We start from the raw sequence: 106,672 nt of genomic DNA, 5'->3' as shown, positions 1-106,672 counted from the left end.
AGCCCCCCTGCAGAGCGGTGAAAAAGTCGTCCACCAAGGAGAGAATTGACCTTGTGAAAAAGTTCTACGGGAGCACATCAGCCAGGCGGGGAGCTGCAGATGGGCTGCGACAACATCGTCAGCGCGGTTGGTATTCCAGCAATGCCAACGCTCGCCTCTCGCCTGGGCGTTGGATTCAGCGTTTCGGGAGGCTGACTCACAGGCTAGTTGCGCCAGCCACGATGAGAGACTTCAGTTTCCTACCTAGGAAGCTGTCTCACAGGCTCGCTCTAGACGTCTAGATAGGGCCGGATGGGATGAACGGTGCGTGGGTGCGTGGGGCCGAACGGCGCTGACAAAAGCGACACGATCCGATCCAGGCTCCGCCGGGCGGGCAGGCATACCGGCGCCCAGTCGTGCCAAGGCGCTGTCGTGATAAGGTTAATTGTGCCGAGTGGGATGACAGCATGTGAGAGCTTGGAAAAGTGCGGATGGCTTGAAACCTTGAAGCCCTGGAGCTCTGGACCAGTCCTAGGCCACGAGAGGGGAGAATCAGGCAGGTCGCATTACTGGTGGAGAGGTTCTGAGGCATGGATTATCAATGAAACCATACCTGGGTACGTTTGGCGCCCAGTAACCGAATCGTATCAGCGCTGTAGAACATAGAAAAGGGGAAGGAGGAATGGCCCGGCATGATCTAAGTCATGCAGGCCATGCCTCTGCAGGGCAACCATGTGAATGCCGGGCCCACGCATCGCCATCTTGGGCCATGATATTGATGTGGTATCGACGATGGTGCAATGCAGAAGAGAGGTGTAGCAAGATAGAGAGAGCACACATCTAGCAGAGGCTGTCAGAGTATAGGAGGACAGATGTGCAAAACACCACACCAAGACAGGAAAGAGAACAAAACCACCCCCACCCGTTCCGGCCAGACCTTGGCAGGGCCAGGGGCGCGGGCAGTGGGGGACCCACGTTCAGGGGTCTGGCCTGGACACGGGCAGGGGGTGCGCCTGTCACCCCACGAGCTTATTCAGACGTCCAGGATTCTAGTGGTGTTTTGTTTGTGTTGTGTGTTGTTGTTCTGTACCAGGTGCTCTCTACTCCGCCCTTGTTTGGCCTCTTCACCTTTCATCCTTCATTTTAAAATGGATCAATCCCTCCCGATTCCGGCCTGTATTTGAATTTAGAGTCCGAATAGAGCCCGAACTTATCCAGACCTGTAGATTGGGCCGTACTTGTACCCGTTTTGTGGTGGCTAGAAAGGTGGGGCGGGAGATATATTTGAACAATGTTACCTGAGTACTCCCGCTTTCAGCCTTCCTTACTCTAGAACATCTCGATGAGCACACTCATGTTCTGAAGTAGACCACTTACAGTTCATAGTGTGGTTAACCAATGGCATGCAATAGTCATTTTTAGCGCTCGCACAGAGGCGTCGTAGGTCTCGTGTGCCACAGTCAGACGGCACCTTTACTCCAAGCCGCAATGTTACGACTTAGGCACTTTTTCCTAATGTTGCCCGAGCAGCATGATATCATAGCCACAGTTGAAATTTTGATTTGAACACCCAGCGCTCTCCTAGGGTCAAGCCCGGCCGGGCCTACTCAACAAGCCTGCGGACCCCGAAATTGAGCTGTCCGAGCTGACCCGAGTCGGTAAAGTTAAGCCAGCCACCCCACTGCTCTCCGCTGCTTTTCTACCACGTACATTGCAGGCTTTCACGCTGCCACATTCCTGATGAGACAGAGCGCGCGCGTGTCGACAGCCTGGGCCACATACATTGATTGCATGCAGTCTCCCACCGATAAGCTCGCGACTTGCCCAAGTCTCGATGTCTACCAACGCAAGGATCGCGGCAGTGTACGTAACGGCCTCTCATTTGCTGAGTTCCAGATTGGTCCTAGGGTTCAAACACCTTCCAACTTGACTACGCAAGAAAAATTGTAATCTACATTAAACCCATTAAAGCTTGTTTGAACTAGCCAAGAGAAGCTCGCGAGCGAATTCAGGTGGGTCCCGATGCTACCTTCTGGCAGAGACACCCCCATCTCAAAGTATGGTCCTCCTTATCGGGTCGAGATGAGTCGTACATGGCTTACGCTTCGCCTCCGATCAGTAGAAGCACAATTATTGCTCGTAGATACCAGCTGCAGCCTGTGTGTGCATTTCCAGATTTCCAAGATCAGCCCGAAGCCTTTTTTACCCCCCACCCTTGGGGCCCAATGAGGCTCAAGCTCCATTTGATGTTAGGAGCTGGTCGCACAAGATGGGTTTTGTCGATCAACAATCACACAAACAAGTACGGTCGACACAATAAAAAGCCGATTTCTGTCCTGGGGGCACGGCACCTCGTACTTTGTATTTTCCGGAAGCTCCTCCCACCGAGACATTTCCAACTAGAGCAAACGTCATAGATCCCGAGGATTTTGCCACGAGATCCTGAGGGATCGGTTGCCATGTCTCTCTATCTCTTGTACTACTTATGAAATATTGCTGAATATCTACAAAAAAGAATTGAAGCCACACGATTGTCGAGCTCCTAGGTGTACCAACCGTTGTATGTGAATGGTAAGCCCAATTTGATCTGTGAAGACCGTCATTTTAGCAGCTGGAATTACACCTCGTTGCGGCCGCTGCAAAGGGGGCAAGCTTACGTATGAGGCATTTATATCATGAATGTCCGAGAGACCAATGTTTGCCGCGTCGTGAGCAATCTGTCCTAGCATAAGCAGACTGATTCATTCCACATGTTGTCTCGGGAATCCAGTCCATCTCACCTCATGCTTCAGAAGATCTGCAGCCCTTGCCACACCGTCTTCAGAGTACTGGTTTGCGAAGTAGAACGGCCGTCCGAGGCCAACGGCTCGGACCCCGAGGGCCAACAGCTTGAGGACGTCGGTCCCGTAGCGAATCCCACCCTCGGCCAGGACTTCTATCTGGTCAAAGAGCTCGGGCTCTTCATCATAGATTTCTAGGGCGACCTCGAGGGGCGAGGGCGCAGTGTCTACTCCACGACCACCGTGCTGCATTTGCCAGTCAGCAAAGATATTGTAAGCTTAGGGAATGGCTCCTTTGTATTGGAGGACTGGATATAGCTCTTTGTCAACAGGAATGAAAAGGTTCAAGTTCGAGTGCTATGACACAAGATACCTACGTTTGATAGGATGACTGCGGGCACACCGTGCGCTGCGGCCTCTCTAACATCCTCAACCGTCTGGACACCCTTCAATATGATGGGGAGGTCAGTCATATTGGTGAAGGTCGCATAAGTGTCCCAGTCCAAGAAGGCAGTCGCCGAGTCCCGGTCATTAAGCCCCCATCTCCAAGATCGGATGCGGTTCGAAATCGCGGGTGAGTCAACCGTCAGCGCGATTGCCGACGATCCAGCCGCCTTGGCACGATCAAAGTCCGCCTGCACCTTGGTGAGGTTGCTGCTCATGTACCACTGTTGGAACGTGACCTGGCCCTCGGTTCTGTTCGCGTCGACGCTCTCCCAGTTGGTGCTCGCCGCACCGATGTAGAGGATGCCTGCACGGGCGGCGCCGCGTAGCAGGCCGAGCTCTGCATCCGGGTGTGTCAGCTGCGCGCGTCCGCATGCGGTGATGTAGAAGGGCGCTGAGAAATTATGGCCTAGGATGCTGGTGCCTAGCGTCTCGTTGGGGGTCCTGACGCCTCTGACGCTGCCAGTCATCATATCAGTAGAAGTATCACACGTGGTGTCAATCAGAGTCTTAAGAAATCGGTGTGGATTAGGCTTTTGCAAGAATGGGGCTCTCACACACGGGGTCGCATCTTCACACGCCCAAATGCCTCGAGGTTGTTCCGATACGACCACTCGCCCGCAGCACCGGCCGTAAAGAATTGATAGGTCGTCAGGTTCATGACATGTCTGGCGGCCCACTGGAAGTCATTGAGGCCCCAAATGTCGTCCAGTGCTGGCAACTCGCCATCTGCCAGGTCGGACCAGAAAAAGTCCGCACCTGAATCAGGAAAGTCGACAAAAGGCCGGACGGCGGCTACGACAGCCGCAAATGAGGTGTTGAGAAAATATGAATAGCGCATGCTGAGTGAGTTTCCAAGGATGTAGAGAGCCCCTAATGCATTACAAATTCAGAAACGGATTGAACGAAGTCTTCTGTAGAAACGACTAGATGGCCGAGCAAATCATCTTCAAGGGCCTTTGCCAAGCAGCAAGTTCACGGACTATATATTAGTCTGGTGTCCCTATTTGAGGCGAAGAATTGCAAGCTATATGGGCTCATGCTGATAAATCTTGAATACATTGGTGGAGTAATTTCTTGAAGCATTGTCGTGCAACTTGATATTATTAAACTCTGCACTATTTGCGTAACCCATCAAAGCTTGGCTACCCCATAACTTCTTGGCTAACCTTATTGATCGTAGGATCCCTCCTCCATCCAATTCGACAATTCCTGGTGGGGTGCCAAATTGCAGTATGACCTGCTCGACTCGATGCGTACATTCGTGATCTAAGACTATTCGTCTTTTAGTAAAGGCACTGAATAGGATCCGGGCCCGCGTCACTTGGCTTTACCGGCTGGGCCACCGTATACCGAGTTGAGAAAAATGGACTCTGTAGATGAACTTTTCAAAGATATTCGCCGTAGACACAGATTCACTCGATGGTCAATCATCTTGCGAGGCCGATATGCCAGGGACCTTCTCCTTTTTCGTTTCTCTGCGCCCACAGCTGTCTTTAGAAATGAACAATCAAGCCTTGCTTCTGCAACTACAGCATTTATTTCCACGAATATGTCAATAATTATTCATCCTTTACAAGCAGCCTAAAATAAGTCGTTCGCAAGCCGTTGACGATACCCCCTCCCCTTACGAAGGGTAGTTAGTGGAGGGCCGGATACAACGTATGCGAAAGAACACCCGTGATGGGCTTCTGTCTGGAATACACAGCATTGCTTTCCGAACATCGCATGGGGACAATTAGAAGCGCTAATATTTCACTGCAACCCAACTGACTGAGACAGCTTTGGTCTCTTGATCGTTCGGATCGTCAAAACAAATGTCGGGCGTGATTTCAGCCGCAGTTTGGCCGGATTGTGCGAATCAAAATAAAAAAGGTCCAATCCTCTCATTCCATTGTTTCGTATCTGCCTTTGCATACTAATGATGAGGCGCTCTTTGAGAAGCGACTGACCTCACCAGCCGTTTTCCTTCGCCGACAGAGCCCAATCGTTCTTGGATTCCACAACGCAATCCACTGCCCTATCGACATTCTTTTCTAAGAATTCATTCATTTCTGCCACGGCAACCCTGAACGCGTCGACAAGCCGCTTGTCCTCATCGCTGGTCCAAGAACCTCTCCCATCTGCGTAATTGGCTGTGGCGAGCACCGCCTCGTACAACTGGCTGTTCTTGTCCAGGAGGTACTCGTGCTCAGCCAGGAGGAATCGGGCACTTCCAGGCCTAAGACCATTCCTGGGGCTCGGCAGGCCTCCCATGGATGCATCGAGCTCCCTCTGGAGTGCTCCACGCAGCGTATACTGCTCGTTCTCATCCCCACGGTCACCCCTGTGCTCGCCGGCGCCGGCATCATCACCGGCTAGCGACTTCTGACACTCCTCCAGGGCAGTAGTTAACTTCTGCACATTGTCGGTATGCTTCTGTATCTGCTCCTGGAATTCCTGAATCTTACCGTCTTTGTCGTCGAACTTCGACTCATACTTTAACTTTTCGCCTTCCTTCTCCTGCTGCAGCCTCCGTATTCTTCGCTCAAAATCTGCCCTTTCAGCCTTTGCATCGTCCTCATACCTCTTTCGATCAGCCTCGGCCTCAGCTTGAAGCTTTGAAACTGTCTCTTCGGCGGCGAATCTTTTGCTCAGTTCCTCTTGATACTCTACCTCAGAGCGCCCCGGTCTCACGCTATTTGAGTCCGGAGCCTCGCCATCCTCCTTATTTTGAGTGGGCTGTTGTCCTGGCCCAGTACCACGAGGCTCTTCGTTTTGTCCTTCTACTCCAGATCGTTGGGATCCCGAGATTTCTTCGGATACATTGTCGACGTGAGGCGCTGAGCTAGGTTGGCTTTCCTGCGTCCCATATACTTTGCTGTCTTCATCGGAGCTGTCCAAGCCTGCGGCCTCGAGCTCATCCGCCAGGTTGATGTGCGAGGGTTCCTCGTTACCATCTGTCGGATCGACCTGCGCCTGCTCGCTCGAAGCCTCAGTGGCAGGTGTAGAAGAGGGAGAAGGTGAGGAATCTTGGATGGCTGAATCCGTTGACACTGCTCTGGAGGCAGACTCGAGCTTGCCAGATGGCTTTCGCGATCGACTTCTCTTATCTTTTGCCATGTTCAAAATTAATAGATACGCTGCGAGTATCAAATGACTCAATGATTTGGTAGGCAAGGTGCTGCAGCTGTGTCACAAGGGGCATTGAGGGTATATGACGTGGCTTATAATAAGGAATCTCACAATTCCGAATGCAAGCAGCGTTTCAGTTGAATATAGGCATGTTTTCGTGAACAAAGACTATGCGACGGCGTATCTTTGCCGGAAAACTCAGATGTTGACCCAATGCGGCGATGTGGGCTAACAAAGCCGAGTATGTTTCACACTGCCACAAAATGCTACAGAACCAAGGAGCAAGAAGTTGCAATGCTGCTCGAAAATGATAGATTACAGATTGAGCTGTGCACATGGTGCCTAGTTTTGATGTCAGAAAAATGCGAACGTTCACGTAGCCATTATTGAAACATGCCGGTAGAACAGAACACTAGATAATCTTTGATTTGAGCGCCTCACATCATTCTCCGAGACACACAAAGACCTCAGTTAGTTTTCAAACCTAGGTTTGCGCCGCAACTTCGGCGCATCGGTCACGACGGTGGCCAATCTCCCCTGGAGGTCCCTGATCTGATGACCTTCAAAGGCGATCTTTGGAAGCAGTTCTTGCTTCTGAATTTCATAAGCAGCCGCCGCGTAGGCTTGATCGGGCCTGACGACTCCTGCTGCAGCGGAAGCCTGCCTCCGACTGAAAGATGATGGATGACTGTCATGCTGGTCATCCCCCAATAGTTGAATGACTTCATCGATGGGAATACCACCTACAGAGACCAGCCGTGCGCCACCTTCCTTCGTATCAGACTGCGGAGCGAGCTCAAGCTCCATTTTCTCTGCCATGGCGGCGGCAACGATCCGAGCCTCCATGGCTTCCCGCCTCCGACCTACCATCTCCAGGAAATCGACAGTGGCTAGCTGCGTTTTCTCTTGGAGGTCGTGACGTTGGGCCTTTCTTGCGAGACTGCGGGCGGCTTTCGCATGCGACAGGCACTGTGCGAAGATGGAGGGCGAGTCTTGGTCTCTGGCTGCTTCTGCTGCGGAGTGGGCGAGATTTAGGTGAAACATAACTTGAGACTCGATGCAACCCATTTCGAAGCCTTGGACTGAACTGCCTGGTGGCTCCTGATGTTGATGGATTTCGGGCATAGTGGATTGAATGGTAAGCTTCTTGGACTTGTTGTTCTTGTTGGGACACTGGGGTCAATGTGGGAATACCGAGAAGATAGGGCGATGCGATGAAAGTCAAACGTGTCTATCATGAAGGAAGTGAGAGACCAGAGTATACATGAAGTGCTTCTAGAATCATATGTAGACAAGCCGAATAAGTCCTGGGAAACGCCAGTGTTGCGGCTGGAAGGTGTTAAATTTTCATTTCCAATGCCGTTGTCTCAATAGGCACATAGCCAGCCGTGCCATAAAAGCGTCTTTGTACAAAGAAAATTGTTCAAATATCTTTGATCAACCTCGGTTGGTCAAAGAGGAAAAGGCATGGGTGAAGGCACGGCTCTGCGAGTGCACATTCATGGATAAATATCTTCAAAATCAACATAGACATGACCTTGATCTGCCATGCCCGGGTAGAAATACAGCTCAAACGTAAATGAGTATTACATCATGCACCCTAAGCTTTGGCTAAGGAAAACAGAAACAAGATAATTTGGTTGAACCACAAAAGGAAGTCAAGCTTTGCTGGTAAGTATGGAGTTGACTGCAGAAAAGTAGATTGCTTCGTTAATATGTACAAATTCGTCTTTGATAAACATTTGAGAGCTAGACACAAAAAATGAAATCCGTTCGCTGCAGCCACTGCAAGGTAAGTAAGTGAGTGGCTGATTATAACAGAGTTGAGCCTTGTCACTTTCCTAAACCAGCGAACCATGAGATCTCGCGATCCCGTACCAGAAAATCTAAATCCAAATAGTATCCTTAAAAACAAGTTTTCTAAATAAATGAAATGTAAAAATTGGTCGATAAGACGCCTTCGTATACTTAAAAATAAAGAGCTTGTAGTGTAGCTTAATTGCCATTCAAAATGTCGCCAACGATCTTCTCCGCGAGGGCATCTGTTTCTCGACCGCGGTTAGCAATAGCTACAGCAGCAAATTTGGTCTAGCAGGGCTGGTGGAAATAGGCCGAGAGACTTACAGATAACAGACATTGGATGGCCAGGAGGCAGGATGGGCAAGCTCGAGGCGTCCACAACGCGGAGGCCCACGACACCGCGCACCCTGGCCTCAGCATCAAGCACGGCCATACTGTCGCCCTCGGGTCCCATACGACAAGTGCAGGCGGGGTGAAAGATGGTGGAAAAGCTGGCCTGGATGTGGCGCCAGATGTCTTCGTCGGTTGATAAGGAGGAACCCGGGAAGTACTCCTCACCGACCAGTAGAGGTTGCATAGCCGGCGATGCCCAGACATCGCGCGTGCGCTTGAAAGCCGCGATGGCGACCTCCTTGTCGGCAGGGTGGCTGAGCCAGTTGGGATTGATGATGGGCGCGTCTGCCATATCGTTGGACTTAATTGTGACGTTCCCGGTCGACAGTGTGGCAACTAGGCCGGCGATGATAGATGCGTACTGATATTCGTCATTGGGCTGGTTGGTCTGGAAGTTGGTCGCGTTGCCGAAGTAGCCGCCGTTGGGAAGATACTCGACCTCAGGCCAGTCGGCCGAGAAGGTCGAGTCCAGCAGCGAAATAGTGGAGTTGGTGAGGCTGTTTCGGGGGAGACGCTCCCAGCCTGGAAACAGATTAGTGAATGCCCTGCACAAACCATTCAACCTGATGGCACCGGTCTCTTACCAAGAATATCGAAACCCGTGTTGGTCATGGGACCCTGGCCATGTGCGTACTGCTCCTCATATAGGGCCCGCTTCTCAGGGTTGCGAAAGGCAGAACCAGTGGGGACGTTGACTCTGTAAGTGCTACCGAAAAGGACGTGGTCTTTCATGTTCTGGCCCACACCAGGGCTGTCCTGGATCACCTCGATTCCCTGCGCCTCCAATGCAGCCTTGGGCCCGATACCAGACACCATCAGAAGCTGTGGGCTGTGGAAGGCACCGGCAGAAACAATCACCTCCCTGCGCGCGCGAATTTTGTACTGAAGACCTTGCGTGTCGACCAGCACGCCAGTGGCCCGTCGGCTCTCATCGAACAACACGCGCTTGGCCATCGTGGACACAAAAGTAATCAGATTGGGGCCGTGCACGTTCAGGTGTGGCCGCAGGAAGGCTGTCTCGGATGAGTCACGGGTGTTGTCGTCGGGACGAATTGTCATGAGAGTGTAGGAGAATGCTCCTGACAATTCGCCACTTTCCATTCCACTCTGGGACTTCAGCCCGATTGCCTCGAGTCCCTTGGCCGCCCAGCTAGCGAAAGGATGTGCGTACTTGGGGTATAGCACTGACAGGGGGCCGTCAGTACCAAGTTTCGCCGAATCATATTCAGGTGTTGAGTTCGCAAACCGGTCCCAAGTACCGCCAACCGGGGGTGTAAAATTCTGGCTTTTGGTGAAGTATGGGAAAAAATTGTCGAATTTATAGGCTTCCGAGTCGGTCGCTTCGGCCATCTGGTCAATGGATCCACGAGTGGGAAGGTGGTAGGTCATGTAGTTGCGCGCACTGCATCCTCCCAGCATACGGCCTCGTGGATAATGAGCACGCACGTTGAGTAGCGCCTCCTGAGGCTCGGTCACGAGGCCCCAATCAGCACCCGGCTGCCAGTTATGCTCGAGATCTTTGCCGCTGAACCAGGCACCGTTGGACGGGATCACACTAAGATTGCCGTTGGTGATCTCGTAGAAGCTGCCGGCTTCGATCACGCCCACGCTCAGGGACCTATTCTCAGCTAGTCGACTTGCCACCGCGAGACCAGCTTGGCCGCCGCCCACGATGATATAGTCGAATTCGTAGTCCTGGCCGGGAATACCAAAACTTGAGCTCGGGAGGCTAGAGTCGGGCCTCGAGGAATTCTGCGCAGGGGGTTTAGGAACAGCCTGCACAAGGAGGCCAGCCAGCATAGCTGCTGCTATTGCTGAGAGCTGAAAGGAATGCATTTTTGATAACAAGAGTTTGAAAATGGAGTAGAGAGTGTGATGGTGGATTCGGTTCGCTAGATGTAAGTGAACATGGGGATGAAAAATTTCAATGGTTCTAGATGTCGACGGCAGACGCCCTCTATATACATGTTCTCGAGGAGCTGCCTTCGTGAGGTGCAGGGACTTCCCTCCGCCCCCTTTCTACTTCCCTTCCTTCGCAAGGTGTGATTCTCCGTAGACACCCTCGTGACGAGCGAAGGTTAGCCACGGCGATGCTGTGGCCTTTTTCACAGCGACTTGCGCCATGCCTAACCAAACCCAAAGAGTTCATGAATGGGATTGTTTCTCTCCATGGGCAGTGAGCTTGGCGGGCTTCTCATCAGCTGACAGCGATCCATCCCATTCTTTTCTCCCACCATCTTGTTGACCACCCGTGCGGACCCGTGCGGGCGGCCAGGACCCCGACGAACCCTTCATCTAAGCCATGTAGACGCCACTTCATCCTTTCCAGTATCTACTAGACCGCCCGTAGGGGTGCCATGATCCTCAAGAGCTACTTTCCCCAAAAGAGTGAACCATCAGCATGCGATTTCGAGTTCATGCTCTGTTAAAGCGTGGAAATAAGCAAAGAGCTGTGACGCCCTAGGAATATGACCAGCGACAAACTATGCTGGCTGTGTCCCAGATGGTCGCCCCAATTTGAACCGCAATAATTCAGATTGCTAGTCTGCCTGACGCAGTGCACTAGTAGCCGCATCTTGTACTAAGGGAAACGAATGGAAAGTAAATAGTAATCAAACGCGTAGTAGCTTCTGTAGGGCTGAGGCTGATAGTTGCCCGACTATCTAAGCGCGCCCCGGGAGGGCCGACTGGCCGCAGCATCCAGTCAGATCCTTTGCCCAGGAACAAGGAGTTCATAGCCCACGTGGGATTCCAACACTCCGGGTTCTTTTAGGCTCTCACACTTTGTGCTGCCTCAGCTGGCCTTGACGACGATCATTAGCAGGCTGAGAGCAGTCTGCGCTGGTCAAGATCCTTATTGGCTTCCTTTCTGGAAGCCTGCTGAAAAGCACGTGTGCCATGTGTACCAAGCGTCTTCAAACATGCTCTTAGCTTGAGAATATGTAATTTCGGACTCATGTCTCTATAAAGACGTTTAAAACGTGAGAAAGAAGGACACCTCCGCAGGACAGCTTAGCTTTACAGCCGGCCGGTACAAACCAGATTCAGATCGTGATCACAATAATGTGGAATGTGGCGGCGAGGAATCTGCCTTCGATGACCAATCCGGAAAGCTCGAGGCATTTGCACATGCTGTAGGGTTGACGAAAAGCCTATCAAGCCACCTTGTCTCAAGTGGCCATGCTTCAAAGTGTTGGGTGTGCCTCTCATAGCCCCCAAGGATGTCTACCAGCATCAAGTTAGGTAAGTCTAAATCAAGACTCAGAAATGAATTTTCAAGTCAAGATATGTTCCACGGCAGCCTAAATGCCGAATAAGCTGGACAACATGGAACGATAGCGAAAAAAGCTTAACATTGCGTGCGAACAACGTTGCTGCAATGGTCCAGGTCTCAACAAAAGTGGAATCACTTTACATGCTACCAAAAACCGAGATGCAAGCTCCTCCGCCCCTATACATTTGTTAAATGTATAAGCTGTGTCGCCATGTTCGCTAGGTTCAAGTGACCATGTGGGTCCTCTTTCATGAATAAGGCGTAATGACTTTGGCAGGTAGACACACCGCGTGATTTAGCTCCTCCCCGAAATAACAGACGTCCAATGGTGACACTGCCTGATTAGAAGGAACACAACTTGGAATGAGGAGGCAGCCATTTCAAATTGAAGCCTTCGGAAGATATTCGCAAGCGAGTAGTTGGTGATCAAGGATTCGGAGTTCAAATCAGCCAATTAATCGAGTACGGTCTCGAAACCTGGTTTCCTTTGTCAGCACGGATCCGGAATCATTCGAGATTTACGAGGGGTGTGTGCTCGGCTCAGCCCACACCGAAAAAGACGTCGATGACAGGAGCATTTCAGGAACAAAGCTCATTGGCATTTGAAGTTTTTCAAGCTAAAGTCACGTCGCACAAGGCGGGAAGTGACGGGCACACGCGGACATAATGCGTATGCACACGCATGGCGTATGCGGCAAAATACACATACAAATTGGCTGCCTGTTTCACAATGTCCGTCGCGGTCGGAGTACAGGACAATTGCCTATTGCGGTCCCGGAGTTATCTTGCCTCTGTGGCTGAGGCTTACCAGTTTCCAAAAGGACATCCGGACATCAAAGACCCAATTGCAGTGCAAGTTGAGCCCCTGTTCGTGTTTGGGCACTCCAATCCTTGTTTCCTTTCCAAGTCGGGTCATCTGAAGCTGCAAGTGAGTCAACGCTCGCAATCATAGCCAATGAGGCAACCTTTGTTCGGAGTCTCACGCCTCATCAAATGAAGCAACTCTGCTCTACCATATCAAGTGTCAATTTCTGTTTTAGTTACACGATCTTACGCCATCAAATCCATCATGACTGCCGTTTCCTCCTCCGCTTGTTCTTTCACCTCCCTTGCCCAAGCCGTATCGCAAGCGGCGATGAGGGTGTAGGCAAGATGTCAGCCATCGTGCTCACGTGCCCACGTGCCACTGTGGTCATTGACTATCCCTTTGACGACTAGGCCTCGCGGGTGACGGATGTCTCATGACTGCCAATGCTAAAGCAGTGAATGCGGCGCAGTTGCTTGTCAAGCAGACAGTCCACGCCTACTTCTAAGTGCTAATGCTTGAAGCGGGCGTCTTTCCCACGAAAGACCTGAAACAGACCATCGAGACCGACCTTGAATGAATTACGATCGGAAGCAGGATCATTCTACTTTCTCACTCCTGTAAACAATTTTTAAACCGTTTGCGACTTGGTGTGGCATAGCATGGCCTGACTGTGGGCTGCTTGCTACACTCGCAGGCTACGCAGCACACTGACAGTCGCCTCTCTCCTTCGCCGACTTGTGCACTCCAGGAAAAATGAAGAATTCGTTCGAGCAGAATGATATGCGCTATCAACAAGGATTATTGACGATACGGGGTGTCAACAGGCACCAAACTCTTCTTCCGCAGCAAGAGCGACGAGTCACTCAATACCATCACCAGCTTCAACCCCCAGTGCAGCATTGGCACCTCTCAGGAGATCACAGAGGCTGTGTATAATGGTCCCGTCCCGCCATACCTGTGTCTTGGGTCACGCTCTCCTGGCTGAGTCAGTACACCCCGTTTGGGGCAAACCTTCCTGCGTGCCTCCTCCCTTCGGGTACTCTCGCTGTGTTACACCCCATATGAACACCGTCGGTAGAATAAAGTCGCCATTAGCACTAATTCCGGCCTCTTGAAGCCACGCTGCGCCAGAATCCGAGACAGTATCTCGTGTTCGTAGTCCGCCTGTACCAGATCGCCGGCAGCTCACTCAACGGCTACTAGAATTCAACCGAGCACGTCACCTTCTCTGGTCTGGTTGAAGGAGGCACTTCGTACGCTGCCTGACTTCGAGAACATCATCGGCTAGATGACTTTCAATGACTTTGCTTACACGTACAATTTGTCGATGCGAGCCTGCACTCTATCTCCTATGTCAGGAACGCAGTTTGTAAAAGATAGACCGATATTGTTGTTACATAGATTTATAATCAAGTCTTGATGGGGAATGAGAGATGCGCAGTGTGTCTAGTAGCCATCTACTTCTGGACAGGAGATAAGAACAGAAACAGTCATGGCTTCTAGTGTCGGTGTTTAATGTACCCCTGCCTTAATATACGGCTACCTTGTTTCAATTTCTGAAAACACGCACACTGAGGGGCTCAAAATTGCATTAGAGGCTGAAGACAGGTACACTCTAAGCTTAAATCAACAGCCAGAAGACGTCAGCGACCGGGTAACCATGCGGGCTATGTCAGTGTGCCGGCTTATAATCACTAAATGCATCAGGAATTGTCGCATACAACCAGTCACCATTCAAAACTTTAGTCTAGGATCTGAGTGATGAAACTGGATCTGGATTGGTCTTTTGGTCCTCATACGTGACTGACAGGGCTTTGTGCGGCACCGTCAGCGTTACACCTTCTGCAGACACTGTCAGCACCCCGCTTTCGCACATGCCTCTCTCCGTCCTCTTCGTTCTATCACCTCTGGTCAACGCACATCAAATAAATTCGGGTTCCTGACAAGTCAGTTGAAAATATGGGGCACGTAAACAAAGTCGACGTTGCCGTAGTGGCCGACGGAGAGATGCCCGCCTGCGTCGAGGTCCTCTCAAAAGCGTTCGGCCACGATGCGCCGTTCGTGGATATTTACTTGCCCAACCACGATACACCGTCCGGGCAAGCGCAGGCTTCGAAACGCCTAGCAGCGTGGCAGCAGAGCTCCGAGAACTCTACTTTTCTCAAAGCAGTCATGCGAGCTGACCAGGGTGATCAAGAGCACATCATCGGCCTCGCCGTGTGGACGCTTATGAAGGAAGCCCCGCCTGCAGAGCTGTCCAAGATAGAGAACGTTGAGGAGGTGTGGCCCGATAAAGACGACCGCGAATTTATGACTCGCTTGTGGAGGGAGTACGTAATACCACGAACCCAGGCTGTCAAGGATTCTGAGGGTAAAGGAGTCTACGGTATGTAGGAACCAGTGACACGAAACAGGACATGGTTTATTAATATCTCGAAACAGTGCTCGAGTTGCTAGGTGTTCATCCAGAGTATCAGCGACTAGGCGCAGGCAAAGCTCTTGTCAAGTGGGGCACCAAAGCCGCGGATGAACAGAATATCAAAGTTCGTAACAACTCTGTCGTCTTTCCATTTTCTCTCTCAAAGTTTTCTTAAAGTCGTGATACCACTCTTTTGTATTGAATAAGTAGCTGACACCCCGAGTGTTTAGGCTGTTGTAGAGGGGACACCAATCGGTCGACGATGTTATGAACAATGTGGCCTTTCTGTTGAGATTGAAGAAATGAGGTTTGATGTCGGAGAGGAATATGCTGCAAGAAGGATTCCAAAACTCGCATATATGACGAGAGAGCCCCAAACTTAAGCATCATTATTTGAAAGGTTTGACTTCGTCGGCAGGAAGATTGACAGCCCTCTACTAGCAGGACTTGGCATATAGGCAAGAAAAACAACACAGCCTTATGCAGATTCTTTTAAGCTCCACTTGAGACTACCAACCATTCAAACAGTCGTTTTTACTAAGATTCAAAAACCTGGGCTTGTTCTTCTGAATATGTTTAAAACATGGAATTATAATCCTCAAGTGTTGTGGCCATAATCTGTTTCTAACTATCTTCGCTTGCTTAAGCATTGCTATAGAATGTCGTAAACAGGAACGCCGCGAGATTTTTCACCTATTGGCAAACAGCTTAAATAAATGATTGTATTATTGAAGAGAAAGGAACTTGAACTGTTCTCTCCGGCTTCTTAGCCTCTCTTGGCGTTCCTCCACTCCTCGATCCAGGTTCCTACAAACTGAACAATATCGGCTTGAGCCTCCGCAATGGCTGTTGGGGGCTGCTGCTTCTGGGTCTGGTTTGCGAATACTCCATTAGCTTCCCAATGGTGGCCAGCACCTCGAAGACCATCCCAGACATCTTCTGGTGGATCATCAATCACGATCCACGGTTCTGAAATTGTGGACTCGCGAGGACGAGCTGCATCAGCGGCGGGGGTTGCCTCGCGCCACACGTCGGCGAGACCGTTGATTATGGCAAGGCGAGGGTATGAGATGTCGAAGCCGCCGTATTTGTTTATTGCTGTGATGTTGGGTGGCGTGACAATGCCGAATTCAGATTCACAGTACGAATTTTCATACTCGAGATCCAGAATTCTTGACAACAACGGCTTGCCGAGCGATAAGTCGAAACCAGAACCTGTGACCCAATATCCCCACTCCGTGCAAGTTTGATATCCCCATGAGTCAAATTGCTCAGCAGGAACAGCTGTGGCCAAGGATGCCGAGCTGGAGGCGGAGGCAGATCCGTCCAGGGGGCCCGCGTCCGCAAGAGAGAATCGGTTGAGGTATCCAGCATAATTGAGTAAGCGCAAAGTTAGCGTGTCGTTGCCGCCGTAACCTGTGGCTTCCAGGATCGAAGCAGCCGAGGCGTTAGCTGCGGCCGTTGAAGGATATTCTAGTTTGGAGCTTGTGATGAGGCGACACCAATTGCTGAAGGTACCAGAACCAATCGTGGGGTCCCAGTTCCGACTTTGCCAAGAATATAAACCCTCGTAGAGATTGTTGACGAAATTTTGGTCCAACGCAGTTGTGGCGTAGTTGAAGAAAAGCTTGAATTGACCCTTTAGAGTCTCATTTTTGCTATCGATGAACACTTTGTCGACGACATCGGTGATGAACTGCTGTGTCCAAATGCAGTCAGCTGGTCCATATTGTCGGACAGGCTCAAAGTATCGCCAGTAATCGATGATGGCTTCAGTCACCCCTGAAGACGAGATTCCGCCCCAGAAAACGTCCGGGTACAGCTTTCTGAGAAATGCCGACTGTCCGCCAGAGTAGGAGACTCCATACACGATCCAGGGAGTGCCTGAGGATGTGAGATTTTCATTTTCGAGTCCAGGGAAGACAACGTTCTTGGCGAAGTATGCCGCATCGGCAAGCGACTGTTCTGTCGTCAGGAATCTTGCGTCCTCAACCGTAATGTCCTCAAAGGGGAAGCTAGTTCCATAGAAACGATGCTCCAAGATTACACCAATACCGCCGTGAGCCGAGGCAAGTTGGTAGACGATACCCTTCTCAAGAAGTGGAAAACGATAATCTCCTGATGCTTCGCCTGCAACGAAAAGGATGACAGGGCCGCCAGGCTTGTAGTGGCTGGCATCGAACCAGTAACGATTATTGAAAGTACCATCGCTGTGGGGCTCGTATTGGCTGGAATTTTGGAAGTGATCAATGGGAATAGACAGGTTGTATGCTGGATAGGACGGAGCCAGTTCTGCGCTCGCAGCTCGTAGTGAAGCTTCCCCGTCAGCGTCGATAAATCGCCGTGCTCCGCCAACTGCAGCACTCGCAGCGGTTGCCAAAAGTGACAAGGATGCCAACGATAGCATGGTCGCTATCGTCTCTGACGCTGCAGATCTACGGCACAATGCAATGGAATTGATGTGTTTGGAGCGACAGACAGATCAGTTGGCGACGAGGTAAGGTACACAGCAATAATGAGGAAAACCAAGTAGAGTTTTCCTTTTACACGGTTTATTTCTAAGCAGTTGAGTCGTGATTGCGACATGGAATCCCATCAGGAAGGTGGAAATACCTAGACATGCATTGACGATCATTAACGGTGGATAAACCGTATTACAGCATTGTCAGGCCAATACGAGATAATTTGCATGGAAAGGGTTACATTGAGAGGAAGGAGAAAAGCTTTTGGCTAACTAGGATTAGAAGGTGACTTTTCAGGTTGGACCCACTCCAACTGAGAAGCAACTACAAACTTCGAGTGGAACAACTCAAGCAGCTGACACGGTTGTGCAAGATGCGTTAGCATCTACTCTGGATAGCTTCTCAGAAACTGGCATTGAAATAGGACACATACAAGCAGGAACTTACTCCATATTACTTGGTGTGCTCCTGGCTATTCTTCAAATAGTACCGTGGTTTCTGACATGGAAGGACGCGGTGGACTACGCCTAGACAAATCACTGACCTAAACCCGCTCCAGATAACCAGAGTAATTCCTCTAAACCTCCGATACTCGCGGATGCTGTTGCGCACACATGTCTACTCTACTAGATATACTGTAAGTGCGTCCCCAGGAGAGTCTATCCAGGGCGACCAATAATGGGAAGATGAAAGCGGAGGTGGACCCGGGCTTCTGACCCCGCATCGGCCCGGCACCGAGAGGGAGTACCGGGATTTCGCGGCACCGAGAGGGAGTACCGGGATTTCGAGGCACCTACGTCGGCAGGGCCCATGGCAAGTCACTGGGCATATGTTCGATCGGGCCGAGATCTGTACCAAACTTCATCCTTTTGAGATTGTTCCAGGCACTTATCTTGCAACGAACGACAGAATGATTGCCGTCGTTCTCGCCTACGCGGGACGCAAGTCTGTACCTTTCACTGCTTCAATTGATATGAGACAGGGGTTTTCTTTGACAACGCGCTCATCAAACCAGCGATTTCCAGATACTAGCTCGTTGCAATTGGTCTAAAAGGAGCTCAGAGCTCGGTAGCCTCTTGTCCAAGTATATTTCCCATTTGTTTCTGCTACATTGAACCTCCTCCTTTGTCCGAGAGTCAACGGTATCAAAGGAAATAAACGCATAGAAACGGGAAGCACCTATGCTCGCTCCTCGTGTCCGTCTAGAGTGCACACACTGTGAACATTCCTACGAGCCCACAAAGACTTCAGGAAACTTGGAATCGACCAACTGGTCAAGTCTCCCTGCGTCTTGGCCTTTCATACAAAATCCAAAGAACGCGTCCATGAAGTCAGTTTCGATCTGTAGGAGTCTCTCTCCAGCAATTGACCCATACAGGTCTGCTTCTTCCATGGGAAATTTGTCCCCAAGTAAATCACGGTAGATGGTGAGGTCCGAGAAAGACACGTGTACCGTTCCGTTCACATTAAATTGGCGCTTGAAGCTGTCAAGATGCTCCCAAAATTCGGCCCAGGTTTCGTCATTTTCTCGAGTGTGGTTCTGAGCCGCGATCTGCACAAAGGGCTTTTCAAGACCTAGGTCGACCACAGGTCCAAACATGCTTCCGTCAAAATTTGCCCCACATGTGAAGGTGCTGTAATTCGCCATGGCTTGTGCAGCTGTGGCTCCGCCGAGCGAGTGGCCGAAGATGCCTGCAGTGTCGGTCTTGAGTTTGGTGTTGCAATTTTCAAGTCCAGGGATCTTTCCGAGCGTGGTGGAATTCTTCAGCGAATCCAAAACAAATTTGACATCTGCAACGCGAGTTTCCAGCACCAGCTCTACGTAATTAAGATCTGGATCAGCAGGAACATTTGACGGCACGAGCCGTCCGTCCGGAAACTCGACGATGATGGCATCGTAAGTATGGTCAACCGCCGCAACAATCCACCCCTGACTCGCCAGGTTCTCTACCTGTGCCGTATAGATGAGATGTGTACCGCCCAATCCGTGACCGAAAATGAGTATCGGTAGCTCGCTGTCCACCAATGGGGCATTGAGGTATGACCGCGAGATGATGGAAGCCGCTGTGCCTGTAGGGACACCGGCATAATTGTCGAAAATTTCCGCGGTCTGGGGGGAGAATACGGGTGCAAAAGAAATGTTTTTGTCATGAACTGCGGTAACGCTCGTTGGATAAAATAAAGATATCATGAGTTCTCGATTCTGGGGACTTGGTGCTAGCGGATCGATGCGCGAGTCGTCGACTAGCTCAAGAGAAACGGTGCCTACTGGAAATGGGCCAGGTGTTGGTGGAAGTTGATAGGTGGAAGCCAACGCTCCTACAACCAGCGAGGCAGAGGTGATCGAGTAAATGTGCATGATGGCGGGTCGATTTCCGAGGTCAATTCTCATACTCCCTTGATTGTGCGAAAGATTGTATTGGATCATATGATTTTTCGAGCAACTAAATGGGCCATTTATATTGATGATTGGGTGATCGCGACCTCGTTGGGTCAGTTCGCTGACACTGCAACTAGATGCACTAGAACTGCGCAAGCACCTCGTGTCCGTCCCGGTATGTCGTGGCTGAGTCCGAAGGAATGTTATTCAACCGGAATGAAGCAGGGGCTGGATTGGCCCAAACTGGCTTTCCACCGATGGCCCAGGCGAAGGATTCCACTAAAAGTGAGACCGTGGCTCTGGCTAAGGTACTGCAGTACTCTCAGTTTCATGAATAGGCAACCAAAGTCAAGCCCCACACGTCGTCAATATCTGAGCCGACTCTTCCACTGTCTTGTTAGTTTGATTCAATCTTCGTAATATGATTCTTTCTTCGTGGGCTGAATCTTCCTTCGTGGGATCGATTCATTCTTGGTGGGTTGATTCTTGCTTGGCAGGTTGATTCTTCCAAGGCAGGTTGACTTTCTTGTAGTAGTTGAATTCTACTATGTTGCCCTTAGCGGATCTTACAATCGTCTCGTCCGCGAAGTTTTCGACCCCCGCTAAGGCTGTAGTTAATCACGCAAAACTATCTTTTGACCCTGTCTCCCCCTTGAGCCTCATTCATACCAGAAACGAGGAGAGCACGTTAGCTGTAAATTGTAGGTGATTTTGATCTGATGTGTGACTTGCCAATCTAAAGAAGCAACTGTGTCCTAGGCCTCTAAGGATGCATGGAATCATCGGACACCTTGCATACCTATGTATGAATTTGCAGCGGCTCCTTATTATCAGTGGGAAGTCACTGAAGCTGCGCATATCGGTTCCAGATTGTCTGAAAACATCCAAAGAACTGTCTCGAGCACTGTGCTCTACGAGTGATGAATTTGCATTGATACAGGTATCAAGATGGCTTGGGCTATAGATCGGACTTATATGTACAGGCCTGAAGCAGCTTCAAACGAGCGCACTAGCCGAAGAGCCTGCGACCCATTCTGCCACCAGATCCAGCCTACCCCTGACAAACCCAGAGCCAACACAGCCACCTTCAGAGCATTCGCTGCAGCTTCTCTGACCCACAATTTCCTCCTTTGCTCAACCATGTCTCTTGCTTGGTTTGTGTGTGGGAACGGCTCCTTGGGGACCTCTTTATTCAGGAATGTACACAGTTCTTCCCATCCGTGCTTGCCCAGGTCGAACTCAAGGATCCTGTCAGCTGCCACCAAGCTTCGCACGCGTGGGTAGTGGGTTTCATAGGTTTTCCGATACTGCTCTTCTGTCCAGTATTCGGGATGAGGAGTGGTGACGTATGGCCCTGAGCCTCCAATCATGGTAAGAAAGCAACAGGCGTATTGATACCATGCGTTTGTTTCTGTGCTGAGAAAGGGCCGCAGAAATGGCCACCATTTCCACGAAATCAAGGGCATTCCTGTATTGCTAACAGAACCGTACCAGCCCTGGAATGATCGTTTGTTGAGTATGACTTTCGCGTCCGGATTCTGCGCGAACCATTCCTCCATGAAGAATATGGCAGGCGCATCGATTATCCCTTCATATCTCCAAAGGATCTTTGACCAATCGTCAGCATCATAGGGTGCCTTGGTACCTGCATACTTTGCTGCCAATGCCTCATTCCAAAGTGGGAGCTCGCCGTTCTGCATAGCATCTGTCGTATGGTACGTTGGTATGCCGAGTATATTCAATGCGGCCCGAATAGCTATTCATTATGTCGGTAGTCAGCATCCCATACGTCAAGTCATGTGAAGGTACCGCACATTTCGTTCCTGAGCGAGGCAGTCCCAGTCCCAGGACAGCCAGGCGGCTAGGCCTTGGGGCTGTTGGTAGTCTGTCGATGAGCCTCTTGCCGTCGGGAGCCATGGTGGGAGTCTTTGGTTGAGGTGTTCAATCTGTGGAAAGACCGGTCAAAATTAAGTGGAAAGAGGCCTTTTTGTTGAATAGGCAAACCAAGTAGTGCTGAGGTGAGATCTCGGCAGGTTAGCGCAAAGCCCCGACCACGGACAAGGGGCAATTTGGATACCGTCCAAAACAGTCTTTTATTTGACTAATGCTTCCATGTTATAATCTTATCGCCTGGGATCATTTGAACCGAGAAGAATCCTACGGACAAACTCGAGCCTTTCAACATGAGAGCAGTGCAGAGGTGATGCTCAGATGGATGTTGGATGACCTCCTAAATTAAGCTGCGGTAGTCATTTGGTCATTTACTGCCATTTGATTATTTAATACAATGCGTATACTGTGGAATCTGCCTGAAGGACTTTGTACATGAGGTTGATGAGCTCATATGGCTTTATTGTTGATTCTAGGCTCGACGACTAAGTTCTGATATCGACTTCTGCTACATCTCCAAACTACACAACGATAACATGAAGTTCGACTGGGAAGTACTTAAGCAGAGACATCTGCCAAGAACTTCTCCAGCACAGGGAGAAAGTCGTCAGGCTTTTCCCACAGCGGGCAATGCTCACCGCCGGCGATCTCCACAACCTTGCCATTCCACAGGTTGCCGTACTTGAGCCCCTTGATCATGTTATTGTCGAGATGTGGCTCATCAGTTCCGATGACAACCGCAGTCGGCACCTTAGTCTCGGCAATTAGCTGCTGCTGGTTGGAACAGTCCCCGAAGCCAAGGTTTTGGAACAGCACCCGACGCGCCTTGCCGTCCGTCCTGATAGCCGCATCCGCCATCCACTGCTCGAATGGTCCGCCTGTGCCAAGCTTGGCGAACATGGTCAGGTCATCAGCGGTAAGGTCCTCACGCATGTTCCACCTAGTGCGGTCGTCGTCGAGGGGTGCGTCGTAGAGCCCGACCAAGAGCGATCCCACCATCATCAGTCCCTTGGTGCCCGGGAACAGAGGCAACATCTCGGTCCCGATATGTCCGCCCAGCGACCAGCCGACTACAACAACTTCCTTGATCTCGAGCTTCTCTAAAACCTCGACTGCTGCCTTGGCGTAGCCCGGCATCGTATAGGTGCGCTTAGGGTCGGCGGCGTCGCTGGACTGGCCATGCCCCGGAAGGTCGAGCGAGAGCACCCGGCGTGTCGATGGAATCTTACTCTGCAGTACATGGCGGAAGATATCGGAACTTGAGGAGTTTCCGTGGATGCAAAGAACCGGAGGCAGACTACCGGAGCCAGCCGAGCGAAGAGCCAGTCGGCCGTAGCTTGTCTCAACAAAAATGGGTTCGGGTAGACCAGCCATAGTGGTGTTATAAGAAATTGAGCGTTGAAAGTGTTTCTATTTTCCTTTTGCGTTGTGAGTGTTTGGTCTTCAGGGAACTGTGGTAGTCTGTCGTGACTGTGACTATATTGATGAGAAGTCTTTTTCTGACAAAGGAAAAATACGAACTATATATTGCTCGAGACTGTCGGAGTTCGGCACCATTGTTGATGCAACGTCTCATAGCGAGGTTTGATTGTTCGCATAGCGCTGGAGTTTTCCTTTCGTCTCAACAACGGATCGGACACCGAATTATCTGATATTGCCCACTCATGGAATCATGGAATTTAAATACCGATCACATATGGCAAGTAATAAACAATAATATCCTGGAAATGCCATCTACAACGAGAATGGCTCTCAGCATGAAAATAAGGCGAACTCTTATGAGTTGATTTGGCACTTGGAAAATTAGAATACGCGACATGAGGTGCTAGCATGGGATTATTATCAAATGCCCAGAATAAACACAAGCGTCGTCATCCGCTTTCGGGTCTTCAGAAACTGACTTTTGGCTGCACCTTTGTGTCTATATCGCCTGGAGCTGCTGAAACCAAACAATGCCCCGCGCCGGAGTGATTTGGGAAATAAGCTTTTGGAAAAGTCGGCAATTATTATCTCCACCGCTTACCGAGCATTGCTCCGCGTTTGATTCTCCGGAGTCGTCTCTTGTCCGGGTGCCGCGAAAAACTTCGTTTCTAGCCTACAAGTGCGGAGGGCAAATATGCAAACGTGGTACGGGAATTGTGTTAAAGTCCTTCGGTGCCTACCCCCCTTCGACAAAGATCTGACATGGTGTTGAGTGGCATATTCGCTCAGCTTCTCACTCAGATTTATTTTATAATCCCACATATAAGCAACAAGGGAAATCAAATGGCCACCTACGCTGTTTTTGGCGCCACTGGCAACTGCGGCAGCTCGCTCGTCGAAGTGCTGCTTCCTCTGCAAGATATCACAATACACGCGTACTGCCGAAATGAGTCCAAACTCCGGGCCATGTTCCCTGAGGCGGTCGAGTCGGGCCGGATCAAGATCTTTTCAGGGAACATCGACAACGTCGCGGTATTCAAGGAATGCTTGCGCGGCTGCCGTGCTGTCATGCTGGCCGTGACCATGAACGACAACGTCCCGCGCGTGCGAGTAGCACAGGACACTACGCGCACGCTACTGACGGCTCTCAAGGAAATACGGGCGGAAGATCCCCAGGCTAAGATGCCCAAGATCACCGTATTGTCCTCGGCCAGTCTCGAACCGAGCATGTGTACAAACCTGGCCGCGCCAATGCACTGGATCGTGACACACGCCAACTCCAACACCTATGCCGACCTCCGTGTACAGGAAAGTTTGCTGCGCGCCGAGGAATCATGGCTGACCAGCATCTTTGTCAAGCCGGGTGGCCTGGTGAAGGACAAACAACGCGGCCACCGCCTGAACCTCACGACGCAGGAAACCTTCGTGTCCTACCTCGACTTGGCGGCAGCAATGGTTGAAGCCACCGATGACCCCGAAAATCGCTACGACATGAGAGATGTAAGCGTTAACAATGTTGACGGTAGTGCCAAGTTCCCAAAGAAGCTCCCCCTACTGGCTTTCTATGGAATTTTGAGGCATTACTTCCCTTGGCTACACCCTTATCTTCCCATGCTAGGGTGAAATGATGTATAGGACTCAAAGGTATCGATTTAAAGGGGAGGATCAAATAGAGTTTCATCAGAGGTTAAGATTGAGCTGTCGTTTGGGGGCCTACATTTGGGCTGCTCGCTTCGTATATAAGAGGTGCCACCCACACAGCCTTCAGCAGTGTGCGGTGTTCTCTCTTCTATCTCTTCAGGAATATAAATATTATGTAAGGCAATGATTTCATTCTTTTAATCAGTACTGTATAAAGTCTGAGTTCAAATATCTCGTACTGTTGGTTTGTTTAAATTCGGCCAATGTCGGTGAAGGTGAGCGTACAACCTCGTGAACTGAATGACACCTGAGATAGTCTACCGAAACAGCACCTGCATTTCCTGGAACGCGCCACGAAGAAAAGCTCGGATCGGGTGATGGGGATAATGACCAATTTGTCCAAGATCTGTGTATCTAAAGACGAATTTTACCAAAATGTAAACACATACTTGAGCCATGAGTATAGATCGATGAGGAGAGGTATAGGCAAGGTTACCATCACTATAGTCAGGACTTCCCCAAGCACATTGATCGCCACGCAATTACAGCTACCTGAAACGCTGGACGGGAGGAATATGCACAGAGTTTGCGGGCTGTATAGTTGTGAAACACTAGTATCTCTGCGCACTCAACACGAGAGTAGCAATCCAGAAATCCTGGGACACAGACAGGTGATAGGTGAGGCGTCTTCTACCATGGAAGTATACCACCATCAAGATCAAGAATGCCGGATTGCGCACCGAACTTGTCAATATCGGCGTCCCTCTTCCCAGTAATGGTGTCCACAAGAGCATACGCCGCGTCCTTGGCGTCCCTCGCGCCGTGATCGATGCGCACTTGGCGACCGGCCTCTCCCGTCAAGTTCGTCACGCACAATCCCGGATTGAAGACGCAAACCTTGCAGCCCCACTCCTCGTAGTTCGCCTTATGGCACGCCGCCAGCATGTTCAAGGCGGCCTTGCTTACACGGTAGCCGTCAGCTTGGATCTTGTACCACTTACCATTCTTGTCCAGCCTCATAGAGATCGAGCCCTGATCCGATGAGACATGGATCAATCGCGGGCTGGAGGACTTCTTTAGTAGCGGTTCAAAGGTCTCGGTGGTGATAGCGGTGCCAACCGTATTCGTCCCGAGATGCTCGCGCAGGCTGGTGAGCGTGTCGACGTCGGGACGATGCACGATTATGCCCGCGTTGTTGACCAGCACGTCCAACTTGCCAAATTTGGCCTGGACTTGCTCCCTGGCAGCCTCAATGGACCTCTTGTCGATAACGTCAATCTGGATAATTTCGATGCGGCCCTGCAGCGAGCTGTCCGCAGCGATGGCTTCATTCAGCGCCTTCTGACCCTTCTCAAGGGATCGAGCCCCGAGCAAAATATGATAGTTTGGCGACGCCTTTGCCAAGGCAACCACCGTCTCGTAGCCAATTCCACTGTTGGCACCTAAGGCATGGGTTACTATCTTATTCCATGGTTTGAATATTTCAAGACAATCACAATATAAAATGACCCACCAGTGATCAGGACGATGGTTTTGCTAGAGGCCATAATGAGAGGTGATTATTCTGTTTCTCTGATATATTGTGATATATTGTTGACAAGACACGAGATTTGGGGGTTTGTAGGGGATTTCGATGCTCAGGTAGATTTTAAGGTGGATAGGTGTGTCTTTTTGGCGTCTGGGAATTCAATTCAGCTGATATATATATTGAACCGCTACGGGCATAACAGTCCGGTGCTTGATCTCAGTCTGCCTTGCAAATATAAACTCCGTCCCATTATAGACTCATGTCTGACTCATTTCTGACGCATGTATACGTACAAATGTCACAGCTAATAGCGGTCAGTCATCGGCATTTGGGTCCAGTTACTCCGAAATCAAATACGGGAAGTGATAGCAATCCTCCCCGAGCTGCTGTTCAGATCATAATACAATAGTATGAGAGACTATCGCTTGAAGATTTCGCTAAAACCTGATCAAATTCAGAGCCAGAGAGCGAAGTAGGACTGAAGTATTGCTTTTGAAATATAGATCCGCGCTATCTCCGAGACGCTGACATGCGAGTCTCAACTAATTAATGGCTAGCGATCTTTACGGTCACTCTTTCAAGTCGGGGACATTTTCCCATTGTACATCAAACCCAACGAAAGCCGGCCACTTCTTCTCTTGAGGCACATCGAGGGTGATATCATACGCCATTCGGGACAAATTGAGCCACATGTCCCCCTTGACTGGGAACGCGGATGCATCCGGCCCATTTTCGAACGGCTGTGACACCTCTTCGCCATTTTTGAGAGCCCGAGCAAATTTGGCTACATGGCCGTCGTCATGGAGGCCTTTTACGACATCGAACAGTTTCTCCCAGGTCCACCCTGCGCTGACCCCGGCCTTATAGCCCTCGAGCTCGGCGAGGCGGAGCTCGGGTGTACCGCAGGTGGCGTACCAGACCAAGTCAAGCCGAGCCTTCCACTCGACCATTCGTATGCGATCCTCGATTCGAATCCAAGGCTGACGCGCAAGTATGGTGAGGAAGATGGAGCTGGTTACGTCGTGCATGTAGAAGAAGTCAATTCGGCGTTCCTTGCCCGGGCGCTGCGCAGCGCCCGCAAGGTAGGCACAGCAGCTGATCATCTCCGCCGTGCGGCGCTCTAGCGTGGCTGGCTCAACACGGAATTGCGCCGCCAGTGCTGCGATCTCATGGCCTGCACGACCCAGGACGCCGTTCTTCATTTTCCACTGGAAATCATCCCAGCGTGCTGCATGATGGATTTTCTCATTGCTGTGGGCCTCGTGGTAGAGTTCAACAAGTGGCCTTGGCTTTGAGGGTGGCGTGCCGGCCTTGCGTGCATACTCCTCCGCGTTGAGGAAAAAGACATCGACCTCGAAGCTGATGTCAGTAGCAGCCTGCGCAAGCGCTTCGGCCACGATGCTTGGCTGCTCGAACTCGACTCCGAGGCCTAGGTGGATAATAGGGTGGAACGCGCCATCAAACATGCGCGCGAGCAGGACGTCAGCGTTGCGGGTGCGCCCAAAGCAATACTCGTTAACAACTTCCTTCCAGCCCTTGCGCTCTATTTCGCGCTCGAAAAAGACCATGTAATTAGTGTAATCAGAGAGCTGGCCGAGGTGGCGGTAGAAGCCGTCATCGCTCTCCAGCTCACGGATAACGCTCTCATCGAGTGGTGGCATAGGGCGCCGATCACGTTCGTTGTCAACATATCCCGACTCTAAATCCGCAGCATCCGCGCCAATGGCCAGGCGCGTAAGCACATTATGTACCGTATGATTGTGCCCGGCAAAATCCCTCCAGAAAATGTGAGATTCATCATGATTCTTCTGCAGCAGTCGGTTCGCAGCCTCGATTGTGCCAGGGGTGGTTGATTTAATACCGGGACACATGCCCAGGTGCTGGGGCCCCAGGTGAACCTGAGAGGAAGCTGTAATTGTCTGCGTACTCATGTTGGATGAGGAGATGATTGTGAATCCTCCTGAAAAGCAAAGATAGTCGAGAAGAATGGCAAGACGTATTCGAAGATACGAGTATGATGGACTTGGATCTCTCTATGCTGATGAGCCGAGGGTATTCTTTATTATCCCAATGCGTCTATGTATTTATATATCCACCTTCGACATTCATGTCAAGCGGCTGTGGCCATAAAAGCAGCTAGAATCCTGAATCCAGGGTCATGGGAACATACGATGTTATAAAAGAATAAGGCGATCTAAGAGACCAAGGCTCGGCGAAAGGAGTTTCTACTTTCATCCTATGTTATTCGGGAACCGGCAACAGTTGTGAACATCTAATTTGCATCAAAGTACTGTTACCAGGCTCTCGGGCGTGCAAATAATAGCGGACGTGTAAGGTGTTGCACTCAGGGCCTATGGATGTTTTGCAACAATTGATTCATAGTGACCTTAGACCTCCATCAGTGGTGGAATTCGAGGAATACGCGCGACTACAGGGAAACCTAGTTGGGGACCCTACTACAGCGACGACGAAAATGAAAGGTGAGCAGAACCCTTCAGTCCTACATACTTTCCAAGCAGCAAAGTCCCACGTTTCGAGGAGGAGTAGTTTATTGTAACCTAATCAGAGTATCTGGCACAATAATCTACTAGCCTACTTTAGCAAAATGATCCCAGTGCGTTCGATCAAATTGACTCTCTGCTCTGAAAAAGAGATTGATCAAAGTTGGTTTGTCACCACACTAATCTGCGCATCATACCATCACTCGAATGCTTTCGAACTCTTCTTGAAACAAAAGTCACGATCAAAGATGCTGAAACAGCCATTGCGCAAAATTATGCAGACTGAGGGACATGCGATTCAAACTTTGTGATCAAGTCACATTTACTCCGAGGCTTGAACAAAACTCCGCACTTGAAAACTTTATTCCGAATCGCTGTAAGATGAGTGCGATGGAGTGGCAGGCTGCTATTGATTAGGTGTCAGGCACAATTGCACAAAAGTTCTCTCATAATCTGGAGACTCAGAAGCACTGTCATCAGAGGAGGCCATTCAAAAATGGCTGGGTCCGTTGACTATGTGACTTTATATGTAGGCATTTTTCTGCTATGGTGTGTTCATCAATCATTTTGAGAGAAACATAATTGCATTGAAGACGTCTTTGACATAGGAGGTTGCATTTAAATAGTCTGTAGTACCACAGATGTGGACCAGCCGATTTGAATGTAAGTTGCCTAGTAGTAGCGGAGAAGTTTACCACAACCAGACGCTCACACAAACAGTCTCCAGGTCCTCTGTTATACACGTACATGACAACCAAAACTAGAGTGATATTGCAAGGCTATTTAAGTACCGTAGTATTAGATTCTAATCTGTGATCTTGGTTCGAAGACACCACAGAGCAGAATGATTGCAACTTTGGAGACCAGTGTCGAAGTATTGCCACATTCAAAGTAGAATAAGTTGGTCAAGCTCGGTACCATTCGTGCCATTGTAACAGTTGAATTTCTCCTTGACGACACATGCACTTATCTAACCGAGACGAAGACAACTTTCGTTTAATCCTCGCCGCTTGGGAAGCTCCCAGCCCCACCGTCGGGTCGCAAAATCTTGCCGTTGATCCACTCGCCCTCGCTGCTCGCTAGAAAGACAGCACAACGCGCAACATCCACTGGTAGGCCAACGCGGTTGAGAGGAGATACTGATGCAACGATCTTCACATGAACGACTGATTAGCAACAAAGAAATTTTCATACTATCTGGCATGAACTGACCTTCAAGATCTGCTCCTCGCTCAGGTTCTCACCATGCGGAAGGTAGTCTCTCGCAGTGGCATGGAACATATCTGTCACGATACCGCCGGGCGCAATGGCATTTACCGTGATCCTCTTCTTTCCGCAGTCAACTGCCAAACACGGCACAAAAGACTCAATGGCTCCCTTCGAGGCGGAGTATAGCGAGTGCTTGGGTACGACGAACCCTTCAGCGGTGTTCGAGCTGGTAAGAATAATGCGACCACCTCGACTCAGATGCTTGTACGCTTCTCGAGCTACGAAGAACTGTCCCCGCGTGTTGAGGCTGAAGACACGGTCAAATTCTTCCTATAATGCACATTCATGTCAGCGTCATCTCTGCTCCGCAGGTCACTTTCTGAACTGCTTACCTCTGTGACGTCTCCGAAGTGTCCGAAAGAGACGACTCCGGCATTAGAGACAACAATATCGAGTTGTCCATAATGCGACTTGGCAGCTTCAAATAGTCGCACTGTCTCTTTAACATCCCTGACATTTGCTTGGATCGCGACGGCATCTGACCCCAGGCTTTTGATCTCGGCCACGACCTTTTCGGCCGGTCCGCTTGAACTGGCATAGTTGACAATTACCTTTGCTCCAGCACGGGCCAGTTCGACCGCGATAGACGCCCCAATACCTCGGCCGGCACCTGTGACAAGGGCGACCTTGCCATCCAGACGGAACGGAGATGCCATAATGCCTGCTGGGGATGAAGTGTTCGAAGCAAGGTGCTGAATTATTTCCGAAAAAGAAGGCTGAAGGTAGTCAAGGACTTATAGAAATGCTAGATGAGTGGATATTCTAGCCCAGAAACAGATTCGAGATCGTCTGCAACATGGAGCGACCCGAACTGCTATACAACTGCTGGGCTTCCGTATTTATTATACTGCTACAGTCTGCGCATGCTCTCATGTCTGTCCGCGGAACGGTGGCATTTTGAATGCCGGCCTTTGAGCACTAGGGATGCAAATTACAGATGTCCGGGGTTTATTACTCGGTTTCCGGAGCTCAATAGACGAGATGGTTCCTACGATGCATTCCGCTAAGGTGGACAGCAGGGATTGGGCCTTCCGCCTTCGCCTTGTGTGTATCAGACGACGGAGTAACCTCTACAGCGCAATCATCAGCTGAAAACTTTTGGTGTTTCGTTCGGCTCGATAGCAGCCCGGCAGCTGGGTGGCTGCACATGAATCGCGAGTTCAGCTCCATCCACCTAGTCTCTATCAACAGTCCTGGTATGTTTCTAGTCGAGGTCACTCGACAATCTCAACTGTTTAGTTTCATTCTACAAGTTTGACCCAACAACAATCAGGTACACCAAGCTGCTCTTGATATTCTAGTCAACTGATTGGATTAAGAAAAATGCTAGAATGTCTTTATTTCGTGGCGGTCTCTTAAACATGATCCGTTCTGCTATGAAGTCATTAAGACTCCATCTCTATAGGTAACTTCGGCGAATAATCAGATTCTACTCTTTGAATTCGTTCGTTGCGTCTCCAAAGATCTTGTCATAATCATACTCAAACCACCTTTCGATTGGCTTGAGTCCAGCAAATTTCCAAACCCCGTCGACTTTCTTATACCACATGGTCGCGCTCCCGTGTGAGTGTCCCTTGATAGCCACAGTCTTCATAGTAGAATCCGTATACCTCTGATGGGCCACTCGCATCTGATGGTGCCCCACGATCTCATCATTCGAGACCTTTTCCCAGGATGACAAGCCTACAAAATGCTGGGTCTTCAGCAGCGGATTGCCCAAGAAGTGTGGGTTGGAAGCCATGCCCACGAACTCATCAGCCGGCATGTCTTCCCACAACTTGTTGAGGAACGAGCGGTAGTCCACCCTCAACGCTGGAGCGGCGCACTTTCGAAGACGTGTCCAGTCCTGCACGTGGATCAGCAATGTATACCCCTGGAATGATGAGCAACTAAATATCTACCTTCGAATCGAAGCTCTCTGCCCATTCGAACAAAGCAGTCTCACACCCCAAGACATCTATCTAGGCTGTTAGTAATTGCATGTGGGCTGTATCGCGTTGTCAACTGACCCTCAAGAGTGTGTTGTGTAGACATTTGTCACTATTTGTCAGCTGACAGCGATTTGAGTGTTGCTTGGGTGTTTCTTTTCTTCTTCTTTTCTTAATATGACGAGATTGTGAGGTGCACATGAACGTGATGACAATGGGTAATTGTAAAGTGACGAAATTCATTGATGCTCTATTTACGGCGCATGATGATGTTTATGACCTGCAAATCTCAGGGAACCACCGGGATCCGGATCGGTTACAGTCTATGCGGTTCAAAGCGTTCATGCATACTTTCGGGATCCAGCGCTACGGGACCACAGCCGAGCCGAAATAGATTATCAAATGTCCCAGCTTCGGTCATCGACCTTTCCTAGCCTTCCCCGGACTTTATTGAGCTAACCACTGGCCTGATGCGGAGTTGGTTGCGGCTGGGCAGCATATTTTCAAGGTTGCAAAACTTGAGCCACCTTCTGCCATGACTTGAATTTGAAGAGCACAGTCTTGTCGCGGGCCGCCTATAGTAGAGGAAGATGTAGACGATGCTTCGCGACTGTACTAGCTTCACCAAGGCTATGTGACTTATGCTTCTCTCGGCCATTACCGAGAGTATTTTCATGTCTGTTCGTGCCATAATTTGTCTCTAAGAGAAGGGTATACCTCCGATCATCAAGTACAGCTGAAATAGAATCCCTGTCGTTGCACGACGCGCAGAGGGAAAAGAACAAGGAGCATCACCAGTCATCGGGAGACCCAGTGAACATGATCAGAGGTTTTAAAGGAAAAATGTTGTCGAAATACAAAGCCTGGCAGAATTGCTCCTTCAGGCTCGAGCTGGCAATAGATTTGGGAGGGTGCCGAACTGGGACCATTAGATCCTCAGTGACTAACAGTGTCGTCCATCACTCGGTAAAGTAGTCTGCGGAGATGGCAGAATCATTCTAATTTACTCATCCGTTGCATGAAACTGCACAAGTAAATCTGAATGGGGTTCATTTGGCCTTCGTTGCCCAATGTCTTTGCGTGATGCGGATTGCTGGAGCTGTGGAAGAAGGATGCGAGACCAACCAGATGGGAAGAGAAAAAGGAACCCAGGTTCGAGGACGTATGTTGCATCACTTCAAGGGCAGTGAGTTGGTCGCCTGACGTGGAGCTACTGGGAGAAGGTAGTGGATGGCATTTTTTCCGATACAGCAAGCTCGATTGCATGGCATATGTTAGGGCATTACAGTCAGTGTACATTGTCCTCGCTCCGTTGCGCCCGGTTTGGGCGCTTCTGATCGATTTTGAACAGGTTTCGAGTTCTGGATAATTCGAACTACGATTCACTAAAATTACGGCTGTTCTGGTGTCTATGAATACATGCTAGATAATATTCAACCATCTTGAACTAGCTTGAGAGAATTAGCGTACTGATTCAATCAACAAAGCTCCTCGAGTAGTAAACGGCAATGCATCACGGAAATGCAGGCGGGGCAAATGTTTCAGGTTCTATTATCTGCAGCGTCGAAATTTCATTTGTTCGCGCTCAGTCCTGGATCCACGTATTAGGAATTAAATTGCCTGAAGAGCTTACACAAGAACTGCATCCACCAGAATCAAGGTTCGGAGTACCAGAAACGGATGCGCAAGCGCATAATTGCGAACAACTAATCAAGTTCGTGTTGTAAGCGGCTGTGCCCTACATGAACTATGCCGCACGTGTTTCGCCCGGCAACCGTGTACTAATTTATTAACGAACGACTCTCGGCCTTCACCAAAACTCAATTTCCGCCTCGATGTCCGTAGAAATAGGAAGCAATTGCTATGGTCTGATTCGGGGCTCATGTACGACCGTCCCGAGCTACCAAATTTGAAGAGACTGAAAATCTGTGAGGATATTAATACCTATACGCTTGGCTGACCATTCACCTACTGTCTCACATCAGAGCTTGGTGTTCCTACTAGAGATGATCGGTTCACTGTCGTCTTTTGTCTAGCAGATATTGGTGACATACACTTCGGTGCAGTCATTGACTCCAAATCAAATTTCCACGGTATTTGCTCGTCACAATGGCGTCCAGGCTTGACTCACATTGCAGTTTGTTGGGTGTCGTGGCTCTGCTATTCGCAGGAACTACGCAAGTGCTTGCTCAAACACATTATCTGGTCGTGGGTGGCGGTCCTGCTGGCTACGTGGTCGCGGAGCAACTATCACGGAATCCCCAAGTCAATGTCACTCTTCTTGAGGCGGGACCGGACCCTCAAAACAATGATAATATCAACAGTAAGCTACATACTTGATTATCAATCCTTGGATGATTGGCAGCCTTGCTAATACCGATGCAGCACCTGGCTATCTTATGAATGTCGCGGACTTCATGTTTCAGTACAATTCGCAGCCGGATGACAACCTCGGCGGCTTGACGCCAAACCTCTGGCAGGGGCGGGCGTTGGGTGGTGGCTCAGCCGTGAATGCGATGGGATACTGCCGTGGTTCAGCTTCAGTCTTCGACGAATGGGCAGCCATCTCTGGTAATCCAGGTCTTGCGTGGAGCTCTATTCTAGACGACTACAGAGCCACCACTCATTACACTCAACAGCCGGCTAACTATGAGGAACCCATTGACAATATGAGCGTTTTCGGTGATGGTCCAGTGGAGTTGAGCCGCCAAAGCGGTCTGGCTGGTACAGAGCTTCCTTTTGCACACGCCTGGCAGAACCAGGCCAATCTTTCCATGATGGACGCCCAAAACGGCCAGGGAATCGGGGTTTATCTGGGCCTGCAATCTATTCGGGTCAGCAACCGCACCCGATCTTATCCGCCGAGCACGTATGGCATGCAAATGGCCGACCGCCCGAATGCGCGAGTCCTTGCGAACCATTGGGTACAGAGCATCGGATTCTCAAACACGAGGGCGACCAGTGTAAAATTCACAAACATGCTGACGGGTATGGAAGATACTATGACTGCGGACGAGATTGTTCTCGCAGCAGGCGCCGTCAACAGCCCCAAGCTGCTCTTGCAGTCTGGTGTAGGACCGGCCGAAACCCTCGAAAACCTTGACATCCCTGTAGTGGCCGACATCCCCGGCATTGGCGCTCAGATTTGGGATCACCATTATTCTTATATCCAGTGGCAAGTGACTGATGACGTTATGACGAATTGGAGATGGCAAAGCGACGCGACACTCACTGCTGAGGTGGAGAGACAGTACCAAGCGAACTACTCCGGGCCATTAGGCTGGAATCTTGCAGCCCCATCCTACGCCGCACTACGTCTTCCCGATGAAGCGCTTGCAGGTGTCAATAGTAGCTTCTATCAACAGCTCGACGCGGACAGACCACATGCTCTCTTTCAGTGTGGCGCGTACGCGTTCAATGCATCATTGGCGCCGAACTCAAATGTTAGCATGGCATCGACGTGGGCGTCTTTGATGCAGCCTGAGGCCGCCGGGTACTTGACTATCAACTCATCCGACTATCGCGATCCTCCGCTGATCTACAGTAATTACTACGGATCTCCGGCTGATAAAGCAGCCATCTTGTATGCATACAAGATGATGCGCTCTGTGCTTACGTCTGATCAGGAGTTTTCAGATAAGGTGGTCATGGAGGTCTTCCCGGGCTCGAATTCAACGTCCGACGACCAGCTTTGGCGGGCCATTCAGAGGAGTGCTTCTTCGTTTCATCATGCTGTAGGGACTGTGCCACTGGGCAGGGTCGTCGACACCAACTGGCGCATAAAGGGACTGGACGGCATCCGGGTAGTAGATTCCAGCGCCATACCGACGTTGCCCACGTGCCATCCCATGTCCCATGTGTACGCTGTGGCTCACCGAGCTGCGATGGACATCATGCATGCGGACGGGATGTGAAGCAATATGGAAAAGGGCATACATTTAACAGCACTAGCCAGTAAGACGGGTCGTGGTATTTCTCCCCTTCAAATGATCAGCGAATAGAAATTTAGGATTTTAACTTGACTTTGTGTATATGCGATAACAGATCAATACAAACTCGTTTACATCAATGCAACTGTGGGGATTTCAATTTAAGGATGTTCTGACATCCCAATTCATCATGCAGTAATTTGAACGTCCGGAGACAAATCGAATGAAGCCCTAGTACGTGTCTTGGGCCTCTTAGTGCCATGTTACGCATCTGCAAATATTTAATGTTCAGTGGACCAAGGACCCACGGTCGTTGTTACTTGAAACGTGTGGCGATGTGTCAATACCGACAGCTCCTGATCCGGTCTTGCGCAGTTCGTGATGACGTCCATGTGCAGAGCATTTCAGATGATCGACGGAAAATGGAACGGTGTATCAAGGCCGGACTCGGATATTGATCTGTCCAGACGCTGCAGAATATTTGCGCGCGCGCTCGCTAGAGGGGAGCTGTACCTGTGCGTTACTCTGACCAGGGGAAATACCTTCTTTGTGACGAACCAGGGGTTTCTCTGGAGTGACGGCGTCCTTGAAGTCGAGTCAGGGAAACGCCGCCGCAATCAAGACGGCCTATAAGCCGTCTGTGCCAACGAAGTTGAACTGGGAATGCACATTTGTCGGAGCGGAGTTGAGCAGAATCTCGGAGTTAGTATTGTTTTGGGTCCGATTCGCTTCCGATCCACCGCGAACAAAGTGATCGCGATCATGGATACCTACACTTTGACAAACACACTTACACGCACCTTGCTCTTTGCACGTCTGCTTCTATTAACCCTGCGCACTACTAGGCTTCGATTCCTAGGCAGTAGAGGACAAGTTGACCATGCATTCCGACTTCTGTGGCACTGCGATTCACGTGGCCCAAAATTCCCGAAGCCTGCAATCTGTAGCCTCTTAGTCTACTGAACTTAATTCTCTCCATTCCTCCGAGATGTACAGCTGATACCCGATGTCACGACAACAAGCTGTTCTGATTTCTCAAATCCTTCAGGGCTCATTATATCAATTTTGTCCGTTGACAGGTTTCAATTGTTTCCAAACTTTATCGTAGTGCCTCTTGAGAAAGAATATCTCTATTAGGGTCATGCTGGGCGTAATTTGTACTACAGGAGGAGTCATTCAATATTGAACAACCACGGATTCGCTCAACAGGTTGACTTGGTAACACAAAAAAGGTTTATTCTGACCTCGAGTCAAATAAAATCAGACTTTGACAGATCCTTTCACACCAATACGAGAAATGATCAATGAGGTGGCACCCAATGAAGAGTTGCTCAAGTGTGCTCTTCTCGGAACCCGCAAGGTTTCAATCCTGAAAAGGCGTTCCTCTTTTGCTCACGAAGATTTCATCCCAAAGTGTATATTTTGCGCGACATGAAGAACTACGAAAAAGACATCTTTGTAAGCTATAAAGTCTAGCCTCATCAAGCTGAGTGGTTGATTTAGGTTGAAATTTCAGCATTAAAGGCTCTATTTCTCGTGTTCGGGCTTGTTTGCTATAAGGCACTTACTCAAGTACAAGTTTATATAATTAGAAGAATGTCCAAGCTGCTCAAGAAGATCCCTGAGCACTCGCCATTTCAATTAGATAATGTACTATGCCATAAGTCTCATTAATAGCCTCGCTACGAGAATTCAGGTGTTTCTTCCGATGTAGTGCACCGGGCTGATTCTGAAACTCTGTTAAGTACCGTGCAGTGCCGTCGGGTCGGGCATCGTAATTTCATCGATGTCCGAGTCGGAGCATCTGCCTTTATTGATTAACGGAACGGCATTTGGACATCTATTCTTATAAAATGACACTTCAGTCACTACTTCAATCTTCATTGCATGCTAATTAAATCATCCTCCAGCTAATAATGAAAATGGAAACCCCGCCAGTTACTGAATCGGTCGTCTTGGACAACCCAGCTGGAAAATTGCTATGTTTGACCATACTGGGATACAGAAAACCCGGCATGACGGAAGGAGAGTACCGCCACCACATGACTAAGATTTCAGCGCCCATGACACAGGATCTGATGGTGAAATATGGGATTGTCAGATGGACTCAGGTAGGTCAATGACAAGGAAATCACGGTCTTCTCGCAGCATCGTCAGGACCAATGCGACGGAGGTTCTTGGGCTAACTCCACCGTCTGTCAAGGTTCACAATCAGAGCTCGACACGCGCTCTGATGAGCGAAATTGTCGACCCCCAGATGGTCAACACTGCAGACTTTGACTGCTTCAGCCAGGTCGTGTTCAAAGACATCGAGGATTATAAGAGCTTCAAAAAAGATCCGTATTACAAGAAACATCTCTATGGTGACCACGTCCATTTTGCAGATACGCAGAGGAGCCAGTAAGCTCATGCTTTCACCTAGGCACATTTCCCAAGAGGCTAACTTAGAAGGATGACAATCGGGTGGATTGAGCAATTCATAGACGAAGGGAAGATTGTCGACGGGTTCCCGCAGACGGTGCAGAAGAAACGTCGATGCTCAGAAAACTCTGTTCATGAAAACCCCGAACCGGCAGAGGACTGTCCTTTGGAGTCCGAATCGAAGCGTCGGAGAGCGAGCAAGGATTAGTCAGACTCGGTGTCCGTAACTGAATCTATCATGTGTTGGTTGTATTTAATGCATGTTTGATCTCACTGAATCGTCTCTTTGCATCTGTTGGACCACCTTGAAAGCTCTGGGCAATTGACCGTCTTCGACTAGACACTTAAGCCACTTAGATCAAATCATCGAGCCCGGAAGTCCGCTCTCTGTTGTTTATAAGTGACCACAGCGCCTCGTTCGTGTTTTAATCCCCCTCGATCCTTCGTCATGGAGTCCAAACAAGATGCTCTTGCCGGAGTAAGGACCACTGCTCTGATTGCAGGGTCTTTTCTATCAGGTACGCAATGGTGCTCCCAAATCTTACCTATCATAACAAGGTCCTTATCTGCAGTCCAGGATGCATGATGAGTATCAGCGCCGTCGCTGTCCCAGTCTTTCTCGACACCACTCCGGAGCCAGCACTCTTGTTCCAACAGTGGGCTCGCACATACCACTATGGTCATCAGATCCTCCCGGCAATCTCCGTAGCCACGTGTTCTCTTTATGCCTATTTGGCTATGAAAAGGCGAGCCGCTCAGAAGTCCTGGCTTACCTATGCTTATGCTGCCATCGTGACCGTGATCATGGTGCCATTCACCTGGATCGTTATGGTTCCTACAAATAATCTACTGTTTAGACTAATGGCGGAGAGCAAGACACAGCCTCTCATTTCGAGTCTGCCGGCCGGCAGGGAACTCGTTCTCAAGTGGAGCTTGATGCACGCCACGAGGTCCCTGACTCCCCTGGCCGGAGCAATCATTGGAGCTACAGCCACCACTTAAGGCGATGTGTCAGGGCACTTGGACATGGCAGAGCAATTCCAGCCACTATTTCACTCTGTGGTTCAAACCGCTATTTGGTTCGCAAGGCGGCCCGGGAACGAACTTTTATTATCTTTGCCAAGTCGGACTTACTCCAGACTTGATTTTGCAGCTCTACGACAGAGCTCGGACGACATCTGGGTCTTATGATCTCATGTTACCTTAGTGTCATGGGTTGCGCAGGTACTCTGACGACGAGATTGGACGTAATCATACCACCTCTATAACAAAAGGCTTAGAGCAGGGACACAAGTAGCAATTCATTCTAAAATTTCATCCCACATTACCAGAGAAGGAAAATCTAAGAAAGCTATGGATGACGTGATTAGCGAACTTTGTTATAGCCCGGGTGCGAGGCTTTGGCGGCCAGACCATGAAACTGTTGTTAATGGAGATGTAGTCTCATACCTCATACCTTACTCTCATTATTCCCACAGAAAAAAGGAGATGAACAGCTTGTCATTGATACATTCATCTCATATATACAATCAATCCTTTATCGTATCAGTGCGTAAGTCGCTTGGTATTTCGGTGCTAAGAGAGATGAGTATCCTATCAGGGGATTGCATGTTATGGCCTTGCAATCCAAGACCCAGAGGCCTTCCATTCTCTGAGCTACGAAAGTAGACAGCTCATGTGCGATCTTATTATCCAGCCTTCACTGCGCATTTCAAGCCACACTTCACCACTGAGCGAGGCAACATGCAGCAGACTAGTTTAGTTACAATTGATATTAATTAGACTTAGGCTTATTGCGTCTAACTTTCATGCCCTATTTCGCAGCATACTCACTATCTCCGTAAATAGAGTACGCAAACCCTTGCGAAGATCTGCTTCAAGCTGATTGAGCATGGCTGGCGAGAATGGAACCCACACATGCGAGTCACTCTTATGTGTGGAGCTGTCCACATCAGATAGAAGCTGTCCCATACTAGATCGGACTGAATCGGCCTTCAGGCGGTGGGAAAGTTGATTGACCAATCTTTGAACACAGTGTAGCTCGCTAAGAATCAACTGACCGGCTATTCGTCCATGGTCCTCTCCCATGTCATCCATAGTCCCGCCTACCGAGTGTCTCCGCTCCGGTGGCTGCTCGCTGCTATGACTGTCCCGCGCGATGGCCGAGTACCAATTTATGACCTTGAAGACTATCAGGGTCATGATAGTAAGTAAATATGCATCCTGGGAGCATTGACAACTGAGTATGTTGTTGACGGCCTCAATAGTCTGCTTGTTCTTGGAGATTATAGCTTCTAGATTGGAGTGATTGGGAACAAAGCTATTGTTGTTCTCCGTGGGACTCAGGGTCGGAGAACGAGAACAGTTGGCAGAAAGATTTGCGAAAAGCTGCTTCAGCAGTGCAATGGCCTGAAGCAGACAACCTTCAGAGCAAGGCGAGGCCCTGTTTACAGGGGATGACCCTGCAGACGTCGACGATGCTGCCACTGTCTCGCTACCCTGAGTGGTCTTCTCCTCTGCTCGGTCAAGTGCGAAATTTCCGAGCCCTGAGAACGGATCGTCCAGACCGAGACGGAGATCCACGGATTCTGGTTCGCTGCTCGGCACAAAATCGATCTTGCCGGAATGGTCAATGCCATAATCGTTCTTGTCCATTGCAAGTTCAAAGTGCGCCGGTCCGAATTGGTCATATTCCATTTTGTCAAGCCCAGGGAAAGAGCTCATGTGTGACCCGAAGAATTCCGGCGCACTAAGGGCGGTCATTGGAGACATATCCGAAGGCTCTGCACATGAAGAGCTGAGCTGGGTGTTCAGATCCAGGGGCGATGGTGTAGTCCACTTGGTGCTATATTCAGTAGACCCATCAGGATATGACGTTGTAGGTGTTGACCAGACAGGACTGAATATGAAGTTTGATGATGGTACCTTGGGCTCGCTGTGCCGCTGCTTCACCCGGCCAGCTCTTTTGGTGACTAGGTATTCGCACTTGAGGTGGCGTGTCGCGCACCGCTCGCAAGTTGGCTTTTTGCGACTGCACTTGACTTTGGAAGCTGAACATGCCTGGCAACTGTCCCGAAGTTTTGGTGCCGTTCGAGTCATGGTTCTTGCCGGAGAGCGAGTTGGGCTTCGATCTGGCCTCATCTCTGCAGGATCTAATGTGACTGCTATGGTGCGGCCTCAGCCTTCTTATGACTTAAAGCCGGTGCCATTGGAGGACGAGACACAATAGGTGGATGAATCTCATCCTTTAATCACAAATGATACATAGATCTTGATTCTCCAAGCGCCATGGTTCCTGTTCGTCTGTTAAAAGACTCCAGGGCTGTTGCCACACGCCCGATGCTCTGAAGTGCTCCGAACTCCGCTTACGTCTGATGTTGTGCGATGGAAAATGAAAAATGGCCGAAACGGAGAATAGTATTTACCATCCCTCGGTCTGCTTTTCTTCAATGAGGCCAAATGCATGGCTTAAGGTCGTAGCGCGCGCTGACGTGTAACTGACAATAGGCCTTGCATCGATGGTTGTATGGAGGTGCATGATCCCGAGCTCTTCAGTACTGCATAATGCCATACCCTGCGGTGTATGGTGTATCTCCGGGGCCCGTTCCTGTTCTCAAAAAGCTTGATTCAAGGATAGGATCGGCAAATTTGGTTTCAAATATCCTCAAAGCAATGGACTCGTGCATGCACAGACACCCTTTTCGGTAGCATTTTCCCCTAACATGAAATCATTACGATGGGCCTCGGTCTAAGACGGTTCACCATTACTTGCCCTACAACCACCAGAATACCGCAGTGACCGAAGCTGGCATAGATCTGTGCTTCATTTATGTCCGCGTCCCATAAAATGTTAGGCTGCATGCCGGGATCAAATTATGGTGACCAACGGATCGACGCCACTGCGATATCTTCACAATTAGGCATCTGATGCCAAGACAGCGTTGACGAAATGTCGGGACCGATACATCTCGAGGGATACAACACACAATTAGCCGCAATTGTTCAGAGCTTACTTGCTTTACGTGAACATAGTTACAATGATGGCGCAGGCGCAGGGCCCACGGGACCTTGGCTGCAGAACAGCTCGCCTTGGAGCACTCAACACGATCCCGCCGAGGCCCACCGTCTACGAGAGTCTCTGCTAGCTCATCTTTCGCAGCTTCAGACCTTACTTTTCCTCGACGAACCCAGCGTATTTCTACAGTCCTTGGCCAAGAAGGTATGTGACTCTCGAGCTCCTTTGGGCCCTAAACAGTCTCATTACCCTACATGACAGACCGTCACTGACTCAAGAATAATCACCACAAAATAGACACAACTTTTGGCCTGCCTCGGGTGGCTCGCGGAGTTCCAGATACTTGCTTGCATACCCAGAGAAGGCAGTGTAGCTACCAGAGACATATGCGAGCTGGTTTCTGTGCCAGAGAGCCAATTACTGCTCGTGGTACAGACAATGGCCACCGTCCGATTCCTGCAGATGCCTGAACCGGGACGCGTTGCCCATACCGCGTTATCTGCAGCATTTGTCACCAAACCTAGTCTGCTAGATGCCGCTCTCTTCATGACTGAAGTTGGGGCGCCGGCTGCTTTCCACATGGCTGATGCAACGAAAAGAGCTAGCGATGGCGAGGCAGTATCTGCATATAGCCTCGCTAGTCCAGCATTTACATCTTTTGCTAATGATTGCAAAGAGCGCCCTCGTCTGCAGCGCCAGTGGCTCGCTCATCTTCGCTACACGGTATGCGAAGATGAGGCAAGCGTCTTGGACGTAGTCATGCAGCTCGACTGGTCTCAATTGAGGGATACCTCTGTGATTATGTTTGAAGTAAGTGGAGTTCTGTGAGACTATACACGCTTTGACTGACAGCGATGCGTGATAGGCAGGATCAGCATCGAGCATGACCGTAATGGCGTTGGCCGATTTATATCCAGCTCTAGATTTCACTGTCCAGGTCTCCGAGCCTCCAGAAAATCGAAGGGGTTCCATTGCAAATCATGGCTATCAGCAGAGCTCTCATCCCCGCGTGAGTATCCAGCATCGCCCCTGCGGGACGTGTCAGACGGCGCTCAACGGCGCTATGTACATTCTCTCATTTCCCGCCACGTCGCCCCTGCTACCACGTGTAGAGCTTGGTCCTTGCATACTCGCCGAGCTACAATTACACTTGACAGTTTTGGCTAGTTCACAGGCGAGGTTGATCCTTGTCGTTCGGAACGTCAGGCTCGTATCGGCCGAGGAGACGTGTCTGACCAAAGACATGAATTTGGAGTTGGAGAGCCGCGCTCGTCTGCGAGATTTGTCACGCTGGCAATTAGACAGCGATCGCGATATGGACATAAATGAGCTCCTTGAGATTGTTGATCAGGTATGGGACAGCAATGGGAGCCTTGCGGTTGTGAGCCGGAAGTCATCGCAGGATGGGTCAGCCGTCGCATTAGAGTTACAGTATCAACCCTTCGCGGAAAGGAACCAGCTCAGTCTACAATTCTGACACTCTGAGGGAGAGTTGCTGAGATATATGCCAATCATCTGTCCAAATTGGTCGAATGAGCAACTCGATGTCTTCCTTATTATGGTCAATTGACGCATACGCGCGAACGCTGCAGACCGACTTCAAGACCAACGCCGAGGGGATGTTATGGCGCATAAGTTGCAACTGCCAGGTGGCGGAAGTTCTTGTAGATTCAAGCCATTTCGAATAAATTTGTCAGGTCACAGAACTCAACGCTACTCATGTAGACAGAACCGCTTCGACTGATGCAAGCTGGCATTTTTGAGGTGGAAAGGTCAAAACATAAATCGTTTCAGTAGATAGCGAGTTTCGGTGGTCTTTTTGGTGTCCCTCACAACTCTGTGAGTATCGAAGGCCATGTCATGATTTTCAACTCCGTAATTTATAGAATCATCACCATTCATATAGAGTCCACCCGCACCATTTTCGTGGACGTCAGCACGGTTCCACGCGTAAAGAAGACTTACATTTACTGTCCAAATGGCTAGGAGAACTGAAATTGTCAGATGCTTGGACTATATTTCTCATCCTAGGCAGCCGTTCTAAAATAAGAAAAAGGTTTCAAAATAAGCTAGGAGTTTGTTTTCCCGCTCGATCTGCTAGGTATTTTATATTCTTCGAGCGGATCCTGACGGTAGTCCAAAGCACATTTATTAAGTTTTGTAACAAAGCGTGCTTAGAACCCCCGTGCCTGGTGGGTTATCGGAGATGCATGAAAATTGCAAGTCCGATTCGCCACCCTATCCACTCTTATCACTCTATCTCGGGCCGAAGCCAGTGTACATACTCCGCGGTGATAGTACCCCTTCAGTATGAGCCGCAATAGCAGACATATGGTGATGGACTTAGATTATCGGTTCTGCGGTTGTTCGCTGCGCATTAGGCATGATTTTCATCAGCCTCGACCTAAAGGATGTGCTTGGCTGATGCACATGAGGTCAGCAATATATTTTGTCGATATCCGGTGCGAACAGACCTTTTGAACCCCGAGGTAGGCCAATACACAGCCTCAGTATCGACGTCCGAATTTACCGATGGCATGATCTCAGAATTAGGATCGCTTTTGCCTGATATTCTGCTGATGGCCACTCTTGTTCACTGAGCCAATGTTTCTCTCCTCTCCCTGTACGCCTGCATCATGTTGATGGTACCACGATACTTTAGTTACCCCAGCATCTGGCATGGTGATGTCGGGTATGTCAGAGTTCCACTGCCTACATACGACCGTCGAGGCAGTCGAAGAAAAGTGGAACCGACGGCTACGAGGGCTACATGGCTTTCTGCGCTCTTCGCAGATTTTGGCGAGGTGGATCTGGCATTAAGGGACTTCTCTGACGACGAAGACAAAAAGGACGTGGAGGAGTTGGAAACGACCAGCCTCGTGAGGAGTGAGCACGGAGACGAGCCAGAATGGGTCACCGGTTTCAGACTCTTCACCTTGATGACGGCAACCAGCATAGTCATGTTTCTAGCCCTCCTTGACAGCTCGATTATTGGAACGGTATGTCGATCTCGACTTCTGCTTAGCGTCGTGGGACTAGACTGACATGGACGCAAACGACAGGCAACTCCAGTCATCACAGCGCAATTCCATTCCTTGGCGGACATGGGATGGTATGAGTCTGCTTATCAACTTGCCAGGTAGGTTCTCGACCACGTCTCCTCGGACAAGCCGACTTTTGTTGAAATTTGTGTTGATAAATCTCTAGTGCTGTGTGCCAACCGTTGACAGGGCAAATGTATGCCTCGATGAATAAAAAGGTATGCACGAATCATGTCTATCTCGTGTATCAACCAAAGAAGAAGGCTGACTTGTGAAACTACTCACAGTGGGTATATATGATGTTCTTCGCAATTTTCGAGGTCGGCTCTCTGGTTTGTGCTGTTTCAAGAAACTCGATTACTCTCATCATTGGGCGCGTGATAGCTGGCGCAGGTGTTTCTGGATTGCAGAACGGCAGCTTAACGATTGTTGCCTGCTCGACACCTCCTCATCTGCGGGGCTGTAAGTATACCTGACCCGTGAGAACATGCTCGTGGAAAGTAGTGATTGCTGATAATAGGTTTGTCGCAGCTTTGAATGGTGCTCTGGTGGGACGTAAGTTACCTTATGCATTCGGTCGCTCCTTCAATCGACTCCGAAATCTACGCTTTCACTGCGAATTCCGCTGACGTTCTCTAGTCAGTCAATTTGGAACCGTCTTGGGTCCTCTCCTTGGAGGCGTCTTTACAACTCTCGTTTCTTGGCGATGGTGTACGTATCAACAATGACTTCCTTCTCATTCTGCTCGCGCTTTTCTTTTACTCACATAGAACACGTCAATGCAGGCTTCTACATCAATCTTCCGTTGGGCGCACCGGTTGTGGCCATCTTGTTGTTCATGCGTCTGCCAGATCCCGAATCCACAGCCGACGGGGGTTTAAGGGGATTGCTTACCTCCTTCAGATTTCTAGCTCAAACAGTCGATTATCTAGGCCTACTCCTGATCGCCGCGTTTGCCATTCTGCTCCTGCTTCCACTCCAATGGGGTGGTAACTCTTATGCATGGAATAGTTCCGTCATCATTGGAATGCTTTGCGGCGCCGTCGTTTCTCTGGCCATTTTCATCGTATGGGAACGCTACATGGGCGAACGCGCCATGATTCCGTTCAGTGTGATCGGCCAGACAGTTGTCTGGTGCAGTTGCGTCTTTTTTGCATCTTTGCTCGCTGCAATCGTATTTCGAACATTCTATTTGCCGATCTTCTTCCAGTCAGTTCAGGGTGATTCGGCTCTCATGAGTGGTGTCAAGATGCTGCCGAGCATCGTTGCACAAATAAGTGCGACGATGGCCTCGGGCGTGCTAGGTAAGTCAAATACATGACTCATCTTGTATTTGGGCCAGAAGATGATATAGCGCAAAGAAAGTATTGACAGCTATTAGTGGATAGAGTGGGTTACTATCTGCCCTTTGCTATTGCAAGTCTCGTGTTCTCGGCGGTCGGTACCGGCCTTGTTTCCACATTTGCAGTAGACACTACGACCGACAGGTGGGTTGGATATCAGATTTTACTCGGTTTTGGCACTGGTTTGGGAATACAAATGGTGAGTACTACTTAAGGAGTAGAATCTTAGCTTGGCAAGCTTGCAGAAACTGACAACGGTAATGTCATTGCTGCAGCCGATTCTCGCGATTCAAAATACTCTAGGAGCCACTGACATAGCCGTTGGCATGTCAACGCTCATTTTCGCCCAGAACATGATTACTTCTGTTTTGAACTCGGTTGCAAGTACAGTTTTCAACAGTGGCTTGCGAACCCAGATCCCTCGCTATGCTCCCTCTATCGACCCAGAGACAGTCATAGAGGCCGGAGCCTCAAGGATAAGAGACGTGGTTCCGGCAAGTGAGCTGAGGCACGTCTTGATGGGATATGTCAGAGCGGTTGATCAGGTATATTACATTACCTTGGCATCCTTCGGATTGTCCTGCGCAGTTGTCTGGGGCTTGGGATGGAGAGACATCCGGGGCAATCCACGAGGGAGCGCGATGGTCGCAATATAAATTATGGAATGAGGATTTCCAATGCCTTCGATATAATCTTTCCTATTGTTCAAATGTGTAAGCATCTCTTGGAGTTTATAGTGATCTTAGTGGAATAGAGTTCAAAGTTTGGATCCGACTAGTTGCTCATTATGCTACTTACTCTGTGTCAGATAGCCAAGGCTAAAAGTTGTTACTGGCTATGACTACGTCGTTAGAAGAGAACAGAATATTCTCACTCTCTGGTGGAGATTTAAACCCGGTTAATAATGAAGAACCCTAGCCATGATTCTCCAAATGACAATACTACTTTATAAAAGGCTAGCAGATGTAGTCTAGCGCAGCATACCTGGAAAGCTGTGCTCACAATTATTGGACCCATTCCATTAACCATAATAAAACAGAGGATCTTTTATTGTGAATTCTTTATCAAATTCGCAAAATTGATGATTACAACTATCGATATAAGCTCCTATGATTTCTCCTCTATAATATTTAAAATAACTTCCGTTGGATCATTATTGAATCCCAAATAAAGTCCATGATGCAGAGTTCTATATTTAAAGTTGGAAGCTAAATGCTACCGGTTAAGGAGCTAATGGTGACGAAAATTGAACTTGTTCTAATTACTTGTGATCTATCATTTCTCTAACGGCCTTTTCAACATCGTTTTTGACAACTTTATGCGTGGCGTTGACAGGAAACTCTTTCAATCCAACCTGTGCAAGCGATGCAACGCCCAAAAGTGCGTATTCTCTTCCCAAGCATTGTTTCACATGGTGTACAATATCCTCTGCGGCAAACCCCTCTAGGCTGCGAAGCACCGCAAATGGCTCATATCCATAGATTTGGCTGGATACAGCGACGACGCTGGCCTTTTGTAGATTCTATCAGACTCGAATTCGAATGAGAGGGCGGGATTGTTTTCGGACTCACCTGTGCACCTGTAAGCTTCTCAATACAGCTCTCAACCACCGCAGGTATTATGGCAAACCCTGCACGATGGATTGCGTGCTTGCTTCGGCCCAAGACGTAAAATAGTCCGTCTGCATTCATGAGAGCCATATCACCCGTCTTCATCCAATGGCGGCCCTGTTTATCCTGGTAAAACACCTGGTTATCATGTTCGTCGCCCCCAACATATCCTCGAATGAGGCTGGGTGAACAGACCAGCATTTCACCAGGCTGCCCGTAAGGCGCAGCGGCGCCTCTTTTAGAATCCCAGATCAGGACGCGCGCCCCCCGAGACACGACACCTACAGGGCTTATAGTGTCGGCAAAGAAAGGAACCTTGTCGATGGGACGGTCGTTGAAGGGCCAGGTGAATACCCCTGCTCCCTCACTCATCCCATGGTTGACAAGTACCTCCGCCCGTGGAAACAGAGTCGAGCATTTCACCAGAACCTCCCGGGTGACGGCATCGCCACCTACCTGGATCGTCCGCACGTGATCCCAGTCTCCTGGTTTTGCTCCTCGGGACAAGAATGATTCTTCAATGGTATGGACCAGTGCTGGTGAAAGAGCCACAAAAGTCACTTTATGGTACAGAATAGCGTCAACTGTGTGATCGAGTGAGAAGCTGGATCCGGTCGGCATTACAAGAGCACCGCCAGCCTGCCATGTGAGCAGTGTGTGGAGCAGTGCAATGGCCTTTGAGTTATGCGCCTGCTGTAGAACAAGGGTAGAGTTGTCCTTGTTGATAAGCCATGATTGTGACTCGAGTGCGTGCGTCTGGGATGCCACACTTAAAGGACATCCTTTAGGACGACCAGCTGATGTACCAGATGTAAACATGATGGAATTTATGCGGCTTGGATCATCGCATTTCGCCTTCTTCAGAAGCTCCTGGTCGCCAGAGACTTTGTGTATCGCACCGCGGTCCATGATCTTGCGCAAAGAGTTCCAATGACTGGGTATGTGTATTTTCTCCTCGTGTTCGAGATAGACTCCAAGCTCGATGCTGAATCCTAGTTGATTGGCAGCATGCTCAACTGCCTTTATGTGACGTGAACTGGGAACGACCACCGCTGTGGGCTTCAAGATCTCCAAATAGCTTTGTAGTTCGTCCCCTTTGCCAGGTTCAAGCACGGCGGGATCGACAGCTGAGTGTGTCAGCCTTGCAATGGCGCCTGCCCACATCAACGACGCGTATTCACCGCTGTTATGAAGCATGCATAACAAATTCGCGCCGGATTGGGCTCCAAGGCCAATCAGGCCCTTCGCAAGCTTAAGCCCCGCAACATGAAGCTGCATGTACGTAAGTGTCAGAGAGCCCGTCACGTCACCGTAGCCGACGGCACCGCATTTGATGCCGTCGACTCCAGGATCGGAACCTATGTATTGATCAAAATGACCGTAAGGCTGGTGCATACATATGACAGCAGGATGGTGAGGCTTCTTCAAAAGGCCACGCTCGATGTGCTCAAAGACAGATTGTTGACGATTGGCCAAGAAGCCGCCATCAATGTCCGCAATCTGTTTGTGGCCCCTCATTTTCGTTCTGGTCGCTTTCGTTCCTTCCACCATGATGAGTCTGGGAAGTCCTTGAAAAGGAGCGCGGCTTGGACGAGCAACGCAACTTTGTGACTTGGAGGAAAGGCCTGGACTTAAGGGCGCGTGCGGATCGGCTGTTTCCTCTTTAATTTCACCTCAAATTCTCGATGATTCTTTCAACTATAAGTCCTCAGCTCTCTTCACGTTCGTTTTGCAGCCTTGGGTGGGATGCGGTGCAACAAACCAAGTGAACTTGTTGGTTAAAGCAGGAAGAGGGAGACGACAGGTGCCAAAGACCGTTGTGTATTACCATACTACGTCCCCTGCCGCGATACTCCGGAATGAAGCCCATTTTCTTGTAATCGAAGGTTCATTTACTTGCACATGTATCCCGTCATTATTGCACTATGACTGTGGATTTCGGATACTGGGCTCTTGGGACGGTGCGGCAAAGCATCGTTGTCCGATGTGTGCGACCGAGCCCCAGAAACCGAGTGTTTCGCTTCATTCATCTCAGCATTAACAGTACGTTGACCGAAATTTGCACGCATTACTCCCGGATCGTCGGAAATCGTGATGCAAGTCTGTTTCCGCAATGATTTACTCTTGTGGAATGCCGATGACTAGCCCCAGACTTTGGAACTGTGAATAAACTTTGGCAGCCTTGATTTAAAGTTTGCCTGATTAAACAGAATTCCCCGAACCCCGGTCGGTGCAATTGGGGCTTTGTGACTGCCTTGGATTCGAGCCACCTGACCCCCGGAAAACTTCATAGGGATATACCTTGTAAAATTAGAAATATCCATGGGCTTCCCAATAGTAGCGCCACTCAATTTTGAGGTACTTGAGATATCAGATTAAGTTGACATATGAGAGTAGACTCGCACGAAAGAGCTTACATTGTTCACAATGCCATCGGCGCAACTCTGGTGCTCGCATGGCTTCACCAAATCCTGAGGCTACAATAAGGATAGCATTACTACTCCTAGGTTGGTTCGACTTTTGAAGTGCTAAACAAGACTATCTTGCGCCTGCCATACGGGCCTGGTTCACCTTGGCCTTTGCGGAAGGAGATATTGCATGGAAAAAGTGTGATGGAATAGCATAGCCTAGCGTGAGGGAACTCGCTACTGTGAAATTTGGACCTCAACACGATGACATTGTGGAAGCGAGACAGATAGAAACAGGGGAATTGTCACGAGGCAGATTCTCGACTGGAGCTCGCTCAGATCGCTGGGCCAAATTCGTACAGCGATTATTGTAGAACCTATATGGTATGCCATTGTGGCGAGTAAAACGATCGCTTTTGCTTGACAATGATGCTCTGAGATGTGGATAAAAATTTTGGCCAAATTCATTTGGTTTGGGCATCAGTGCTTGCATTGGAGCCAAAAGATGCGAGAAAAGGGGACTATGCTTTTTCATATTGAAATGGACTGTTTCTTACCATTTCACAGTTACTTAAGGCTCAATTCGGAACAATGTGTTAGCCAGACTTGGTGCTTCTTAGTAATTTAATCAGCACCACTGTGAATATGAGGGCGTTGCTTCATGGTCAGCCTTTCCGACACTTTTAACGCCACATCACGCATTGTGCCATTTCTCGACCCAATTGATTATTTCATGTCTAATTTGATCCAGGACCATAAAATTCATAGCCACACTGTCCAGTTTGAGCGTCGTTGGGCTTGAAAGGTGGATGCAAGGAACAACATTTAGCTTCTGTTGGTAACACTTCTCACGGGGCGTAGTGGTCTAGATTATTGCAAAAGGACCTTCAACCACGCCTCTTGGGACTCAAAGTTCAAACCATTTCAGAGTACACAGAAGAATTGCTGCCTATTCCTGGCAAAAGTCTGGCGACAAGTGTGGCCTCAGCGAGAATGAGTGGAATGCTCAAAAAGCACAAAACAACTAATTGCTTGGTCGGGTTCACTCAAACAACATTTTTCCCTCTTGCAAGACCAAAACCCCTCATATTATCTGCTCCGAAAACCTTGGGGATTTATGCGCTATTTTTGGATCACTGTTTTTGTTCGCGTACGTTTAAATCTAAGTCTGAATCAATTTCCAAGCTTACAACACTAAAGCTCAGGACGGACCACAAGGAATCTAGTCTAAAAGATGATCGATTTCGAAGAAAGAGAGAGTACAGAGATATAAAAGACAAAGAAATATACGGAAAACTGTCTATGTGACTAACTGTAATTCTCCACCAGCCAGCCGCGCAAATCACCAATAGTTGGGTACTCCAGAAACAATCCACCACTGACCTGCACTCCCAGCTCATCACGAAACTTCTCAGCGATAACCAGACTCATCAGACTGTCGACACCTAGGCTCGCAAAACTCGCCTCGTTGACAAGGTCTGCTTCATCTATCGCCGTCTCATCGGCGATGAGTCTCATGGCCTTGTCAGCAAGGTCACTGCCCTCGCCAGCATCGGCTTCAGCATTCGCGGCAAGGGGTGCGGGGATTTTCTGTGCAGAAGGCTCTATGGGAGTAGCTGGCTCAGTCATTTCGCTCTTTTCGATACTGGGCGTCCACATTGGCTCCAGTGGTGTAGATGCGCCTGAAGATGTACTCCAAGCCGCCTGCGCTGGCTCCGGCGCTCCCTTGCTTTTCACAGGCTCTGTCGCCGCCTTGGGCTTAGGAGCAGGCAAAGGCTTGGCTGGCGCAGCCGCTTTGGAAGCGGTCTTAGCCTGGTCGGCGTCAGGTGGCGAGAAGAAACGGTTGAGAAGGACTCGTGGATATTTTCGGAACGTGATTCCTCCGACCATGCCAACGATGGCATCATTCTGCAAGATATACACATCACCCATGAAGACTGAAGGATCCTCCGCTGTAGGTATCATCTTCACGTAGGACCTATATTTGGCACCAGCCTCGAACTTGGTGGCAAAGCGCATGGATTTCCAGCCTGGAGTAACACAGAAGTTGTTCTGAGTATCCATAGCATCAGAGCAATTCATGATGAAACCTGCCAGATGGGCGACACTGTCGATGTACTGCGGTGGTATCGTCCAGGACCCGGCTTTCTCATGTGACAGGGTCACTTCGGCGAATGCCTCGAGCTCGTGAAGAACAACTGACTGCATGCCACGGTATTTGGAGGCATAGTCGACAAGGTTGTTGGCAAAAAGGCGATATGCCATATTGTGCGAGAAACGCGTTGCCTCGCCCCGGACAGACATCTGCTCCAAAGCCTCGATTCTGCTCTGAATCAGATGTGTCATCGGGCTCCAAGAATCGAGCCATGCTTTGGCCTGACCAAAGCGCAGCTCAGCGCTTGCAAATGGATCCTCGACATCTCCCGTAGGTGTGACATTGTACCATTTGAGCTGTGCAACGCCTGAATCGATGTCGGTGATCTCGGCGGACACGCGGACAAGCTGTGGTGTTTTGATGTACTTTTGTGACACAAGGCCCTTGAGAACATTCAATCCACGCACATCCATGTCAACCTTTCCTGCATCGGGCCTGATCTTTTTGTAGAGATAGTCGCCAAGGGTGTACGCAATATCAGCGTGGATGGACTGATGCTGTGTTAGCTGATTCAACGCGAGTCGACTAAACTAATCAAAGGCTTACCGAAGTGACAACACCACACCCATTCATACTATGGCCATGTGCAGCATCAAAGAAATCTTTCTGCATCAAATCTGACTGCATCACAACTTTTCCTGAGTCGGCATAAATGCTCTCTTCCAAGATCTGGTGGACAGAAGAGGTTCTGAGACTCGACTCAGGCAACGGCGCAGTGAGCGCCTGGTTCTGAGTCTTATCAGCACCAACATAAAATGTGTTTCCCTTTGTCAGACACCAGTCTCCCTTGTACTGCATCCAGTAATTCTTGTCATTCCAAGCGTAGGTTGGCAAGTCTAGCAGACGAAGTTTGTTCTCAAATGGGCCGTGGAATTCGTTCCAATTGACCTCGACTCCGGCTGAATGCAATGCAGACATTGTTTCCGCGAGAGTTGTCCAGTTGCTCTGACCTCTTCGAATAGACGGTACTGCAACAGTAGTGGATGGAATATTGGCCTTGACAAAGCCCATGCAGACCGGGTGTGGTCCTATCTCAATCCATGCCATCGAGTCCTCGATCATACCCTGCTTCTGAGCAGTATCAAGAGCTCCAACGAAGTCCACAGTTTCGCGGGTTGCGCGCCGCACGTAGTTGGCATTCAGGGTCTTGCTATCGCAAACGACTTTAGACAGAAGTGACGAGACAAAGGGAATCTGGGGCTCCTTGAAGTCGACAGATGTCTTTGCAATGGCCTCAAACTCGTCCAGAATTGCGTCTGTCTGTGCTGAGTGGAACGCGAAAGCCACCTCAAGGACCTGGCATCGATGGCCGTTGTCCTTCAGAACCTTCTCCAGTGAATCGATCTCTCCACATGGCCCGCTCAGCACGACTTGCTTTGGCCCGTTGATGCAAGCAACTTCGTAGGGTGCACCGCCAGCGCTCTTTTCGATCTCATCCAGTGTGGCTGTCACAGCCATCATTTTGTGACTTCCAATGTGGCACTTCTTCTCAAGGAGTTGGGCCCTCTTTCCAACTAGATAAATGGCATCGCTCGCTGATAGAACTCCAGCGACGTGCATCGCTGCGTATTCTCCTAGGCTGTGCCCAATGACCACGCTGGGTTGGATTCCCAGCAAGTTCCAATACCTGGCAAGTGCGATCTCGATGCTCACCAAAGCCAGCTGCGTTACGACGGGGCTGTGAGCGTGATCTTGTGGGAAGCTCCCGTCCACTGCTGGTATGAATGATGGGAATCCTTGTGACTGCGCAAGAGAGTCGAGGTTCTGAATTTGAGACCGGAAGAACGGACAGTCGTGATAAAGCTCCAAGTTCATTGATCGATAAGATGCGCCTTGGCCAGTGAAAGCAAATGCAATCGGGTTTGAACCAGGTGCGGCGATTGGCTTCTGTGAATCAACAGCGGCCAGCTTCGACTCAAGATGCTTCTTGACCAGCGCTGTCTCTGTGGCACAGACCGTGACACGGTAGCTATGGTGATGCCGGCGAGCAGTTGTGGTGTACGAGAGACTGGCCAATGAAACATCAGGGTATGCATCCAAGTATGCGATGAGCTTCTTCAGGTTCCCTTCAAGCGACTTCTTGCTCTTGGCAGACACAGTAACAACGTGAGCAGCACGGGGATCGCTGAGCTCAGGCTCTGGTCTGACTGGAGGCTCTTCAATGGCGATGGACGTGTTTCCACCAGCGGCGCTGAAATTGTTGACAACTGCTATCCTCTTTTTGCCTGGGATACGAGGCCACGGGACTTGCTCGAACGGGATATGAACATTGCGTTTGCCAATGTCCTTGGGGAATTTAGGCGTGAGGCTGTTCTTGATACCAACGTGTCGTGGAATAAAGCCTTTCTGGAACATGAGTAACACCTTGATCAAGGCCGTTATGCCAGCTGCTGACTCGGAATGGCCAACATTAGACTTGACAGCGCCGATGTAGAGTGGTTGCTTGGGGCTGCGACGCCGAGCCGCACCGCCGATGGGAGCGAACACGTCCGTAACAGACTTGATTTCTTCCATATCGCCGGCTTGAGTTCCAGTGCCATGCATCTCTACAAAGCCAACATCAAGAGGGTCCACGCCGGCTCGATTCATGACCATCCGAGTGAGCTCTGATTGTGCCTCAGCGAGTGGATGAGTAATGGAAATGGCTTCCGCTGAGTGATTAGTAGCGGCGGACAGTATGACTCCCATGATATTATCGTTATCGGCCTCGGCATCTTCCAGCCTCTTCATAACAATAGACCCGACAGCGTCAGCTCTGCAGTAGCCATCTGCCTCAGAATCCCACGTCTTGCAAGCGTTAGGACCAGTTGTGAGGAAGTGGCCTTGACCCAGACCTGCAAAACCGTCACAGTTAGTCAAGACATTGACTCCGCCTGCAACAACTGTATCGCAATCCCCAGCCCAGAGAGATGTGCAAGCAGCCTATTCCACATAAGGTCAGTGACAATCCACTCAAGTAGAAATAATGCGACATTGATCAAGATGGAGGTACACACCTGAATTGTTGCCAAGCTTGAGGAGCAGGCAGTATCAATGCTGAAACTGGGCCCCCAGAAATTAAAGAAGTAGTTGATTCGGCCAGGCACAAAGGCTCGACATCCTCCTGGAATATAGTAAGTGGAGACTTCCTGGCCCTGATTAACTTCTCGATAATCATCGGCAGCCTGGCCATAAAACGTTCCCACACGGTGTGTATGAGTCGAAGCTGTACGATTTGGAACGTATCCAGCTCGTTCGAGAGCCTCATAAGCCGTGACCAAAGCGAGTCGTCCCTGTGGGTCAGTTTGCTGGGCTTCCTTCGGGGAAATATTGAAGAATGGCGCATCGAACAGACCAGGCTCGTCGATGAAACAGCCGTATTCGGTCGGAGTCTTGTTCATCGATTTTCCGGTGGGATCAAAGTGGGTTTCAAGATCAAATCGATCGGCTGGTATCCTTCGATGCACATCCAGTCCCTTTTCAAGAAGCTCCCAGAACTTCTCGGTGTTAGTCGCCCCACCGGGTAGTCTGCACGACATACCCACGATGGCGATTTTGGACTGTGCGGGACCTCGTGGCCCCTTGAAGTCGGCATCTGGGCTCCTGGAAACCCATTCATTCAGATTTTGAGGAGTAACCTCCAGACCAGGTACCCCTTTCAGAGCTGTCAAAAGGTCCTTGGTTGCCTGCGATTTGCCGAAGACCGCTACTTGAATAGCTGGGTCAGAGGACTCATCGATCTTCTCGACAATGCCATCGACGACCTTGTCCCATTGAATGGCTTGGGTGAGCAATTCAGAGACGATCGCTTCAAACAGTCCTGCTGCACTGTCGACCTTGTATGGCTCTCCAGTTGACGTTGAGAAAACAGGAACTCGAGGTTTCAGCCTAGAGTCAACTAGCTCCATTTGCTTTGTGCGGACTACGGTTCGCACATTGCTTTGGCCAAAGACATGTCCTGCATGGCAGAGACCACCATATACTGGCAAATTAATATATTGCCTATCCCGGAAGAAGTCGTGGTCACGGAACAGAACCTTGAGTCTTGATGGTGGTCCGCTGATAGTCACTGATGTTCTGCTGAGGGCACTAATGAAGATTTTGCCCGATTCCGGTATATGCTGCACGATTGGTCAGTATTCTAATGAGAAATCTATGTAAGAGCACAATGTGAACTTACCTCTTTCTGGCGATAAGCCTCTAGCTCTCGCTGAACATCGTCGGGCGAAATGCCGGGGATGACAGCGGCCCACGTATCGGGTGTCCCGCCAGACAGATCGCGGGGCTCAAGATTCTCCGAAACGCCATCCACATGAACGCCGAGTCGGAACGCAACTCTCACGACTTCCGCGGCAACCCAAGGGAGTTCCGCCAAGGTAGGAGCAATCGAAACAGCTGCAGTGGCCAAGAGTCCGGTGCCCAAACCGGTGAGATTGGTGTCGGCCGGATCTAGGGCAAATTCCTCTGGGTGGTCCTCGAAGTACCTAGATGTGTCTAAGCGCTCATTCTACGAAAAACTTCACATGAACCTTTGACGCATCATTACGTACCCTATGAGAATTGCGAGTTGGAGGACGCAGAGCAGAACGCCCTCTACTGAACCACAAAGTGGCCCTTTGCGAAGCTGAGGGTGGTCGGAGAAATCAAACACACTCTCAAAAGGAGGGAACAAGGCCCTCTGCGCAGAAGACAGGAGCCGCAACTCTTCTCGTACGGCAGAAGTTGCATTATCAATAAATCGTGCTAAGAGTGGATGTCCTCTGTCCTTGCTCCGAACAGCAAGTCCACGGTAGAGCTCCTGTAGATCTTCATTAGGAAACTGGTTGTCGAAGTATAGGAGCTTCATGTTGCAAAGTTCCTGAGTAGGACCAAGTCAGACAGGACTGTCGGATAGTGGTCTGCCTGATGTCTCGGAGGGAGGCTTGGACAAAATTCTCTAGGAAACTTGGTTGCGTGGGATACAGAGGAAGCCAACTCAATTGTTGAAAGAGGGATAGCCGTGAAGGTCTTCTCCCGCGAAAAATCCGAGGAAGCTTGCGTTATATCCTGAAGAAACAACAAGTGAAGCACGAAACGAACCTTTCATATGAGGATCAGAATTCGCGCGCCTACGTCTGATCAATCTACATAGGTATGTTCGGTAATCCCAACAGTACGGTAGGGTGTTATAGCACGGCCCCCTTGCACGGTCCTTTGCCTGAATATTCCCAGTGACTACCGGGCTTCATGACCCATTTACCGGAGTATACATATTTCATGCCTTGCACAAGTCGGAACGCGAACATGTCCGGTCCCCGATCAGTCAGTCCGGAGCATGCGGCCCCACATGCCTAATCCAGCAACGCACGCGCAAGTGACAGGTTGACTTTCATTCTCTGATGGGCTGAAACAAACAGCTACGTAGAATCGCAAATCACTAAATATACGACCCATGTATTCCATTTCAGAATACATTCCTTGCGGGGCCGGTGAGCAGCAAAGGAAAACGATCAGTGTTTGCTTGCTATTGCCGATGAGAAGCCAGGGAATGGGTGTCAACCACTAGCTCGTCATTGTCAAGAATATTCTTTGTGCACAAGTGAGAAATTTGTAGTTCAATTCAAGATTGTGCCCGCAAGACGGAATGTTCGCGCTTCAACGCAAAAAAGTAGCATGTAGTCCTCCCTATAGTAGTTCGGTGATGAGCTGAATCTCGGCAAAAGAATCTTTGAAGCAAAGCTTATTACTATACTCGAAAGTCTTCACATGTTCGCATTTTAGACGCTATCTTATTGTATCTTGAGAAAGCACAAGTTTCTTTATGGTGAATTCGTGCTGACACATTTCGGAAAATCAATCACTTTTGTGGAAACAATCATGGGCTTCCTGGAACCGGAAATCCTAAGCTTGCCACTCACTATAGAATCGAGCCGTACATATCTATGAACAGAGAATTTTCGTTTGTAGCATAATGAAATCCGGAAATCGGGGATCAAGATCCACGCCAGTGGGGAGGGCTAGGGGCTTACAAGTTAACAGAAGTTGCCCACCACCGAGCACAAGCCCGGCCGTCCTTGTCAAAGCGGATGGGTCTTACATGCAACCTACCGCACCGTTTCACCGAAAGAAAGAACTCCTTGATCGTATCTATTTAGTAGATTAAACCTTAATCTTCGTATGATGAGAAGGATGAACCTCAAGCTGGTGTCTACATTCAATAGGATGAGTCAGCCTTGTCCTTCGCTCGGAATGAATTTTAGATTCCCCGTGCTGTGTAATATTGAGTACTCCAAGAAGAGAAAAGCAAACGTTTGAATACGTCTCCTCCTCTGTGATTGGCTGTAAAATCATCGCACTATTGTCCATGAATCCATCTAGCGCCTTACATGCATGACTGTGAGCTTCTTCGCCACGTTTTGTGGATACATCCTTTGGCCTCTGTGCTGTACGGGGTGGCGTTCTATCAAAGCCCTGGCTTGAAACACAAGCCTTTATTGCTACTGTGATGAATACTATCACTCTGTAACCGGCGTAAAGTTGTCCCCTATTCAACCTGTGTGGTCTTGTGGCGACGTATGGTCTCGAGGATCCCAGGGCTTTTGCGGTGGCGCTTCGCAGATGGAGAACACCTATCGGCTTCCGAGCAACGCACAAAGGTCTTTGCAGATCTTGAGAGCCACACAATTATGGAGAACACTGCTGATTTTGTATGCATTGACGGGGCGATACAGTCCAAGTGTATCATGAGGGGCACCTCGCGGGCTTCCGAGCACGCCGATCACCATCCTCAATTGGACAAGGCTGTGAGCATTGTTCGGAATTGATTCTGGCTCTTTCGGGTTGTTTTGAGCCAATGAGACTGATCGAGCGACGCTATATCGGTGGTTGAGCTCGGAGTGGCGTGAAGTGATCCCCATCTGCGTTTCCATGTGCCCTGTTGTTCCCACGCAGAGCACGTACACAGTTCTATGTGCAAGCCAAGCTATGGTACAGAGACAAGCCCATCATACTCAAAGCGCCGAATGGTATTTAGAACCAACCGGATATGACAGCTCTAAGGTGAAAGGGCCGTTCTACATAAATACAGGCCACACCTCTCCATCTCTCTCTCATGCTCCATTCGTATCAATCACAGATCTCTACAACTATTTCGATATCACGAAACCAAAGAGAACGGTTTCACCTTTGGAACTTCCAAAATCTATTAGCCGTCCTCTTCCCAAGCTTCCTCAACTACTTCATTTCTAATCAAATATCATGTCTAAAATAGGAGAAGGCGGCTACCGCCAAATCAACAAATCTCTCAATATCTGTGCTTTTGAGGACTATCTTACCAGCCAGATGTCCAATCTTCCTTTCATTCCAGATGTAGAGCAAATCAGTCCACGTGTGATCCGGGTGCTTGGACAGAACCCGGGAAAGGTAAACTCCCCAACTATCTACTGGCCAAACGATACTTGAGCTTGGCTAACAGTACCAAATGACAGTTTACACTCCAAGGAACAAATACATACATCATAGGCACAGGGTCAGAAAGATTGATCGTTGATACGAGTCAAGGAATTCAAGGCTGGGCTGATTTGATCGAGTCCACTCTTTCTGAGATGGGTTTCTCCTTGTCGCATGTGCTCCTCACGCATTGGCACGGAGACCACAGCCTCGGCGTCCCACAACTAATCGAACTCTACCCCGACTTGGTGGACAGGATATACAAACACTCTCCCGACCGGGATCAGCAGCCCATTGTTAACGGTCAAATATTCCGCGTTGAGGGCGCCACAGTCCGTGCTTTACACACTCCGGGCCACTCCCATGACCATATGTGTTTCATCGTGGAGGAGGATAACGCCATGCTGACAGGAGATAACATCCTGGGTCACGGAAGTACGGCTGTTGAGGAGATGAGCACATACATGAAGACTTTAAGGAAAATGCAGGCTCAGAATTGCCAGATTGGGTATCCCGCGCATGGAACGGTGATCAAGGATTTGCCAACAAAGCTGACGGGAGAATTGGCGCAAAAGATTCGCCGAGAACGACAAGTACTGCGAGCTCTGGACCAGTCCAAGGCTCGGGACCTAATGGCGGGAAAGCACAAGCCACAAGGTCTCACCGTCACTGAGCTCGTCACGGCTATCCATGGCCGTGCTTTGGATGAGGAGGTCAGGAAACTGGCAGTGGAGCCCTTCATCGATGAAGTACTTCGAAAGCTTGCGGAAGATGGATCTGTGGCCTTCAAGTTGAAGGGAGGAAAGAAGAAGTGGACTACATTGTAAAGCGATTTCTAGTTCTTGATATGCAGCATAGGCTATTATACCAACGCCCTTTTTTCATTTATTGAACCGACCTGAGTGATGCCTTACGATTTCTACAACAGCACATAGCTTGCCTTGAATCTATCTCGAGAAATTTCATCTAGATTTGATAGGCAAACAAAGTTGGTTGGTTCAAAGTGGATGTTCTTGCACGCGGAATCTTTTACAGTCACGTACGTAAAACTCAGGTTTCCCAGACTACACGAGCTTGTGAAGTTAAACAGCGGTAATCAACATCGATGCATGTCTGAAGCATTTATATGGTAATTGTTCCTTCTGGTTTGAGTCCACAAAGACGTGTACAGAGCTTGCGGAAAGAATCGCACAATGTCATTACAGAGAGCCTCTAAAGCTCGTGGCAGCTAACAGTAATTATTACATTAGTGGTTAGTTGATGCCATGGACTTGAGCTGTGAAACACGGGGTTTAGCCCTCTTCTGCCAAAACCGGAGTGGACTTTAGTGATCTAGTCAATCATTTCAGACGAACCAACTGGAGGCAATTCCAATCACGGCTTCTGGCCTCCGTGAATCGACGCGGCAAATTTACCTGGCTACTCAAGTTACGCGGAAGCAACTGGGTACTCTCAATCAGACAGCACGATCTACATCACGCACAAGCATATTTGAAAAACACTTTCGGAGTTCAGTCGCTCAGAAAAGTTTCGAGCTAGCTTTCGGTGCTTGCGACTCTCGATATCCGAACGGAAGTCAAATAACATCGGCAGATGCATAACATGGTCAGTTGTCGTATTATGAAGCTAGCTTTTGTCGACTTTTGGTGCAAAACGGAAGCACATGCTTGGTTCCCAGCGAATTCTAGCTGTCCGAGCAAGTTCGGGTCGGTGTATTTATTCTGAACTCAACCGTGAGCCGGATGGTCTGAACGGAGTAATGTATTGCTTTGAAAGGTGGTCGTAGCGTCGTCTAAGCTCCGTGCGCAACCCACGATGTTTGACACCAAGAGTTTAATGATTCCGGGTCAGCTATTTCAGTTCCCTTGACCATATATACCTTAGCGATAATCTTGACTGCCTGATAATCTTGCACAGCAATCCCTTCTGAGCCAATAACTTTCCAAAGCTCTGCAAAAAATGGCCGTTGATAGCAGCCCCTCGATCTCTATCCACATAACAATAACTATTGACCCCTCCAAGAGTGAAGCGTTTCTGGAGGCTTTGAGACCAACATTTGAGGAAGTGATAAAAGAGCCTCTCAATGCATCCATTGAGGTATTCCAAGATGCCATGACGCCCGGCGTCTTCCGAATAATCGAGAATTGGAATACGAGTATCGAGTATATGACAAATGTGAGAAGTCCCGCTGTAAATATCAAGAATTTGGGAAGGAAAAGCTGAATCTAATTTTTGCTCATTGACAGGTGCAACGGAAGAAGGATTACTACAAGCCGTATTTTGCGGCAATTGAGCCCATGTATCTGAAACCGCTTGAGGCAACAGTCTACAATCGATTCCAAGGAAAAGAATGGAAGAGCAACAAGGAAAGGTGGTAATTCGCTAATTACGCATTATACATACGGGCCAACCCCAGAGCAAACAATATTGTGTCGTTCAATAGCCTACATAAGCACTATCTATCGGGACTCGGATGCTCAACTTCCTTGCTACTATCAATGACGCAACAACGGATTGGAAAATAGGCTGCTTAAGATAAGATTCTATCTTCCGCAGCTTATGGATGAAGTGACAATTGTATTGTGCCACCGATTTTGATGTGGTATCTTGCTAAATCCCTGTCTCTGATCTGATCCACAAAGACAACCCATACTAGTATATGCGACCATTAACGACCCAAACTCGTATATACTATTTTTATATAGACTCCAAATTTCAGTCCGTACGATAATTTACAGAAAGGATTGAAATTTGGGTGACAGAAAGCTTTTGTGCTACTGTTGCCATTTCTAGGACCTGCTGGGCTTGTCCAGAGACACTATCGGAAACAGATATTGCTCTACGCTGACCTGACAACAATAAGCTTTGGGTCAATCTTCGCTTTGATCATCCATGACTGCATTCTTCGGCGAGCATATGTACTAGAATCTCAAGAATAGAGCGCTTATGGGCTGACAATTGAATTACGGCAACGTCGTATATCTGGTATTAAAATGCGATGACGGATTCGTGCTCTAATAAGATTTGACCGAGAGTCATGAAGTCTCAAAGTTGTCTAAATATGATCTAATACATTTCTTATAAGGGCGTTTGAAGTCTTCCCCGAGTCTTACGGGAGGCTGTTCTCGTTTAAATTCCGATTGCCTTTCTAGATCATTCATCAAGTTCATACCGCCACGAGACAAGTCATCGCTCAGATGATAGATAGTGATAGGGTGGTCGGGGACTGCTAAGGTGGTCATTGAACTAACCAGTTTATTTTCGAGATGCGCTCAGCTTGAAAGCACAGGCTTGATCGAGTGGCTAATTCATCATTTTATCTTTACCATAAGCATTTCATGTGTTGCTGATTTATATGCTCAAGAAACGCTCCGTTGAAATTCAAATCTAATGTGATCAATCTCGCCCAACGCGGGCAAGGAAATCCTATCAAATCAGCGTTGAACATTGTTATCACCGTTGTTATGACTCTGAATTGACAATTTTGTATGTTGAGTTTCTATCCAGGCGAATTCAATCCAGCATTCTTCCTGCCGGGATAATCAACTTTCCCAACGATGGCAAAAGTATGAGTAGCAAAGACACAAATTCAGTCTTGGGCGAGGCACATTGGAAAAGTGACCTGCAGTGCATCCTGCGTGGTGGCATTTTCGGAATTGGTCAATGAGCACGGTTCAAAAGCTGCTGACCTCACAACAAGAGTCTAAGAGGTGACGAAAGATCTGTGTGGAACTTTTTCTTTCCTATTTCTTTTTGGGTGAAGTGAATTGCGTGGAGCTCTTTCGGGCCACGACTGGGGCTGCTAATTCAGAAGTGTCAGTCAGAACTCATTTACAAAGTTTCCTGTATATTTCTAGACCATGACGATGCTGTCCTGGCTGAAAGTCAGGCAATTATGATTTCTTGGGCCGTTATTTTTTCGGAACAAGATGCTTCTTTTGCTGACTTTCTTGAATCAGATCAGCATATACGCAAGTCTAAGAATGATATGATTGTGCTTTTGTTTGTGGAACATACCCGCTTCTAGCCCTGCCTGTTTGACAAGCAATTCGATGGCTTCCTAGGAGTGGGTTTAAATGAACGCGTAGAAATCGAGATGGACACCAAAGTCATCAAATTGATACAATTTGATGATTCTAGGAACATGATCTGCCTCTTGACACCGGCTCCCGGGGGGGAGGGGGCGCAGCCATCAAATAGATTCAACAGGATCGAATCCAACAGAGAATGGCAGGTGGCGACTGGAATCCACTGCTTTTTGTTTTCTTCTGTACTATTTTCCGCTGACCGCACCTCTTTTGACCATCTAGTTTTCGTCTAGCCAAGCGTTTCGACTTCATGAATCTTGGAGAATAAGTCTTTTACTTTCTGAAAGTTGAATATTCACCAGCCATCAGCTAACTTTCACCAAAGTCAGAAGTCTATGAAGACACGGACTGTTTAATCCACTTTAGCCAGCTGAGCAAAACGGTGAGCGCCGGAATGCTGCTGGACTTTTAATCGACCCTCCGCCTGTACTGTATTTCAAGAAGGTGATTAGGACAGATTGTGCTGCGGCCTTTTTAGGGTTGCGCGCACATGGTGCAACAGGTATGGGGCTTCCATGAGTCGAGTCGAGATGACGGGTTGGGCAGAGCGGATTGAAGAACCAGGTCTTCGACACATATAACTAGTCACATGTTGGACAGGCTGCTAGATGAGGCCCAATAAGCTGGTGGCCGCTGTTGAAGAGCATATGCACATTTCTCAATGGTTGAGCAAAATTGTACACTTTCTTGTGACGTCCTTGGGCATTATATCTAGCTAATGCCTTATTTCAAACGCTCCAAGAGGGGCAAAACGTCACTGCGTTTGACTTCCTCAAAACTCCTTGTTTCGGGCCGCAATTGGAAGATGAGACGTGGAAGCAGTCAGAACGCCAGAAAACGACTGGCGATTGAAACCCTCAGAGTACATCTGTATCACTATACCATAGTCAGAGCTTATTGGAATGCGAAAAAACTTAAACCTTATGCTGTGCGTGGATATATAGAGGCTACATGCCACTCTGGGTGCTTGTAGCACCCAGCCACTATATCAGGCCGTGGAGTCCTACTCGAGTGATACGTATAACAGCAGTGACGACCCTTGTTCGTGTCACAGCTATATGACCCCGACGGAGCTCAGGTACTCGTCGTCCAGCCCATGCTGGTCAACCGGTGGTGGCGCTCGGATGACCCCACAAAGGTAAACGCACGGCCTTGGAGCTGCGAAGCTGTCCCTTACGCACACGTGTACTCGGGCCCCGGCCAAGGAAGGTGTCGATGGAAGGATTCCCGTCTTGAGGTGGTGGTAGTGGTGTTGGTGGTGGTGTGCACGCCCCTGAACTTAGCTCGCTTTGGATGTTTTCTGTCTTGTCGGCACTGGATCCGGATCCACGGGGGCCAAAAAATACCCATCTTCCCACTGGCTATTCAGATGGGCCGGGGCTCATTTGCTGGATATAAGATGACATCGAACGACCTCAAATCTGGTGCCGGCGAATTTGACAACGGGGGCAGCAGCGTTGATCTCCGACGCAACCAAACAACCAAGGGCAGCCAAGGTGGAAGGAAGGGTGGTTTGCTGTCGAGCATTGTGATAGATCGCGTGGGGCGCCACAGTAGTGTCGCTTTTCGCGCTTATTGCCACTGATATCGCATGTGGGTGTCCCCTGGCGCACGCCTCGCCCGGAGCATTGGATCCTTATTCCCGTTCCTTGCAGATGACACCCTGCAGCAGCGAACTGGTACCTGCACCTCCAGACAGCATCTAGTCTGCACAATCGGACTTGCATCTGCATCCGCGTCTGCGTCTGCATCTGCGTCTGCACCTGCATATACATCTGCATCTTGCGCCCGCTCGGACACCCGGATTATGCCCGGAAACCTTCCTGCTCTTGGAACATTGGAAGGAGCGGAATATACGGGGCACGGAGAGAACATCTGAGGCGGTGGATAGATGTGCTACAAGCGTATGAGTCCACTTGGGACCAGGAGCGGGACCTGCAAGTCGCAAACAAGATTGGCCCGTCTCGTGCCTTATGTCCCTGACCTTGCTGATGATGTTCGGCCGCGTTTCCTGAGTCGGAGATGGCTTGGCTAGGTCTTACCATAGCTGATGCTAAGCTGGGAGATAGTCAGTGGACTTGCTCGATATATACATGGGCAGAGAGATATACTGGCAGGCAAGTTGAGTGAGTGCAAAAGCCTGTCCACTTGCGGAAGTCTGCTCCGGGCCGAGGAGAGCTCGAATCTATTCGCAACAAGAAAGATATCCATTACCGCCAAGACCGGGCTCTTTCAACAGCAAGATGAATACGGGTTACAGAGCAATCCAGGGCACCGGGCAGGCAACAAGGTCCGCAGGCAAGTAGATAGTCAGCGGGATTAGATGGCCATGCCCTGGTATGCGAGGTTGTTTCCAGTTTCCAGTCTTCAGCCATCCGCCACCAGCCCCATGCATCAGCCGGGCCAGGACAGGACAAGAGGTCTCAACTGCCGGCTGACGGCCGGTGAGGGTCAACTTCGGTAGAATTGCATGCATCGTGCGTGTGCAACCCCCCTTGAGGGAGATGTGATGAGTTTGACAACAACAACAACAAGCTTCTGTCCCTGGCCTAGGCCTGGGACCCGTCAGCCGGCGAGAGTCGAGACAAGACAAGACGAGACAACACAATAGAATACAGCACAATAAGGTACAAAGCCCGGCGGCTTCATTAGCCAAGCCGTCCGGAAGGATGCAACGCTGGGAGACAAGGTTTTGGGCCATGTCGCAGACGGGGTCTTATTGCCGTAATACACGTCGTAGTCTAGCAGCAACAGCTCGCCATCAGCTTACTGTGAGTGGTAAAACAGAAATTGCGAGTGGGTGAGCAGGGCATGATGCGTGACAGAAGGCGATCTGATCGCGGCACTGGGGTCGCAGGAGTCAAACATGGAATGGAAATCAACAGCGCTTGGCGAGATTTCTGCGGGCCTTGCCAATCAACCGAGCGAGTCGACCCTGAGCATTGTTGCGCTGCGTCGGAGGTTTGTTCCTGTCCTGCATGTACCTGTGGTAGACGACATGTATGCACTGCACTGCGCTGCACTGCGCTGCACTGCTGCTGTTACTGTCGTCTTGCTCGGGTGGATCGTTGCTTGGACAGCATGTAGACCGACTACGCAATGCAAATTCAGACAAATACAGTAAGTAGTATTTTCCGGAATCTTTGAATTGACCGTCCGTCTCCGTCTCCGTCTCCCACGTCCGTCCTGATGCCAGTTGTTTGTGAATCTACCTGGTAAACAGCGTCCAGTCCAGTCCAGACGAGACAAAGCATTAGCTGCAGGCCCTCAAGGACAGCACAGCAAGACACAGGCACGTCCAGCATCCAGAAGCCCCCCCCCCTGCCGCAACCTTGGAAAAGTCCCCCCAAGCCCCAAGCCCCAGGACCCAGCCCCATGTCGCTTCGCTCGGCTTCGCTTCGCCTGCTCCATTCCCATTTCCACCAGCACCGAGCACTCATTCTTCCGTTGCATCCCATCCCAAGCCGCCATCCCCGCTCGCCAAAAGGCCGCCACACAGACAAGAAACGCTCCGTGCCGATCGGACCAGGACAGGCCAGGACCAGGCCAGGCCGTATTCCTGGGAGGGCGTGCTCTTGGACCTCACGTCGAACTCACCAGCACACCCTTAGAAACCTTGATCTCCCACCACTCTGCTCGCCACTGCTCAACTGCTCGTCCATCTGCCTGCCCAGCCCCAGCCTGCCTGACCCCGCTCTGTCAATGCCAATGTCTATGTCGACGAGGCCAGCCTGCCAAGCCGGGCTAAGCTGCTGCTGCTACTGCTGACCACCTAGACCTAGAGCTAGAGCTGTCCTGTCTTGGCCTGTACATACTAAACTAGCACCTACCTACTCTTGTCCATTCATCGCAGCCTTCTCCCTCTCTCTCCATTTGACCTCCTCCTTCTGTGCCAGTACCGTACGGTATTGCGACCCGCCCCTGTGTCCAACGTTAGAGACTACAGCCTGGATCATGCTGAGCCTCGGGGGACGACCGACCCACATATCTCGACTCCATCCCGACGACACGATAACGAGCAAGACCCCATCGCTTGTGCCCTTCGTCTGCCCTCTTCTGGCAGAGCCGAGACGACGCATATAGACAGCTCCAGCTCCAGCTCCAGCTCCAGCTACATTTCCAGCTCCCAAGTCCAAGTCCAACTCGAACTCTGTCCTTGACCTCTCGCGCATGAGGCCTGCCCCAAGGCTCACTTGGGCCCCGGCACGAACCAGAACACCAATAAGGATCCAGCGCGACTCCAGACCGTTGCCCAGCTGTCCTGCAAATCCACTCGAGAGCCTCGCCCGCACCCACTGGAAGCCGGAGAAGCCAGCAGAACCCAATTGCGCCGGCCTATGATTCGCAATCTGCTCTCCACCGCGCCGATCGTGACTCAAGAGCTGCAGAAAATCGCACGCGTGGTAGCGACTGCATCCTACTTGCGGCCCGAGAGTGGGTACGGACGCATTCATCTGGAGCTTTCGGACAGTCTAGAGCCAGCCCGCCTTCTAGAATAATTGGCACTTCTCTTTCACCTACTGTTTACTGTTACTGTTACGGTGGACGCCAGCTGGTCGCCTCCGCTCCAATGCGCATCCTCACCACCTCCGTGAATGTGGCCCGGTCTGTCGAGCATTCATCCTTCCGGCATGGATGCCCGCCGAAAATCTCCAGACGGTTCGTCTCGTCCACCTCCACGGCCACGCCGGCCGTCGGCCTCACTTAGTTCTGTCCCCTTGCAACGAACATTCGACCCGGCCTCTGCCCAAGTTCCAGGCGGAGCACCGGTACTAGGTTGGACACACCCCTTGCTTAGCTCCTTTCCTCTCGATTCTGTCCCCAGCCCAGAGGCAGCCAGTCTCCGGTGAACCACGGCGGTCTCGCAGCTGGGCCCTGGGGCTTTCAGTCACCTTGCCTTTCCGGTGCCAAGAGAGAATTGGCTAACTTCCTTCAGGGGGCGTTGCACGCAGGACATCTGCGGGTAATCTACGCAGCACGACATATCGCCCGGCAAACCCCACGAGCGCCCAAGCCACCGTACGGGCCGTCACACCAGAGCCCACCGAACACGGCGCACAAGAGGCCACAGGCACAAACAGCCACGGTGAGCCCGGCACGCCCGTCGTGCCAGGTGCTGCCGTCAACCACGCCTTCGGGCCAATGTCACCACAGAGCTCTTCCCCAAGATCAATACCAAATGTTCCAGGCAGCGCCATGTCCAACTCATCGAGTACTGCCCGAAGACAGGGCATCGTCTTCAACGACCACTTCCCCAGCTCCCTCGACAGCACCTCCTCGAGCCCCCCCTCGAGACCTCCCATCCGCCCTCGCGGCCACACAATGGACAGCCCATACCGCCAGCCCTCCGCTGCCCCAGCACCAGAAAGCTCAAGACATAGGGTGGGATCGGTGTCATCTTCTGGATCGATGGGGTCGATGCCACCTCATGAGGACGCTTTACGCGGGCCTCCTGTGCCGCGGCATTCTCCAGCGATCGAAACCGCCGGGTACCCTTCCGTCTATCCTGCACGACCCACTGATCTGCATATCCATACCGGGGGGACCACGAAGGAAAAGAAAGGGCTCACCCGAGCGAAGCTAATGAAGCGCATCTCCCGACCAACCTCTCCGATGATGTCGCCCCCGCCCTCTGTTGACTCATTACCTCTACCCGTACCGACCGACGATGCGAATAAAGTCCTACTCTTGATGAAAACCCTATGTGGGCGGATGAGAGGCGAGGCTGCGTATCAGAACGAGGCCAATGGACACTGGTACTCGGGGCTATGCTATGTGGAGGAAGAAAAGGGCAGTCTCATGTTCGATTCCGGCGAGCATGGCCCGTTCCACACCTCGGTTATCTCCGACTTACGGGGCTGTCGGGTGCTTCCCGTACAGAGGCCAGGCATGGACCGGCCTTGTCTTGAGATTGTCAATTCCAATAGCGGCGTGGAGGTTCTATTGTGGCCTCACGTTGCAGAAGAGCTGGACCTGTGGCTAGCTGCTCTGCTTTGCTGGCAGCAAGTACGGCCAAGCACTATGCGAGTTAACAGCCAGTCGACCACGCCGACATCACAGTACAGGCCGGAGTTGATGCGCCGAGGCTCATCAACGACATCAAATTCGGGCGCAATCATCAAAGTCAGCAGGGTGTCGATATGGGATAAAGGCGCTGCTCATTCCCCTCGTGCAATCGTCAAAAGGACTTCAACGCGGGACTTGCGATCCCCACAGACTGGCTGGAGGAAGGTTTCATGCATTCTTTCAGACAATGGGGAATTGAAACTCATCACGGAGAACGATGTCACGGTCCTCTGTATCATCTCACTGTCGCAATTATCGCGATGTGCTATACAGCAGTTGGACAAGTCAGTCTTGGATGAGGAGTACTGCATAGCGATCTTCCCGATGTACTCGTCAACATCTACTCAGCTCTCGATCTTCAGACCCGTGTACATTTCTTTGGACCATAGGGTGCTCTTCGAGGTCTGGTTTGTGTTGCTACGGTCGTTCACAGTCCCTGAGATCTACGCCTTGGACAGGGAAAACGACGACCAGATCCTTGAGGTTACGGACTTTGATGCGGACTTACCCTTTCAGATGTTCAGGGTCGAGAAGACCATAAATTTGCGTGTGATAGAAGCAAAAGTGGGTGGCCCGACCTCACCGCACACTGCTTCGCGAGATCGAAACGCCAGGCCTCAAGACGATGCTTTCGTTGGAAACTACTTCGCGGAGGTCATGCTCGACGGGGAAGTTCGTGCGCGGACGATTACGAAAACCGAGACCCGAAACCCTTTCTGGCGAGACGATTGTGAGTTTGCAGATCTGCCGGCGAACCTACCGTATCTTTCAGTGATTTTAAAACGCATTGATGGAAATTTGGAAAGTATGGCCCACCAATTACAAGCGTCCTTGGGCCTACCCAGAACCGGCAATTTGACGGAGGTTTCCTGTGGTGCTGTGGATCTCCCGTTACCGCAACTCGAACGGGGCAGGGACCATGAGCAATGGCTTCAGATCTGCGACGAGCGGCAACAATCTATTGGCACGATGCTCTGCAAAGTTCGCCACGAGGAGGTCGTGGTGTTCATGGCAAGGGACTACCAGCCGCTGTCCGAGATGCTTCATAAATTCAGTTCTGGGTTGACTGCACAGATCTCAGAAGCCCTTCCCGGACAGCTGCGACGGTTGGCCGAGATCTTCCTGAACGTCTTCCAGGTGTCGACTACTGCGAGTGATTGGCTGATGGCATTAGTGGAAGATGAAATCGATGGCATCGGTCAGCAGTCTCAAATGAGGAAAATGAGGTTCAGCCGGCGTCTTAAATCAAGCGAGGATTTGAACGTCTCCAACCCTCATGAGCGAGAGGCACTCCGCGACATGGGGAAATCATTGGCTGGCGAGGCCAATCTGCTGTTCAGAGGCAACTCTCTACTGACACAAGCTCTCGAGTTCCACATGAGACGTCTGGGGACCGAGTACATCGAAGAGATCCTGGGTGACAAGATCTTTGAGATCAACGAGATCAACCCAAACTGCGAAGTTGATCCTGGAAAGCTGCAACAGGGCGAAGACATTAGCCAGCATTGGGATCAGTTGTTACAATTCACGAACGAGATATGGGATTGCATTGCCAAATCAGCAAACAGGTTCCCTCCGGAACTGAGACACATTCTGAAGTACATCCGCGCCGTGGCCGAAGACAGATACGGCGATTTTCTCCGGACGGTGGCTTTCACTAGTGTCTCGGGCTTCCTTTTCCTGCGATTCATCTGCCCAGCTATTCTCAACCCGAAGCTCTTCGGCCTTCTGCGAGACTACCCACGACCTCGAGCTCAAAGAACACTCACTCTCATTGCGAAAGCATTGCAGGCGCTTGCTAATCTTTCCAATATTGGCAAGAAGGAAGTATGGATGGACCCGATGAACCGTTTTCTTACTTCGCGTCGTCAGGCTCTAAAAGACTTCATCGACGAGATATGCGCAATACCAGCAGAGCGCTCGAGCTGCATCCTGCCCGCATCTTATTCGACCCCAATCACCATCCTAGGTCGCCTCTCACCTCTAGCTCGGGAAGGCTTCCCCTCCCTACCATACCTGATCGATCACGCTCGGAGCTTCGCCCTTCTCGTCAGACTCTGGGTCGACAATCAACCTCTCAGCGGTGACGCCGAAAACCATTACGACGGCGATCTTCTAAAATTCCATAGATGTTGTGTCAGCCTCCAACAACGAGCTGATCTCTGCATGGCGCGCATCGACAGTGTTCGCGCAGCGGATAACGAGATTTCTAGTCAGCGCACAGACTCGGATGGTGCCCTTGCTGATGCTATGGAGCATGTCAGCTTTGCTGAGTCGGGCAATACAGCTTCGCACAAATCCGGAACCAGCGCTTCGTGGATGGACCGTGACCGGCCACCTGGCTCATCTGATGGTAGCTCGTTGGATGATGGCCGAGGGCCCGGACTGCGTTCTCATCGCTCGTCTGAGAGGTGGACCAGCGGATTGCGGCAAGCCGTAGCCGGTAGCGGCGAACTGTCCGACCGAAAGTACCATCACGGTTCTCTTAAATCTCTTCGCAATAGCAAAAACGCGAGGAAGTTTTTGTCTGGCTTCCTGCGAAAGGTCGACCGTACAGACAGCCCAGAAGCCTCCGGCTCAAGCGGGAGCCCCTCAGGATCGCCATGGCAAAACGGCAATGGTGACAACAACATTGGCGCTTCATTCAAGTCTGGATCGGGCTCGACGACGCCCACAGGCACACTGAAGGGTAGAGACAAGGAAAAAGGGCGGAGTACCTTTGGCGGCCTGGCGGAGGCCTGGAAAGAATTCGACCCGTCTAACAGGCATTAACGGATATTGCAAGACATTGCAGAGGACGAAATCACTGTACCATCATCAGGGCGAAATTCGGCACCTCTTTCTTCTTCTACAACCATTACTACTATTATAACGAAAGTCAACGGCCAGGAGATCTGAAAGGAGTTCACAGCGAGGCGCGAGACGAAAAAGACAGGAGGCGCGTTTTATGCATTCCAAAAGGGGCGGCACCATTAGCATATTTTTTAACTCCATTCACCACCGCCGCAGCCGCCAACCACACATCACCCATTCACCCATCCATCAAAGGTCTTCACCTTGATACTACCGACCAAACGGCTGGCTAGGCAGTGCGAAGAGTTCTTCTTTTCTATTCTTCTTTTATCACTCATGTTTCCGTCATCGGGTCGGCCTTGAAAGATCTTGAATCACGATACCTATATTGCAACTTTTTATATCTTCTGGGATGAAATGATAGATTGGGGTTTCTGTCTTGGATAGAGAGATACCACCATAGCCGACCTTTTATGTTTAGTCTTCACAGAAACTTCCTGTCCAAGCCTGAATCTTTCGGGCGGCACTAGGGGTCCAGCTAAGTGGCACGCTGGGACCAGTCATCTCGAGTTGTACGGATCTTGTTGTCCAGGCGTTGAAGTGCCTGACACGATAGCCTCCGACTGTGTCTTCCGCGATTCGTGTCCTGGCGAGAACTGCCGCTTTGGAGGGAGGAGATAGTGCGCCATGGCAAGGTGCTGAAGTCGAGACTTACGCCACTACATTGCAGTGGGACAGTCATAGTCAACAAATTATCAAGTGCTAAAGACTTCAATATCCCCACATTTTTCACCAGTGACTTGCGCGTGGTTCACGGGTCAGCTCAATTCTTTCATGGCTCATTACGCAGACGTGGATAGTCTGCGGTGGTATCTGTGCCTTCTTCCCTGTGAAACGCCCACCCCATGTACCAAACAATCCACAAAATGCCCCTTCCAAAAATGTAGAAAAGAAAAAGATGATAGGCTTTTCTATGGAGCTCTTTTTGAGAACATCACAAGTGCCCCCCTCCACGTTCGCCTAGTTGAAGAACTTCTTGTAGGCGGCCTTCTCCTTAGCCACCCGCGCGGCAACGCTCTTCTTCACATCGGCCAGCTCCTTGGCGATCGCCGCGTCGCCTGGCACCAGCTTGTTAGCCGCTGTCAAGTCCGCCACTGCGTTGTCCTCGTCCCTCAGGCGCACGTGGGCGACACCACGGCGGTACAGCGCCTTGGCCTTCTCCGCGTCCTTCAGGCCTCCGACGGCCAGGGCCGAGGTCGCGAGGGCCGCGGCGCTCTCCCAGTTGCTCAGCTTGATGTTCATCAGCGCGGCGTTGCTGTTGAGCGTGAAGCGCACCGCGTCCATCTTCTCCTTGATGTCCTTGGACGCGGCGGCGTCGCCCGCGCTGTCCAGGTCCGGGTCCTCGTTAAGGTACCGCAGCCCCTTCTCGTACTTGTCCAGCGCCGTGGCCACGTCACCCGCCTTGAAGGCCTTGTTGCCGAACTCCTTGCACTCGGTCGCGATCTGCAGCACCTTCTGCGCCGACAGCTCCCCCTCCTTGCCCTCGCCCTCCTTGCCCTGCTGCTTGGACAGCTCGTCCTCGGGGAAGTCCTCGTATGGGTCGCCCAGCGCGTCGGGCTTGTTGCTCGCGGCAGTGGCGAGCTCCGCGTCCTCGCCCAGGAGCTCGCCGCAGTCGGCGATGACTGCGGCCTGCCTGGGCTTGTCTGAGTCGGTGGGGAGGTTCTCGATCTGGCGAATTATGGACTTTCCCGTAAGAACTTCGCCGAAGACGACGTGCTTGCCGTCTAGGTGAGGTGTGGGGACGGTCGTGACGAAGAATTGCGAGCCATTGGTGCCTGCCAACGCATCTGTTAGCTACGAATCTTGTGCCGACCTTCTCACGCAAGACAGGCAAGGGGACCTCCTCAACTTACCAGGGCCAGCATTTGCCATGGACAACAGGAAGGGCTTCTCGTGCTTCAGCTCGAAGTTCTCGTCCTCAAACTTCTCGCCATAGATCGACTCGCCGCCTGTGCCATTGCCAGCGGTGAAGTCACCACCCTGGATCATAAACTGCTTGATAACTCGATGGAACCCGGAGCCCTTGTAGTGCAGGGGCTTGCCGCTCTTCCCGATGCCATTCTCGCCGGTGCAAAGTGCGCGAAAGTTCTCTGCGGTCTTGGGCACAACGTCGTTGTAAAGCTCCAGCACGACACGACCGGCAGCACGCGGGCCGATGGTGATGTCAAAGAAGACACGGCTGCGGGCTGCGGGCTTGGAGTCCTCGGTAGCCATTATGTGAAAGGGTGGGAGGTGTGCTGTAGTCGGTATTATTCGCAGATGGCAGCCTGGTACAAGCTGTAGAAGGTGTCCTGCTCTCTGTATGTAGAAGTCTGGAGATCAATGTGCTTGAGGAACCTTGGAAGGACCCTGTTGAAGATTTAAAGAGCTGAAAAGAAGCCAATTGCAAACGTCAATGTGTATGCTGACCAGGAGAAACTTTAGGATAGGTTGGAGCTTTATGCAGTTCGAGCAGGAATGCTGTGGCTTTCATCTGACAGGAACGAGGCTGCTTGCTCTTCGTGAACCTTCTATGCAGCCTTCAAGCGGGGCCGCCGCTGAGCAGCATCCCTGTCAAGAGCTCAAGGCCCGAGGTGGGGTTGCTTAAGTCTGGGAGTCCAGAGCTCCCTGCCGCGCCGGCTTTGCTATACCAGAGAGCTACCTAGGTACCTAGGTCCTGATGCTTTCTTCGCCATAGCAACTGGCAAACCTTCTCTGCCAAATAAACACATCGATAGCAAACTTTACCACGACCCTTTATGCTCATAGCTTTTTGCAGGCATCTTACGGATTGAGAGTTGCCTGTTCCAACGGTCTCATCTTTGCTTTGGTATGGAAGAGAGATTGACCGACTACAAACCAGCAGCATGCCCCTTGGCCATCCACTCAGCATGTATGGTATCCAATAGGTCCGGGTATATGTGATCATGCAAAGCTCCATCAATAATTGAATATCTCTTCAAGCCTTGTTCTCCTGCATTATGGGCCATCAGGTGATCCTGGAGCCTGGAGCCGTTCCTTAGAAATGGACACAGCATCCAGCCCAGCCTTTCATCATTGGCTCTGTGGTTGGGTGTGGTCAGCCTGGCTTGATTCTCCCAAGTTCAGTCTTCAAAATCTGCCTACTCTTGATACTCATTTTACGTAACATCACTGGAAACACGGGTTTTGGAGATGCAAGAACTCAATCATAACCAAACCATACTGTCTTACAGAGCTGGTTTGTACTCGTGATAATGTGCAATTACAAGTAGGACTGCATCATCTTCACCCCGTCCCTATGCTAGGAATGGCAGTAGTAAGAACATCGGCGCTAGGACTCGAACCATATCACAACATAGCGTCGTAGCCCTCATTGCAATCTATGCTACATGAAAGATGAACCAAGGGATCTAGATTAGTCATCGAGCTAGACTACATTTCTTGTGCAGGTTTGCTGGAGCAAAGTATGAACTTCAAAAATCAAAAATCACTTGGAAAGGTATGGGCCACAAGGGCCCTTACAATCTCGAGAACTAAACTTGGAGACTGTAGAAATCCTATATATAGATGTTGCTGGGGCACGCATCAGGTTGTCGACTCTGGCTATACGACTAGACTTGGCTCCCGGCCGGGGGGGGGGGGGAGTATATCTATTCTCCTCTATAATTCGATTCTAACATAGGCTCTTGCCCACCAAATAGCAGCCAGGCGCTCAAGAGAAGTCAACGTTATCAACCTGCTTCCAAGCATACTGATGAGCTGGATGATATGTCCCTCGGGGGTTCTTTGGCTTGGACTGGTGACGCGAGTAGATAGAGCGCTTGCCCAGGCCATTGCAACGGAACCAAACACCTCAGCATGGAGTGAGACAGAGCCATCAAAGGATGGTGCCTGATTCTTGAACAGAAAATCCTGTGGCCATCGGCCTCAAGTATCTCGGTTATTTAGTGATCCCTGGCTTGGCCAGATCCTCGGCCTCTTGTTGCCTCCCGGCGGTGAGCTCCAACGTGACCTGGAATCAGCGTTAGTGAGTCTGTCCTTCTGCGCCAGCATCGGAAGAGGGAAAGGTTGGTTACCGGCCCATCATTTACGAGAGCGACCTCCATCATTGCCTGGAAGACGCCATCTTTTACCTTGTCCGCTGCATATCCTTCCTTTACCTTGCTCAGGAAGTAGTGGTACAGCCGTTTCGCCTCGTCCGGTGCCAGGGCCTGGTGGAAGCTCGGTTTATTGCCTTTCTTCGTCGAGGCGAGCAGGGTGAATTGAGAAACGCAGAGGACCTCTCCACCGATGTCTTGAACGTTTTTCTTCCACTATGCAAATGTCAGGCAACAGCACGGCACAGCGTGTGACAAGAGCGGCCCGAGGGTGAAACTGAGGAGGAACATAGGCGAAGAGGGAGGGGGGGCCAAATACCCTTCCACCATTCTCATCATCCCACAACTTCAACTTGATGACCTTGGCCGCCAGGCTCTCGGCCTCCTTTTCTGTATCCCCCGGGGCAACAGCAGCGAAGACCAGAACGCCCTTGCCGATGGAGGAGACCAGTTCCTTTTCCACAGTAACAGATGCAGAAAGCACTCGCTGGAGTATGGCTGCGAGCGGCTGATGAGAAAGGCTGGGAACACGAACACATATATTGAGCTGCAGGAAGACAACTCACCCTTCATCTTGAGACTCACAGGCTGCCTGTAGCTGTGCTGTCTGTCCAATATGCCTTTGTTTGAGTTTGAGTGTGCTAATTACGTCCCGCCCCCTACAGATGTTGGCTGAATCCCCTGTGTATCGTCCCGTTGTGCAGATGCAGATGCAGCTGCAGAGACCCCGTAACTGGAGCCAACTTTAGACACTTCGAATATGGCATCTGTCTAAGGTGAGGCCGTGAGACAGTTCACTGGCACATGGGGTCCAATGGATCCATTCCAGGCTTGCGAGGCCTAATTCAAAGTTGGTATAGGGTGGGTCTTGACTCGGCCTGGCTGCTGGCTGGCAAGTGGGCAGCTGAGATCCGCCTTGGGAGCCTGGCCTGTGCGCCGCCTGCGTAACTCCATGGAGCGGCTGACGTCTGCTGAGCTTACTGTTGTACACAAGCATCAGGCGGCACGTAACTTGGAAGGGTTGCAGATAAGACACAACAAAGTCTGAAGCCTGTCAATCCCCCAACACAGCAGAAAATTCTGATTTGAGAATTCCAGAACACCCTGATCACTAGCATTGACCTGACTATGGGCTTGTAGCTGCCTTGCATCCTATCCACTGGCTCAAGACCGGACCCCAATTTGCCGCAACGTTAACAGCCTGTACCTGTCTAGAGTGTGGGCCATCGTGTCAGCCAGCCCTGCCAGCGTTTGGTCATCTCAGTCGTTGGCTGGATTGGCGCACCTCTAGCATTGGCAGCCTTGCCGACGTGACCTCTTCCTCGCATCTCCCCACCACCAACCTCCTCAGACACCAACAAGACCCGACAGCGCCCTGCCTCGAGCCCTTTTCTACTCGAAGACGTACATACCGACTACGCACGTTGGGTATCGAGCCCACCGCGACAAACACTAACAGGCGGCCCGAGCGAGCTCGTCGATAGCTCCTCGGAAGCTTCACGACAACTTGGATCCCCCCACCGCGCCGAGCAACGGTTGCGGACATCCCTCGGTCACATACCTCCCTAAATTACTACCTTCTTTCCTGGACGCCCTTCACGGCGCCACGGCGTTGATATGGCAGCACGGAAACTGGCGCAGGAGGTCGACAAGACCTTCAAAAAGGTGTCCGAAGGCATCGAAGAGTTTGACGAGATCTACGACAAGATCGAGCAGTCAAATAACCCTGCCCAAAAGGAAAAGCTCGAAGACAGTCTGAAGCGGGAAATAAAGAAATTGCAGAGACTACGAGATCAGATCAAGACATGGGCAGCCAGCAACGACATCAAGGACAAGGGTCCTTTGATCGAGCACAGGAGGCTGATTGAGACGGTTGGTCTGGCGGTCAACCCCTGGGTTTCGAGACACTAACTGCGCTGCAGCGAATGGAAAAGTTCAAGGCCGTGGAGAAGACCATGAAGACAAAGGCGTTCTCGAAAGAAGGACTTTCTGCTGCTGCGAAGCTGGACCCTAAGGAGAAAGCCAAGCTCGAAGCCAGCGATTTCCTCGGCTCGCAGATCGATGTACTGGAGGAACAGATCGAAAAAATGGAGGCCGACATGGAACTATTACAAGCCGGCATGAAGAAAGGGAAGAAGGCCAAGAAAGACGACGCGGAATCGATAGCCAATATCGAGACCATCATCGAGAAGCACAAGTGGCACCAGGGAAAGTTGGAGCTGATCCGGAGATCCCTGATGAACGGCGGCGTCGAGGCAGATCAGGTGTTTGACCTCAAGGATTCGATTCGGTACTATGTCGAGGAGGGAACGTCTCAGGAATACATGGACGATGAGGAGATGTATGACGACCTGAATCTCGAAGAGGAGGAAGATGTATTTGGCATGAACCAGGACAACGACAAAATCTCAAGCCAGGACACGCAGTCGGTACAGGACGACGTTACGGAGACGGAAGGCAGGTCCTCGAGCGCAGCAGCAAAAGGGAAGGAGAAGACATCAGCAGATGCAGGAAGCTCAGCAACGAGCAGAAAACCGTCCTCGCAACTTAAGTCACCCCTGCCGACACTCGCAACACTCTCGACTCCCTCGTTACCAACCATGACAGGCCCCATACCGGGCAGTAATGGCATGAAACCGGCATCCGTACCAACAAGACCGCCTGGGGAGGGCCTGAAATATGCGTCTGCGGCGGCCGCAGCAGCAGACAAGAACAACGTGGGAATAGCACCGCTACCGCCCCCACCAAGCGCACACCCGGCAGTTGGCATCTCTTCATTAGCAAACCAGTCTAAGACGAGTTCAACAAGTTCACCGAGCATATCATCAGCACAGATAGCAGCGCCTGTGCCACAACAAGCGGAAGCAAAACATCCACCGGCTGCGCCTGTAGCTCCCGCAACTGCTCCTGCACCGCCGGCTTCCACGCCGAAAATCGAGGCCGCAAAGACAGCGCCCTCCCGTGCAACAGCCAAAGCTTCGGCGGTCCCCGAACCATCTGAGGCAACAAAAGGTAGTGTCTGCGGTGGAAACTTGTCAATCCCGCTCCATGCTAATCTTCTCGCAGCTCCTCATACAAACGGCGTGACCAACGGTGTCAAGTCTGTCGAGCCAGAGCCGGAAGAGGAGTCGATATACCACCTCCCGTCTTCTCTGGATGATCTCGTCGAGTCATGGGAAGCGACGAAAGCGAACCCTACTGCACCTGCCACGTCGCCCTCGGCGCAACGATTGCTTGCGGCTTCTAGTAAAATGGCCCCAGACGTTGCGGACGCGGAGCCACCTCGCAATTACTACCCCGAGAGCTACTGGAACACGAATAAGACATGGCCGAAGGAGCCACTCCAGATAATGGACAACCCGCAGTTGTACCAGCCAACAAAAGTGGACAACGACACTTTATTTTATGCCTTTTACTACAAGCAGGGGACGTACCAGCAGTACTTGGCTGCCAAGGCGCTCAAGGACCAAGCATGGCGGTTCCACAAGCAGTACCAGACGTGGTTCCAGAGGCATGAGGAGCCTAAGAACATCACTGAGGAGTTCGAGCAAGGCACATACCGATTCTTTGACTATGAATCGACGTGGTCAGTATTCCAGCGGTGTCACTACATGAGACTGTGTCGTCATTTTGCGTCGCGCTTTCAGCTAACACCATGCCTCACAGGATGAACCGTAGGAAGGCCGATTTCAAATTCGCCTACAAATTCCTCGAGGACGAAGTTTAGAAGATATTCGGGGATGGGATACAGGCGTTTGCCTGGTCCCGCACGGTGTTTTGCAGGCTCATGTTTTCTTTGATCTCCCGGAGACGATCAGGATGGATGATTTTTGCACTCCCGAGGATTTTCGGGGATCACTGCGGCGTCCTTTCTTGCTCTCAAGGGGTTTTCTGGAAGGCAGAGAATTTCGGCCCGGGGAGTCCGGTATGAATGGGGAAGATGGCAACCGCTCGCCTCTCCACTGAGGTGGGTGGGAGTCCGTTGGACGGCCATTTTCAGGTTTTGTTCGAGTGTGTACTGGCAACAATTTGTCCACATTGAATGGAAACAGAGGCACTAATGTCTCAGGAGCACACGCTCTACGACGTCAATAACAACCATGCAGCTAGACGGGCCAGAAGCGCATCGACGGAAATAGCTCAGAGTCCACGGTTCAAAAAATGACTAATGATACTTGCTGCCAGCAAACCAATCTCTATTCTCATATCTTGGTTTTATGCTGTCGAGAACGAAATGTGTTAATGGCATGTGCACAGATGCATATAGGGATGTACTGAAACGACGTAGCTTCGCGGCGAATCAGGTACACGAGGCTGACAGAAGGCGCACATATGCATGACCAGCCTATGATTAACGCCTCACCAACAAATGCTGCCACTTCACCCCGCCGAGCCCACACCATCAAATTCACCTCGATGCAGAAAGCCTGGTGGAATGCCTCCAAACTTGTCAAGTGCAGATGACCCAAGTGGTGTCCTCGCCAGCCCTGCTCCATTGCCCGCGTTTGAATACATGCCGTGGATCCTCAAGTGCTTCAATTTTTGACATCCACTGGCTGCAAATTTGACACACACAACAATGGTATTCCGACGGACGCATGTATTGCTGCCCAACTCGCACCCCTTGATCTCAATGGTGAGCTTTCAGGTATCAATACAACCAGGGGGTTTATAGGTATATGAAGTTCTACTGTTCCAGTTGCCTTCTCGTTGCCCTGTTGCTTCAGCCGCCTGCCTGCTCGATCTGCAGTGTTCACTTTCATACTCAGGATTTTGCATTTGATCTTCTTTCCACCCCTTCCCTTCCGACCCTATTTCTTCCCGACTATGGGCATCAGGCTTCGACCCGCTGCTGGTGGCTGTGCCCACTGGTTGAGCACCCCAGGTGAGCCTGTACTGCCCCAACGCCAGCTGCTGCCTGGAGATGACGTGCAGCAATCAATGTTGGCACTGCCAGAATCGCGGCACCTACGAGCTTGCTCACGAAACAGAGAAGCCCGCCAGATAAGCAAATCCTTGTCACCGCAGCCGGCTTGCTAGCTTCCACATGCGGTTTCTCGGGCCAGTAAGCATCGTGCGCGCTTTCTTCAACGCCATGTTAATCAATCTTTGCCCAGACCATGCCACGATGGACTGCGGCGTCATATCCTGCAGGTCCGGGTGCTGTGCCGTGCTCGGGTGACCACGCCGATTTGGGGGCCATCGCAGCTGCGTCGGCAGCTTCCCCGGATCCTGTCATAGGCCCACACAGACGCGACGTTGATGCAAGCAAGCGGTCGGTGAGAAAGCTTCAGCAGCCATGGCCTAGGCTGCCACGATCACCAAACGCTGATACAGGGGTTTGGATTCTGGAAGGATTCTAAATTGGTTCCAAGATCGAGGCATTTTGTGCCCTGGAGGGTCCTGCTGACCAGTCGATGGGGAAACCCTTTGTCGGTCCCGGCGGATGGTCATCGTCATGGCCAGATTTGGAAGCTCAAAAACCCCCCAGCCCGGCTTTCGCCGCAGAGGAACGCACGTCAAGCACCATGGATACCTGTCGATCCTCTGCTGAGAGCCCTGTTCTGCTCTGCTTCCCCCAAGAAGCTGCACCTTGATGATGCTGCGCGGTGCGACCAAACAGGATCAAGCAAACGGCGCCAGTGCACCAACACCCTTTCCTCGATGAGGCAGCTCAGGCAGACTGTCGGGCGAACCGCTACTTTGCTGCGATGCTTGGCAGGCGAACCACTCGCAATCCGACCAGTTAAGGCCGCATTCTTGAACGAATGGCAGCAGCACTGGCTAACTGGCTAGCCGAGAGTTGAGGCTGACCAGTTCTTGTCTAACGCTATGCGGCGGAATCCACGCCGGCCGGCATTAGAGGACTACATGTGTTACTCACTCGGCTCCGCATCTAGATCTGCAGGTCCCTGGCGCAGACGACATGTATGTCTTTCTTTCTCCCTCAGCCCCCAATACGCCTCAATGTTCGGCTTGTACCTCAACTTGACCTGGCACCCCGGGGCAGGGACTACATCATCGCCTCTGTCAGGTTTGAACCAGAGCTCTCAATGTCCTTGTCCCCGGTCTGTCCGTGTCCTCATGACCAGCTGCGCGTGCCACTTGACCCCGATCCGGGGAGCCAAGTTCATCCATCCGGTCTTGACGGCCTCGCTACGAACAAACAAAATGGCTCATACGTGCCGAGAGGATTGCGTCGATACCTTCGTCGGTGTGCAGTTACCAGATGGCCAAGCGGTCACCATGGGTCCTCGTCCCAAAGGGTGAAATGCCGTGCAAACATACACACGTTGGCACACCACACCCTCTTCTTCCTATACACGCCGCAAGCCTTGCCCACCCTGCATCGCGGCTCATGCCTATGTGGAGCCGTCGCTCTCCCTCCTACACCACCCCGCCATGTTTTCACCCTTGTTCGACGGCTATGAGCATCACATCGTCCACTTGCGTTGCTTCTATTCGACGGCACGTTAGTGCTTGTCAGCCCCATCGAGGCGACCGCCATCTGCAGGTTATCAGGCCTCGGTCAGGGGACACAGACTGATAGGTTGTTTCGACCGTTGTTTCTCACTCAAGCGTATCCCTCCTCCAGCATGCTTGATGTCACCGCCCCGTTTCCACCGTTTCTACCGTTGTTTGGGTCCTTTGCTACACGCCTCTACTTCGACTCGGCTCCCCGGCCGTCGTACTTGGGACTCGATATCACTTTCCTTGCTCACCGAGTTTTGATCTGATAGGACACACCACCCCTGACAGGTCACCAGCGCCAGCTTTTCCTACATGGGTCCCTCTGCGCTTTTATTTCCCTCTAATACTGCGGTCCTGCATATTCGCGAATGGCAGTGTTTCAAGTTATGTGGCTGTATCGACTTCTAGAAGGCCAGGGTGAGTCAACCTGCAGTTGAGCCTCTTCTCCCTGCCGAATCTCCTTGCGCGTCAGCGACGCTCCATCGCGTCTTGGTAGGGTAGGGCTCGGGAGGAAAGGACAGTGTATTTTGTTCCGATAGTCCTGCACATTTATGCCTCATCGCCTATGTCGGCATCGTCCATCGTGGCCGTGAGAGCAAACGCCCAAGCATGCGGACCAATAAAGCGCCTGTCCCCATCATCCCATCTCTTGTCCCCGGTGTTGTTTGCTCGCCTCGTATGCCAAAAGTGCCAATTCTGTCAAGCCTTGCTGGAACAGACTTACTTGAGCCGTGACGAACAGCAATCGCTCAATGCTCTACTTAGACAATTACATATATCAGCCGTGGTCGAGGACCTAACCTCACTCCAAGGGTTCTCATCATCCACTCTCTGGGTACGACATCCACATTAGAGAATTGCCTCTCCTCTCCCTTCAGCAAGATATTGTCTTGAGCCTCGTTGTGAATTTTGTTTGCGATCATTTCCCACCACATCATTTTGTGTTAGTTCTCTTCACGCGTCTTGTCGACGGTGGCCCTTCTGTGCACGCCAGGATGTCTGGCGCTCAATACAACTACATAAGGGTGCCCACCGCTTCCAACGACATCGGCTTCGGAGCCAACGACTTACCGGACTACGGCGACTATAACGGGAGCCTGCAAAGAAGCCTGTCTGGGTATTCTGACGACACGACATCCTTTGGGTCTCCAACGTATGAGGTGTCCCCAAGCCTCGACAATTTTGATTTCGAGTTCAGCTCGCCTCACTACGGCCATCATCAAGTCTCAGCACCAAGATCTACTGCTACCACTACGAGTAGACCTCACACGACCCGTTGGACAGACACAACTATCCCCGGTTACAAAAATACACTCAGTTCTCCGCAAGTTGTTACCGGCTCTTTCAACATCCAACCAAGCAGGTAAGTTCACGAACCTCTCAGGGATTCAAAATCTCTGACCACATCCACTGCCTGCCGTGCGACTCCGTTGTCACACATTCGAAATCAAAGAGCTAACATTACAAAGCATAATGTCAACCCCATCGCCAGAATACGTCTGCCTCTACGATGGCTGTCGGCAAAAGGCCTTCCGGCGGTCGGCAGACCTAGACCGACACATCAAGCACGTGCACCTCAAGCCGCCGGACACGTACTTCTGCGACTACAACAGGTGCCCGCGGAGCGAGAAGGCCGTGGCGGCGGCGACGAACTCGACATCACAGCCCCTCGAGACAATCGCCACCGCCTCGTCCTCCAGCGGCGCCGGGATCGGCGCCTTCGGCCGCAAGGACCACTGCCGCGCCCACTACCGCGACTACCACCGCGAGGACCTGTGCCGGCGCAACGGCAAGGAGGCGGCGGGCTGGTTCGACGACCGCAACATCTCCAGCAGCTGGTGGCGGTGCACAAAGTGCCTGCGCAAGGTGTCGTACTCGCGCTGCGGCTGGGAGTGCCGCGACTGCGGGCAGACGCTGGAGCCGGAGCGGATCAACGCGCGCAAGAGGCGGATGGGCAAGGGCTCGTCACTGTCGTCGTCGTCTTCGTCGAGGGCTTACTGAGACGGGACTTCCCGTCGGTGGTTTGCTTGGGGGCTGTGCCCGCTTGGGGATTTTGGTTCTTGTCTGGCTGAAGAGGTGTGGGGGGACTTGTGACACAAGGACCTTTCCCCAACGAATCTTGTTGACAGGCACACATGTGGTGACGACTATCCGAAGACGAGCAGGACAGCGTGCAGCCCCAAAGACAGGCACCACGTTTGAGTGTCGCCAGGCTGTCCTATCAATCTTCGTCTCGGCGTTCTGCCTCGTTGCCTACTCCCTTGCATATCTTTTTCACCCCTTCTACTTTCCTCTACGCACACGCACACAAGAGACAAAAATACGTGGCAAGCGGCAGCGAGACTTGTGGTGTTGTGGCTTATTCTATTCTTGTACGCTCCAAGTTTTCAAGACGCGTTTCCTTTTCCCTTTCGCTACTTTCACCATCATACCTGGCGTTGGCCTCCGGGCGTCTGGAGTTTTTAGGGCACCGAATGTTTTGTGGCTTGTCTTGCTTGCTGTCCGCGCCCCCGCCCCTTTTCCTTCTCGCTGCTGCCTACAGATTCTCGCCAGCTGTGGCGTCGTTCCAAGATTTCCTGTGACCAAGATTCGTCATTCCAGAGCCTGCTTCTCTTTCTTATTTGCTTGTTTTTCTGCATGTTCAAACCTTCTGCTACGGAGTTTTCCTAGGTGGCGTTGCTTATTCTGCTGCATACGGGATGCGGCATGGCGCGATATGTGGCTTCAAGGCAGACTGGCAGGCGTAACGGTGTTATTTTGAGGCTGACGCATGTATGGACTATTCAGAGAGGCAGACTGGCGTTGTATGAGGCGCAGGCTTGGGGCAGAGTAGTGGTGGGGGAGGGTGTGTTGGCTTCAATGTTGTTGGTGCGTCATACGTTGGTGTGGTTACACAGCATGAGGACAAGAGATGTCAGGCTTCACTGAGGCAGTGTAGAAACCATACAAAATACCATTTTTATGTCACTTCCCTTAGACCCATCTCGCATCCTCATTGTCTTAGAAAAGCCAGCTTGCTCTTGTGATATTTCTTTCTTATCTTTGTGTTTTATTGCTTGCAAGTACTATCTATCAAAACAGGCCCAATCGTACTGCATAACATTTTGCACAGCACCAGTTGCCGCGCTAAGAAAACATACATGAAGCCTAGATTAGCTTTTGTATTGTAAGATATGGAGCTGAATGTTCCTGGGTTGGCAATGAACAATTTGAATGATTATTTCCAAAATAGGATACATGGCTCAAATCCGACTGGCAGTCAATTTGCTGTTCATTAGAGACTGCCGTAGCTTCGAGGCTTGTTGAGAGCTCACGCGTGGTCAATAGGAGAGGGGCCAACCCCTATATCAATCGTGTAAACATGCAACGGCTTCACAATCTTGCTCTGGCCATCCGTTTGGAACGGCACTCCCCGGTTCAGCTGTGCAGCCGGGAGCCATAGCCTCTTCTGATTGTCGACCCACATGGCATCAATCCAGAGCAGCCTCTCATCTTGCACCAGCGTCGTCCTCGTGCCGTTGGGGTAGACCTTCTCGATAGCCTGACGGTCCGTGTCGCTCACGTAGATGTTTCCCTCAGCATCGATGGCAGTGCCGCCTGTCGACGGGGTGAGGGCGTACGGCTCGACATATTGGGACAAGACGCTCAGGCTCGCCATGGACGAATTGTAGAAAGCCTGGTCAAGGAATTGCGTTTCGATACGTGACATGCCCCCTGACGCGGGCTGATAGTAGAACCACTTCCCGTCCGGGCTGACCTCGAGCTGATCCGCGTATATATACTGGGCCTCCCCGGTAGAAGAGTACATAAGCTTCCCCTCCCCGCTCGTGGGTGTAAACGCCCCAACTGACAGGTCCCCCTCGAGCAGCCGCACAGCTCGCCCGCTGTCCAGGTCCAGGACAATCAACGCGCCGCCCGCGCCCGCATCGGTGAGGTAGGCTCTGGAACCGGTGGCATCGAAACGGATGTCGTCCAAGAGACTTTTTGACAGGGTCACGTTGCCCATGGGATAGACGCGTTTGACCTCATCAGTGTGCGTGTCGACCACGACCAGCTTCGGACCCTCGGGGAGGATGACGGGGGTCCCGAAGCCGGGGGATCCCGTGTCAACCAGCCAGAGGTTGCCGTCCCGGTCGACACGCTGGCTGTTGACGCGTACGAGTGTGGTGGCCGGGTCGCTGTCACTGTCCGGGCCCGCATATGAGTTCCAACTGGCGTCCGGGTAGGGGACGCCGGTCCCATTGACCCACTCGACCACCTCGGGGAGGCCCTGGGCCTGCGTGCCGTCGACGCGGGCGTAGAGGACAAACAGCCGGCCGTCTTCGGTTGTGCTGACGCCATTGCAGGGCGTGTCGAGGGTCAGGGCGACCTGAATGCGGGGATCCTGGGCTGCCAGGCTTGAGGTGACCAACAGGGCGGCCGGCGCGAGGGAGTGAACACGCATTTTGTGGTTGGATGATGGTTGCGCCTGATCCTGTTCGCAGCAATTTGGGACAGAAGGTTGCGATCACCCGCTCCAATGTCACAAGGGATCTATCAGAAGGTGCATTGGACAATCATTCTGTAACCCATTCCGCATACCAACCCAGATAGTATTTATACCACGTCTGTGAGGAGAAAATGATAGTACCGTGGTGTAGTCGTGACGTGCCGAGCCCCGCCGCGAGGTGTGAATGGGCATCAGTCAAGCTGCACGGTGGTAGCGATGCAGCCTACCGCGTTACACCTGCCGCACATGGTCTACCGAATGAATAGATGCGGAGATGGCCGGATGGAGAAGTAGTCGGCTCTTTCGCGTCATAGAAAGCAAAGTGATAACCCGTTTACGACGTTGACACGATGCTAGGAACTGCCGGATACCTACCACTAGCAACAAGTGTGAACCCACGAGACGGGCCGCACATAGCTGGATTCATGGCGCATCCCAGTATTGAGTGCCCGGGTTCCAGAATTATTTGGAGAGCAGGTGAGGTCGGCACGTATCTATTCGCTGAACATACCGCGGCGAGTATCTCTGGTCGCTGGCGGTAGGATGGAGAGAAAACAGGCTCTGATGCTTTGTAGGTGGAGTCAACATATAACCGTCTCTTTGAAAATTATCGTCTCAGGCAAGGTTCTGATGGATGTTCGTAGTAAAGTGATGATAGAGAGATGGCGACCGGGACGTCAGCACCAATCGACCACGGAATATCATCATCGGCAGGTCTCACCTGTGAGACCTGTTCATCTGGTGTCTGGTAGAAGCTGTGATGAGTGGCCTCGTAGTATGCAGTCGTCGAGTCTAATTGCTGCCAATGGAACCAAAAACAGCCAAGGGGTTCCTTGACGGGAAGCTGTATTGTGGCCGTTTCGAGTTAAAGTCCCAGACGATGGTGGCTCGATTGCAACACCAAATCAGACGGAACCTGCGACGATCTGTCTTTGGTTTCCCCAGGTTTGCCCCCACCATCTGACCATGTCAATCAAGGGTCCTGATTAGCGACTGCGGGGAAGTAAGGACGGGAAAGACGTGCAGGAGTACCTGGGTACATGGGCACTTGGGTGTGTACCTCTTGTGTCTGAAGAAGAAAAAAAGGCAGACTGATACTGCCAGGCATTAGGACTGACCTCGACCATCTGGATGAAATGCCAATTTCATGCATGTCTATTTGCAATCGAGAACAGACCAGGCGTGTCTCCTCTCGAAAAGGTAGGTGTACTGCTGGGTCGTATTGAAGATTGCAGCAGAGTCGCAACACTATGGAAGAAGCTGTACATTTTCTTTTTTGGAGGTACATTCTGTACTACAGTAGACCACAGGGTACAGTTATTGTGCCGCGGCATCTCTGGCCGAATCTCCAACAGATTTGATGGCTCGCATGCAGCAAGGCTCCTCCTTCTTTCTCCTCCACTCCTGTCCTGCAGTGTGTGTCAGTGTGTCTCCAAACAACACCCAAATGGGTTCCTTCCGTGCGCCCGCCCGCTCATACCACCCAAGAACAGGCGACCAGGCGCACACTTAATACTGAGCCCAAACCTGACAACTGTCGCGAAACCCCCCTCCCTCAAAATCGCGCCCTCCCCTTCATCTTCACCTTCATCCCCTCTCCTCACCTCCCGTGTCTCCCATTCTCATCCCACACGACATTCGATTGCATACTAGCTACTAGCCAACCGACCACGCCGAAAGTGGGCTTTCCTCCGTTCTGCGGCTATAAACCATCCGGGCATCGGAGCCAGATCCCAGCCAACCTCACGGCCGGCCCACTTCTTTTTTGCGACGATAGTGCCGAGATCTGCGAGACGGAGAAATCGTCGGCTGCGACCCTCGGCGCCTTGCTGCTATTATTACTGTCGACTGTCGCTGGGCCGAGCTGTGCTGCTGGACGCCGGTGCTAGACCTGCATCCTCTGCTTCTCTCCCAGTCCCAGACCTTCAACCTCGGCTCTGAGCTGCTGTACCACGAATCCCGTGCTGCTAGGCCTGCTTGTGTAACGGCCCGGTTCGACGCCATCTGCGCCTTTGCACCTTGCTCCCTGCTGCACCCTTCTCTGATACTGATACTGGGTCCCCCACCCTTCAAGCCGCCCATCATGCGTCCCGCCGCCGCTGCAGCGACTCTTCGTCGCACTGCATTCGCCTCTGCTCGCCCTAGCTTCAGGCTCTCTCCCGTCACACAAGCAGCTCCTGCGCTCAGAGTCGCAGGCATAGTGCGAACCATGGCGACCGCTAACAAGATCAAGGTCAAGAACCCCGTCGTCGAGCTGGACGGCGACGAGATGACCCGCATTATCTGGGAGGATATCAAGAACAAGTTCATCCACCCTTACCTCGACATCGACCTCAAGTACTATGATCTGGGCCTGGAATACCGTGACAAGACCGATGACAAGGTCACCGTTGACGCCGCCGAGGCCATCCAGAAATACAGCGTGGGTGTCAAGTGTGCCACCATTACCCCTGACGAGCAGCGTGTGGAGGAGTTCAAGCTTAAGAAGAGTGAGTCTATTCGCCTCTAGGCCCGGAAAGCTGCCGTGGAATTGGGTGACTGATCAGCGCTCAGTGTGGCTCTCGCCCAACGGCACAATCCGCAACATTCTCGGCGGCACCGTCTTCCGCGAGTCGATCATCATCCCCCGCATTCCGCGCCTCATTCCTGGCTGGGAGAAGCCCATTGTCATCGGCCGTCACGCATTCGGCGACCAGTACCGCGCAAAGGACCGCGTTATCCCCGGCCCTGGAAAGCTCTCCATGGTCTACACCCCTGCCAACGGCGGTGCGCCCGAGGAGATCGAGGTTTACGACTTCAAGTCTGGTGGTGGCGTTGCCCAGACCCAGTACAACACGGATGAGAGCATCACTGGCTTTGCGCACTCGAGCTTCAAGATCGCGCTCGACCAGGGCTTGCCGCTTTACATGAGCACCAAGAACACCATCCTGAAGAAGTACGACGGCCGCTTCAAGGACATCTTCCAGGAGCTGTATGACACGCAGTACAAGCCCGAATTTGAGAAGAAGGGCATCTGGTACGAGCACCGCCTGATCGACGATATGGTGGCTCAGATGATCAAGAGCAAGGGCGGATACGTCATGGCTCTGAAGAGTGAGTAAAATGCCCTGAACCTCCATGGGAACGACCGCCATGGGCTGTTTGAGCAACAAACATAGACTCACATTTTGAACACAGACTATGACGGTGACGTGCAGTCTGATATTGTCGCCCAAGGTTTCGGCTCTCTGGGCCTCATGACCTCCGTGCTCATCACTCCCGACGGCAAGACCTTCGAGTCCGAGGCCGCCCACGGTACAGTGACCCGCCACTACCGCGAGCACCAGAAGGGCAACCCGACATCGACCAACCCAATTGCTTCCATCTTTGCGTGGACGCGCGGTCTCGCCAAGCGAGGCCAGCTGGACAACACGCCCGAGCTGGTCGCCTTCGCCGAGAGCCTCGAACAAGCCTGTATTGACACCGTTGACAAGGACGGTATCATGACCAAGGACTTGGCGCTGGCCTGTGGCAAGGGCCAGGACCATGTCACCACCACCGAGTACCTCAACGCTGTAGAGAGGAGGATGAAGGGCCTGCTGAAGGAGAAGCTGTAATGAAAAGAAATTACAGAAACTGCCAAGCGAATGAAATTGTACTCAAGTTTCAGATGGGCTTGCTGGTGCAATTGGTTGGGAAAAGAATTGTGAATTGGGTCTTGCCGGACTCCACTGGCCTAAGCGGACGCCGCGTGAGAAGGCGTGAGCTCGGTTATGTTTCCTTCTGGACCGGGGCGGCCACGTTGCTGGGTATTGGGAAGGTGCACATTTTCCTGTTTCATTGTTCTTGCATAGTCGGCCATCTATCTATCCGTTTTTGGATTTCATCCCATTTCATATCCTCCTGTATGCGAGTGCTGCATTTGCTACCGAGTTGCTCTGCGTTGCGAACCCTACAAAGCGAAGACAGAGATGGCTGGAGACAGGATAAAGGGAAATAAAGGAGACATCTGAGGATAAAGTTGTTGCAAATGTGTTGCTGTACATACGGAGAGCATTTACATAAGCAGCTAGAAATTTGGCCTTGATGGTGTATTTTTTCTGGCGATATGACCTTTTGGGCTCGTGCTCTCAGATACCTCGCAGCTATTCCCTGGAGTCTAGTCACGCGCATGCGGGCGGTCACTCGGAATCGTTGAGAACAATTCGATCCAAGCCCATGTAGGCGATGGCATGCTCCCAGAAAAAGTTCCTTTCCCCTCGCACCCTACGAGGTCTCAGTGGATGTGGGTGAGTCCGAAGGGTCTACGCTGAGTCCTGGACGGATACCGATGGTCATACGGGACTGGGCCTCATCTCGCAGGTCTAATGAGATCTACAATCACGATAGTGGGTTGGAATTAGGAGACGATGTTTATCCGGCCAAAACATACTCTTGAATGGACCACAACTCCTGTGCGAAATAGTCTGACGGGATGCATTTGTAAAATACAGTCTAAATCCTCTGATGAATTGTCCAGCGAACTTGCCGGCACAGTACCGCTCACACCCGTGCTGGGTACTGAATGCTTCGTGCAGACGCCTCCCCATCTCGATGCACCTACCTTAGCCACTAGTCATCGAGCTGCGCATCTGCATATGCCGATGCGGACTGTGCATCCTCCTGCTCCTGCTCCCTCGCCGCCTTTTTCGCTGCAGATATTTCGGCTTTTCCGGCAGCCTCGATGCTGTCGTCGGGGCCGGCGCCGCCCGCCGAGGGCAAGCTGACAGAGTTGTTCTTATTCCGTCTCTTAGTCGGCCTGCGGCTTGACCCTCCCTTAGGGCGGTAGCCCGAGTCGTCGTCCACGGCAACGCGCTTGCGCTTGCCCTTGCTGGCGGATGCCTTCGCACCTACACCAAGATCTTCGTCCAGATCATACATGGTCTCATCCATCGACTGCCGCTTGGCCTTACCGGACACGGCCTTGGATCTCTTGGATACTCGCTCCGTCTTGGATGCCCGCTCGCCCTTAACGCGGCCTGCCCCTGTGCTCGGCCGTCCACCTTCGCCGCTCGCTTTGCGGCCGCCGCCTCCCACCTTCCGAGCGGGTGTACGAGTCTCCTCGTCGTCATCTTCGTCATCCGCCGCACGATGGGCCTTGCGCGACTGCTTGTCACCGCTGTGGCCCTTCTCTTTCTTCTCCTCGCCAACTTCGTTGTCTTGGAGGAATGTCTTGGGTGCGTTCTTTCTTAGCCAATTGTACACGCTCACCGGGTTCCGCAGGGCAAAATCTCGACTCGTCGTGCTGATGCTGCTGGCACCGGCAGCAGACGTGTCTTTGTGATTGGGTGGCGCTGAGGAGGGCGTGGCGCCTCTTGTCGATGCGCCGTAGCCGCCAACGCCGCTCTCTCGGGCTAGGGGAGCAAGTGTGGGAAGCATTTCGACGTCCTCGCCGCGCTCGTCGGCCTCTGCCTTGGCTTGCATATCGACCTCCCACAGGTAGTTGTCAATGTCGTCGGCAGTCAGGAACGAAGGAGGGTGTTGCTGGTGGGTGGCCTCGGCAGCAGGCGAGTCGATACCAGTAAGAAGGTCGGCTGCGAGCTCGGGAAGGCGCTCAGCGGTGGCAGCGAAATCCAGGTGTGGTGTGTCCTTGATAAGTTCTTTCAGGGACTTGGCAGGTCGAGGGCCAGGTCGCGGCTCCCTGTCGATGTCCAAGATGAAACCTTCCTCGGCATCGGAAGGAATATCGAGACTAACATCGATGCGTCTTTCTAGGGGGACCTGTGGCCGATTGTTGATGTCTGTGAGCAAATCAAGAAGACGGCTGCGCGGGCTGTTAGCAAGGCAAACTGTAAGTAATGGGACAGGTCCAGGGACTAGACGGACTCGTTGTAGATAGCCAATTGCTTGATTTTCCTCATGGCTTTGACTTCCTGTTGATAGAGATCCTCGCCCTGTGACATTTTCTGGTCGAATTTGATGCGCATTTTGCGGTACTTCTTCTTCCACGATTTGTACGTAGGCTTCGCATCGGCCATCCTGACATCAGGACCGCCATCCTCGTGCTTCAAGTCGTCATCGGCAAGGGCCGAGGCACTCCGGACGCGACCGTTGGCGTCGGCGGGCATTGTGCGGTGACTGTCCGTGTTGAGAAGGCTCTCCTTTGTGATGGACGACATGGGATGCAGCCGAAAGGTGCAGGAATCCGTGCTGTCGGATCCCGGGCAAGGCTGTTGGGGGCAAGGCGTCAAATGTATTTGGTGTAGGGATTTTGATGGGATGCGATGACTTGTTGGTGTTTTCCTAAAACCGAAGTCGAGGTGATAGGTGTATTGACAACCGCGATGAACGTGTCTGCAAACGGAGCATGAGAAGCGGAAGGAATGTCGGGTAGGGAGGGCAATGAGAAGCTGGCTTGACTGACTTGACGCTTCGGTTGGTGTCGCGAGCTCCCAGGATTACTGTACGTGCTGTACTATTAGAACAGGCGCAGCGCGGCAGGCACCTCGCAGCCAGCCAACTCAGGCTAGATCTGAACCTTGCTGGACCCTGTCCGTACCAATAATCGCTATGTACTTGCTGCCCAGGCCTGTGGTCCAAGCTCCCCCGGTGGACAGCGAGAAGCTCCACGTTCTGCGTCCCACCTACCGCGGGGGAACGAATGAGCAGCGATTCAATTTTGCTTGCTCATTGTATTGGATTTCAATATTTCAGTTTCCCATCCTGGATTCCTGTGTTTCTCCCGTAGCGAGTAAAACCACCACATCCTAATCTACGACCTCCGTCACCAACTCGCCTTCCTGGTGCATGCTGAGGCGCCTTCCCATCCTCAAAATGGCCACCGAATCCGCCTCCAAGCGTCTCAAGACCAACGACTCCTCGTCCGCCGTCACCATTGGCACCCACAATGGCCACTTCCACGCTGACGAGGCCCTGGCCGTCCACATGCTGCGTACACACATCCCCCGCTACCACGGTGCCCGCCTGATCCGCACCCGCGACCCCAAGGTGCTCGAGACCTGCGACACCGTCGTTGACGTCGGCGGCGAGTACGACGCCGACCGCCGCCGCTTCGACCACCACCAGCGCGGCTTCACAACAGTCTTCCCCGGCCGCAACACCAAGCTCAGCTCCGCCGGGCTTGTCTACATGCACTTCGGCAAAGAGATCATCGCCAACAGGAGCGCCGCCGAGGGCAGCAGCGATGCCGACCCCAGCACCGTCGACCTGATCTACAACAAGATCTACGAGTCCTTCGTCGAGGCCGTCGACGCCAATGACAACGGCGTCAGCGCGTACGACCCAGAGGGCATCGCCGCCGCCGGTCTGGAGAAGAGGTTCAGCGACGGCGGCTTCACTCTGGGCGCCATGGTGGGCCGCCTGAACCCCAACTGGAACGACCCCGTGCCCAGCGACCCGGTAGAGGCGCAGGCTGCCGAGGACGAGAGGTTCGTCACCGCGAGTCAGAGGATCGGGGAGGAGTTCGACCGGGGGCTGGACTACTACGTAAAGGCCTGGGTGCCGGCACGCGCCCTGGTGGAGAAGGCCTTCAACGAGAGGCCGCAGTATGACGCGCAGGGCAGGATAATGGTGCTGAGCGGTCAAAGCTGTCCTTGGAAGGACCACTTGTATGCGCTGGAGGAGGAGAACAAGGAGGCTGGCAGGGTGCTGTACGTCCTGTACCCCGAGAAGCCGACGCCCGACGCCAAGTGGAGGGTGCAGACGGTGCCCGTGACCAAGGACTCGTTCGAGAGCCGCAAGGCGCTGCCCAAGGAATGGCGGGGCGTCAGAGACGAGGAGTTGGACAAGGTGTCTGGCGTGCCGGGCTGCGTCTTTGTCCACGCGGCTGGCTTCATTGGCGGGAACAAGACGTTCGAGGGTGCGCTCGAGCTCGCTAAGAAGGCGCTGAACTAGGAACTATAGCGCCATCATGGTCAAGATGTAGGTACTTAACACCACCGGGATGGGACACCTGGGCAGTGGTTCCATTGGCGTTCGGAGGCATTCATCAAAAAAGGAGACAGGTTTGACTACAGCTAAATAGACAAAAGTGGAAGGCACATGATTTCGTACACCATACCCATCCTCGATGCCGAGCCTTCTTTCTTTTGTGACATATTTTTTTCTCTTTTGCGCCTGCTTTCCCTGGCCTCGGTGACCTATGATGCCTTCACATTTCCGCCGATCAATCTGGGAGGTTTGTTTCTGGGCAGACTTCGTCTGCATTGGAAGATTCAAGACGCCGCGCCAGTACACGCGAACATGGACAGACAAAATGAAAATAGACAATGCTGTAGCGAATGCAATATGCGTGGGGACGCACAAAAGGACCAAGAACGAAGCGATAAAAACATTCGGGCCAATACACCTAGTATGTCTGTCATCCATTTCTCAGCAATTTGCCCTGGTCCCGGTATTCCTTCAACGCCTTACACCACGATTCTGTCATCACAAAACAAAACACTCTGCCCCGCGTGACGATGGAATCAAATTTCGAGCAACGTTGCCGTGCAAAAGAACAAGCCTCGGCGAGGCCGCAAGAGAGTTCGTAGAACAGCCCATCAAATGACGAACGATCGAAGTAGTATGAACCGAGCAGGCGGCGGTGGCTGCCCTCGTGAGTGGTGACCCGGGGGCCCATTCCCCCACCGTCAACTCCGCCCATACTCATGACCGGATGGGAATGCCCTGCTGGGCGCCCTCGCCGGCGTTCTCCTTGTTGTCCCCGTCGACGACGGCCTCCTCCTCGGCGCTCGTCTCGCGGACCAGGCCGCTGGAGCCCTCCTTGGCGGGGCTGCCGGCGAGGATGCCGGCGACGCCCGAGGCGCTAGAGATGCTGCCGCTCTTGTTGAGGCCGGCCGGGGTGCCGTTGGTGCCGGCGCCGCCGCTGTTGTGGGGAATGTTCTCGGGCACGGGGTGCTGGCTGCCGACGGTGCCCGTGTCGACGCCGTCGCCCTTGCCGGCCTTGGACATGGCGTAGTCGCCGCTGTCAAAGTACTTGCGCTCCTTGAGGTGCTTGGCGAAGTGGTCGGAGCGCGAGGGGAGCTTGCCGTACAGGCGGAACAGGCGCTGCTCCTCGGGGGTGAGGGACTGTGACGTGAAGGCCGAGGTCAGCCGTGCCATTGCGATATATCTTGGGAAATCATGCGTTTCCTTCTTTTGGAATTCGGAAAGGGGAGGGGAGAGGACTTACGCTCACGTCGATCTTGTTCTTCTGGAGGGGGTTCATGGCGGGCAGGTGATGGTGAGAGAGTATGTGTGTGTGGTTGGTGGTTCGAGTCCCAATTGTGGTCTGCACGAAGGCAAGCCGGGTGCTTTGTTCCACTGTGTGGTCGGGTATCAAATGCGAAGTTCTCACTCGAGGGAAAGAGGTCGATTGTATGGTCGCAAAAGTTGAAGGTGTCGGAGGTTTGGTTGAGGTGGATGTGAAAGAAGTAAACGGGGGGATTCCTCTTCTGGACCCAGAGCAAGTGCAAGCCACACACTCTCTCTGAAGTGGGATGGGTTGGGGGCGTGGGTGTGGGTGCGGTCCCCCTCACTTGGCCTAGGCTAGGGATAGTGAAAGCGGGCGCGGGCCAGTCTGGCGTTGGCACTGCTCTCTGCTGCACCCACTTCCGCTTGGGCACGTCAAACTCGACCTTGCTTTGTTGGAGCTGTGACCAGGTGGGGGGAGGGGTGGCTCCTCTCGGCCTGTGCAGTAGTAGCCTTCCAAGGCCAAGGTTGGGTTTCAAGTACCAAGGTGGGCTTTTCTTCTTGGGCTGGAATGCTGCTGAGGAATCTTGTGCTGTGAGACAACAGAACGTGGATAATTTTTCCAATCTTCAAAAGTCCCAGATGTCAGCTCTTAAAGAAAAATCCCTGTTTGTGAACAAAAAAGGCAGCCCGGATCTTTTCTCTTATAAGCCTTATTATATGGCCGTTCCATGCAATTGCCTGCTAGAGACGTCGTTGCTGCGGTACCTGCTTGGCTGCTCAAGGGCGTGTCGTGCCATGCGCTATCGGGGACGGGTATTATCGATACCCTGCCCAATGGCCAGCTGGCAAGAGACCCACTGGGCCCACTCTTATTCATGCCTTCAGTCGAGAGACACTCGTCGTCACCAGCTTGGGCATCTCGCACCCACTCGATGGCTGTTGTTGTGAAGAAGTGCCATGGAAACACGCCCGAGTCTACTCTGACTCATCGACGTAACCCACGAAACGCGATCGGCAGTGACACGGTACGGTGATAGTACAGCAGGGCGACTGGGTGAGCAGGCCACGAGACCCATTCTGCTATAGGTCACCACCAGGAACCAGGGGCAGCCTCCCTTTGCGCTATTGCCCTGCATCCCGTACGCAGTCAGATTCGATCTGCTCCGTCACATGAGATGAGGGATCATCACCGTGTGTGAGAGCTCCCACGGCTGCTGCACCCGAGACCAAAGGTCATTTGCATGGACTTGGCTCCTCCCGCGCAGCACGCATTCATGATTTGCAGCGTGCAGATACCTCCAGCCCATCGAAGGTGCGGAATTGGCCTGGGGCAGCGTCCTCCCTGCCGCCTCGGTGATATCCCTCCAATAACCGTGGATCATCTACGACTATCCTGCCTCTCAATCTCATTGGCCTCGTTGACTGTCGAGATGGTCTTGATTCGACTGTTCAGACGAGGTCAAAAGAAGTCCACTTACAGAAAACCAACCATATCCTTAGGACTGCCGCCCGGACAAGGCCATAGGACGACTCTGGCGATGGGTTCTCATCACGTGACTAGACCAATATATCTCGTAACACCTCGGAACACAGGGCCTTGTTCCACTGTATTAACTAAGATCGCTGGAGAACGCGTGGAAGTTTGGGCGCAGCCACCGTCGGATTGTGCATACAGCACCCTACTTCCGGTTGTCTTCCAGAGATGACAGACTCGCGCTCTTGCTACAAGCTCACGCCTGAATGCCACATTCAGGCTGTTTTCACGGCCTCCGAAAGACTGAGTCGTCATGGCCTCAACTTGCAGTCCCTCAAGTGCATACTTAAAATCCCATCGAGCACCCCGTATATTGTCTCGATATACTCTACATTATACCTCGACGGAGTGAGCCTCAAACACACAAGTCTTCCATCAAGCAGCAATGATTTTATGGGACATTAATCGCTGCTGGAATCTCTTCGAAAGTTTGTTCTTTGTTCTCAATTTGCAATGCACCTATCCGCGCAGATACAGTCCCTATACGCAGTGTAGAGCAAGACAGCGAAATCCTGTGCCTCAGGGCTGGGGCCATCATACGCCGTGTTCTGCGTATAGCTGTATGGGTTCACGACTGGGGCCAGCTGACCGTTTGACGAAACCGTCTTCACGACGGCCTTTCGCCACGCGTCTGCTGCCCCGATGTAATTGGACGTGGCAAACGTCTCGGGCGCGAGCACAGCGAGGCGATACACGGATGCGGCCAGCGCCGCTGTCCCAGCAGTCTCAGGGAAGCTGCTGCTCATTGTGATGTCTGATCAAGACTCAGTCAGTCGACATAGCAACGTGTATACCTCTTCAAAGCATAGGGGACCTTTTTGATCCATGTAACGGGACTTCTTCAGCAGGGGTGGATTTGGGGCGGAAGAACGTACAGTTGCGGAACAGCCCGCTGCCGGCATCCGGGCCGACAGAGATAGTCCCGTCGATGATCTCTTTGGCCCATTGGACCAGGCTCTGCGTCTCCGCGGTCCAACCAGTGCTCGTCGGCCAGTGCTTGACCGTGGCGAGGACCCGCGTGATGCCGTTGGTCGTCCAGCCGTTGCCCGTGCTCCACGTCCCGGCATCGGTACGCGACCCGGCGATATGCTTCCATAAGCCCGTGGACTTGTCCTGTAGGATGTCGCGGTACAGGCCGATCTGGTTGATTGCCGTCCGCAGCAGGTCCTGGTCGCTCGTTGCGACAGCCTGATATGCCAGGGTAGGCGGTACCATGTAGATGAAGTCGGACCACAGCATGGTGGCGTCGTAGCGATGGCTGATGGCTCCGTTGGAGTACCTTGGAACGTTGTTCAGAAGCTCGTTGACTTGTCGCGTTGCAGCCTGTGAGTAGGTGGACGAGTCGGATTGGCCGAGCATGATTGCGAAAACACCGAGCGAGGCGGGATCGCCCGCGCTGACTGCTTTGGTATCAGCCTTGTCCCACTTTATCTTTCTTGTGCTCATCGCAAGGCGGGGAAGGTGGTTATCGTACCTCCTTTTGCAGTCAAAGTATTTCCAGACGTCACGATCTTGCCCTTGGCGTAAATTGTCGCCGTGGTCTTCCTGTCAGGAATGTTGCCTCCTGGGAAGGCATTATCGCTATACACTGACAAATCAGGGTCATAGAGTTCTAAGAGTGCCTGCGAGTTCGTCCCCCACTCCCAATTAGACTTGGCCTTGGACGTGGCGATTGCCTGGACGGCTGTTGGACTGAAACCGATGTTGACCGTGCTGGTGCAAACCGACTGGCCCAAGGCACCAGCTGCTAAAAATGAGGATGTAACGAGCCGTAAGTGCATCGTATCAATTTTGATTTCACAATGTCAGTTGAGACTTCGGAACTGCGAGGCTGGCCCACATAGAATAAATATCCTCGAGAACCCGTTCGATAATTCATGATGTACCCATCGCACGATCATATAAGGAAAAAGGTCTATGATCGCCACAAAGATCATTTCGTGATGATATAACCCCTTTGCCCTCATGATACAACTGTCCAGAAGTAGCAGGTGACGTTCTGGACTTGGTTTGGCTGTGCAAGTAATTTACAACGGCAGCTCAACTCCGTCCGCTACCTCCTTAGGTTCAGCCATGATGTGTTGCCAATTGCTGAACCAGTGTTTGGCATCTTGGCCGGGCTGATAGTGTCGTACTCCCTGCTCTGATATCAACATCTTTCCTAGAATAGCAAGCCTCCGGCCCGAGCCATGGGGTTGGTTGTATTAATCAAGCTAGACAGCCAGAGGTAACATTAGTCTCGGTCAAAGCCAAACCGAGAGAGTCGAGCGAATGTGGTACAGTTTGTCAGTTAGCTATTTCAAACGAGCCTCCACTAAATCGAAGGAAGTTGAAGTCGCCTTATTCATGTGCGCGTCTTTATTCGTGGCACCGTCATGGACGATATGAACCTGCTCATGAATTGCTTGAGCGATTTACATCCATGAAATGAGTATGTACCACTCGCTGGAGCGAGGGCCGAATACATGTACCTGATCTCGGCACTATTCAAGAATTGTCGCCGAGCCGTAAGAGGATTAGAGCGAGCCTGAAACGATTCGGTCCCAAAGAAAATCAATTCAGGTCCTTGGCCACCAAATCAGAAAGCAGTTTCTAGCCAGAATGATTGGTTGTGGCTTTTTCTTGGTCACTAATGGCTTTCCAAGCACGAGGCTGAGGCCAAAGTCATTGGGAAGATATCTCGAATGATTCCCGAAGCGAAGACGAATTCCTTTCAACGGGTCTTCACTTCAGACCGCGTGGACTATGGAGATCACACTTCTGATCAATAGCAATCATCACTCTTGATAATGAGTAGGACGCAGTCTTTGCTGTTTAGGCCAATCGATCTAGACGTCGTTCTTCTGCAAGTTATAAAAAGAACTTCTAGCCTACGAGCTACGGAGAGAAGACTAGTTAGTTCGCAATGGTAGAAGGCTACACATGTTGGGAACGTGCTGTGCAAGTATAGTCCTCGGACCTATGCCAACCCGAGGCCCGAGACCATTATGTTATAGCAAGTCCTACTGGATAATCACAACGATGAATTCCACGATCTGTTACATTCGATTGAATGAGAATGGCGGGGTGGTTCCTCTTGCTCTCGGAACCTGTTTCCGACCGTAAAGTGCATGGCCCTTCGAATAGAACATCCCGATTCGGGTTGTAAAGTCGATCCTCACAGGATTTGTCATGGTCTTGGGGTGGCTTCTAGAGCTACCAGAAGGGGAGGATCAGCTTCTCCACCCGTGCACTGAAGGACCGAGATATTCAAGTTCTAGAAGGGTACCTAGGTAGGCTTAAACATTCCTCCACCAGTAGCCAAGCATTCAAATTTCAGTCTCGGCGTATCCTGCCGCATTGTCAGGCAGCTTCTAACTACATAGGCATTAGTCGTCTTCATGTAAAAAGTGTTCATGTCAGTAATCTGCATGTTTTATATGTGCTAAGTGTGTCAAAATGACACTTCACAGAAGTTGGTGATACCTCAAACTCACTTGCCGTTCCAATTCAATTTAAGTTTTTGGGGTTTGATTACCACAATTCCCCATCTGCATTGTGATTCAGCCGCGGTTCACCGCAACCAGGCAAGTCGGTGGAAACGATCCAATCCCAGGTTCGAAAAACCTAGACATGAAAGACCCACACTACGGAGCGTAGGGGTCCGCTTAACGATACGGTTTTCGAGAGGGAAGGTGGCCAGGCAAGCTGGTTGTGTATAAATACGGACAAGCAGGTAAGGCCAAATGACGAAAATGTCTAAATGACGATTCCAGACGTCAGCCTTGCCTCCTTTGTCCAACTACGCTGGGAATCACCGGACGAAGAAAATTCATCATGATTACAATACCCTTTGTTGTTGCGGTGGTGGCAGCTTTTAGCCATGGTGCGCTTGCAGCTTTCGGGCTCACTTCTAGTAGCAGCTCGTACACCGTCGACACAGGAGGCGATCTTGTCTACGTAGTTTCCAAGTAGGGCACCATTACGTTCCGCGTATGAAATGAATTTTTGACAATCCATAGGTCTACTGGGGATATCACCAGCTTGAAGTACAAGGGAGTCGAGTATCAAGGCACCGCTAAGAATACCGCGATCAACTCCGGACTGGGCTCCTCTACCGTGACTGGAGAGACCATCAACGGGTACATCAAAATCACAGTTGCGTCTAGCGGTAATCCCGTCACACAGTACTTCGTCGCGAAAAATGGTGATCCAACAATCTACATGGGAACCTATATCACCGGAGAGGTTGACCCGGGCGAGCTTCGCTGGCTTGCCCGTCTGCGGACAAATCTGTTGCCAACTGGCGTCCACGGTAACGTTGGTGACACGCGAGGCTGCACGGCTTTCGAGGGAAAGGACACCTTCAAGTGCTCCAGCGGCGAGACCCGCTGCAAGATGTACACTTCCGACAGGTTTATCGACGATCAAGTCCACTGCGTCACCGGAAGTGTGGGTTCCTCCTCATCCAAGTAATTGTGAATGCCTCCTTAGTATACTGACAAGCAGCCATAGAACGTCGCTCTTTGCATGATCATGCCTGGTGTGGCTTACGAGACGTCATCGGGCGGCCCGTTCATGAGAGATATCAACGGCCAGACATCTGATGACGAACAAGAGCTCTATTGGTATATGAACAGCGGACATGTTCGTACCGAAGCCTGGCGATTCGGTCTCATGGGCCCTTATGCAAGTAAGCGACTTTCGGATACAATTTCAACTCCTTCCTCAATGCTTTGATGGCTAACTCTAAATGATGCAGTGACATTTACGTGAGTGCATTCCGATCAACTCCTAACTAGTATTTACTGATTATCAGCACATCAAGCAACGGCGGCACGCCTTCTGCAAACTTGGACACTTCATTCTTTGAAAGCTTGAATATCAAGGGCTACGTCCCCTCCAGCCAACGTGGTTCCGTTTCAGGTACTGCCTCTGGTGTGCCGTCGAACTTCAAAAGTGTTGTCCACTGGTATAATAGTCAGGCCCAGTACTGGACCTACGCCGACTCAACCACCGGTGCATATAAATCTCCTTCGATGAAGCCCGGAGCTTATACCATGAAGCTCTACAAGGGTGAGTATGAGGTCTCCTCAGACTCAGTCACAGTCACTGCTGGTGGAGCCGCGACGAAGAACATTGCCTCCAAAGAGGCCCAACGCACACCAATCTTCCGTATCGGCGAGTTTGATGGCGAACCTTTCGAGCTGAAGAACGGCGACAAGATTACTCGCATGCACCCCTCTGACACGCGGATGTCGTCGTGGAGTGGAACGTACACTGTTGGATCCTCATCTGCCAATGCGTTCCCCATGGCTATCTGGTCAAAGCAAGGCAGCCCTGCTACTATAAACTTTGACTTGGCGTCATCCCAGGTTAAGGAGCTGACATTGCACATCGGGACAACGTTGTCGTTCAAGGGTGGGCGCCCCATTCCCAAGATTGGCAGCTGGACTGGAAGTGATCCAGGTGCACCGGTAAGAACCTAAATGGCTACATCCTATGGCCTAAGAAACACCTTGATTGACTGACCCTGTGCTTAGAAACTCATTGACTCTCGTGGAGTCACCCGTGGAGCTTATCACGGCTATAACGAGCAGTACACTTGGAGTGTTCCCGCCAGTGCTCTGAAGGCAGGAGCAAATACGTTGACTATCAGTGTTGGCGGCTCTGGAGATGCAACTTGGTTGAGTGCCAACTTCATCTTTGACGCTGTAGAGCTTTACTGAATATCTCGTAATGCATTGACGGAACGGAATAACCTAGCGATACCATTTCATGGACTGCGCGAGAAGACTTGTACGGAAGGTGGAAAATTAACTCAAGCTGGAGCTGTACTGTTCTTGCTTCAGTTACATCTTATTTACCACCAGAAACATTCAAATGTTTCTCCCCATCAGCCGCGCACAAGAAACGGTGAAGCTTCTTAGAACAGGGTCGCTGATACATATATCACCTTCTGCGTCTGCCGGATCAATGTGTCGCCCGTTGCACTGGTCCTCGGGAACTGGCTGAGGAATGAAGCTCAAGAATTTTAAGGAGCTGCGAAACTCGCAGTGCCTTAAAAGAGGCAGACATTTGGATCGGATTCAACCGGCAGGCTTGCGGAACATGGTGTGCTCCTAGGGATGGCTGTGTTGATGCCTTGAAGATTATTGTAGGCACATAAATACGAACCGCGGACGTTTACATGCATGCATGCATGCAAGCTGAGCTTACTTGTGATACCCTAAGATATTCACCTAGATGTAGGCACCCGGATGATTCCGACGATTCTTGCAGAGCTGTCGAAGATCGCACAACGTGATGTCCGAGACTACATCTAGCAGGGACCCTGGGCATCGCCAAGGCACCCAAGAGTACACAGAAAGGGATCAGAACGACGGACAAGACCTATCAAGTAGGTTCTATTCAACACGTGATGATCGTATCGAAAGTCATCTTGTAAGTCTTAATTCCAAGAGGTTATCTCACTGGGAGTCACCCCACAGAAAGTTACTCCAAAGGACGTAGGAGGTTCTCCCAGAAGAGGCTATCCCGTAGGAAGGAATGCTATGTACCACTGGTCAAGTCATGCCCGAACATTTGGGATTCCTGTCGGCTGTACCTATTGGAATGACGGTCTAGGTCAACATCCCAGCAATTGGAAATCGCCACCGTTGAGATTAATTTATGTGCATTCAAGCTCCGCGGGTTGCCTGCCAGCAGGTTGGCGTGGACCAGGCCGACGGGAGCGAACATCTCCAATCTCGGAATATCTCTTCCGCAAAGGCAATCCTCCGAGCCCCGGACCAAGCCCTGCCAGGATCAGCATGCCGCCACGGCCCCGGGACGACCCTGAGGCTGAGCTATTCTTGGCCGCATCTCCTAATCCTGCAGACTTCATGCCCCTGGCAGAAAGGGGGGTGGGGGTGATCAATCTATGTCACTACGACGCTCAACCCCTTACTTTCCTCCACACATGCTTACGGTTCTCAAGTGGTCGCAAGGTCTTTCCAGCAGCAATAGCAGCACGACGCCGGCAGATCTGACAAAGTTAGGTGGTGCAGCAGTAATATACCAAGGTTCGCAAAAGCGAGGAGCCTGGAGCGAAATCGAGGAGCTGAAAGCTTACTGCAGCACGCTTCGAAACGCCCGCCGCATGCTGGCGGAAATGAGAAAGTCCTCTTGCAGCCCTACATCCAAAAATAAACTACACCACTGCTATCGCTCACGAACCTACACCACAGACAGAGTTAAATTGCGCGGATGCTGTGTGAGCTTACGAGAGCTGTACCACTATGGCCGGAGGCAAGTTGTGCATCACTGTCGTGTAATCCATGCCTCCTTAGTCGTTTAGTTTCACGACAAGAGGACCAAGTTCTGTGCAATCCGTGCTATCCGCTGCCCATGTTACTGTGCCTATACAAGATTTCCCGGCGAGGCGCCTGCGTAGGTCACATCGGCAAGCCAACACGAGTTCTGGTCACCAAATGCGTGATACCACAGTAAGAGTTCGCTGGGGGGGGGGGGGGGGGGGGGTGTGGGGGGGGGGGGGGGGGGGGGGTGGGTGGGGGGGGGTGGGGGGGGTGGGGGGGGTCTGGGGGGGGGTGGTGTGGTTGCGGGAGTAGGAGCTTGAGC

General features: G+C 51.4%; 35 protein-coding genes across 35 annotated transcripts; 14 read left to right on the top strand and 21 right to left on the bottom strand.

Moving 5' to 3' along the window:
• Positions 1-2,521: 2,521 nt before the first annotated feature.
• On the bottom strand, positions 2,522-4,044 carry J7T55_014662 (Cytochrome b2; the record flags this gene model as incomplete). The annotated part of the gene is made up of 5 exons (XM_053134970.1): positions 2,522-2,566; positions 2,637-2,696; positions 2,760-3,005; positions 3,137-3,662; positions 3,761-4,044. The coding sequence occupies 5 exons, from the start codon at positions 4,042-4,044 to the stop codon at positions 2,522-2,524; spliced, it is 1,161 nt and encodes a 386-aa protein (XP_052987295.1).
• Positions 4,045-5,156: 1,112 nt separating this feature from the next.
• On the bottom strand, positions 5,157-6,305 carry J7T55_014661 (uncharacterized protein; the record flags this gene model as incomplete). The annotated part of the gene is made up of 1 exon (XM_053134969.1): positions 5,157-6,305. The coding sequence occupies one exon, from the start codon at positions 6,303-6,305 to the stop codon at positions 5,157-5,159; it is 1,149 nt and encodes a 382-aa protein (XP_052987294.1).
• Positions 6,306-6,788: 483 nt separating this feature from the next.
• J7T55_014660 (uncharacterized protein) lies at positions 6,789-7,442 on the bottom strand (the record flags this gene model as incomplete). Its single annotated transcript, XM_053134968.1, has 1 exon — positions 6,789-7,442. One exon carries the CDS (start codon positions 7,440-7,442, stop codon positions 6,789-6,791), a length of 654 nt encoding a protein of 217 aa, XP_052987293.1.
• An 870-nt stretch (positions 7,443-8,312) lies between these two features.
• Positions 8,313-10,346, bottom strand: J7T55_014659 (uncharacterized protein; the record flags this gene model as incomplete). The annotated part of the gene is made up of 3 exons (XM_053134967.1): positions 8,313-8,359; positions 8,442-9,032; positions 9,095-10,346. The coding sequence occupies 3 exons, from the start codon at positions 10,344-10,346 to the stop codon at positions 8,313-8,315; spliced, it is 1,890 nt and encodes a 629-aa protein (XP_052987292.1).
• Positions 10,347-12,514: 2,168 nt separating this feature from the next.
• On the top strand, positions 12,515-13,577 carry J7T55_014658 (NAD(P)-binding protein; the record flags this gene model as incomplete). The annotated part of the gene is made up of 3 exons (XM_053134966.1): positions 12,515-12,712; positions 12,784-12,805; positions 13,417-13,577. The coding sequence occupies 3 exons, from the start codon at positions 12,515-12,517 to the stop codon at positions 13,575-13,577; spliced, it is 381 nt and encodes a 126-aa protein (XP_052987291.1).
• Positions 13,578-14,551: 974 nt separating this feature from the next.
• On the top strand, positions 14,552-15,317 carry J7T55_014657 (uncharacterized protein; the record flags this gene model as incomplete). The annotated part of the gene is made up of 3 exons (XM_053134965.1): positions 14,552-14,978; positions 15,062-15,135; positions 15,252-15,317. 3 exons carry the CDS (start codon positions 14,552-14,554, stop codon positions 15,315-15,317), a joined length of 567 nt encoding a protein of 188 aa, XP_052987290.1.
• A 460-nt stretch (positions 15,318-15,777) lies between these two features.
• Positions 15,778-17,418, bottom strand: J7T55_014656 (uncharacterized protein; the record flags this gene model as incomplete). The annotated part of the gene is made up of 1 exon (XM_053134964.1): positions 15,778-17,418. The coding sequence occupies one exon, from the start codon at positions 17,416-17,418 to the stop codon at positions 15,778-15,780; it is 1,641 nt and encodes a 546-aa protein (XP_052987289.1).
• Positions 17,419-18,701: 1,283 nt separating this feature from the next.
• J7T55_014655 (uncharacterized protein) lies at positions 18,702-19,832 on the bottom strand (the record flags this gene model as incomplete). Its single annotated transcript, XM_053134963.1, has 1 exon — positions 18,702-19,832. One exon carries the CDS (start codon positions 19,830-19,832, stop codon positions 18,702-18,704), a length of 1,131 nt encoding a protein of 376 aa, XP_052987288.1.
• A 992-nt stretch (positions 19,833-20,824) lies between these two features.
• Positions 20,825-21,770, bottom strand: J7T55_014654 (nad dependent epimerase; the record flags this gene model as incomplete). Its single annotated transcript, XM_053134961.1, has 2 exons — positions 20,825-21,609; positions 21,668-21,770. The coding sequence occupies 2 exons, from the start codon at positions 21,768-21,770 to the stop codon at positions 20,825-20,827; spliced, it is 888 nt and encodes a 295-aa protein (XP_052987287.1).
• A 531-nt stretch (positions 21,771-22,301) lies between these two features.
• On the bottom strand, positions 22,302-23,117 carry J7T55_014653 (lpha beta hydrolase; the record flags this gene model as incomplete). The annotated part of the gene is made up of 1 exon (XM_053134960.1): positions 22,302-23,117. The coding sequence occupies one exon, from the start codon at positions 23,115-23,117 to the stop codon at positions 22,302-22,304; it is 816 nt and encodes a 271-aa protein (XP_052987286.1).
• Positions 23,118-24,008: 891 nt separating this feature from the next.
• On the top strand, positions 24,009-24,788 carry J7T55_014652 (nad-dependent epimerase; the record flags this gene model as incomplete). Its single annotated transcript, XM_053134959.1, has 1 exon — positions 24,009-24,788. The coding sequence occupies one exon, from the start codon at positions 24,009-24,011 to the stop codon at positions 24,786-24,788; it is 780 nt and encodes a 259-aa protein (XP_052987285.1).
• A 708-nt stretch (positions 24,789-25,496) lies between these two features.
• Positions 25,497-26,353, bottom strand: J7T55_014651 (uncharacterized protein; the record flags this gene model as incomplete). Its single annotated transcript, XM_053134958.1, has 2 exons — positions 25,497-26,248; positions 26,320-26,353. 2 exons carry the CDS (start codon positions 26,351-26,353, stop codon positions 25,497-25,499), a joined length of 786 nt encoding a protein of 261 aa, XP_052987284.1.
• Positions 26,354-26,903: 550 nt separating this feature from the next.
• J7T55_014650 (uncharacterized protein) lies at positions 26,904-28,265 on the bottom strand (the record flags this gene model as incomplete). The annotated part of the gene is made up of 1 exon (XM_053134957.1): positions 26,904-28,265. The coding sequence occupies one exon, from the start codon at positions 28,263-28,265 to the stop codon at positions 26,904-26,906; it is 1,362 nt and encodes a 453-aa protein (XP_052987283.1).
• Positions 28,266-29,831: 1,566 nt separating this feature from the next.
• On the bottom strand, positions 29,832-30,760 carry J7T55_014649 (uncharacterized protein; the record flags this gene model as incomplete). Its single annotated transcript, XM_053134956.1, has 3 exons — positions 29,832-29,987; positions 30,048-30,374; positions 30,437-30,760. The coding sequence occupies 3 exons, from the start codon at positions 30,758-30,760 to the stop codon at positions 29,832-29,834; spliced, it is 807 nt and encodes a 268-aa protein (XP_052987282.1).
• Positions 30,761-31,533: 773 nt separating this feature from the next.
• J7T55_014648 (Scytalone dehydratase) lies at positions 31,534-32,138 on the bottom strand (the record flags this gene model as incomplete). Its single annotated transcript, XM_053134955.1, has 3 exons — positions 31,534-31,950; positions 32,006-32,061; positions 32,114-32,138. The coding sequence occupies 3 exons, from the start codon at positions 32,136-32,138 to the stop codon at positions 31,534-31,536; spliced, it is 498 nt and encodes a 165-aa protein (XP_052987281.1).
• A 2,003-nt stretch (positions 32,139-34,141) lies between these two features.
• On the top strand, positions 34,142-35,946 carry J7T55_014647 (uncharacterized protein; the record flags this gene model as incomplete). Its single annotated transcript, XM_053134954.1, has 2 exons — positions 34,142-34,355; positions 34,418-35,946. 2 exons carry the CDS (start codon positions 34,142-34,144, stop codon positions 35,944-35,946), a joined length of 1,743 nt encoding a protein of 580 aa, XP_052987280.1.
• A 6,473-nt stretch (positions 35,947-42,419) lies between these two features.
• Positions 42,420-43,874, top strand: J7T55_014644 (uncharacterized protein; the record flags this gene model as incomplete). The annotated part of the gene is made up of 3 exons (XM_053134952.1): positions 42,420-42,516; positions 42,807-43,207; positions 43,263-43,874. 3 exons carry the CDS (start codon positions 42,420-42,422, stop codon positions 43,872-43,874), a joined length of 1,110 nt encoding a protein of 369 aa, XP_052987279.1.
• A 1,159-nt stretch (positions 43,875-45,033) lies between these two features.
• On the top strand, positions 45,034-47,437 carry J7T55_014643 (uncharacterized protein; the record flags this gene model as incomplete). Its single annotated transcript, XM_053134951.1, has 8 exons — positions 45,034-45,396; positions 45,460-45,509; positions 45,823-45,900; positions 45,959-45,993; positions 46,078-46,149; positions 46,224-46,742; positions 46,820-46,980; positions 47,057-47,437. 8 exons carry the CDS (start codon positions 45,034-45,036, stop codon positions 47,435-47,437), a joined length of 1,659 nt encoding a protein of 552 aa, XP_052987278.1.
• A 605-nt stretch (positions 47,438-48,042) lies between these two features.
• Positions 48,043-49,909, bottom strand: J7T55_014642 (uncharacterized protein; the record flags this gene model as incomplete). The annotated part of the gene is made up of 2 exons (XM_053134950.1): positions 48,043-48,291; positions 48,353-49,909. The coding sequence occupies 2 exons, from the start codon at positions 49,907-49,909 to the stop codon at positions 48,043-48,045; spliced, it is 1,806 nt and encodes a 601-aa protein (XP_052987277.1).
• Positions 49,910-52,107: 2,198 nt separating this feature from the next.
• Positions 52,108-57,779, bottom strand: J7T55_014641 (polyketide; the record flags this gene model as incomplete). Its single annotated transcript, XM_053134949.1, has 5 exons — positions 52,108-53,445; positions 53,501-55,788; positions 56,166-57,054; positions 57,114-57,417; positions 57,484-57,779. 5 exons carry the CDS (start codon positions 57,777-57,779, stop codon positions 52,108-52,110), a joined length of 5,115 nt encoding a protein of 1,704 aa, XP_052987276.1.
• Positions 57,780-60,169: 2,390 nt separating this feature from the next.
• Positions 60,170-61,188, top strand: J7T55_014640 (metallo-beta-lactamase domain; the record flags this gene model as incomplete). The annotated part of the gene is made up of 2 exons (XM_053134948.1): positions 60,170-60,334; positions 60,400-61,188. 2 exons carry the CDS (start codon positions 60,170-60,172, stop codon positions 61,186-61,188), a joined length of 954 nt encoding a protein of 317 aa, XP_052987275.1.
• Positions 61,189-62,320: 1,132 nt separating this feature from the next.
• J7T55_014639 (uncharacterized protein) lies at positions 62,321-62,739 on the top strand (the record flags this gene model as incomplete). Its single annotated transcript, XM_053134947.1, has 2 exons — positions 62,321-62,536; positions 62,608-62,739. 2 exons carry the CDS (start codon positions 62,321-62,323, stop codon positions 62,737-62,739), a joined length of 348 nt encoding a protein of 115 aa, XP_052987274.1.
• A 5,540-nt stretch (positions 62,740-68,279) lies between these two features.
• Positions 68,280-68,903, bottom strand: J7T55_014638 (uncharacterized protein; the record flags this gene model as incomplete). The annotated part of the gene is made up of 1 exon (XM_053134946.1): positions 68,280-68,903. The coding sequence occupies one exon, from the start codon at positions 68,901-68,903 to the stop codon at positions 68,280-68,282; it is 624 nt and encodes a 207-aa protein (XP_052987273.1).
• A 177-nt stretch (positions 68,904-69,080) lies between these two features.
• Positions 69,081-73,287, top strand: J7T55_014637 (uncharacterized protein; the record flags this gene model as incomplete). The annotated part of the gene is made up of 3 exons (XM_053134945.1): positions 69,081-69,108; positions 69,386-71,245; positions 71,342-73,287. 3 exons carry the CDS (start codon positions 69,081-69,083, stop codon positions 73,285-73,287), a joined length of 3,834 nt encoding a protein of 1,277 aa, XP_052987272.1.
• A 1,041-nt stretch (positions 73,288-74,328) lies between these two features.
• On the bottom strand, positions 74,329-75,582 carry J7T55_014636 (uncharacterized protein; the record flags this gene model as incomplete). The annotated part of the gene is made up of 2 exons (XM_053134944.1): positions 74,329-75,143; positions 75,222-75,582. 2 exons carry the CDS (start codon positions 75,580-75,582, stop codon positions 74,329-74,331), a joined length of 1,176 nt encoding a protein of 391 aa, XP_052987271.1.
• A 1,687-nt stretch (positions 75,583-77,269) lies between these two features.
• On the bottom strand, positions 77,270-77,999 carry J7T55_014635 (D-tyrosyl-tRNA(Tyr) deacylase; the record flags this gene model as incomplete). The annotated part of the gene is made up of 4 exons (XM_053134943.1): positions 77,270-77,341; positions 77,421-77,642; positions 77,746-77,924; positions 77,993-77,999. The coding sequence occupies 4 exons, from the start codon at positions 77,997-77,999 to the stop codon at positions 77,270-77,272; spliced, it is 480 nt and encodes a 159-aa protein (XP_052987270.1).
• A 1,044-nt stretch (positions 78,000-79,043) lies between these two features.
• Positions 79,044-81,153, top strand: J7T55_014634 (uncharacterized protein; the record flags this gene model as incomplete). Its single annotated transcript, XM_053134941.1, has 4 exons — positions 79,044-79,298; positions 79,349-80,438; positions 80,493-81,012; positions 81,093-81,153. 4 exons carry the CDS (start codon positions 79,044-79,046, stop codon positions 81,151-81,153), a joined length of 1,926 nt encoding a protein of 641 aa, XP_052987269.1.
• Positions 81,154-84,892: 3,739 nt separating this feature from the next.
• J7T55_014633 (uncharacterized protein) lies at positions 84,893-85,898 on the top strand (the record flags this gene model as incomplete). The annotated part of the gene is made up of 2 exons (XM_053134940.1): positions 84,893-85,260; positions 85,367-85,898. The coding sequence occupies 2 exons, from the start codon at positions 84,893-84,895 to the stop codon at positions 85,896-85,898; spliced, it is 900 nt and encodes a 299-aa protein (XP_052987268.1).
• A 1,309-nt stretch (positions 85,899-87,207) lies between these two features.
• J7T55_014632 (uncharacterized protein) lies at positions 87,208-88,341 on the bottom strand (the record flags this gene model as incomplete). The annotated part of the gene is made up of 1 exon (XM_053134939.1): positions 87,208-88,341. One exon carries the CDS (start codon positions 88,339-88,341, stop codon positions 87,208-87,210), a length of 1,134 nt encoding a protein of 377 aa, XP_052987267.1.
• Positions 88,342-90,469: 2,128 nt separating this feature from the next.
• Positions 90,470-91,982, top strand: J7T55_014631 (uncharacterized protein; the record flags this gene model as incomplete). Its single annotated transcript, XM_053134938.1, has 3 exons — positions 90,470-90,875; positions 90,940-91,479; positions 91,564-91,982. The coding sequence occupies 3 exons, from the start codon at positions 90,470-90,472 to the stop codon at positions 91,980-91,982; spliced, it is 1,365 nt and encodes a 454-aa protein (XP_052987266.1).
• A 994-nt stretch (positions 91,983-92,976) lies between these two features.
• On the bottom strand, positions 92,977-94,523 carry J7T55_014630 (uncharacterized protein; the record flags this gene model as incomplete). Its single annotated transcript, XM_053134937.1, has 2 exons — positions 92,977-94,168; positions 94,231-94,523. The coding sequence occupies 2 exons, from the start codon at positions 94,521-94,523 to the stop codon at positions 92,977-92,979; spliced, it is 1,485 nt and encodes a 494-aa protein (XP_052987265.1).
• Positions 94,524-95,178: 655 nt separating this feature from the next.
• On the top strand, positions 95,179-96,258 carry J7T55_014629 (myg1 protein; the record flags this gene model as incomplete). The annotated part of the gene is made up of 1 exon (XM_053134936.1): positions 95,179-96,258. One exon carries the CDS (start codon positions 95,179-95,181, stop codon positions 96,256-96,258), a length of 1,080 nt encoding a protein of 359 aa, XP_052987264.1.
• Positions 96,259-97,011: 753 nt separating this feature from the next.
• Positions 97,012-97,573, bottom strand: J7T55_014628 (uncharacterized protein; the record flags this gene model as incomplete). Its single annotated transcript, XM_053134935.1, has 2 exons — positions 97,012-97,434; positions 97,538-97,573. 2 exons carry the CDS (start codon positions 97,571-97,573, stop codon positions 97,012-97,014), a joined length of 459 nt encoding a protein of 152 aa, XP_052987263.1.
• A 1,943-nt stretch (positions 97,574-99,516) lies between these two features.
• J7T55_014627 (uncharacterized protein) lies at positions 99,517-100,854 on the bottom strand (the record flags this gene model as incomplete). The annotated part of the gene is made up of 3 exons (XM_053134934.1): positions 99,517-99,827; positions 99,949-100,473; positions 100,548-100,854. The coding sequence occupies 3 exons, from the start codon at positions 100,852-100,854 to the stop codon at positions 99,517-99,519; spliced, it is 1,143 nt and encodes a 380-aa protein (XP_052987262.1).
• A 2,035-nt stretch (positions 100,855-102,889) lies between these two features.
• On the top strand, positions 102,890-104,781 carry J7T55_014626 (uncharacterized protein; the record flags this gene model as incomplete). The annotated part of the gene is made up of 6 exons (XM_053134933.1): positions 102,890-103,023; positions 103,075-103,504; positions 103,568-103,745; positions 103,815-103,824; positions 103,881-104,529; positions 104,596-104,781. 6 exons carry the CDS (start codon positions 102,890-102,892, stop codon positions 104,779-104,781), a joined length of 1,587 nt encoding a protein of 528 aa, XP_052987261.1.
• Positions 104,782-106,672: the final 1,891 nt, after the last annotated feature.

The sequence above is a fragment of the Diaporthe amygdali genome (genome assembly GCF_026229845.1).
Source record: "Diaporthe amygdali strain CAA958 chromosome Unknown NODE_50_length_292117_cov_63_955086, whole genome shotgun sequence".
In the NCBI taxonomy this organism is placed as follows: domain Eukaryota; kingdom Fungi; phylum Ascomycota; class Sordariomycetes; order Diaporthales; family Diaporthaceae; genus Diaporthe; species Diaporthe amygdali.
The sequence above is the reverse complement of the archived record's forward strand: the minus strand, read 5'-3'. Positions and strand labels throughout refer to the sequence as shown.